Source organism: Oncorhynchus tshawytscha, linkage group LG04 (genome assembly GCF_018296145.1).
Source record: "Oncorhynchus tshawytscha isolate Ot180627B linkage group LG04, Otsh_v2.0, whole genome shotgun sequence".
Classification (NCBI taxonomy): domain Eukaryota; kingdom Metazoa; phylum Chordata; class Actinopteri; order Salmoniformes; family Salmonidae; genus Oncorhynchus; species Oncorhynchus tshawytscha.
Window position 1 is genome coordinate 55,382,669 of NC_056432.1, and position 144,179 is coordinate 55,526,847.

Consider the following 144,179-nt stretch of genomic DNA (forward strand, 5'->3'; position numbering starts at 1 on the left):
AGGCAGTTAATCCACTGTTCCTTGGCTGCCTTGAAAATAAGAATTTGTTCTTCACTGACTTTGCTTAGTAAAATGTAAATAGAGGACTGCTGGTGATATCATTGGTGCATAAAGGCAATGCAAATACATCACTTTTTATATTCGGGTTCATCTCACCACTTTGTGACAGGTAATATTCCGACTTAATATCCTGTAAACTATATGATACATTTGTTGTACTAAATTTGCACAGAGCACACAGCACACACCACGAACTTGGTGGGCCTATATCGAAACACGCAGAGTAGGCTACATGCTAAATATTTGAAGATGCTTAAAATCTTTACATTTCCGAGAAAGATGTATCAAATATGGTAAAATGCTGCTCTCACTGTGAATGAGTACCCAATTGGAAAGTATGAATAAATGATATGTGCACAGCTCTTGGAGTTTTACGGTAAAAGGGTGGCTGCTGAAACGTGGCTGGCTGAAATTGTGTCTATTTTGTTGGCGGCTCTGATCCGCTCGGTACAGCCCTATACAATCATTGGTACAGCTCTGAGCAGCGCCAGCCGGACTGGACAGAAGAGATCGCCGCCAGTTCTCCGTGCAGAGCGAATCACCTCGGCGCGTTCGTCACAAATAAAAGCACACAGCCAGAAGGCAGCCTATTCTACGTCGATTCATGGAATTATTGTCAGGTGGCGTAGGTTGCATTTATTACCAATTCAGTTCGATAGTTGTGGCTTCTACCCATCCTGCCTGAAGGTCACAAGCGGAGCTGCTCAGCACCGACCGCCGCGCCCCTTCAGGACTTCGTCACCCAGGTAAATGTTTTGGAGCGTTAAATCGATTAACATGGTGTACATTGTGTGTATAACACGGTGTACATTATGTGTATATTGAGCAATTGTTTTGAGGTGCTGCTTTTACTAAGTTGCATTGCTTGCAACATGGATGATATTAGATGATTCTATAACGCTATTTTGTTTTAAAGCCTACTGCAACTAGAAAGTATAGCCTATATCAGCTTGTTTTAATTATGCATATGGAGGGATTTATTTGGGAAAAGTATGCTTGTTTTTGTAAATGTATTTGTATTTTTTTATATATATATTTTTTTTTACCATTATCCATCTCCAATCGCCAATTGTAGACTGCATAAACCCCACATCCTTTTGCCTAGGCTACATGTAATAAGACTAACTGAATTTTCCTCTTAGCATAATCAAGATTATATGGCTATTTTTTAAACTATTGGCTATATACATTTATAAATAGTTATAAATAGTTGACGGGTATGGCTTTGGGCTGATAGTTTATATTCTCTACATCGGATAAGACCTATTGATTGAGAGTGGGCGATTGGCAGTAAAGCAATGTAAAAAGAAAACGTGTGCGGAGAGAGAGAGAGAAAGAGATATGTCACATGAATATTTTACACACATTATAGGTGTATATTTATATGAAATAATGAGGGGTATTGCATAAATGCAATTAATTTATAACAGATCTAAATAATTCAGATTGAATTACTGTAGCCTGCATGTGAAATTAACAAAATCTTGGGGCCTGTTATAATATTTGGGGGGAAAAAGACAAAGTAGGCCTATCTAGATTGGTGACATTTAGTAAATTCCACTAAAGGTGTAATAACAACTCAATGTGGAATTGCCTGGCACCTTGTAAATCCCAAGACAATTAGCCTAATTAAATTGAAATAGTACCTTTAGTTGTATTTTTTTCTTGCAGATCAACGAGCATGTTTCACCCAGCTAATGAAACCGTGTCTGCTCTTATCTCGCTGATCATAAACAAGTCATCCAGAGCGCATAATAAATTAGCTTGATAAATCTGTTCAACAGAAGGCTAAATCTCTAGCACGAGTGAGGTCCACAGTGGATGTTTCCTGCAGTAGTAATCTTTGGTAAACCGCTTTGAGATATAGATGACAGTATGAAAACTCATTAACCTGTGGCCGGAAAATCAAACGATTCTCTTTCGATTGTTCTATAGGCTTAGTGGGTGTAAACATTGTATTGCGACTGCGTGTGGCGCTAATGAACAATGACCATGTATGTTATAGGAAAATAGAAATCATGCAGTATAGTTCTATGAGAAGCTGTGGAGATGAGAGGCAACATGTCAGACATGGCCTTGTCAAATTGCCTTGCAGAGTTGACTTGCGTCCTATGCGAGGTTCCAGGGACCGTGCCTTGTCTCTGTGCGCACACAGCTGTTTGTTGTAACACACACAGCGGGTCGCTGTCGGGGTTTGTTTGCATCATAGCTGAACTCCCGCAGGGAGAGTGATTATTGATGTGTTATGAATGATGCGGAGACATGATTATATTACCATTTTTGTATATCCTACTGTACTGCTTATGATTTGTTTGTGTGTGCATGTGTGCGTGGCTCAGCTGTCAGGTATAGAGACAGACTGTTTTTTCCATCGCTAACCCGGTGTGACCCCAGCTCTATTGGAACCACACTAAATAATAGTTCGATTTAGAGAAGATCGACAATGAGGAGAGAATTCAAAACAATTCACCGTTAGCAGCGCTGCCGCAGAGACAAAGAGCACTTTCTCTCCCGGCTGCCTTACACTGAATGATTCTAGCCAATTCTAGGCCTTGGCTGCCTGGCACAAATTGCATGCCAACCGGCGATGTCTTCAAGTAGGCGTCAATACTTTGTCCCGCTCTAAAAAAAAACGAGGAGGGATGATAGGCAGGCCAGTGGATATAACACTACGTTAGCCTATAGCCTCACCCACACCCCCACCAATATCTCCTCCCTGTCATACTGAACAGTGTGAGGACAGTACGAGTAAGGCAGTCACGAATCTTCTTTGGATACATCTATGACTGTGGACCTGCCTACATTCACTCTTTCACTCAGGGTTCTCAACGACTGTGGAATGGACAGGTCCGTGTTCATTGATTCATGTAACCACAACCCTTCACATGATATGGTCTCTCTGACTCACCTCCCTCTCTCTTTCTGTCTCTCTCTGCCGGCGCTACCATCATGGGCCGCTCATTGGTGTTTAACAGAGCTGGGTGTGTGTATATTAGAGTATGGCAGGTCAGTGGTTCAGGGGGTTATTTTACATTGACGTCTGCGGTACTTTACGGTGAAATGTCATCACTTTGTTTCCTACTGTCTGCTGTTATTACAGACAGTCAAACATGCAAATAAACTCAGACAGTGTGGGCTCTGGGTATAGCCAGTTAGCTCCCTCTGAACACACGCACGCACGCACACACACACACACCAATACATACATACACACACACACACACACACACACACACACACACACACACACACACACACACACACACACACACACACACACACACACACACACACACACACACACACACACAGACTGGACTGGGTTCTGGGAGATTGCAGGAATAAAAGGAGGCACATCTGTGCTGTCCTCCCACTCCAACGGTCCATGTTTGCCCCCCACCCTGGTCTTTTGGCAGAGGTGGTCATGTTGTGTGTCTGTGTTGGTGTGTATGCTGGCAGAGATGGCTTAGTAGGGTTTAGTAGCGTTCGGTATGATCAATATGCTCCTGTCTTACTGTGAAATGAGTCAGAAAGGGCAATGTGGAGCCGGACTGCTGCTGTTGCTATGGGGGAAGAAGGGTACTCAGTTTCCATCAAGGGAAACAATGACTTGTGTGTCAATGTCACCACGGCCTGTGCTGTTTTCTGGGCGCTTTGGGCTGCTTTTTCTCCACATACATTATCTGTGTAATATGTTTGTGTGGACATGCGTGTGGGTAGGAAAGAAAAAGGTATTGTCTTTTTCTGTTTCTCTTTGTGTTGTTTTGGAAATATCTATGTGGGTGTGAGAGAGAGAGAGAGAATTTACTGTAAAGGACCACATAAATCATTCAGAGCGATGTGCTGTGCAATGAGGGCGGTGCAAGAGCTAAGATATGTGTTTTACATGTAGGTTAGAGTGCATGGCATACTATTTTTTTAAAACAACAACATTATTTCACCTTTTATTTAACCAGGTAGGCCAGTTGAGAACAAGTTCTCATTTACAACTGCGACCTGGCCAAGATAAAGCAAAGCAGTGTGACACAAACAACAACACAGAGTTACACATGGAATAAACAAACATACAGTCAATAACACAATAGAAAAGTATATATACAGTGAGTGCAAATGAGGTAAGATAAGGGAGATAAGGCAATAAATAGCCCATAGTGGCGAAATAATTACAATTTAGCAATTAAACACTGGAGTGATAGATGTGCAGAAGATGAATGTGCAAGTAGAGATACTGGGGTGCAAAGGACCCAAACAATAAATAACAGTATGGGGATGAGATAGTTGGATGGGCTGTTTACAGTGGGGCTATGTACAGGTGCAGTGATCTGTGAGCTGCTCTGACAGCTGTGCTTAAAGTTAGAGAGGGAGATATGAGTCACCAGCTTCAGTGATTTTTGCAATTTGTTCCAGTCATTGGCAGCAGAGAACTGGAAGGAAAGGCGGCCAAAGGAGGAATTGGCTTTGGGGGTGACCAGTGAAATACACCTGCTGGAGCGCGTGCTACGGGTGGGTGTTGCTATGGTGACCAGTGACCTGAGATAAGGGGGGGCTTTATCTAGCAAAGGCTTATAGATGACCTGGAGCCAGTGGGTTTGGCGAATAATATGAATTGAGGGCCAGCCAACGAGAGCGTACAGGTCGCAGTGGTGGGTACTATATGGGGCTTTGGTGACAAAATGGATGGTACTGTGATAGACTGCATCCAATTTGCTGAGTAGAGTGTTGGAGGCTATTTTGTAAATTATATCTCCGAAGTCAAGGATAGGTAGGATAGTCAGATTTACGAGGGTATGTTTGGCAGCATGAGTGAAGGAGGTTTTGTTGCGAAATAGGAAGCCGATTTCTAGATTTAATTTTGGATTGGAGATGCTTAATGTGAGTCTGGAAGGAGAGTTTACAATCTAACCAGACACCTAGGTATCTGTAGTTGTCCACATATTCTAAGTCAGAACCGTCCAGAGTAGTGATGCTGGACGGGCGGGCAGGTCCTGGCAGCGATTGGTTGAAGAGCATGCATTTAGTTATACTTGCATTTAAGAGCAGTTGGAGGCCACGGAAGGAGTGTTGTATGGCATTGAAGCTCGTCTGGAGGTTAGTTAACACAGTGTCCAAAGAAGGGCCATAAGTATACAGAATGGTATCGTCTGCATAGAGGTGGATCAGAGAATCACCAGCAGCAAGAGCGACATCATTGATGTATACAGAGAAAAGAGTTGGCCCGAGAATTTAACCCTGTGGCACCCCCATAGAGACTCCCAGAGGTCCGGACAACAGGCCCTCCAATTTGACACACTGAACTCTATCTGAGAAGTAGTTAGTGAACCAGGCGAGGCAGTAATTTGAGAAACCAAGGCTGTTGAGTCTGCCTATAAGAATGTGGTGATTGACAGAGTCGAAAGCCTTGGCCAGGTCGATGAATACAGCTGCAACGTAGTCTCTTATCGATGGCGGTTATGATATCTGGAACAGTTTGGGTCTAGAGTGTCTCCCCCTTTGAAGAGGTGGATGACCGTGGCAGCTTTCCAATCTTTGGGGATCTCAGACGTTACGAAAGAGATATGGGGGGGGGGGGTGTATGTGTGGCAGTAACCAGCACCTGGAGACAAACAGAGGGAGATGGATGGAGGTTGAGAACGATGGGGATGCATGGAGTAGGATGATAGATCGGTGGAGGTTGAGAACGATGGTGATGCATAGAGTAGGATGATAGATGGGTGGAGGTTGAGAATGATGGGGATGCATAGAGTGGGATGATAGATGGGTGGAGGTTGAGAACGATGGGGATGCATAGAGTCGGATGATAGATGGATGCGGATAATTGTTTTGCCATAAAGTGCCCCCTTCCCCTTCCTGATATGAAAGTCATCTGTTTGAATACAACACCCCTTCACCCCCAATATGAGCTACCATACCAACCCTTTCACATGCATGCACAGATATGATCAACATTCAAATAGACTGCCAGCCACTTGAGGACGGACATACAGAGATATACAGTAGACTGACCGACAGTGTTTGTGCAGTATGTTTTCAGTGGAGACTAGCTGACTTGCTGTTCACTGTTGCTGCTGCTGCTGCTGCATCTGGGGACTGGGGCTGGGAGAGAGCAGGGCATTGTGGGAGTAGTCTGGTTCTGGTTGGTTGGCTCTGGCTCAGTCTCCAGCAGGCAGCCAGGGCCCAGCCCCACTCTGACAGCAGAAAGAGAGAGAGAGTGAGGGAAGGAGAAAGAGAGGGCCTGTAATTAGCACCAGGGGCTGGCTGCCACATTCCACGTCTGTAAATGACAGAGTGTAGTGGCCTGCCTACCTGCCTGCCTGTCTGTCTGCTGAGCCGATAGAGCGTCCAGCTCTCTGCCATACGACCCTGTCTTTCCCTTCTCTGCCCTCGACTAGCTGAGCCTATCCAGACCCCCCCATCTCTCTCTCTCTCTCTCTCTCTCTGTCTTTCATTTCAATTCAATTTTAGGGGCTTTATTGGCATGGGAAACATCTCTCTCAATTCAATTCAATTCAAGGGGCTTTATTGGCATGAGAAAGGTGTTAACATTGCCAAAGCAAGTGAGGTAGATAATATACAAAAGTGAAATAAACAATAAAAATGAACAGTAAACATTTAACATACAGATGTTTCAAAATAATAAAGACATTACAAATGCCATTTTATCTATTTATACAGTGTTGTAAGAATGTACAAATGGTTAAAGTACACAAGGGAAAATAAATAAACATAAATATGGGTTGTATTTACAATGGTGTTTGTTCTTCACTGGTTGCCCTTTTCTTGTGGCAACAGGTCACAAATCTTGCTGCTGTGATGGCACACTGTGGTATTTCACCCAGTAGATATGGGAGTTTTTCAAAATAGGGTTTGTTTTCGAATTCTTTGTGGATCTGTGTAGTCTGAGGGAAATATGTGTCTCTAATATGCTCATACATTGGGCAGGAGGTTAGGAAGTGCAGCTCAGTTTCCACCTCATTTTGTGGGCAGTGTGCACATAGCCTGTCTTCTCTTGAGAGCCATGTCTGCCTACGGCGGCCTTTCTCAATAGCAAGGCTATGTTCACTGAGTCTGTACATAGTCAAAGCTTTCCTTAAGTTTAGGTCAGTCACAGTGGTCAGGTAGTCTGCTACTGTGTACTCTCTGTTTAGGGCCAAATAGCATTCTAGTTTGCTCTGTTTTTTTGTTAATTCTTTCCAATGTGTCAAGTAATTATCTTTTTGTTTTCTCATGATTTGCTTGGGTCTAATTGTGCTGCTGTCCTGGGGCTCTGTAGGGTGTGTTTGTGTTTGTGAACAGAGCCCCAGGACCAGCTTGCTTAGGGACTCTTCTCCAGGTTCATCTCTCTGTAGGTGATGGCTTTGTTATGGAAGGTTTGGGAATCGCTTCCTTTTAGGTGGTTGTAGAATTGAACGTCTCTTCTCTGGATGTTGATAATTAGCGGGTATCGGCCTAATTCTGCTCTGCATGCATTATTTGGTGTTCTACGTTGAACACGGTGGATATTTTTGCAGAATTCTGCATGCAGAGTCTCAATTTGGTGTTTGTCCCATTTTGTGAAATCTTGGTTGGTGAGCGGACCTCAGACCTCACAACCATAAAGGGCAATGGGCTCTATGACCGATTCAAGTAATTTTAGCCAGATCCTAATTGGTATGTTGAATTTTATGTTCCTTTTGATGGCATAGAATGCCCTTCTTGCCTTGTATCTCAGATCGTTCACAGCTTTGTGGAAGTTACCTGTGGCGCTGATGTTTAGGCCAAGGTATGTATAGTTTCTTGTGTGCTCTAGGGCAATGGTGTCTAGATGTAATTTGGATTTGTGGTCCTGGTGACTGGACCTTTTTTGGATCACCATTATTTTGGTCTTACTGAGATTTACTGTCAGGGCCCAGGTCTGGCAGAATCTGTGCAGAATATCTAGGTGCTGCTGTAGGCCCTCCTTGGTTGGTGACAGAAGCACCAGATCATCAGCAAACAGTAGACATTTGACTTCAGATTCTAGTAGGGTGAGGCCGGGTGCTGCAGACTTTTCTAGTGCCCACGCCAATTCGTTGATATATATGTTGAAGAGGGTGGGGCTTAAGCTGCATCCCTGTCTCACCCCACGGCCCTGTGGGAAGAAATGTGTGTGTTTTTGCCTATTTTAACCGCACACTTGTTGTTTGTGTACATGGATTTTATAATGTTGTGTGTTTTACCCCCAACACCACTTTCCATCAATTTGTATAGCAGACCCTCATGCCAAATTGAGTCAAAGACTTTTTTGAAATCAACAAAACATGAGAAGACTTTGCCTTTGTTTTGGTTTGTTTGGTTGTCAATTAGGGTGTGCAGGGTGAATACATGGTCTGTTGTACGGTAATTTGGTAAAAAGCCAATTTGACATTTGCTCAGTACATTGTTTTCATTGAGGAAATGTACGAGTCTGCTGTTAATGATAATGCCGAGGATTTTCCCAAGGTTGCTGTTGACGCATATCCCACGGTAGTTATTGGGGTCAAATCTGTCTCCACTTTTGTGGATTGGGGTGATCAGTCCTTGGTTCCAAATATTGGGGAAGATGCCAGAGCTAAGGATGATGTTAAAGAGTTTTAGTATAGCTAATTGGAATTTGTTGTCTGTATATTTTATAATTTCATTAAGGATACCGTCAACACCACATGCCTTTTTGGGTTGGAGGGTTTTTATTTTGTCCTGCCCTGTCCTGTCCTGTCTTGTCTCTCTCTCTCTCTCTCTCTCTCTCTCTCTCTCTCTGCACGTGTGTGTGTCCCTCTTGCTACAGTGCCTTGCGAAAGTATTCGGCCCCCTTGAACTTTGCGACCTTTTACCACATTTCAGGCTTCAAACATAAAGATATAAAACTGTATTTTTTTGTGAAGAATCAACAACAAGTGGGACACAATCATGAAGTGGAACGACATTTATTGGATATTTCAAACTTTTTAACAAATCAAAAACTGAAAAATTGGGCGTGCAAAATTATTCAGCCCCCTTAAGTTAATACTTTGTAGTGCCACCTTTTGCTGCGATTACAGCTGTAAGTCGCTTGGGGTATGTCTCTATCAGTTTTGCACATCGAGAGACTGAAATTTTTCCCATTCCTCCTTGCAAAACAGCTCGAGCTCAGTGAGGAGTTGAGCAGTTTTCAGTTCTTTCCACAGATTCTCGATTGGATTCAGGTCTGGACTTTGACTTGGCCATTCTAACACCTGGATATGTTTATTTTTGAACCATTCCATTGTAGATTTTGCTTTATGTTTTGGATCATTGTCTTGTTGGAAGACAAATCTCCGTCCCAGTCTCAGGTCTTTTGCAGACTCCATCAGGTTTTCTTCCAGAATGGTCCTGTATTTGGCTCCATCCATCTTCCTATCAATTTTAACCATCTTCCCTGTCCCTGCTGAAGAAAAGCAGGCCCAAACCATGATGCTGCCACCACCATGTTTGACAGTGGTGATGGTGTGTTCAGGGTGATGAGCTGTGTTGCTTTTACGCCAAACATAACATTTTGCATTGTTGCCAAAAAGTTCAATTTTGGTTTCATCTGACCAGAGCACCTTCTTCCACATGTTTGGTGTGTCTCCCAGGTGGCTTGTGGCAAACTTTAAACAACACTTTTTATGGATATCTTTAAGAAATGGCTTTCTTCTTGCCACTCTTCCATAAAGGCCAGATTCGTGCAATATACAACTGATTGTTGTCCTATGGACAGAGTCTCCCACCTCAGCTGTAGATCTCTGCAGTTCATCCAGAGTGATCATGGGCCTCTTGGCTGCATCTCTGATCAGTCTTCTCCTTGTATGAGCTGAAAGTTTAGAGGGACGGCCAGGTCTTGGTAGATTTGCAGTGGTCTGATACTCCTTCCATTTCAATATTATCGCTTGCACAGTGCTCCTTGGGATGTTTAAAGCTTGGGAAATCTTTTTGTATCCAAATCCGGCTTTAAACTTCTTCACAACAGTATCTCGGACCTGCCTGGTGTGTTCCTTGTTCTTCATGATGCTCTCTGCGCTTTTAACGGACCTCTGAGACTATCACAGTGCAGGTGCATTTATACAGAGACTTGATTACACACAGGTGGATTGTATTTATCATCATTAGTCATTTAGGTCAACATTGGATCATTCAGAGATCCTCACTGAACTTCTGGAGAGAGTTTGCTGCACTGAAAGTAAAGGGGCTGAATAATTTTGCACGCCCAATTTTTCAGTTTTTGATTTGTTAAAAAGTTTGAAATATCCAATAAATGTCGTTCCACTTCATGATTGTGTCCCACTTGTTGTTGATTCTTCACAAAAAAATACAGTTTTATATCTTTATGTTTGAAGCCTGAAATGTGGCAAAAGGTCGCAAAGTTCAAGGGGGCCGAATACTTTCGCAAGGCACTGTATATCCACTTGTCGCTCCCTCTCTGTGAGGGTACAATTTTTCTCAATGCTTCCAGCATTTCACTCCTTGCACTCACTCTTTCTCTACCCTCTCTTTCTCTCTCTCCATCTCTGTCCCTCATCCCCTCCTCACTAGCTCTCTCTCGTGTCTGCTACTGTGTGGTCAGGCCTACTGGCAGGCAGAGCTGTGTTGCCTCTTGTTTTATTCCACATCACATCCACAGCGTTTTCTTTTTTTCATGCTGTAATTTGGAGCAAAAGGCTCCCCTCCTCCACTCGCCTCCCCTGGGTCTGGGCTTCAATTGATTTGTTTTGATTTCAGTAACTTCAGTCCTCCATGGAGCGACCATGCTGCAGCGTGTCTGTTTCCCTATGTGTAGTATGACTAGCTTTTCCCATGTCAGCTGAGGAATGTACAGTGCATCTGCGGGGTGCAGACTAACTCAGAAGTATTTTTAAGGGAAAAGGGGATTGTGCTACTGTAAAATGGAAAACATTTTTTACATACGAACGGATAACGTCATCACGGCTCAATTAAGTGTGAATGCGCATCATTTCTCTTCAGAGAGGCAAGCAGAAGAAGTTTGCGTAGTTTAAATGGGTGTGGGTTTTTTTCGGGTGGGGAAAGGAACATTTAGTGTTTGTGAGTGTGTGGATTAGTGAGTCTGTGAGTAAGAGTGAGAGCCCCCCCCCCGGTGTCTGTGTGCATGTCCTGTGTGCTCCCCCGGAGTGCCGCGTCGCCATGTGTCCTCTGTGCGTCTCTGTGTCTGAGGCTGAGGCGGTGCTAATGGGACAGCTGTCTGGGCTGATGGATGAGGCCTGGCCAGGCTGAGATGGTGACCCTGTTGGGGGGGGGGTTGTCTGGGGAACCTGCCCGCCTGATGGAGCACTTGCTCTGTCTGCTTGCCACCCGAAAGTGAGCTGACAGGGACCCGCTCCACGCTCTCACCTCTCTCTCTCTCTCTCTCTCTCTTCCTGGCACTCTCTCTTCCTGACACTCTCTCCATTTGACCCCGGCCTGTACCACTAGTATGCCTTTGTTGATGGATGGCAGAACAGTACCCAGTTCCCAGCGACTGTCACTGTCCCACAGTTCCACAGACTCCCTGTCCAGTCTCTCTGACAGTGGATGTCCGGAAAAGTGTTTCCAGTGGAACGTTGCTGGAGATGCAGTAATGTTATGTGATTTTCCTCCAGTTCCTCCATAAATATATATAACGTTGCTGGAGATGCAGTAATGTTATGTGATTTTCCTCCAGTTCCTCCATAAATATGTATAACGTTGTATTGTCACATACACCGGAGAGGTGCAGTGAAATGTGTTGTTTTACATGGTAAGCCAGTAGTAGTACCGCGCCCCTGGAGCAAATGAGGGTTAAGTGCCTTGCTCAAGGGCACATCGACAGATTTGTCACTTTGTCGGCTCAGGTATTTGAACCAGCGACCTTTCGGGTTACTGGCTCAACGCTCTCACCGCCAGGCCACCTGCACTGTGTGATGGTCACAGGAGTTACTCCTGCTCCAGAAGGACGTCATCACCAGGAGTAATGAGAACTATGTGGACATATCGGCTCCTTTTTATTTTTTTTTACAGGCACCGAAGGGGGAGGTTTACTATGATACCGGTATGATCTGCTCCAAACTGCTGATCCAGGATCTGTGTCCTAGCTCAACCCCCACGGGAAAACTAGAGGAAAAATACTGTTCCTGAATCAGGGCTTAGGTACTCTCAGCACATATATCAGCCCAGAGGGACAGCAGTTGTACTCTGAGCCTGGTTCATTCTTACATCCTGTGTTCTCTCACTCAACGGACATGAAGAGTGGATCTCCTGAGAGCTCCGAAGCATTTATAGAGGATCAGGCTAAACTTGAATCATTTATCCTGTTGACACAGAGATGTGTGTGTGTGTGTCTTTGTGCTGTGAATTTACTCCACGCCCTTTAACTCCACAAGCTGGTAGCTTTTCTTTCTTACAACCTTCGTCTCTCATCTTTTCACCTCGGCCGTGTATTCCCAGATTCCTTTCTGCATTGTTGACGGCCCCCTGCCTGTCTGTCTGAATGTCTGTCTGTCTGCCTGTCTATCTGCCTGTCTGTCTGAATGTCATTTTTTTTGCATGCACCTCCCTGAATGTCTTTTAACTGTAGCCTTTTATGCAGAGGAGAGGCGAGTTCAGCCCATCGTTTCAGGTAATTGCGTGTACAAGGTTTTTGTTTTCAGTATCATTTTTGGCTCTTCAAAATACATTGTTTCTTTCCCCCGATCTCTGTTTCCTTCTGTCTCTAGTGTGTGTGTGTGTGTGTGTGTGTTTAACCTTTATTTTAACAGGGAGCTATGCTGCGTGTGTGTGTGTGTCTGCCTCAAATTGTACCTTCTAATCACAACCACAAGGGCGGCGCCATACTCATAGTGCCCCTACCACCTTGTCATCTGTTAGAAAATGTGACAGCAGATCTACAGTCTGGTGTGTTATCTGCAGTTCACATGAAGTTCACACTGAAATCACAATGTGTTCGCATTAAACTTACATGTCAGCAGAATGGGGAGGCTATGTGTTGGCTGGTGGTGTGTAGAGGGTAGAGGTTTTGATATGCCATTCTGTGCATTGAAGTATTTAGATGCGCTTACAACAGATATTTCCTTCCAAGAGGACAAGTGCTTAACCTGTTGCGTCGAGCCATCCCGGATCCGGGATCGTGAATACAGCCTCAAGCTCATTACCATAACGCAACGTTAACTATTCATGAAAATCGCAAATTAAATGAAATTAATATGCTAGCTCTCAAGCTTAGCCTTTTGTTAACAACACTGTCATCTCAGATTTTCAAAATATGCTTCTCAACCATTGCAAAATAAGCATTTGTGTAACAGCTAGCGCAGCTAGCGTAGCATTTAGCGTTAGCATTAGCAGCATTTTTACAAAAACCAGAAAATCATTCAAATAAAATCATTACCTTTGAAGAACTTCAGATGTTTTCAATGAGGAGACTCTCAGTTAGATAGCAAATGCTCCGTTTTTCCTGAAAGATGATTTGTTTAGGAGAAATTGCTCCGTTTGGTGCGTCACGTTTGGCTACCAAAAAAACCCGAAAATTCAGTCTTCAAAATGTCGAACTTTTTTCCAAATTAACTCCATAATATCGACTGAAACATGGCAAACGTTGTTTAGGACCAATCCTCAAGGTGTTTTTAACATATCTCTTCGATGATACATCGTTTGTGGAAATGTGCTTTCCCCTCTGAATCCCAGGAGAAAATGCCTGCGGCTGAAGATTACGCGCCGATTTACACAAAGGACACCGGGCGGACCAGTGGTAAATGTAGTCTCTTATGGCCAATCTTCCAATGATATGCCTACAAATACGTCACAATGCTGCAGACACCTTGGAGAAACGATAGGAAGGGCAGGCTCATTCCCGGCGCATTCACAGCCATATAAGGAGACAATAGAAAACAGAGCTTCGAAAATTCTGCCCATTTCCTGGTTAAAGTATCATCTTGGTTTCGCCTGTTGCATGAGTTCTGTGGCACTCACAGATAATATCTTTGCAGTTTTGGAAACCTTAGAGTGTTTTCTCTCCAAAGCTGCCAATTATATGCATAGTCGAGCATCTTTCCATGACAAAATACTGCGCTTAAAACGGGCACGTTTTTTTATCCATAAATTAAAAGAGCGCCCCCTATATCCAAGAAGTTAAATTCTCCATTGGACGTAGTATTTATGAGGGCCAAGTGGAGTCTGTAGAGGTCAAGGGAGGTGATGTAGACTCATTTACACCATATGTGAGTTAGTTTCCTCATCATCTGTTATGTTGTGGAGCTCAAACCTGCTTTTCCTGACCTGCCACTCCTCTCTGCACTGCTGCTCTGCTGAGAGAAACACAACCTGTGGAAAATATGTACTGAGCCTCTCTCTCTCTCTCTCTGCACTGCTGCTCTGCTGAGAGAAACACAACCTGTGGAAAATATGTACTGAGCCTCTCTCTCTCTCTCTCTGCACTGCTGCTCTGCTGAGAGAAACACAACCTGTGGAAAATATGTACTGAGCCTCTCTCTCTCTCTCTCTGCACTGCTGCTCTGCTGAGAGAAACACAACCTGTGGAAAATATGTACTCAGCCTCTCTCTCTCTCTCTCTCTCTCTCTGCACTTAGAAGCAGTCAGTGACATCACACCTCTCCTGACATTTCTTAAGGTCTCCATTTTTAGACACATCCACCCTGTGTTGTCACACGTCGGCCTGCCAGCAAGATCGGAGAGTGTGTATGTCTATGAGAGGGTAGATTTCTGGTGATTTGAGTGTATGTGTCTCATCAGCAGAGATACTTTGAATATTGATTTTCAGTCAGTAAAGTTGAGCGGTTTGTAAAACACATTGTGTTGTAACAAGGGCGTGCTGTGCGAGTATCCATTTAGAGACAATGGATAACATGCCTCCCATTGACCATCTAGAGAGCCCTCCCACTGGGATCCCCCTATAGAGCAACACAGATTAGCCTCTGTAGGTGTGTCATCACTCTGTAAATTCTGTCCTGTGATCTCTCACACACTGACCTTCTCCGGCTCCCTGCCTCTAAACAACTCTTTAAAAGAGTGTGGAGAAAAAAAGAGAGAAAGAAGTCAGGTCTGGTTCTGTGGCTCCAGATTGACTTCCTGGTCTCCACATGAGCCAGACAGATCTGACGGCCCACAACGCCCGTACAGCGGTCACCTCCCTCCTTCATCCGTACGCTTAACACGGTCTTTGTCTGCCAACAATGCTGGGATTTGGGGCTGGTCCACCCGCTGGTGAGATATGATTACCTTTCTTCTCTGTCTCTGCCTCTGTCTCTTTCACCCTGCTAATGCCAATGTTTCATTCGCTGTTTGACTGGAAACTAGTCAGTGGAACTTTAGCCGTTGGCTACACTCAGAGGTCCGAACGTCCAAGGATCACCCATGAGGCACATGCAACGTTCCACTCAGCTCTATTCTTTGACAGCTTCCAATATTTTCCAAAATGCGAGTCGTTTTTTGTAATAATGTATTTTTAGCTCTTGCGTCAGAGATGTTCAAAGCTCATTAGCAGTCACTGAAGAGTCTTGCACCATGCGGTCAGCAGCACACCTCAGGGAATAGAGATGGACTGACAGGTCATGTTTTTTTTGTTGATTACTAGAACTTTGACTTCTACCCTCCTGCTGTTTGTGTGTGTGATGTGCCGTGGGAATGTGTCGAGGCGCGTTTCCTCTGATTAGCATCAACTGTTCTGATGCTAATCTGGCCTCATTACATTTCCTCTGCTGCTCTTTGGCTCACGGGCTCTCAATTTGTCTCCAAGGAAGTGTGTGTGTGTGCATGTCTATCGGTACGCGGATGTGTGTGTGGCTGACTGCGTGTGTGTGGCTGAGTGTTTTCCCGTCGTGGTACTACTGGTTGTGTGATTGTCCTTGTCCTTGTGATGGTTAGATATTCGTGTCATACCGGCCCATGGAGATTGAGATGTTGGGAAAACACTAACTATACTGTATCTCTAAAGTCTAGACATTTATATCTGAAGGTATGCCCTCAGTACCCTGCCCTTTACCATTACTCACCAGTCTGGCTGGCCTTGTCTAGCTGAGGGATGTTGCCCCAGACAGCCCCAAACCCCCAGGCATGACCAGACCTGCTCTCTATTTCTCTCTCTATATATACAGTATATATATATATATATATATATTTCTTTCTCTCTCTATATTTCTCTCTATATTTCTCTCTCTCTATTTCTCTCTATGTATTTCTCTCTTGCTCTATCTCTCTCTTTCTCTCTTTTTCTCTATATTTCTCTCTCTGTATTTCTCTCTCTCTCTGAGAGACACAATTTGTTGACATTCTACAACACATAAACTGGGGAACGTAACAGTCAGTATAGCTATGTACTTATAACATAGAATGTGTGGAACATAAAAAGTATGTATGTGGATGATGTCAGGGACAGGCTATTGTCTTCCTCCCATGAGCTCTCTGTGGCTCCGCTCGTCCTCTGTGTTTATATTTAGTCCAGTAAAAGATGATACAGTTAAGAGGCATTCAACACGCACGCACGCACACACACACACACACACACACACACACACACACACACACACACACACACACACACACACAGACAGATAGTGTAAACCCTTCCTCCCTCTTTCTCTCTCTCCCACAGTCTCTTGCTGGCAGCTGTTTGTCTTTGATGTTTATTCACAGGAGTGTTGTTAAGGAGATCCTGGGAGTTGGGGCCTGCCTACCACTTTGTTAGAATTCCTCACTTCACCGAGGCAATTACACAAAAACTCAACCTAATGATTTAAAGTCCCCAGAAAGCATTGCAGGCAGACTGCAAGGTTATGGCGCATTAAGTTAAAATCGAATAACTGTCTGTTAGATGACAGCAACTGCTCATTTTCCTCTCAATTTGACTGAAGGGCTTCGGTGAATAAAATGTGTACTTTGTTTTTCTTCAGTGGTACCACAACCTGTAGATGATCATTTCTGTTTGTTAGAGATAAGGAGAACTAATAGATTATTTTTGTGGAGACGGTCATGCCGACAGCCTTGTGATGGGCTGTGTGGGGGGTATGTGGAGGGTGTGGGTGAAGAGGAAGGAGGGAGCAGGGTCCTGTACTCCCCCAGACATTGACCTGGCCTGGCTCCAATTTGGACTAGGGCTTGACCAAAAGGCTCTGGGTTGTGTTAGAAATTAGACACTGCGTCAGAGATTAAGCCCTGTGTGCAAACGTCCGAATTCAGACACACAGACACACACACACACACACACACACATAAACCCACACCCTCAAGGCGCCAGTCTCTCTGTAAGGTCTGTGGGCTGTTCTGTTTTCTGTCCCTGGCTTGGCAGATGGTATTCATTGAGTTGAATGGGGAGAGAAAAGGGCTGATAGTTTGACAGTGACTGTGGCACAGATTCTGAGGTGCAGTGTTCCCTAGACATCTGCGTAGTTACCCCACGACTGTATGTGAATGGGGTGGTGCACGTGTGTACGCATGTGTGTATATGTTGCAGGCGGTGTGTGTGTGTCACATGCAGTGTGTGTCTGTTGAGGGGGACAGGAGGTCGCTGGCACCATAATAGGTTGAACAGGCTGGTGGTATTGATCGTTGCGGAATTAGTGGAGTGATATCAAATACATCAAACTCACAGTTTCCAGGTGTTTTGATGCCGTTCCATTTGCTCCGTTCCGGCCATTACTATGAGCCTCTTGTGTTGAGGGGAGAGCACAACCTGGGGCAGCAAGGGTGAAAAGATAATGTAGCATCAAAGCTCTTTCCAGCGCTACCTCCCTCTGTGACCTCCCTCTCTTTTTCTCTCTTTTCTTCATCCCTTTCTGTTCCAGTTATTGCTATCCTATTTCTAACTGCATTGCCCCCCCCACCACCACCACCACCACCACCACCACCGCCTTCTCTCGGCTTGGTCAGGCCAAACTGTTCATTTTGCAGTAGCAGCAGAATCCACATCTCAAGGGGTCAGCAGTAGATTTGAGCAGCTTTAATAGACACCACCTCTGTATTTATTAAGGCTGGCTTATTGTCTCAATGGATGCTTTGTGTGCTCTAAGATCTGTTACCTTGCTTAAGTAGAAATGCAAATCAGACAGTCAAGTGAAAAGGCAAGCCAGATCCCAGGATTAAACTGCTCACCAGATTAGTATTTGCTCAGATTATGTGAGCTACTGTATAACTCTTCAGAACAGGAACTCTTTAGACAGAATGGGTGTATTCAAACAGACCGTGTGTGTGTGTGTGTGTGTGTGTGTGTGTGTGCGTGCGTTTAGGCCTCTGACTGCTAAGTGACTTGTGTTTTCTTCTAGAAAGTAGTACAGCTTGCTGAGGGCAACAAAAAAAATGTCAGAAGGACTCAATTGACTTTAAAATCCTCTCTTAGACAATTCAAAAGTCTGGTGGTTGCGAGATAAACGGATACCGTCTTGATGGAGAGAGAGAGATGGAAAAAACCACCCGCAGCACTGGAAAGCAAATATCACTGGTTCCAAATGAAGAACACGGCTACATTTCACTGACTGTACTTTTGTTCTAGGGAGCGTTTTATTGGGTTGAAGTTCAACCTCCCTTCTCTCGTACACCAATAGAAAGAAAAAGGTGCTATCTAGAACCTACAAGGGTCATTCGGCTGTCCCCCATAGGAGAACCCTTTTTGGTTCCAGGTAGAACCCTTTTTTGGTTCCAGGTAGATCCCTTCTGAGTTCCATGTAGAACCCTTTACACAGACAGTTCTACATGGAACCCAAAGAGTTCTACCTGGAAGCAGAAGGGGTTCTACCTGGAACTAAACAAGGTTCTCCTATGGGGACAGCCGAGGAATCGTTTTGGAACCGTTTTCTTTCTAAGAGTGTATCACCTGTGGGTTTCTTCTGACAGATAAACATCTCTAGATTGTAAAAACAAAAACACTAAGAAGTACAAAACTGTGATGATACCTTGGCATACAAGCAAATGCCTTGGTCAAAAGTAGTGCACTACACAGGAAATATCGTGCCGTTTAGAACACAGGGTTAGTGTATGTCACCTGGCCCCTACCTGTGTCTCTTTCCCACACCCCTCTGCTGGTAATGACCCGAGGGTGTGGGTTCAGATGGCGATCTGTGTGTGTGTGTGCTTTCACTGCAAGGGTTAACGATGGTTATCAGCTCCCAATGCAGCCCAGACTCCATGTCCAAAAACACCCTGAAGTATTAGGATGGGAAGAGGATACTCTTTTATCGGTCATAAATGGGTTTGCATGGGATTATGAAGTTGTTGTGTGTCTTATTTTTTATTGTGTGCGTTTGTTGGTTTAGGATATGTGGGCTTTTATACACGATGTCCAGTGTCCAGTGATAGGCTGGAGTGTGCATGCCTGCCAGCCTCTAGCAATCTCCCAAGTCAATAGTCCTCTTATCCTCCATTTTCTCCCTGTTAGTATGTGTATGTAATGTGTGTGTGTGTGTAATGTGTGTATATATATATATACTGTGTGTGTGAGTGTGTGTGTGTGTGTGTGTATGAGCTCGCTGGCTATGGGGCATTGTCTGATAGGACGCGCTTGCAGACAGAGTGTCTGGTCTGTCTATGAGGATGGTGTGTGTGTGTGTGTGCGTGTGTGCATGTGTGTGCATGTGTGTGCGTGCGTGCGCGTTATCTGTGACAGATAGTAGACGTGAGCAGACAGGGCGTCGCGTCTGTCGTCGTTCCCTAGTGCTGGCTTCAGGCGAAATATTTATCTCTCTCTCTCCTCTCTCTCTGTGTGTGTGTGTGAGAAAGAGAGAGGAGAGGTCTCTGTGAGCTCACTTTCGGTGGCACCCAATCAGAGCAAGACTATGTGTCTGTGTGCATTCATGCATCTGTGCCAGCATCCATCCTTGCACATATGCCTGTCCATGTATGTCTGCTGTCAGGACTCTTCCTCAGTAGGGCCATGGAGAGGTTGAAGCCAAGGTTGGTTTAGGTTGGGTGTGTGTGTCTGTCTAGTTGGGGTCACAGACAGGTGAGGGGGGACCTGGGGGACAACTCCTGCTGCCTGGGCTCCACTCCCTCCTGTCCCAGCCCTGCCAGTGACACGATCCCTCCCTCCTGCCTGCCAGAATGAGTGGAATCGTGTCAAATACATCAAACGTGGTTCTCGTGTGTTTGATGCCATTCCATTTGCTCCGTTCCAGCCATTATTAGGAGCCGTCCTCCCCTCCGCAGCCTCCACTGTTGTCCACATAGTGCTGTGTTATGGTTGTAGTGATGTACTGTGTGTGTTGTCCTCTGATAGATGGTGTAAATACGGTGCTAGCCAGCGTCTTAACTCTGGAGCCTCTTCTCTGGCGGCAAGATGAATGGCCTCTCTCTGCTGTCAACTTTATTGCTCGTTTAGCACTTTGTGCGTGCTCTCCCCTTGTCCCTCTCTCTCTCTCTCTCTCACTTTCTCTCTCTCGCCCTCATCCTCATTCTCCGAGTGGTTTTTGATGATGACAGAGCAGTGCGTTATGGGTTGTGCCGGAGGTGGGAAGAGGAAGGTATTGGATGTGCCAGAGTGCCGGACTGGAGGAGCTCACGGTGCAGAGGGGGAGAGATGGTGTGTTCCTACACTGTGTCCGTGTTTACTGTGGGTGTGGATGCTACTGTTTGTCATAGCTGCTCGTACCTCACCTCTCCAGAGAACCGCACATGCACTGGCTTAGTTTCGGGTCCTTATTCCATCCTTTTCAAGAATGATCCGGCCTTCCGCCCACTCACTACTCCCAGCCCCGGGGGACGGAAACGTTGAGATGTTCTAAGAACATCTCTCTCGGTGGACTGTGTGGTCAGAACATATTAGAATATCTTTTTTTTCCCGGCCTGCTCATAGTGTAGAATCTCCCTCTCCCCTCTCTCTCTCCCTGTGTTTCTCCCAGTGAGCCAGGCATGGTGGGTTAAACCCCGCCAGCAGTAGCCAAGCTGTATTAATTAAGAGCGACCTCTCACTTGTTTCTGAAGTCAGCTGGGTTCCTTTAGCCCTGGGCATTGATTCCTCCAGCCTCCTACTGGGGATAAAGACTGGGGATAAAGACTTAGGGCAGAGAATCAGAGAATATAGTGAGAATGAATCCCCTCTTCCTTCTTATTCTCTTTGTGGAGGATAAGCAGGTGTGTGTGTGTGTGTGTGTGTGTGTGTGTATATATGTGTGTGTGTGTGTGTGTGTGTGTGTGTGTGTGTAGTGTGTGAGATTATATGGGAGCTTTAGCAGATATTTTTTTGGGAGGGGTTAATGGGATATGATACAAGGATTATGAGCCGGGGGGTTATGCACGATGTGATAGGAGGTTTAGGAGGATGAGGAGGATGAGATAGAATTGGGAGGGAGGGCCGGCGAAAGGAGTGTTACTGGGGCAGGGGGAACTCTGAAGGGGCATGTGAGGTGACCCGCGCACACACACAAAACTCCTCCGTAATGGTACTGCGACAAAACACAAAGTATTTGATTTCTGGCGTGAAGTTGGGTTTTGAGGAGCTGTGTAAGTGTAAGCTACAGGGTAAACTCTGCGGTGTCCTACATCCTGAATCCGTAAGATACACTGTGAGACAACACACTCACACACATCCACACGATATCAGTTGACTCAGCAGTAAGGGTGGCAGGAGCCATTATTGACACACTGCAGCCTGCCAGAGAAATGGGGGAAATTCAATCAACCAATCACGCGGCCAGCTGAGTCTTCTTTCTTCACGTTATGCCTGATTTTGTCCTTTTTGTCTAGTTTATTTGGATAGGGACAAGTACAAACACATAGACACATTGAACAAACAATCGTCAGACGCATTGCACTAGTGTTTCTAGCTCACGCTAATTTCCCACACCCATTTCTTATTTTTTATTTGACCTTTATTTAACTAGGCAAGTCAGTTAAGAACAAATTCTTACTTTCAATGACGGCCTAGGAACAGTGGGTTAACTGCCTGTTCAGGGGCAGAACGACACATTTCATCTCTAGATGAAAACCAAAAGAAAGAAAGAAATAACACGATCAAAAACAAATCACACCAAATAACATGTCGGGACATTACCATAATTACATCCGCGAAGATGTCATTCTCTTTTCTTTCCATGTTCCCCCTTTCTCTCTGTCCTCATCGTGTTTTATCGGTGTCCAGGTCAGCGCTGCGACTGCAGGTAATTCTCTCTGTGCTGACAGTGGAGACAGAAAGCTCCAGGCCGACAGAAAGCCCCCTGTCTAGAAAGCGCCATGAAACGCCCTTCACCACAACATGGCCGAGCGGACGACATGCCGGAAGAACAGAGTGGAATGCACCTTGCCCTCTCGCTTTTTCTCTTTCTCTCATCCTTCCCCACTGTCGTTCCAAATGTAGTCCTAGGCTGCTTTCATTCTCTTCAACCTTGTCCTTGCCCCTGAACCCTTTGGCCAGCAGCCAGCAGTCTTTTATTTGACGTTCTGTTGTTTGTCTTCGCTTGGTTTGTCTCCTTGGACTCCATTTCCGAGTTATTGTTCAGTCAAACCAATAGTTGATACCATAAAATGGAGTCTCTATTTTTTTTAACAGTTCTCTGTGGGAAGTGCTTTGCATTGCCAATTCCTGGGCTCCTGTCGAATGAGCAGCCAGCCTAACTTAATACCGCGCTCCCGTTTGTCCGTCGATATCATACCAGAGCGTACAATGCTAGTTTAATAAACTGGTGTGCATTCATTGATTCTCACTTCTACATCCACCTTTCATTGGCTCTCTGGATCCCAGGGGGGCAGGCTGGCTTTGTGATTGAATTGGACACTGTATCCTACAATGACCTCAAGACTCACAGCCACTGGCAGAAATAGAGTGGAAGAAATAGAAATAGTAATAGAAATAGAGTCCAAATAGAGTGGGGCAATTGATTCTTGATCGATGATAAATGATTCTAATCTTGCATAGGCGGGGGATCAATTGTGTTAATGTGCCGTGATTGGCTAAAGTTGATAAGCGCAGGTCCCGGTCCACAGTTGATCTGGTGGTCTGTTTTTGGCCGGGGTCGTTGTGTGACCCTGTGCTGATTCAGATCGACCATAGTTTCTCTTAGAATAACGGTCCCAGGACAATGTCCAAAACAGCCATTCGATGTCAAGTCTCTGTCATGTCCTCTGTCAATCGTTTTAGCCAGCCTTGTATCGACACACTGATCCATTCCCCAGACGGTCACATGGTATGAATGTCCTTTTCCGCTACCCATTTTTAAAGACAGTTTAAGGTGTATCTGTCAGACTCAACGAAGGAAAAGAAGAATGAAACGAGCTCTGAAACTTGGTGTGGCATTTCATTAGCCATTACTGTGACAGAGCTGCCTATTATCACCCCAAGGAGCACCTCTCTTCCTTTTTATCCTCCTTCTCTCCATCTTTGTTCTCTCTGTCCTTTTCCTGCCCACATCCTCCCCTGACCTCATCCCTTCTTCACAGGAGTCTGTCTGTCCTCATTAAGCGAGGGGATAGATGGAGGGAGTAGACGGAGGGAGGGGGCGTTCCCTGGGCCTTTTCCCAGCTCTCTTCCCAGGGGGTCTGTTTGTGGAGTCAAATAATAATTGGTGTGTGTTTATTTGTGTGTGTGTGCGTGCGTGGTGTGTGTTTATGTGTGTGTGTGCGTGCGTGGTGTGTGTTTATTTGTGTGTGAGTGCGTGGTGTGTGTTTATGTGTGTGTGTTCGTGCGTGGTGTGTGTTTATGTGTGTGTGTGAGTGCGTGGTGTGCGTGCGTATGTGGACTAGGAGTAATACCGGTAGTCTGAAGAAACTGCACAGTCTGACGAAAGCTCATGAGATACAGAGATTTTGGCAGGTTGAAAGAGTTTCTCTTGTGAGACTTTAGTGGCGTACCTGTCTGGGGTGTTCTTTTGACTCCATTAATGATATCAAGATGGCGGAGTAAGCTTGATGAGCCCTAAAACACGGGCTCTTACTGGAGCAATAACTCACTAACCTTCACAAGTGGAAGTTACCATTTGCCCTCTTCCTGAGCCTGCCTGCCTGCCTGCCTGCCTGCCTGCCTGCCTGCCTGCCTGCCTGCCTGCCTGCCTGCCTGCCTGCCTGTCTGCCTGTCTGTCTGTCTGTCTGTCTGTCTGTCTGTCTGTCTGTCTGTCTGTCTGTCTGTCTGTCTGCCTGTCTGTCTGTCTGTCTGTCTGTCTGTCTGTCTGTCTGTCTGTCTGTCTGTGTTTTCCTCCATCTTTTCTCCTTCATGTAAATGGAACAGTCATTGGTATTTTTACTGGTTGATCCTCCCTCTTGGCTGGTACCCCCTCTACCATCTTGTGTACCAGCTGGTTGTTGCCCCCTGTGTGTTAGACAGCCGTCTGCTCCGTGGGGAGGATGCCACCCCAGCACGCAAAGCCTCTCTCCTGGTGAATGGCTGTCACATGATGCCCTCAGATTGTGGAGGGTGAGGATGACTCATTATTATAAAGGTCCCATTTATAGAATAGGCTGAGTGACATGGGGGTAAAAACAGAGATAGACATACTGTATAATCAATGGTGAAAGGAGAGCGATGGGTGACATTGACGTGTGGGTGGAAGAGGAAGTCAGAACGAGAGAGAACATGAAGCTCTGGGGTCGTTTTCATCACCCCCTAAATGGATGCCGTCTTCTCCAAGTTGAAGCTGTTGAACATCACAGAGCAAATCTGAGAAAATCTGTCAAACTCACAGAGCTGAAGTTATTAACCCTATGTACGTACACACACACACACACACACACACACACACACACACTCATAGCATTACACTGCAGTCGATCTGCTCTCTCCCTCCCCTCCCCACCTGATCGATGGCTGGAATGCTCCATTCTTTTCACCTCACTAACCTCTCCAAGGGAATGGAAGTGAAGTGGCTCATGAAATTGACCTGACACTGACAATCAACCCCTTTTTTCTGTCGCACTCACTTTTTTTGCCCTCCCTCCCTCCCTCGCCCAGTGTCGCTCCCAGAGAGAAGATGACATATCTGGATCTGTCTTGCGCCTAATGTAGCATGATCTAATTCAGCTGAGATGGGCACACCTGGCATTAGATTAACCTGCCCTGGGTACACCTGGTGCTCTGGGGATTTGATTAGGCTGAGATAGGCACAGCTGAAAGAGAGGATACGGGGGATCGGATTCACCAGACAGCAGTTCCAACTGGTACACATTGCAGGGAGAGCTGCTGTGCTGTTCTACAGCTCACACACACACACACACACACACACAGACACAGAAGGTCTGTCTGTTGGAGTACAGATGCTGAGGCGTCTGTCTGTAACTACAACCAACGTCATGATGCTAGTGGAGTCACTCCCCTTTCCACATTAGGTTACATTCTGTATCCTGCTACTAACTCCCCGTATTCCTCTCGACTCCAGTTAGCCAAGGCTCTCTAACACAATCTGCCTCTTAGCCTCAAGCTATCTCAGGCAGTATCACAATAAGCATGCCCTCGCTCATAAGAACTCAAACTGACACAGGCCTCTTTGCCTAGACACATTTAGCCTCCAGCAAACACAAACTTCCTGCATTCTCTCCTCCTCCTGTCAGCTAAGCAGCTCTCCTGCATTCTCTGCCCTGCCTAAGACTCCTGTTGCCTGAATACAGATCTCAGATATGTGCAGTGTCTATTACTTTACAGTTGCTTTACTGTTGCTTGTATAATATTCTACCAGTGTGTGACCTTTATTCATGCCAGCCCCGGCAAACGATCGGCTGCGAGTGATTCAGTGCTGATAGGCTCGTGGTATGGTGATAGGGAGCACCGATATGTGTTTCACCAGAGAGGATTGCGGCAAAGCGAGAGGAATAACTGGGCCCAAAATCTGTCTTCTCCTGCAGGTGGCGTTTTTTTTTTGGTTCTTCGTTTTTTTTCCTCCGCTCACCAAACGAGGTGTTTTTGTAAGGAGGTCAATGAGAGTGTAGTATTTGGTTAGCAAAAAAAAAATGACTAGCTTATTTGCTACCTGTGGCTTATTTGATCGAACGGAAGTTGTGTAATGCTTATGTTTTTACGGGTGTATTGATAGAAGTAGGACAACTTTGAAAAAAAACCCCACTTTCTATTGAAGTTGTGCCTGTTGTTCACACGGGTATCTGCCGTCTCATTGGCTAGAATGGTCCCACCTGCCTCCTCCCGACTGCCTTCCATTTTTGATGACATTTTATTTTCATTGTTAGAGCAGCCTCTTGAGTAGCTGGTCAATATATGCATAATGGGTAATCTGTGGTTTAACACACTTCCCTGCCTTTAGCTACCACACCTCCCTCACATCTCAACAGTTCAGGAGGTCCATGTAGCTGCTGGCTCTGTGTGTGTGGTTCAATCCATCTTCCAGCAACAGGGCAGAGTGGGATCCATATCGAACTCTGACATCAACAATACAACGCAGAGAGGAGAGAGGGAGCAGGAAGGGTCAGTGATCAGGCGAGAAGAGAGGAAAGTTCATTTCAAGACAGCCATACGGTAGATTTGGCCTCGTTGTTCCCTCAAAGCTGCAATCGGGCGGCGCAGCTCCCCCAGGACTGCCTCGCAGAAGACATTTCAGCTCGCGCGAAGAAGCATCAGATTGAACTTCACAAAAATTTCTCGTTTTCCCCTTTAGTTAACACTACTGTGCGAATTCTGCTCGAACCAACGGCACTTTCAATGCAACATCCTGAAACAAAACGAACTATGCAAGATATTTTCTTGTAGGCAGAGCACACTGGAGTAGGATTCTATTGCATTTAAAGGCATGACTCAGGCCCATACTGAGCTGGACTGTGTTTACAGCGTGAGTAGATGCCCTTGTTTTGAGATCAAAGCGAGGGCTGCATCTTGCCACCTGTGCACATTTGTTCATATTCTTTGCTAGTTAGTGAGTTATTATCCCAGTTATAGCGACTTTCTAGTCAGCAATGGGGGAGTGGTTGCATCCCACAAGAGCACAAAACATGTGTATTTCTAGACATCTTTGAAAGCAAGTAAGGTAAAGAGCTTTTTAAAGGGGCAGTGTTGTATTTTGAGACAGTCTTGAATAAGCTAAGTAGCCAATAGGCAGAGGGCAGCATAATTTGTCTGATTCTCTGTTGTAATGGTATGGGAATAATAATGAGTTGTATTTTGTAAAGTGGTTTCTTGCATCAAACAACACAACATTTTCAGTCAAGTCCTTGTCTGAAAGACAAGTGGATCAGCCGGTTAATGTCAATCCCTACATGTTTTTTTAAAAGTCTCAAGGAATGTAGGCCTACATTGAACACCACACGATAGCGTACTTGGCCACTGTTCTAACTGTAACTTAAAGCAGGTACAAACACGGCGTTCACAGTAAACGTGCCAGAAGTTGCACAGAATTTTCACAATGTTCACGTTTGCTTGTTTAGCAGACGTGAAATTTCAGTGACGGAATTTTTTTGGGGAGTGAACATTGGCTAGCCTCACCTTGCCACGTTCGTTGGAATAACTGGACCAAGGTGCAGCGTGCGTAGAGTTCCACATGTTTATTTAAATGAAACTCACAGAAAACAATAAAGGGCAAAACGAAATGTGAAGCTATGCAGTGCTCACAAGCAACAATACATAAACAAGATCCCACACACAACAGGTGGAAAAAGACCTGCCTAAATATGATCCCCAATCAGAGACAACGATAGACAGCTGCCTCTGATTGGGAACCATACCAGGCCAACATAGAAATACACAAACTAGAGTACCCACCCTAGTCACACCCTGACCTAACCAAAATAAAGAATAAAAAGGCTCTCTAATTCAGGGCGTGACAGTACACCCCCCAAAGGTGCGGACTCCGGCCGCAAAACCTGACTCTATGGGGGAGGGTCCGGGTGGGAATCTAGCCTCGGTGGCGGCTCGGTTCGGGACGTAGACCACCGTAGACCACGCTCCGCTCGCGGATCCCTCCGCTTCCGTGGAACCGGACAGTGGATTGTTGCTGGAGGAACCGGACCGTGGATCGTCGCCGGGGACTCCGGACCGTGGATCGTCGCTGGAGGCACCGGACCATGGATCGTCGCCGGGGACCCCGGACCGTGGATTGTCGACGGAGGAACCGGACCGTGGATTGTCGCCGGAGGAACCGGACCGTGGATCGTCGCCGGAGGCACCGGACCATAGATTGTCGCCGGAGGCACTGGCGGAGGCTACGGACTGGGAACCCTTGCAGGAGGCTCCGGACTGGGAACCCTTGCAGGAGGCTCCAGGCCATGGATCATCGCTGGAGGTTCCGGGCCATGGATCATCGCTGGAGGCTCTGGGTCATGGATCATCGCTGGAGGCTCCTGACCATGAGCACCGTGGCTGGAGGCTGCGGACCATGGGAACCGTGGCTGGAGGCTGCGGACTGGGGACCGTCGCTGGAGGCTCCGGACTGGGGACCGTCGCTGGAGGCTCCGGACTGGGGATTGTCGCTGGAGGCTCCGGACTGGGAACCATCGCTGGAGGATCCGGACTGCAGACCGTCGCTGGAGGCTCTGGATTGCAGACCGTCACTGGAGGCCTGGTACGTGTAGCTGGCACAAGACGTACCGGGCTGGGGAGACGTGCAGGAGGCCTGGTGCGTGGAGCCGGCACAGGACGTACCGGGCTGGGGAGACGCGCAGGAGGCCTGGTGCGTGGAGCCGGCACAGTACGTACCGGGCTGGGGAGACGCGCAGGAGGCCTGGTGCGTGGAGCCGGCACAGGACGTACCGGGCTGGGGAGACGCACAGGAGGCCTGGAGCGTGGAGCCGGCACAGGACGTACCGGGCTGGGGAGACGCACAGGAGGTCTGGAGCGTAGAGCCGGCACAGGATGTACCGGGCTGGGGAGAAGCACATGAGGTCTGGAGCGTAGAGCTGGCACAACGTGTCCTGGACAGATGTCAACCTTCGCACGGCAAGTGCGGGGAGCTGGCACAGGACGTGCAGGGCTGGGGAGGTGTACTGGAGACCTGTTGCATTTGGTCCGACACAGTCTTCACCAGACAGCTAGCACGCTCCTCAGGATGAGTACGGAGAGCTGACTCAGGTTGCATTAAACTGTAGGTGGAAAAAGGCTGCCTAAATATGATCCCCAATCAGAGACAACGATAGACTGCTGCCTCTGATTGGGAACCATACCAGGCCAACATAGAAATACACAAACTAGGGTACCCAACCTCGCAAAAATAGAGAATAAAAAGGCTCTCTAAGGTCAGGCTGTGACACACCTTGGTTTTTCAAAGATGACAATATTGGGAAAAAACAATTGAGTAAAACAACATTCACAGTACAGTCACGGTAGATTTTGCGTGACTGACGTGTGCAAGTATTCCGTTGACAACTGACTTCTGATATGATATGCCCCTTTAAATGACTCGGTGATAGTGAATGAGATATGAGATCAAGCTCACAGCCACGGTTCCCTATTGTTATTCCGAGCATGGCATATATCTGTTCTCTCTGTCAGGGAGCTGTACATTGTCTCCTCTCTTCTCCCATAGCGCAGACAGGCCTTTTGGGGAGACACGTTTAGGTTCCCATGCTTACAGTGGATGTACCATCATCACCATTTTTTAACCATCTGAAATGTGCTTATTTTCCACAGTAGCATTCTCCTTCTTAATTTGTCCTTTATAGTCATGTGTATACTCTGGAACCATCAGGTTCCTCCCTAAATGTGTGGCTGAGAGGAGCTGATGGGCTTTCAGAAGAGGTTTAGCAGCCAGCTGTGTGATCTAACGTGTCCTCTAAAGAAAGTAGAGAACAGACGACACCCGAAAGGCCCTCCTCAAAGCCGCTTGTTATCAAGTCGCTCTGTTCCCAGAGACAGGCATGTCTGCAGCCTCTTGTCTCAACCTACACTTCCAGCCGGAACAGGTGTTCCTGCCTCGCCTTCGTTAAAGCACTGTTACCTCCGCCGTCTCACCTCACGTCCTTCTTTAACAAGCTGTTTGTTCCTCGTTCGCTGGGAGAGGAGCGAAGTGGGATTCACTAATCTCTGAATTCATTATCTGCCTATTACCATCCCCGGCACCTGGGTCCCGACAGACACTCCTGTGTTCCCCTCTATCATAAACACACATTATGAAGTAGTGACTGACGATACTGTCTGTCTGTCTGTCTGTTCCTAGAATCCCACTCCCGGCTCTGTGCCGGCCTAGTGGCGATGCGCCGTCGTGTAAAACAAGCAGAGTACAATGGAGTGGTTTCCTGTGCTGACACAAGGCGTGATAAGGCTTTGTTCCTGTCGGGACAATGTGTTCTCCACACACTGAACGTATATTAATACTAATGTGTTGCTCAGTGATACATCACCCGCGGGCCGTTTTACTGTCCGTTTCAGGGGGGGAAAAGCTGCCGATGTGTATCGATCGTGGGAAAAAAAGGTAAATCAGCACATCTCAATGATTATGGGGTGGAGAGGGGGTAGAGGGGGGACGGGGCCCTGGTGTTTCACTGTAGAGGCTAGCACAGGAGTAGTCAGTGCAGGATCAGAATCAATGGCATGTCCTTTTTTTGACGTTGGGTTTTGACAAGCTGATCCTCCATTGTGTGCACTCTTTATTGATCTTCCTCACACACCAGCCCACCTCTGGCTGCAGACAACAATCCCTGTTCTCCTGGTGATTCACTGCTGACCATGGATGTTGAATAGATCTGTAATACAGCATGTGTAATGTGTAGAGTTGTACAAATCCTCCTGATTCCTCAATCACCTCCATTGAAGCTCTGTTTAACTAAGCATCACCCTGGGAGTTATTTTATCTCACCGGGGTGCACATTTGTCTCATTTGAATAGCTTTCATGGGATTTAATCGCTTTCCAATTGTGCTCCAAGTTATAATGGCACATCAAGTGTGTCTCAAGCACTCCCACTATGCTAACATTGAGCCAATCCCATCCACATAAGGATCCTCTGCTCAGCCGACATGTATTCTTGTTCCCAGCCGTGTGTCTTTGCCAGGTACTACTTTCTTAGAATGCTGTTAGGAGCTTGGCAAGCTAGGATACCCACCATGGTGACACCAGCAGTCCCAGAGGGCAAAAGTAGAGCCAGTCTGCAGCTTTTTAGCTCTATATGTTGTGTGTGTCTGTCTGTCTGTCTGTCTGTCTGTCTGTCTGTCTGTCTGTCTGTCTGTCTGTCTGTCTGTCTGTCTGTCTGTCTGTCTGTCTGTCTGTCTGTCTGTCTGTCTGTCTGTCTGTCTGTCTGTCTGTCTGTCTGTCTGTCTGTCTGTCTGTCTGTCTGTCTGTCTGTCTGTCTGTCTGTCTGTCTGTCTGTCTGTCTGTCTGTCTGTCTGTCTGTCTGTCTGTCTGTCTGTCTGTCTGTCTGTCTGTAAGGTGTGTGTGTTTGTGTGTATATGTGTTAGCCCCCTCCCCAGTGTGTGTGAGCCACTTCTCTAAAACAACAGTGCTGTGAGCGATTAGCCTGGCTCTGTCCTGGTTAATGAGGTCCTTGTTAAAGTTTAATGTCTCTGTTCCACCATTGTCAGGGAGATTTAGCGCCAGTTCCTCAGGGAGAAGATGCACCACACTGATTTCTGCCCCCCAGCGAGCAGAATAGTGATGCATGGGTTGACTTATAACCCGCAGTCCCCGCGGTTATATCCGCTGGGCGGGTGTGTTTAGGATCATTAAATATTGTGTGGATGAAGGGAGGGTGGGTGGCGGGCCGGCCGGTTGAATCAAGACAAAACAATACTTTAAAATCCATATATAATTATTGTATGATTTATATCTATAGACTACATTGATTTATATCTATAGGCTACATTGATTTATATCTATAGACTACATTGATTTATATCTATAGGCTACATTGATTTATATCTAAAGGCTACATTGATTTATATCTATAGGCTACATTGATTTATATCTAAAGGCTACATTGATTTATATCTATAGGCTACATTGATTTATATCTATAAGCTACATTGATTTATATCTATAGGCTACATTGATTTATATCTATAGGCTACATTGATTTATATCTATAGGCTACATTGATTTATATCTATAGGCTACATTGATTTATATCTATAGCTACATTGATTTATATCTATAGGCTACATTGATTTATATCTATAGGCTACATTGATTTATATCTATAGGCTACATTGATTTATATCTATAGGCTACATTGATTTATATCTATAGGCTACATTGATTTATATCTATAGGCTACATTGATTTATATCTATAGGCTACATTGATTTATATCTATAGGCTACATTGATTTATATCTATAGGCTACATTGATTTATATCTATAGGCTACATTGATTTATATCTATAGACTACATTGATTTATATCTATAGGCTATATTGATTTATATCTATAGGCTACATTGATTTATATCTATAGACTACATTGATTTATATCTATAGACTACATTGATTTATATCTATAGGCTACATTGATTTATATCTATAGGCTACATTGATTTATATCTATAAGCTACATTGATTTATATCTATAGGCTACATTGATTTATATCTATAGGCTACATTGATTTATATCTATAAGCTACATTGATTTATATCTATAAGCTACATTGATTTATATCTATAGGCTACATTGATTTATATCTATAGGCTACATTGATTTATATCTATAGGCTACATTGATTTATATCTATAGGCTACATTGAGGTTTTCCTTTCATTATTTTAGGCGATCTGGAGTTAGTGCATAACACGGAACCCAAACCGGCTGCGCACGTGCGCCATCGTGCGCTATCGTGCATAAATTTATGTTGTCCCCCTACACCAAACGTGATCACGACACGCAGGTCAAAATATCAAAACAAACTCTGAACCCGATGACATTAATTTGGGGACAGGTCGAAAAGCATTAAACATGTATGGAAATTTAGCTAGTTAGCCTGCACTTGCTAGCTAATTTGTCCTATTTAGCTAGCTTGCTGTTGCTAGCTAATTTGCCCTGGTATATAAACATTGAGTTGTTATTTTACCTGAAATGCACAAGGTCCTCTACTCTGCCAATTAATTCACACATAAAACGGCCAACCGAATCGTTTCTAGTCATTTCTCCTCCTTCCAGGCTTTTCATCTTTGAACTTATATGGTGATCGGCATCTAAACTTTCATAGTATTACCACGACTTCCGTCAAAAACAGTTCGTCTTTCAATTACCCACGTGGGTATAACCAATGAGGAGATGGCACGTGGGTACCTGCTTCTATAAACCAATGAGGAGATGGGAGAGGCAGGACTTTCAGCGCGATCTGCGTCAGAAATAGAAAGGACTTCTATTTTAGCCCTTGGCAACGCAGATGCTCGTTGGCACGCGCAAGCAGTGTGGGTGCAATAATTGAATAACATGGATTTCTACATTTATTTTGCGATGCTCGCGCACGCGACGTGTCCCGGTCTGGTCAGCATGTAAGCCTAAGCTTCAAGATCTAACTGTACGCGCCAAGCAGCCGACACGGCAATCGCCAAACGCTTTTGGGTACGGGCAGAAAAAGTTAAAAGTCGATCCACAGAGGCAAAAAAGGACAATGTCTGAGTTTTAATTCAATAGTTGAAAATGAAGAGAAGGGAGGGCCAGAAAAGTAAATGTTTGGGAAAGATTTGTTGAAGTGGTAAAAGAGGATGATAGCTGTGTTATGTGTGGTGATTGTTGGGTGTTACACAAATTGGACAGTCACAAGATGGGGACGTCAAGGGAACTGTAGCCTGCTGTTCTGATGGGTTAAATGAAAACTGTCTGGACACTGACTGTAGGTCTAGAACCTTTCACAGCCTTAATATTAAGAATTTTTTGTAGGAAAATGATACACCAAATGTAGGCTAAATTACTATTTGGGAACATGAGTGGAGAAATATGATTTCTTTCTTTCAGCATCTCTTTCCGGCGCCGACAGAGATGGCCGCCTCGCTTCGCGTTCCTAGGAAACTATGCAGTTTTTTGTTTTTTTACGTGTTATTTCTTACACTAGTACCCCAGGTCATCTTAGGTTTCATTACATACAGCCGAGAAGAACTACTGAATATAAGATCAGCGTCAACTCACCGTCAGTACGACCAAGAATATGTTTTTCGCGATGCGGATCCTGTGTTCTGCCTTACAACCAGTGTAACCGAGTGGATCACATGCAGCAACCAAAAAAAAAAACGACTCAGAAAAAGAGGGAAACGAAGCGGTCTTCTGGTCAGACTCCGGAGACGGGCACATCGTGCACCACTCCCTAGCATTCTTCTTGCCAATGTCCAGTCTCTTGACAACAAGGTTGATGAAATCCGAGCAAGGGTAGCATTCCAGAGGGACATCAGAGACTGTAACGTTCTCTGCTTCACGGAAACATGGCTAACTGGAGAGACGCAATCCGAAGCGGTGCAGCCAGCGGGTTTCTCCACGCATCGCGCCGACAGAAACAAACATCTTTCTGGTAAGAAGACGGGCGGGGGCGTATGCCTTATGGCCAACGTGACATGGTGTGATGAAAGAAACATACAGGAACTCAAATCCTTCTGTTCACCTGATTTAGAATTCCTCACAATCAAATGTAGACCGCATTATCTACCAAGAGAATTCTCTTCGATTATAATCACAGCCGTATATATCCCCCCCAAGCAGACACATCGATGGCTCTGAACGAACTTTATTTAACTCTCTGCAAACTGGAAACGATTTATCCGGAGGCTGCATTCATTGTAGCTGGGGATTTTAACAAGGCTAATCTGAAAACAAGACTCCCTAAATTTTATCAGCATATCGATTGCGCAACCAGGGGTGGAAAGACCCTGGATCATTGTTACTCTAACTTCCGCGACGCATATAAGGCCCTGCCCCCGCCCCCTTTCGGAAAAGCTGACCACGACTCCATTTTGTTGATCCCTACCTACAGACAGAAACTAAAACAAGAAGCTCCCACGCTGAGGTCTGTCCAACGCTGGTCCGACCAAGCTGACTCCACACTCCAAGACTGCTTCCATCACGTGGACTGGGAGATGTTTCGTATTGCGTCAGACAACAACATTGACGAATACGCTGATACGGTGTGCGAGTTCATTAGAACGTGCGTTGAAGATGTCGTTCCCATAGCAACGATTAAAACATTCCCTAACCAGAAACCGTGGATTGATGGCAGCATTCGTGTGAAACTGAAGGCACGAACCACTGCTTTTAATCAGGGCAAGGTGTCTGGTAACATGACTGAATACAAACAGTGCAGCTATTCCCTCCGCAAGGCTATCAAACAAGCTAAGCGCCAGTACAGAGACAAAGTAGAATCTCAATTCAACGGCTCGGACACAAGAGGCATGTGGCAGGGTCTACAGTCAATCACGGACTACAGGAAGAAACCCAGCCCAGTCACGGACCAGGATGTCTTGCTCCCAGGCAGACTAAATAACTTTTTTGCCCGCTTTGAGGACAATACAGTGCCACTGACAAGGCCTGCAACGGAAACATGCGGTCTCTCCTTCACTGCAGCCGAAGTGAGTAAGACATTTAAACGTGTTAACCCTCGCAAGGCTGCAGGCCCAGACGGCATCCCCAGCCGCGCCCTCAGAGCATGCGCAGACCAGCTGGCCGGTGTGTTTACGGACATATTCAATCAATCCCTATACCAGTCTGCTGTTCCCACATGCTTCAAGAGGGCCACCATTGTTCCTGTTCCCAAGAAAGCTAAGGTAACTGAGCTAAACGACTACCGCCCGTAGCACTCACATCCGTCATCATGAAGTGCTTTGAGAGACTAGTCAAGGACCATATCACCTCCACCCTACCTGACACCCTTGACCCACTCCAATTTGCTTACCGCCCAAATAGGTCCACAGACGATGCAATCTCAACCACACTGCACACTGCCCTAACCCATCTGGACAAGAGGAATACCTATGTGAGAATGCTGTTCATCGACTACAGCTCGGCATTCAACACCATAGTACCCTCCAAGCTCGTCATCAAGCTCGAGACCCTGGGTCTCGACCCCGCCCTGTGCAACTGGGTACTGGACTTCCTGACAGGCAGCCCCCAGGTGGTGAGGGTAGGCAACAACATCTCCTCCCCGCTGATCCTCAACACTGGGGCCCCACAAGGGTGCGTTCTGAGCCCTCTCCTGTACTCCCTGTTCACCCACGACTGCGTGGCCATGCACGCCTCCAACTCAATCATCAAGTTTGCGGACGACACAACAGTGGTAGGCTTGATTACCAACAACGACGAGACGGCCTACAGGGAGGAGGTGAGGGCCCTCGGAGTGTGGTGTCAGGAAAATAACCTCACACTCAACGTCAACAAAACTAAGGAGATGATTGTGGACTTCAGGAAACAGCAGAGGGAACACCCCCATCCACATCGATGGAACAGTAGTGGAGAGGGTAGCAAGTTTTAAGTTCCTCGGCATACACATCACAGACAAACTGAATTGGTCCACTCACACAGACAGCATCGTGAGGAAGGCGCAGCAGCGCCTCTTCAACCTCAGGAGGCTGAAGAAATTCGGCTTGTCACCAAAAGCACTCACAAACTTCTACAGATGCACAATCGAGAGCATCCTGGCGGGCTGTATCACCGCCTGGTATGGCAACAGCACCGCCCTCAACCGTAAGGCTCTCCAGAGGGTAGTGAGGTCTGCACAACGCATCACCGGGGCAAACTACCTGCCCTCCAGGACACCTACACCACCCGATGCTACAGGAAGGCCATAAAGATCATCAAGGACATCAACCACCCGAGCCACTGCCTGTTCACCCCGCTGTCATCCAGAAGGCGAGGTCAGTACAGTTGCATCAAAGCTGGGACCGAGAGACTGAAAAACAGCTTCTATCTCAAGGCCATCAGACTGTTAAACAGCCACCACTAACATTGAGTGGCTACTGCCAACACACTGTCAATGACACTGACTCTACTCCAGCCACTTTAATCATGGGAATTGATGGGAAATGATGTAAATATATCACTAGCCACTTTAAACAATGCTACCTTATATAATGTTACTTACCCTACATTGTTCATCTCATATGCATACGTTGATACTGTACTCTATATCATCGACTGCATCCTTATGTAATACATGTATCACTAGCCACTTTAACTATGCCACTTGGTTTACATACTTATCTCATATGTATATACTGTACTCGATATCATCTACTGTATCTTGCCTATGCTGCTCTGTACCATCACTCATTCATATATCCTTATGTACATATTCTTTATCCCCTTACACTGTGTATAAGACAGTAGTTTTTTTGGAATTGTTAGTTAGATTACTTGCTCGTTATTACTGCATTGTCGGAACTAGAAGCACAAGCATTTCGCTACACTCGCATTAACATCTGCTAACCATGTGTATGTGACAAATAAAATTTGATTTGATTTGATTTGAGAGAATGTACAATTAGATGCCATCTGTAGAGGTACTGTCTTTATCAGCATCATAAAAGCTGATAGTATTTCAACCACATAAAATATGCATCCAAGCCGAACTGAAATCCTATCAGAAACATGTTGGGTCATTTTCACAGCTTCTATATCCTTACAACCGGTCAAACTGATGTCATTTGGACATTTTTGCACAGAAAATCGTTCCTTTTTTAAAAAAAAAAATTGAGATGACAGAGAAATTTACCGACTCAACTAGATAGATCGGATTCATTCTATTGATTTATGACATTATGCTATAATTACAGAAGAGAAGCTGCATGTATTTAATTATAGACAGTTTGACTAAATAGCCTACCAAAATGTCGGAAATTATAAGCAGAAACATAATCTAAATCAGGCAAATAAAATCCCATGCCCCCTCTCAAATTTTATTTTCACCCAATCTGATTAGCCTATAGCGCATATTCGATATTATCGAGTTAGGGTGGGGTACTGTATCACATATAGTCGGGTGGTTGCAGATGGGTTACTAGCAATTGCGGGTGGGTGCGGGTGAACAAACCGCTTACCCGCGCACCACTAGAGCAGAACCCTGAGAATGGCATCATATGGTCTCAGGAGATACTCTCCCTGCCTGTCTGTCTCATTCTGCAATGCCTCCAATGGTGTTTGTGATGTGTCTGTGTGTGTACTTGTGTGCATGCTTAAATTGCATCTCTACGAGTGAGTGTACAAGTGTGTGTTTGAATGTCCGAATAGGGGCATTGATGCCATTGGAACTACAGTCCCCCTCACCCCATCTCCCTCACTGTGGAGCTCTGCATATCACATGGCTGCTCTCAATACTGTGTCAAACAGTCTCCATGACGGATCATTTAACCAACCAACATTCTTTTGATTTGAGTTGTTATTGAAGTAGCTTTTGGGATTTGTCAGAAGAGCATTAGAAACAATGACGAAGTCATAAAGTCTGCTTTGGTTTACAGCTGTCCGGCTGAACTTAAAATGAGTTTCTCCTCGTTACTCTGTTTCCTTCCTGCTTGACTGGGAAGGATGGTCTCCGGAAGAGCCTCTGTTTCCAAGCCCGATCTAATGGTAGTTCCAGTAGCTCCGAGACAGAGGCTGTGCTGTACACTATACATAATGATGTGTCACAGAAGCCATACTACCTACTTGCCCTCAATAATGGTGTCTGCCAAAGCAATGAATAATGGAGGATAATGTTCCGTGTGTCTGCAAGCCACTACCATTCTCTCCTGCCACTTTAATGAATAATAGATCCCCTGTTTCTTCTCCTCTCTCTCTCCTTCTCTCCTTCTTTAGGGACTGCAACGAAAGGACGATGGGGGACAACGAGCTGCAATAGAGGAGTGAGCGCAGTCTGAGGGCAACAGGATCTGAAAAGGGAGATTTGGCTGATTTAGAGGAGGGACAAGGTAACCCCAGGACTTAAGAGGGAAAGAGGAGGGGAGGGAGGGGGATTAGGTGCAGGGCTGGACTGGAGGACAGAAGGACTGGATGCTATTCTCAATAGGCCCCATCAGGTCCCAGCTCCCACAGAGATGGCCTCCAACTTCAACGACATCGTCAAGCAGGGATACGTCCGCATGCGTAGCAGGAAACTGGGGGTGAGTGGAGCCCCAAACTGGACTGGGGGTATTCTGGGAGTCTCTGGTCTTTGTGAGGGGGGTGTGTGTGTGTGTGTGTGTGTGTGTGTGTGTGTGTGTGTGTGTGTGTGTGTGTGTGCTCGTGTGATTGTCTACTTGTGTATGCTTTTTCCATGTCTGCCCAAGGGAAAGATAAAGATCATTTTTGAAACAAAACAAAAGATGATACAGAACAACTCTTTGTATCTCACGAAAGAGAAATGGAAAAAGTTTTTGGGTTGATGTATTCATACATTTTCTCTTCACCTCTGCTTCAAGCCATGAATATGAACATGCAGTATGGTAATGAAGTATGGTAATGCTTATGAGTCAGAACGGAATGACGTACATCTGGTTGTTGGAATTAGCCTTTTGGGGATGAGTCAGATGAATTATATGTCAATGAACACAAATGAACTGTTTTAATTATACACTTATGAATATTAGTCAGTATGGCACAGACTGCCTGATTTACATTTGACATTTTAGCCTCCAGTATTTCTACAGTCATCATAACGACTGCCAAGCACAATTTATCTGCTTTAGTTGTATTGATTCTCCTTGAAACTGTAGAGGATGTTCAGTGGTTTCAATAATGACATTTGTTTTATTTATTCAGGTAAAATTCTCCTTAAATGGCTCGTTTTGGTTTCCCTCATTTCGCGGTATTGTTTTGCCTGTATTGGCGTGAGGCCAGACTGAGGCGTGTCCTCACGCTGATGTCAAGTCCAGGCGTTATCAGAAGAAGACTGACACGTTGTGTGTCTGTGAAATAATGAACTGGCTTCAACCTGTTCTGTGAGAAAATGCCTGGTAAAAGAAGGGTTAGATTTGTATGGCAGGGCTGTTCTCTGTGTGGTCCTCTCATGGTCTTCTTCGTTTTCCCCATAGAACCATTTTTAGTTCCAGGTAGACCCCAGACAAGGTTCTACTTAGAACCTTTTAGTTGTGAAAGGGTTCACTTGGAACCAAAAAGAGTATTAGGCTAGTAGTTTGTGCAGTAGTAGTTTAATCCTGTGGTTGTGTTGCTGTGCTCAGGGGTAAAGACACAGGCTTAGTGTCAGTGTGATGTGGCAGTCCTCTGTGATGCACAGACTCAGTTACAGACACGGGAGCTCTAAGGAGAGATTAACCATGTCTGTATCTCTCTACCTACCCAGAGGAGACAGTGGATTTACAGCTGTGCACTCCCTCTAGGCTGGATTTGATATGCTACACACACACACACACACACACAACACAACACAACACAACACAGACACACTGGTTTCTCTCTCAGCTGGTATTTGGCCCAGTATCTCTTATTGTGGTGTGCATACGTGTTGATAATGGGACTATCCTTCCCCCTAACCATATATCCTGTCCTACCACCTCTTCCACCCACATAATCCCTTCTTCAGCATACCCCAGCCCTGCTAACCCTGTACAATGAACCTCATACGTCCCTCCAGCGCTTTCTATCTCTGTCTCATGGCATGAAGTCTCATCTCTTCTGTGGCTGTAATTATTACAGGAGGCAGGGTCTTGGGTTTCTGACCTGAGGAGAACACCCCCACAGTAGTTAGGCTTCTCACTCTTTATGTCCTCCCCGCCTCGTTTTCTCTCTCCTCCATGCCTGTCCACTCTCTCTGTCTTTCTGTCTTTCTCGGTCTGTCTCTCTGTCCACTCTCTCTCTGTCTCCCTGTCTTTCTGTCTCTGTCTTTCTCGGTCTGTCTCTCGCTGTGTCTCTCTCTGTCTCTGTCTTTCTGTCTCTGTCTTTCTGTTCTCTCTCTCTCTCTGTCTTTCTGTTCACTCTCTCTCTCTGTCTCTCTGTCTTTCGGTCTCTGTCTCTCTGTCCACTCTCTCTCTGTCTGTCTGTCTTTCTCGGTCTGTCTCTCTGTCTCTCTGTCTCTCTGTCCACTCTCTCTCTGTCTCTCTGTCTTTCTGTCTCTGTCTTTCTCTGTCTGTCTCTCGCTGTGTCTCTCTCTCTCTCTGGAATCTTGTCACTGCATGTTCTTTCATGCCTTATTTTCTCCTTCATTTCTGCCTTTATCTCTTATTTTCTTTCTTTTTTACCATTCATCATCTCCCCCTGTTTTCTTCTCCATCTTGCTGCATCTCCTTGCAGTGAGCACACAAAGTGAAATCAGAGGCCGTCACTCTGTCATTGTTTTAAGTAGATCCCCCCCCCCAGCTGCTCTGTATTATGACTGCGCGGAATAACAACACAATGTCATAAACTCCCGCTTATGTGGCGCTAATGCTATTTACAGCCGTATTCCCGCTTCTCTTCCAGTTCTGCTATGTAACGTGTGAGTCCGCATTAGCAGTCGAAACAAAGCCTGTGTTCGTTAGCTGTTTTAACGCCAGCTTCAGTGGACAGCCGCCCAACAACTCCGACTCCTGATTTCTGAAGACTATGGTCCAGTTGGTGCTCTGGCTTTCATCTCTGAAACAATTCCCTGATATTGTAGTTGTAGTTTATATTTTATTAAGCCCTTGTCATAGTTTGGTCAGGGCGTGAGTTGGGGTTGGCATTCTATGTTGTGTATTCTAGGTTTTGTATTTCTGTGTTTGGCTTGGTATGGTTCCCAATCAGAGGCAGCTGTCGTTCGTTGTCTCTGATTGAGAACCATATTTAGGCAGCCTGTTTTCCCACTATGGGTTGTTGGTAGTTGTTTTCTGTGTTTTACCATGCAGAACTATTTCGGTTTTCATTTATTTCTCTTGTTCTTTTTGTATTCAGTGTTCGAAGTGTAGAAACTTTCAAAGTTCTTGACATTTTCCACATTGACTGACCTTCAGGTCTTAAAATAATGATGGACTGTTGTTTCTCTTTGGTTATTTGAGCTGTTCTTGCCATAATATGGACATGGTCTTTTACCAAATAGGGCTATATTCTGTATATCCCCTACCTTGTCACAACACAAGGAAATAAATTCCACAAATTAACTTTTAAGAAGGCACACCTGTTAATTGAAATGCATTCCAGGTGACTACCTCATGAAGCTGGTTGAGAGAATGCCAAGAGTGTGCAAAGCTGTCATCAGGGCAAAGGGTGGCTACTTTGAAGAATCTCAAATATAAAATATATTTTGATTTGATTAACACGTTTTTGGTTACTACACACTACATGTGTTATTTCATAGTTTTGATGTCTTCACTATTATTCTACAATGTAGAAAATAGTAAAAAATAAGAAAACCTTTGAAAGAGTAGGTATGTCCAAACTTTTGACTGGTACTGTTTACACACACACACACACACACACACACACACACACACCCTAAAAAAGCAAACGTGCACGAATTCACACATACTCCAGTCGAAACACTATGTATAAACACAAAATGCTGTCCACTTCTCTTATCACATACGAGCACACTCTGTCTGCACAGGCCAGAACAAGCACTCAAACACACTATCTTTTTTTCCCCCTGTCAAATGTGTACCCAGACAGTCACCTTCCTCTCCTGCCAAAACCCTGCCAGTCTACTGCCACTCTGGCCTTGTAAGGCTGGACAGCTGGCCTCGCCATCTCTATCTCTCCTCTATAGCCTATCTGAGCTGTTCCGGACTGCTGCTCTCCTTTGCTCTGTCCTCCCCCTCCTCTCTCCTTCCCCCTTATCCCCTCTTCCTCCTACCCTCCAGCTCTCACTTTCCCTCTCTCCCCAGAAGAGCCTTGACTCCTCCAGTCCTCTGGTTAGGCTAATTAACTCTCTCTCTTTTTCCCTCATCTCCTCACTCACCCTTTCTGCCTCTCCCTCCTGCTGCTTTTCAGTTATATCACAGCAGTCCAATCAGACTAATAAGAGGCTGCTTAGCATTCCGCTTCTGTTAGCTCTCGTTCTCTATCGGTAGCGCTGTACTAGCTGGCTTCTCCTCGCCTCCTCTAGCCTCGGTGGAGGAACAGCCCTAATTGCTTCGCAGCCATCCCATTTGACTGTGCCCTGTTTTTTTGATGAGCAGGAACATCAGGGAGGACGGTTGATCAGGGAGGATGGAAAAGGTCTGAGGAGATGTGGTTTAGATAAACACAATGTCAGCCAGGACGAGTTAAATGTTTAATCCCACCTGAAAGAGATAGGGCTGATTTGAACTGACTGACTCTGACTCACTCAGACTGGACAGAACCTTCTGGAATAACAGCTCGGTATCTTTGTCCTGATCTCTCCTTGTTTTTTGACCTACCCCCGTGTCTCTAGTCTAGGAATGTTAGTATGATCATGTGACTTTCCATTGTATAACCGACGGTATGATGCGCAGATTGCCTCTAGCTAGATGTTACACTGACACACAACGGATTTGTGGTTTTGTTTCCTCACCACGTGTAACTGTCAGCGGTTGTGGAAAATTGCTAGCGAAAAACCTCAGAGCGTTGTTTTCTCAAGTTCAGACAATTCTAACGGAGTTAGGTCAAACTACGGTCAAACTACTGTTTCTATGGGAGGGAGAATGGAGCTGAAAATAATAACAAGAGTCAGAAATCAAATGGTTCAACTTTGAGAATCAAGCAGACTCCCTTCACCTCACAATCCCCTTGCCTCTCTGAGCCCGTTCCCACAGCTACAGTGACAGATCTCTCTCTTCTGTCTCTCTCCTCTATTCCTGTCTCTCTCCTTTTTCATCCCCCGTTTTTATTTCTCTACCTGAGTCAGCCCCCCTGAGGAGCCAGTCATTGTGAGCTTCCAATGGGATCAGCTTAGAAAGATTGGATGCTGACTCATGTTTCCCCTTCAGATTTCTAGGTGAATTTAAGTGAATTGGTTTTGAATAAGATGGTGCCAATCATTCCCATTCATTTTCTTTTCAGACCTGCACATTTCTCATATTCTGAACCACACAGCCTGTGTTTGTGTTTGTGTGTGTTTTGATGCCTGTGTGTGTTGTCCTGATTTTGTGCGTTGTCCTGTTTGTGTTGTCCTGTGTGTGTTTGTGTTGTCTGTGTTTGTGTTGTCCTGTGTGTGTGTTTGTGTTGTCTAGTGTGTGTTTGTGTTGTCCTGTTTGTGTTGTCCTGTGTGTGCGTTTGTGTTGTCCTGTGTGTTGTATAATAAGCTGGATATAAGCGTGGTGTCAACCTGTTAGCGTTATTGGGCTCCCGAGTGGCGCAGCGGTCTAAGGCACTGCATCTCAGTGCAAGAGGTGTCACTACAGTCCTTGGTTTGAATCCAGGCTGTATCACATCCAGACGTGATTGGGAGTCCCATAGGGCAGCGCACAATTGGCCCAGCGTCGTCTGGATTTGACCGGGGTAGGCAGTCATTGTAAATACGAATTTGTTCTTAAATGACTTGCCTAGTTGAATAAAGGTTACATTTATTTTTTATTTCAAATTAGCCGGTTAATCCTGGGACCAGGCTGGGGTGGGGCTCGTCCCAACTGGACTGCTGGGACAGGCAGGATCTCCTGGGAGCTAGGGGGATTAATGTAGGCTAACTGCCTCTGGCCCCTTCTGGGGCAGTCGGGAGCCAGGGATGGGGAGGAAAACCAGGGCGGAGACAATTAGACTGAGGAAGGCAATCTGAGTGCAGTAGCAGAAGGAATGTAGAGGGAAGATACATTAGTGGGTCTGTGTGTAATGTATTTGCACATTTCACTGTATGTGGATCTTTGTGTTCCCGTCAGTGTGTCCAAAGAAGAGCTCCGATATCAATCTCTGAAAGGGTTCTTAAAGGGTGTAATGGTTACGATATTGATCATTGATAACCCTCATGAATGCCGAGCCCACTCTGGGTAAGTGTGTGACTGGACTTTTCACATTCTCTTATCGGCACACTGGGGAGATCAATAGTTCCTTACTCATGCAAGGTTCTCTCTCTCTCTCTCTCTCTCTCTCTCTCTCTCTCTCACTCACACTCACTCACTCACTCACTCACTCACTCACTCACTCACTCACTCACTCACTCACGCCTCCCAGCCTGTTTACAGGGGATTAGCTCCACCTCAGGGGAGAGAGCCATGCAAACAAGGAATCCATGTCTACCTGTCTGGAATATCAATGGCAACCTACAAAATACTGCCCTTTCGCTGTTCAGAAATGGCATGGGAGAAGGGACATTTGGAATAGAATGGGAGACCATCTCCACAAATCTCAATGTTACAGGCACCTTTGCTTTCAACAGATAAAGGCTGGGACAAAAGGTCTCTCTCTCTCTCTTTCTTTGTCTGTCTTTCTGTCCGTGGTGGCCAGAGTAATTCTCCCTGTAGGGGTGCTGTCAGGATCTGTGCTTTTTGACTTGGCTGGGTCAGTCTGTTTTGTAAAATGCATTAGGCCTGGGTCGACAGGGCAGGGAGCATCGCTCCTCTCGTCTGGGGGACAAAGACCCTTGAAATTGTTGACAGCAGAGGTGGATCATGTGGCAGGCCTGTGATCTTGGGTTTGCTGTGTTCAGGTGGTGGTGGTGGTGTTGGTTGTGTGTCTAGATGGGCTTTTCCTGCCTCTGAACACATAGTATGATCAGACAGACATTGATTTTTGATTGCTTCAATGTATATTTTTTTGAAGAAAGGTAGACTAATACATGAGTATTCAGTTCAGTTCTGAACGATGTGACGTCCATCACTTCCTCATATTTAATGAACCAATGAACCTCATACCAAGGTATCGGAGCAGAATTCACAGCTCCCACTCCTCTCTCTCTCTCTCTCTCCCCCTCTTTCCATGTCTACCATATCCTCTGTTTCTCTCTCCCTTTCTTTTTTCATCTCTATGTTGCTGCTCCTCCACCCACTAGCTTAATTACCAGGTTTCACAGTCAGTTTGCCTGGCAAGGCCTGATTGCTCTGAGCACTGGAGCTGAGGGCGGAGAAGAAGGGGGCGAGGGGGAGAACGGAGGGGGACATGATAGTAGACTGCAAGCTTGCCAACACGCACGCGCACACAGCTCCAATGAAGAACGGAGCCCATTGGTTTGGAAAAGCATTGTGGAGAATCAGGAGCTAGGTGGCAGATACACAGAGGTAAATCTCCATTGAACAGCTTGATATCGCTGAGACACAATGGACTGGTGAGCACCTGCTCTCACCTCGCCGTCAGCTGTCCCACTGAAGGTAGCGCTTTCATCCCGCTGACGCCAGGATCAGACAGGCAAGCAGCGATAGAGCTTCCGCTCTCCTCAAGGTGTAAACTCTTTGCACCAATTAAAAGAAGAAAACGACACATCAGAGCAACGTTTTTTCCTTTCACCATGTCTCCATTTGAGCACGCTCACATTACGGTGTGCCTTTGTTGATGGCGCTCTTGTTTAATGTCTCGAAAAATACAATTGCATATTTAATTGGTCTTGTCATCTCTGTCACGGTGACATCAGTGTTTTGTCGGTGAACAGCAGTGAGACATTGTCACTCAGTTTGGGGTCTTTGTATTCATTACAACTGAGTCAGTGCACTAAGGGATTTCACTGGCTCTGTGGCCCCTAGCTAATAAACAGGGGTGTGATAATGGGTTAGGGAAAGAGGAATGTGGGGATTGGTTTAGGGATGGCTGGCCCTGTACTGTACAGGTCCTGGGGTTGCCCTGGCAACAGGAGGACAGTGGAACATCAATAAAATAAAGGCCCTGCCTTTTATAACAGAGATAAGGGGGATAAATGTCGCTAAAGCAATAGCGCTCATATTGGTGTGTGTGTGTGTGTGTGTGTGTGTGTGTGTGTCTGCGCGTGCGGTGTGCAATGGATTTCTCATTATTCCGCCAGGAGAGTTTGTGTCTTTGTCTGGCTCTTAACTCAATATCATATGCATAATAGAATTGTCTTGTATGAACAATGTTAGACTCCATGACACGGACCCGGTGCGCTCCTTCTCATGTTCTACCTGTCTCTCTTGTGTCTCTCTTTCACATTGCTAATCACTAAATGCTATTTGATTTTTCTTAGAACGCTTCCTGGTTCATTGATCAGGTAAAGCAGAGGCAACCATTGTGTGCCTGCTCTTGATAGCAAAAGATTGTAAATCGTTAGGCTTGAATGGGGTGGATATGTTAACATTGGCTTTGCTGTTGGGTGGCTGGTTGCAGTATGTTAACTGACTGTTTTTTGTGTGTTGAGATTTACCGTCGCTGCTGGCTGGTGTTTAAGAAGTCATCCAGTAAAGGACCACGCAGACTGGAGAAGTACACTGATGAGAAGTCCGCTTACATCAGAGTCTGTCCTAAGGTACCCCCCCACAACCCCAGAGAGAGTGCTGCATGATAAGTCACGTTTCAATTGGCAAATGTCAGTTTGGAGTATGATGTCTGTGTGTGGCGCGTATGGTATTACTGTGAGTGGGTGATATATCAGTGTGTGTGTGTGTGTGTGTGTGTGTGTGTGTGTGTGTGTGTGGTGTGGGGGGCATTTGAAAGTCAGTCATTCAGTCAGTCTGTTCTCTGAGCCCCCCATTCAGCTGCGGGGAGCAAACGTGCATGTCTGGAGGGATCCACACACACACACACACACACAAAAGGCTGAAGGAAATGAGAGTGACACAGACGTTGCTCACATCAAAGCCAGCCTCCCAATCCCAGACAGATTCCAGGCCTCCCTGAAGTGTCTGAGCATGGGGTGCCCTCCTCCAAAACACCCCGGCCCCCACTACACCTGGCTACAACACTCCCTCTTTCTCTCCTCTCTTTCTGAAAACTGAATCTGACCAACCGGTGGCAGTACAGTATTTTGACAGCTTTTTAAAAATCATTTCAACCTCTCTGTGTTTGTCTGAACTCTTGACCTCTCCTGTTGCCTAGGTGACAGAGATCAGCAATGTGAAGAATGTCACAAGGCTCCCAAGGGACACCAAGCGCCAGGCGGTAGCCATCGTCTTTACCGATGACACCTCACGCACGTTCACCTGTGAATCAGGTACTCCACACCACACCTACTGTATTGTAATGTATGTTTTCTCACAGTGTACAATTCTCTCTAAAGTTTCCTGTTTTATGATGTCTCTCTTTACATCCCATTGGTCTAAACTCAGAGCTAGAAGCAGAGGAGTGGTTCAAAACTCTGTCAATCGAATGCCTGGGGACCCGCCTCAATGACATCAGTCTAGGAGAGCCGGACTTGCTGGCAGCAGGTGTTCAGTGTGAACATACAGGTGAGTGTCTTGACTCACTAGCACCATGACACAGTCCTGCTTGACTTTGCTTTATGGCTATGTTTGCATGCATTATTACTTATTACTCATCCTCAAAACAACAGTTAGCTATGCGAATATAAAAAAAATATGAATAAAAACAACACGGCCATTTTCCCACCAGAGATGTTTACATCAAATGGACTTGTTGCGGATAAAAAGCAGTGTGTGGTGACGTACTGCAGATTAAAATGACTGTTGAGGTTCATTTCCCATGTATCCCCCCCAAAAAAAGTTCAACGTGTTTTCAACACATTTTCAACTCCGCTAATAGTTTTGCCACAAAACAAATGAGCGTTATATAGGCTATAGCAAATGTGCCCACTCTGGTCTTGGCACTTGCTCTCTCGTTGCTCATAAAGGTGTTTCCACTGCCATCTCTCGCATAATTCATTTTACAGACACAAGAAGATTCCACCTTGTCTAGCGTATTTTGGTTTGTCGACATTTGGAAAGTTGACAGACAAATTTTCCATCAGGCCTGTTGTGCCATTTTAAAAAATCGGACATGTACTTTACTCACGTTAAAAGATTGGATAGAAATGTGGTTATTGAAAAAAGTCAAATTAAATGTATTTTCCATGTACTGTAGATTCCACATCACAATGCATTGAGAAATGACATTGAAACGACATTGATTCAAACAGTTTGTGCCCAGTGGAATGGTTTACGGACACTCGACTCTGCTATTCAACCAAATGGCTTTTCCATTCTCCGTATGGATCGAACGGCAGCATCAGGTAAGACTAGGGGGAGGTGTATGCTTCCTCATCAACAACTCCTGGTGTACCGAAGTTGAAAACATGTAGAGCTTCTGTTCACCTGACCTGGAGTTTCTGATGCTAAAATGCCAACCCCACTAAATGCCAAGGGAATTCACGCATGTTATTATCACAGCTGTGTGCATACCGCCACAAGCAAACACCAAGGTGGCACTCAGCAAACTGTACATGAACATTAGCCAGCAAGAATCCTCACACCCGGAAGCAGTCTTTATTGTCATGGGTAATTTTATTCTTCCAAAATAAAGTATTACCAACATGTTTCCTGTCCCACGAGAGGAAACAACGTGCTGAACCATGCACTGTATATACAAACATCCGTGATGCCATCCCCCACCCCCACTTTGGCCAATCCAAAAGTATGTGGACACCTGCTCGTCAAACATCTCATTCCAAAATCATGGGCATTAATAAGTTGGTCCCACCTTTGGTGCTACAACAGCCTCCACTCTTCTGGGAAGGCTTTGCACTAGATGTTGCAACATTGCTGCGAGGATTTGCTTCCATTCAGCCAAAAGGGCATTAGTGAGGTCGGGCCCTGATGTTGGGCGATTAGGACTGGCTCGCAGTCTGCGTTCCGATGCATCCCAAAGGTGTTCGATGGGGTTGAGGGCAGGGCTCTGTGCAGGCCAGTCAAGTTCTTCCGTACCGATCTCGACAAACCATTTCTGTATGGACCTCACTTTGTGCACGTGGACATTGCCATGCTGAATCAGGAAAGGGCCTTCCCCAAACGGTTGCCACAAAGTTGGAAGCTCAAAAATCGTCTAGAATGTCATTGTATGCTGTAGCGTTAGGATTTCCTGCCATTGGATCTAAGGGATCTAACCTGAACCATGAAAAACAGCCCCAGTCAGTTATTCCTCCTCCAACAAAGTTTACAGTTGGCACTATGCATTGGGGCATCCAGTGTTCTTCTGGCATCTGCCAAACCCAGATTTGTCAGTCACAATAAAAATCCAGAAATACCCCAACCAAAAACTCTGAATGAACAGAAATCTCCATACCATGCTGAGAACCCATACTGCAACATTCAATGTCAGAAGAACAAAACCCAGATGACTTGGTGGTGTGAGACATGTACAAGACAATACAGACACAAACTTGAATTGATGTTCGACAAATCCAGATGTGTGGTTCCCACCGAAGCCTCCCTCTCGACAAGCTTTACACATTCTATGCTCGCTTTGAGGCAGACAAAACCGAGCCGTCCAGGAAGACTCTCGCAGCTCCAGACGACAAGGGGATTTTGCTCTCCAAGGCTGACGTGAGGAAAACTCTCAAAAGAGTGAATACTCACAAAATGGGGTCTTTAGAGTGTGTGCTGACCAGCTGGTGGGCGTCTTCTCTGACATCTTCAACCTGTATTCTTGTAAACCACTGGCTGTAACACATCCTCCACACAGACTCTTAAAACAGGGGTCCCCCAGGGGTGTGTCCTCAGCCCTCTGCTGTGCTCCCTGTTCATCCACGACTTGACATGGCACCAACTCCATCATCAAGTTTTCTGACGACACCATGGCTGTAGGCCTGATAACCAACAAAGATGAGTCAGCCTATAGGTAGGAGGTAAATGAATTGTCATTGTGGTCCCAGGAAAACAACCTCTCCCAAAAAGTCAGCAAAACAAAAGAGTTGATTGTTGACTTCAGAAAGCAGAAGATGGAACATGCCATGATCCACATCAACAGAACTGCAGTAGAGAGTCAGCAGTTTTATGTTCCTCTGCATCTACATCACCGAGAACTTGACATGTAGCAACAACCCCACCACTCTTGTCAAGAGGCTGCAACAGCATCTCTACTTCCTAAGGTGGCTGAAGAAAATCATCAAGAGCGTCCTGACCAGTTGCATCACAGCCTGGTACATGAATTACTCTGTTCATGACAGCTAGGCCCTCCAGCAGGTGGTGAAGACGGCCTGGTACATCCCTGGGACCGTGCTCCCACCAATCCAGGACAATTACTCAAAACGGTGCCTGAGGAAGGCCCGCATCATCATCAGGGGAAAAAAATCGGTCGATGTGCTCTTGAGAAAGGGCCACTGTTCAACTATGGCTGACCCTGTAAAACAACACATTTTACTGCACCTATCCGGTGGACGTGACAATAAAAAAATTATATTTATATACAGTGTCTTCGGAAAGTATTCAGACCCTTGACTTTTTCCACATTTTGTTACGTTAGTCTTATTCTAAAATGTATTAAATTGTTTTTTCCCCTCATCAATCTACACACAATAACCCATAATGACAAAGAAAAAACGGGTTTGTAGAAATGTTTGCTAATTATTATACATTTTTTAAACAGAATACATCATTTACATAAGTATTCAGACCCTTTACTCAGTACTTTGTTGAAGCACCTTTGGCAGCAATTACAGCCTCGAGTGTTCTTGGATATGACGCTACAAGCTTGGCACACCTGTATTTGGGGAGTTTCTCCCATTCTTCTCTGCAGATCCTCTCAAGCTCTGTCAGGTTGGATGGGGATTGTCGCTGCACAGATATTTTCATGTCTCTCCAGAGATGTTTGATCGGGTTCAAGTCCGGGCTCTGGCTGGGCTACTCAAGGACATTCAGAGACTTGTCCCGAAGCCACTCCTGCAATGCCTTGGCTGTGTGCTTAGGGTCATTGTCCTGTTGGAAGCACCTCTGGAGCAGGTTTTCATCAAGGATCTCTCTGTACTTTGCTCCATTCATCTTTGCCTTGATCCTGACTAGTCTCCCAGTCCCTGCCGCTGAAAAACACCCCCACAACATGATGCTGCCACCACAATGCTTCACCGTAGGGATGGTGCCAGGTTTCCTCCAGACATGACACTTGGCATTCAAGCCAAAGAGTTTAATCTTGGTTTCATAAGACCAGAGAATCTTGTTTCTTGTAGTCTGAGAGTCTTTGGGTGCCTTTTAGCAAACTCCAAGCGGGCTGTCATGTGCGTTTTACTGAGGAGTGGCTTCTGTCTGGCCCTCTTCCATAAAGTCCTGATTGGTGGAGTGCTGCAGAGATGGTTGGTCTTCCTGAATGTTATCTCATCTCCACGGAGGAACTCTAGAGCTCCCTGACCAAGGCCCTTCTTGCCTTAGGTATTTCTGTGTATAATTTTAAATACATTTGCAAGCATTTCTATAAAACTGTAGATTGCTGATTATAATCTTTTTACAAATTCATTTAAGAATAAGACTATAAAGTTAACAAAATGTGGAAAAAGTCAAGGGATCTTAATGAAGGCACTACTTATCGAAGGCACTGTATACTGTGTATATATCCACGAGCTGTTCACTCCTTTACCGTTGGAGTGTGGGGTCTGATACCAACAGGCTCAGAGACAGTTTTAACTACAAGCCACCAGACTGCTGAACACTTAAACTAGACTGACCACCTGCGCTGACTTTCCGCACCTTAACACACACACACGCACGCACGCACGCACGCACTCACTCACTCACTCACTCACTCACTCACTCACTCACTCACTCACTCACTCACTCACTCACTCACTCACTCACTCACTCACTCACATTCTTGCTACACAGACAATACAGCTGCTGCTACCAGTCTCTTATTATTATTGCTAAATGGATCATCACTTCAACTCTCTGTGATGCTTTGTGGATACGGGTCCCGGCTTTCTACAAGTCACTTTATAATGTGTGGTATGTCATGCTGAACTAACACTAGTAATATCCCTTCCTGTCTCCCTGACAGAGCGTTTCAATGTGTTCCTACTGCCCTGTCCTAACCTGGACATCTATGGGGAGTGTATGATGCAGATCACCCATGAGAATATCTACCTGTGGGACATCCACAACCCTCGCACCAAACTGGTCACCTGGCCTCTCTGCTCCCTGCGCCGCTACGGACGAGATGCCACGCGCTTCACCTTCGAGGCTGGACGGTGAGGGAGACACTCACTGAGGGAGGGAGGGAGGGGTATGGAGAGTGAGGGATGGGGAGAAGAATGCAAAAGCTGCAGGAAAGCAGGACTGTGTAACCAGTTGTCTGTGCCTAGCCCATAGATCGCTTGATGAAAAACACATACAGACCACACACACTCATGCTCGCACGTACGTGCACAACACACACACACACACACACACACACACACACACACACACACACACACACACACACACACACACACACACACACACACACACACACACACACACACACACACAGAGAGAGAGAGACAGACAGGAGCCCTGTCCGGCAGAGCCTCATAAAGAGATTGATTGAATAGATTAGAGGAAAATCAATGGTGAGCGAGGCGTTCTTATCTCCTCCTGCGCTTTGATAAACTTGAAAAGAAAGGATTCGGTCCACTTGCAGGGTGCCCCCTAAAGGACAAAGATAAGAGTGATGCACTGTCAGTAGGCAGAACGTAGTCCCACACTGCCACCTAGTGGTGTTTAGGATGCAGTATTATTGGCTGCTATTTGCTTGAGAACAATTTGTGGTGAATAAAGTGTGCCTGAAAAAGGACTGTTTGCAAAAACACAGCTATATAAGATGATTTGTTGATATGACCTATTATGGCCTGTATACACATGCATGTTGTACTGAGCAGTGTGTGTTGGTGTGTTCCAGGATGTGTGACAGTGGAGAAGGCCTGTACACATTCCAGACGCGGGAGGGAGAACAGATCTACCAGAGAGTCCACTCCTCCACCCTGGCCATCGCTGAGCAGCACAAGAGAGTTCTGATGGAGATGGAGAAGAACAGCAGAGTAGGGCACAGTTACTTACACACACACACACACACACACAGTATTCTCCCTGGTGGTTATATAATGGTTATATAATACTGTGTAATACAATATGTGATACTATATAATACTGTGTAATACAATATGTGATACTATATCATACTGTGTTTTTAATACATTTTTTTTCTCTCTGTCAGTTGTCTAAAGGTTCTGAGGCGGGCTCCTACCCCTGTACCCCCACAGCCATCCTGCCCCGCAGTGCCTTCTGGCACCATATCACTGGCACCCAGGGGGGCATGGACCAAGCCCATGGTAAACCACAGCCTAGACTACAATCTCAACCACACAGCACTGGGGCTAGAGTGGGAACATTGGTCTGAATATGGAAAGTGTAAACGTTTTTGTTTGAACATGGGGTCTGGAGTTTAACGAATCATACAGAAGCTTATAGAGTAGGCTGCACCTGTAGACATGACTTTTTCTCGTCTGTCTCTTGTGTCCTGTCCTGTCCTGTCCTGTAGGTGACATGTTTGGTGGTTCTCAGACTGGCGCTGATGCAGACCTGCTCTCCACCCGGCTGCCCTCAGAGCCACGCCACGCTACCATGCCCCTGGCACACAGCCGACACTCCCCCGCCCGCTACCCCACCTACCCCAGCCAGTGATCCCAGGGGTGCATTGCAGACCCCTAACCTCCTCCACTCTATACACCGCACTCCTCCTATTCTCCTTTCTCTGCAGTGCTTACCTCAACGCCACACCCCCTCATCTACCCTCCAGCCAATCAGGTTGGGTTGTGGGGAGTGGGCTCTAAGATGGGGTCATAGGACCTCCCCTAAGGCTGGGAGCTCTGTGAAGCAGGACGTGACAGCGCCTCTGGTCTTCTCTTCTTCATCCAAAGGCTGGTTACCTGAAGGAACTTCAACTCCCAAAATCCCTCACGGTAGGGGCAAAGTGCATTGTGCGAGCCAGCAGTGGCTTGTTGCCTCTTAGTGAGCTGACATTGTGGCATGGTGCATCTCTCTTTGCTCTGCTGTGGGTGTGGAGGAGGAACAGGAGGAGGATGGGCGTGAGCTGTAAGGATGTGATTTAGTCTCCTCTCTAACCCCTGTGAAATCTTATTTTCTGATGGGATTCAGTCAGCTCTCCATCACCTCAACCCCCTTCGCGACAGACCTCTTCATGTACCTCATGCCAGCTCTTAGCAAAGTTCAATGTTTGGGGCTCAGGACGTCCCCATACAGCTCTTATTGGGGGCAGAACAGTAGGACCCCTTCCTACCATCCCTGCTCTCCAGCATGATAAGGATTGTGGCACTCGCTCCAACCCATAACTTCAATCTGACAGACACATATGTAAGACAACAGTTTCTTCCCAAGTACTGGCCTTGGCTTCCTTCTTCAACTGTGTGTGGGTGGAAGAGGGACTGTCCCTGGACTACCATCCAAACAAACTCCTGGTCTAATTCCACAGAGAAACAAAGGACCACTTGTCTTTCATCTTTCTTTCTTTAAAAAAAAAACTTGTAGCAGACTTAACAACCTGACTTTACCTTGTATACTGTTCTGTCTGATAAAGAAAATAGACAGATTTTTCTGGGAGGAGAGGGAGGCAGTGATGAGAGGGAGGGAGAGCCATATGCCTCTGAAGTCATGACTTCGTTTGTTGTTTTCTCCTGGTTTCCTGCCATTGGGTTGTGAAGACATCCAAGGCTGTTCATAATATGGTAATGGAACCCTGTCCTCTGTGTGTGTGTGTGTGTGTGTGTGTGTGTGTGTGTACTGCATGAATGGGATACACAGTTACTGTCATTTGGCCACTTTAAAACCTATGTTAAGAGAGAATTTAGACATGGTAAATAATAAGCTAGATTTAAAAAAAATATATATAGACGTCACAAAGATGTAGCCACTCCCTCAAACCTCATCATTATTGTGGAGGTCCTTGGTCTGAGGGAGACACCACGGACTGTGTCATAGTGTGGCTCCTCATTGAGTTTCCTGTCAGGCACAAGAGTATAATGAACTAGTGAAGTTGTGATAACCATTGTTAATGTCCCGTGTTTGTAGCTTCACAGACTTTCTGGTGTGTGGGGGTGGGTTATCGCCTGACCAAAATGGTTCTTGACATGTTTGCACTTGTTTTTTTCCCTTCTTTTTTTAAATGTGTTTTTGATAAATCAGGAGCCATTGCTCTTAATTTGGGTCATGTGAGGGATAAGCACAGATCTAGGGCGGGTCCATAAGTTACCTGCCTCAGAGGACCCTCACATGGAGTCCTTTCATTTTAGGGGTGTAGCCTAGATACTGCTAGTGGGTTAGTTAGTAGATGACTGTTGCACAAAGAGAGAAACACATGTTTTTATAGCTGGAAGTATAAAACCTGCCCTCTACACAGTTCTTACATAAGATTGGGTTTATAACTAATAAGGCTAATTATTTCAACCCCGTCTCAACATTATAGCAGATTTGATTGACTATGAACTAAGACTTTCCAACTGTGTATTCATTTGTGACACTTGGATATGACCCAACTAATACCACCATGTAGTTAGAGATTGGACTAATATGAAATATATATATATATATACTTGCATACATACAATATTTCACCACTGTTAAAGTTATTATATGTGAAGCTTATAAAATGAGGTAATTTTCTAATCTCCTTGACTAGGTGTAATGTTATTTATTTGAGTTGGCCAGAGTGGGACAGTCTGATGTCTAAGGCTACTTGTTAAATGCTGGAATCCAATAAAACACACATTTACAGATTATTTATCTCATGTTAACATAAAGGGCTAAGCTTTTTGTTGAACATAGGGTTTAAAACATAAAGACTATGTATTTGTGTTTGTGTACATACATGAGTTGTTGCTGCCCCCTTGGGTTCTTGAAAATACAGCTATTTATTTCACATCGTGTGGTCTCTAGATGTGTGTGTTTGTGAGAGAGAGTGTGCGGTGTACGGCTGAATGTTCTGTGACAGGGATTGTCTGGGGGACGTTTCTTTGAAATGCATGCACTCTGCACATTTTTATACTGCGTAACGATGGTAAGATTGAAATGTTGTGGACTTGTTCGTCCAGATATGTGGGTGAAGATTTTTTTTACAGACGTTTACTTGGCACAAGGGAATAAAGAACAACGATTCACCTGATCATGGGGTCATCGAAGTGATTTACTTCATTGGATGAAATAGAGATGTTACCATGGGGATGATGTATGGAGGGGAAGGATTGATACAAGTCTTCTGGAATGGGAGGAGTCTACATACTCCCTCCATGGGTCCGAAACTACCACGTTTCATTCCATTTCGTCCGCTTTACCTCCTCTCCTTGAAACTATTTTGCCTTAGACTTCACGTTTCCGTCGCTGCTCTTTCTCTTGGTTCTCTTTTATATCGTCGCTGTCTGGTGAAAACCGGATCTCCAAAACACAACCGTTTTCAGGACATTGAAAAGATTAGAACATTTTCCCACGAACAAACATACAATTATGAAACTCCCAAAGCTATTTCGAATAGGATTTATTGGTCCCAGAGTCATGAAAGGTTCAGAGGGGAGTTAGTGCTTTAAATAAATGTAAAAAAAATAAAACATTTGGCAAAATGTTTTGTTTGGTTTTCATCAGACAAGCGAGCGACATTACGGAAACTGCTTGTATATTTTTCATAACAATTCTATCGGCCAAATCCCTCCTGGATAAGAATTGCAATAGGACTGGATATCTCATGATGGATTGAACATCTGTTTATTGTGGTGGTGAAAATGTTGTTTTATTACAATGTTTGTAATAATTTCACAGGCATTTTGGATCACTCCTTAGTTTTGTGGTTGATACTGGGTTGTTTCCGCAGAACAGACATGTTACTCAACATCAACACCAGTACTTACAGTGGGGCAAAAAAGTACTTAGTCAGCCACCAATTGTGCAAGTTCCTCTCCCACTTAAAAAGATGAGAGAGGCCTGTAATATTCATCATAGGTACACTTCAACTATGACAGACAACATGAGAAGAAAAAAAATCCAGAAATTCACATTGTAGGACTTTTAATTATTTTTTTTTGCAAATTATGGTGGAAAATAAGTATTTGGTCACCTACAAACAAGCAAGATTTCTGGCTCTCACAGACCTGTAACTTCTTCTTTAAGAGGCTCCTCTGTCCTCCACTCGTTACCTGTATTAATGGCACCTGTTTGAACTTGTTATCAGTATAAAAGACACCTGTACACAACATCAAACAGTCACACTCCAAACTCCACTATGGCCAAGACCAAAGAGCTGTCAAAGGACACCAGAAACAAAATTGTAGACCTGCACCAGGCTGGGAAGACTGAATCTGCAGTAGGTAAGCAGCTTGGTTTGAAGAAATCAACTGTGGGAGCAATTATTAGGAAATGGAAGACATACAAGACCACTGATAATCTCCCTCGATCTGGGGCTCCACGCAAGATCTCACCCCGTGGGGTCAAAATGATCACAAGAACAGTGAGCAAAAATCCCAGAACCACATGGGGGGACCTAGTGAATGACCTGCAGAGAGCTGGGACCAAAGTAACAAAGCCTACCATCAGTAACACACTACGCCGCCAGGGACTCAAATCCTGCAGTGCCAGACGTGTCCAGGCGCGTCTGAAGTTTGCTAGAGAGCATTTGGGTGATCCAGAAGAAGATTGGGAGAATGTCATATGGTCAGATGAAACCAAAATATAACTTTTTGGTAAAAACTCAACTCGTCATGTTTGGAGGACAAAGAATGCTGAGTTGCATCCAAAGAACACCATACCTACTGTGAAGCATGGGGGTGGAAACATCATGCTTTGGGGCTGTATTTCTGCAAAGGGACCAGGACGACTTATCTGTGTAAAGGAAAGAATGAATGGGGCCATGTATCGTGAGATTTTGAGTGAAAACCTCCTTCCATCAGCAAGGGTATTGAAGATGAAACGTGGCTGGGTCTTTCAGCATGACAATGATCCCAAACACACCGCCCGGGCAACGACGGAGTTGCTTCATAAGAAGCATTTCAAGGTCCTGGAGTGGCCTAGCCAGTCGCCAGATCTCAACCCCATAGAAAATCTTTGGAGGGAGGAGGGAGTTGAAAGTAAAGTCCGTGTTGCCCAGCAACATCCCCAAAACATCACTGCTCTAGAGGAGATCTGCCTGGAGGAATGGGCCAAAATACCAGCAACAGTGTGTGAAAACCTTGAAGACTTACAGAAAACGTTTGACCTCTGTCATTGCCAACAAAGGGTATATAACAAAGTATTGAGATAAACTTTTGTTATTGACCAAATACTTATTTTCCACCATAATTTGCAAATAAATTCATTAAAAATCCTACAATGTGATTTTCTCTTTTTTTTCTCATTTTGTCTGTCATAGTTGAAGTGTACCTATGATGAAAATTACAGGCTTCTCATCTTTTTAAGTTGGAGAACTTGCAGAATTGGTGGCTGACTAAATACTTTTTTTGCCCCACTGTATTTGCATAGCAGGCACACAAATGCAAACTTTACCTCACATGTCACATACAATTCACTTGCACGTTTGTATATTTAACAATACTTTAACTACATTTTATAACTGCTAATGGACTAGAATGTGGGCCAAGCCACCTGTCGACAAATATTCAATTTCACCAGGATGTTTGAAAAATAGAAAACATATTTTGCTATCTTTGTTTGCCAGTTGTCCAGCATAGTCTTGTTAGGTTCAGGAACCTATTTCTGCTGGTGAGGAATGGCTTGGACAAGCTGAGGTACCCAAATTTCAACCTCCAAAACATGTTCCTCCATGTTAATCATACATCTGCTAAATGTGCGTTCAGAAAGTTTGATAAGAGTTTAATTCGTCAAAAGCATTTTTACAGAGGCAAAGATGTTTGTGTTCTGTAGGAAAATGGTTTATTTCAGACATTCGCCACAAATGATTGGTTTATGTTCATTGTACTATTCCTGGTATCTGTTTAGGTTAGTTGGCACGTAATGGAGGACTTCTCAAACCAACCTCCTCTCCTCTCCAAAAAGAAAGGAGGACCAAGTCACTCTTCATAATTAATTAAATTGCCTTCATTTGGTATGGCACATTCAATTAAACAAAGTTGAAATACTCCTCTCTGCCAGGGTTTCTCCCAGCTAGAGCTGTGTTACTTTTCTCTGAGAGCACAGAGAAAACAACACTTTAACCTTCTCATCAATCTGGAAGTTACAGCCCCACACAGTCATTGGAACATTGGGAATAGTGCTTAAATTGATCTTGAAATTAAAAACATGAATACGATACATTGTTATCTGCCTCGTAACATACTTTGCTCTGTCTCTGTGCTCGGTGCATTTCCTTTGGGTGAGGCACGTGGTGTGATTTGGGGAGACCACACTAAACAGGACATATTAGGACTATAGTTTTGTGTGGACTCAGTGCCTGGGACCCTGATGTAGGTATGCTATGAGCATGTTGCCATTGAAACCCCTGTTGCATGAATTCCTTTAACAAAATGCCATGTGTGTCCTGTAATGTTTGTGGTATTAACATTTTGCAGTTTTTACTATAAAAAAATACACTGTAAAGACTGGTTGTGGCTTGTTTTTGTCCTGCCTCATCACATTATCGGTGTATTTTTTTTCCATTTAACTAGACAAGTCAGTTAAGAACAAATTCTTAAATTCTTGATTTTTTTTATTTTTACAAAAGCTATATGGGCATTTCAATAATGAAACAAAAATAATTAGAGGAAAAAAGCAAGACAGAAAGTTTAAATAATAAATAGCAAATCTTACAAAAACATATCTATATATATTATGAGTACACTTAGGCTTAGATTCAATCAGATGATTATTTATTTTTTTCATCTTTATTTAACCAGGTAGGCCAGTTGAGAGCAAGTTGTCCTTTACAACTGCGACCTGGCCAAGATAAAGCAAAGCAGTGCGACAAAAACAACAGTTACACATGGGATAAACAAACGTACAGTCAATAATACAATAGAAAAATCTGTATACAGTGTGTGCAAATGAAGGAGGTAAGGCAATAAATAGGCCAATAGTGGCAAAGTAATTACAATTTAGAAATTTACACGGGAGTGATATATGTACAGATGATGATGTGCAAGTAGAAATACTGGAGTGCAAAAGAGCATAAAAACAAATATGGGGATGAGGTAGGCAGTTGATTGGATGGGCTATTTACAGATGGGCTGTGTACAGCTGCAGCGATTGGTAAGCTGCACTGACAGCTGACGCTTAAAGTTAGTGAGGGCGATATTTTTGCAATTCGTTCCAGTCATTGGCAGCAGAGAACTGGAAGGAAAGGCGGCCAAAGGAGGTGTTGGCTTTGGGGATGACCAGTGAAATATACTTGCTGGAGCACGTGCTACGGGTGGGTGTTGCTATGGTGACCAGTGAGCTGAGATAAGGCGGTGCTTTACCTAGCAAAGACTTATAGATGACCTGGAGCCAGTGGTTTGGCGACGAATATGTAGCGAGGACCAACCAACGAGAGCATACAGGTCGCAGTGGTGGGTAGTATATGGGGGTTTGGTGACAAAACGGATGGCACTGTGATAGACTGCATCCAATTTGCTGAGTAGAGTGTTGGAGGCTATTTTGTAAATTACATCGCCGAAGTCAAGGATCGGTAGGATAGTCAGTTTTACGAGGGTATGTTTGGCAGCATGAGTGAAGGAGGCTTTGTGGCGAAATAGGAAGCTGACTCTAGATTTAACTTTGGATTGGAGATGCTTAATGTGAGTCTGGAAGGAAAGTTTACAGTCTAGACAGACACCTAGGTATTTATAGTTGTCCACATATTCTAAGTTAGAACCGACCAGAGTAGTGATACTAGTCAGGCGGGTGAGGTGGGTGCGTGCAGCGATCAGTTGAAGAGCATGCATTTCGTTTTACTAGCAGTTAAGAGCAGTTGGAGGCCACAGAAGGAGTGTTGTATGGCATTGAAGCTCGTTTGGAGGTTTGTTAACACAGTGTCCAAAGGGCCAGATGTGTACAGAATGGTGTCGTCTGCGTAGAGATTAATTAAATAATCACCAGCAGAAAGAGCGACATCATTGATATATAATACAGAGAAAATAGTCGGCCTGAGAATTGAACCCTGTGGCATCCCCATAGAGACTCCCAGAGTTCCGGACAACAGGTCCTCCAATTTGACACACTGAACTCTATCTGAGAAGTAGTTAGTGAACCAGGCGAGGCAGTCATTTGAGAAACCAAGGCTGTTGAGTCTGCCGATAAGAATGTGGTGATTGACAGAGTCGAAAGCCTTGGCCAGGTCAATGAAGACGGCTGCACAGTACTTTCTTTTATTGATGGCGGTTATGATATCGTTTAGGACCTTGAGCGTGGCTGAAGTGTACTCGTGACCAGCTCGGAAACCAGATTGCATAGCGGAGAAGGTACAGTGGGATTCAAAATGGTCGGTGATCTGTTTGTTAACTTGGCTTTTGAAGACATTAGAAAGGCAGGGCAGGATGGATATAGGTCTGAAACAGTTTGGGTCTAAAGTGCCTGCCCCTTTGAAGAGGGGGATGACCGCAGCCACTTTCCACTTTCCACTTTCCAACAGCAGAGCTGTTGGCCGGGGTTGGGGTAGCCAGGTGGAATGCATGGCCAGCCGTAGAGAAATGCTTATTGAAATTCGATTATCGTGGATTTATCAGTGGTGACAGTGTTTCCTAGTCTCAGTGCAGTGGGCAGCTGTAAAGTCTCCATGGACTTTACAGTGTCCCAAAACTTTTGGAATTAGTGCTGCGGGATGCACATTTCTGTTTGAAAAAGCTAGCCTTTGCTTTCCTAACTGACTGTGTGTATTGTTCCCTGACTTCCCTGAAAGGTTGCATATTGCGGGGACTTTTTGAAGCTAGTGCAGTACGCCACAGGGTGTTTTTGTGCTGGTCAAGGGCAGTTAAGTCTGGAGTGAACCAAGAGCTATATCTGTTCTTTGTTATACATTTTTTGAAAGGGGCATGCTTATTTAAGATGGTGAGGAAAGCACTTTTAAAGAACAACCAGGCATCCTCTACTGATGGGATGAGGTCAATATCCTTCCAGGATACCCGTGCCAGGTCAATTAGTAAGGCCTGCTCGCAGAAGTGTTTTAGGGACGTTTGACAGTGATGAGTGGCGGTCGTTTGACCGTGGACCCATAATGGATGCAGGCAATGAGTCAGTGATCGCTGAGATCCTTGTTGAAAACAGCAGAGGTGTATTTAGAGGGCAAGTTGGTCAGGATGATATCTATGAGGGTGCCCATGTTTACGTATTCGGTGTACTAGGTAGGTTCCTTGAAAATTTGTGTGAGATTGAGGGCATCTAGCTTAGATTGTAGGACGGGGTGTTAAGCATATCCCAATTTAGGTCAGCTAACAGTACAAACTCTGACGATAGATGGGGGGCAATCAATTCACATATGGTGTCCAGGGCACAGCTGGGAGCTGGGGGTGGGGTCTATAACAAGCAGCAACAGCGAGGGGCTTATTTCTGGAGAGATGGAGCTTTAAAAGTAGAAGCTCGAACTGTTTGGGCATAGACCTCTACAGTAGATTGCAATTCCACCCATTTAGGAATAACTGGCAGCTTGTGCTCCTAAGAAAGTCCAACCGTAGGATACAAGGGTCCTGCACAACCGCTACCCACACAGGATAATGCACTGTCCTGCCCCCTACTGTCAGTCATTATTCCCTTCCGTTTCATGGGTGCCAGCTCACCTGTGTCTGTGCTGAGCTGAACAGTCGTGGGCTCAAACTGAGTCCAACCTGGCACAATATCTGACCTCACCAGGGTTACTGTGGACCCCGTGTCCATCAGGGCAGAGCAGGGCACCCCCTCCACAGTGACAGGGACATGACAAAAGTCCCCAACACAGCCTTGCTCCCCCGTCCGTGCCAGTGCTGACATAGAGCCATTTCCCTGAGCTCTGGGGGACATGGGGCAATTCCGGTGCAGATGGCCTGGCTGGCCAAACACCCAGCAGACCATGGGACCAGGGCGTGTGTTTTGTACCACCTCTAGCTACACGGCACAAATGAGTTCAGTAATTTCAGCCACCCATGCAGGCTTTTCCGGCCTTGGGCTGCTCTGCACCACAGACCGCACAGTGGGTGTCTCCATGCACCCCCACCTAAGTCCCAGCCCACACGAGCTCCCTCTCCAAAGCTATCTGAAATGACTCAGGATGAGCCAGCTGGGTCTGTATGCGCAGCTCCATAGGAGAGAGCACTTGTATGAACTGGTCCCGTGCTAGCTCGCTCTGCACAGAGGGGGGCATGTGAGCATATGCCCGCTGAGAGAGGCTCTCAATGTCATTAACTAGCACCCGTAGCAGCTCTCCAGGCTGCCTGCGTCTATTACTCAGTTCGGAGCGCAGAAGCGCGGGCTGTACACACTGTTCAAAGCGCCTCCTCAGTGCTCCAACTAAATCCACATAATCACGTCTGCAGGGCTAATCAATATCAAACAGGACAGAGCATCATCCCTGAGGCCAGCATGAGCTAACAGTTCAAACTGAACATGACAAGCTTCCCAATCCCCCTTACCGGATTACTTCGGGGTCTTAACAGATACAGATGCAGTCGGGGACAGGGCGCCGCCATGTTTGTTTACATCCTGAGCTCCATCCTCTCGTCACGCAGCATCGACGTCACACCTTCGGTCCGCCCCCCAGAATCTGCGCGAAGCACAGTTGACAAAGCACTTATGCCCGCTTCAGCCGCCATCCTTCTAGCACTCTCCCTCAAACGGCCTCTGCCCTCTGATGCCATGGCGATCTCCTCTGCAAGATCCTCCGACATCCATGCACATGCACCTCCTTGGCCATAATCGTCCCCTGCCTCCTCCTTCACTATCGGATTCCCTCAAAGCATTTTCAACCTCCGTTCTCCACTCAACGTTTGCTAGCCATGGTAGTCAGCTAGCTAGCTGGCTAGTATTTATCAACGTTTTTACTTCTGACACCAATGTAATGCCCTGGCTAGATCATAAATGAACAAATGTCCAGACAAACACAACAAACAAACAGCATAACTCATAACACACAGCTGTCTGTGCGGGTCGCTATAGTATTATTATTAATGCGACTCAGGACATCCAATGGCAATGTCCACAAGTGGTATAAAGCCGGGAGCTGTTTGCTGATTTGACATCTCCAATGCAGTTACACCTCCGACATCTCCCAAATAAAAATAAAACTGCTCTGCAGTTGTCAGAACTCATTGAAACTGGCCCTAATGTTACAAGCAAACCTGGAAACACGTTTTTTTTTAGTTTTGTGCTTCAGCTGGATGCATCTCGGGGTTGAACACACTTCAGTGGTTACCATGGAGATTGATGCCTATTCTGGCCAAGTTAACGTAGAAACAGGAAGAGGCCTGTAAGGTTGTAATAAGCGGTTTTGACTAGATATAGATATAAGTGACTTTTCTTAGCAGGTTAGGAGAGCATTTTAGCTAGCGCTAAACCTTTTTCTAAGCATGATGACTGAATTACAAGAGCTGCTCTTGAAATATGATAAGTCTGTCTTTGTATACAATAGTGACACCCAGTGGTGTAATATACCCAAGCTCCTGACCATAGACCACAGTATCAGACTGGGTTGTTAATCCTGTATCAATGCCACAACAGGACATTGTGTTTTATAACACACAGTGTTTTATAATGGCATGCCTTTACTTACTAGATCTACGTACAATTACATTAAGAGCAAAACACTAATAAAATAGAAACGTTCAATTATCATGATGAGCTTTTATCCTTGAATTTACATGGGATTGTGCTCCTGTACACAGGACTACTGTGTATGTATGTGTGCATGTGTGTACCTGATGTGAATGAGAATAAGGGCTGTATCTTATTTCACCATGGAGAGAGTTGATGGTGCAGAAGATGTAGAAGGCTGTCTCCCTCAGGGGGCCAAACTGGAAGAGCAGGACCCCCCAGGAGACCCCCAGGAGCCAGGCCAGACCCAGCAGACTGAGTACTGTCCACCTGTTCATACCCAGTCAGTTTTTTTTACAGAGAGAAAGGAAGTCATTGGTAATATGAAAACACATAGAATTATCATTATCATGATATTACTTTCATTTTAACAGCACCACCGTCTTGCTGGTATATTCTGTATTCTCCATATTTGCCACAAGCAACAATTATGGTAACTACTATGCCAGGTATTCCTGAAAGAGATTAGGAATATTTTCATTTAATTGCCCCAGAGTTAAACACCCCATCCCACCAGGCCCAGTTTGAGGAGGTATCTGTTGATGTGGATGTTGAAGACCCGGATGATGAGCAGATAGAGGTGGAAGCCTTCCAGGGAGAACCAGGTGAGGGTGCACAGTAGGGAGTAGTGGGTGGCTGCTGCTGTAGCAACACACAGGCCATGGACACCAAGAGAGGCTAGGCTGTCGTTGATGAGGAAGGTTAGGTTGAGGCACAGCAGCGCCACACACAGGTGGATGTGGATGCACAGGGCATCATCAGATTTTCCCCTTCTGGGGGAAGAAGTTATGATTAAATCTAATGTTAAATCTAACAATATAGTACATATAATTTTTATGGCAGTTCCTATCTAGGTTTCTTTTGCTTCCTCATTGGGGTCAGGTTTCTGCAAAAGCACTATGTGACAACTGCTGATATAAAAAGGGTACTTTGAATCCCAAAACTTGTTTTTCCAACAAGGATGTTCTTTTTGAATTGCATTGTGTGTGGTGGCTAGTTATTTGCATGTAGTGAACATAAGTATTAGCTGTGTCAGCTAAGTGTCAGTATAGAGACAAGTAGAGTCGCAATTCAACGGCTCAGACACAAGAGGTATGTGGCAGGGTCTACAGTCAATCAAGGATTACAAAAAGGAAACCAGCCCCGTCGCGGACCAGGATGTCTTGCTCCCAGACAGACTAAATAACTTTTTTTGCTCGCTTTGAGGACAATACAGTGCCACTGACATGGCCCGCCACCAAAACCTGAGGGCTCTCCTTCACTGCAGCCGACGTGAGTAAAACATTTAAACATGTTAACCCGCGCAAGGCTGCAGGCCCAGACGGCATCCCCAGCCGCGTCCTCAGAGCATGCGCAGACCAGCTTGCTGATATGTTTAGGTCCACAGACGACGCAATCGCAACCACACTGCACACGGCCCTAACCCATCTGGACAAGAGGAATACCTATGTGAGAATGCTGTTCATCGACTACAGCTCAGCATTTAACACCATAGTACCCTTCAAACTCTTCATCAAGCTCGAGACCCTGGGTTTAGACCCCGCCCTGTGCAACTGGGTACTGGACTTCCTGACGGGCCACCTCCAGGTGGTGAGGGTAGGTAACAACATCTCCACCCCACTGATCCTCAACACTGGGGCTCCACAAGGGTGCGTTCTGAGCCCTCTCCTGTACTCCCTGTTCACCCATGACTGCGTGACCATGCACGCCTCCAACTCAATCATCAAGTTTGCGGACGACACTACAGTGGTAGGCTTGATTACCAACAACGACGGGACGGCCTACAATGAGGAGGTGAGGGCCCTCGGAGTGTGGTGTCAGGAAAATAACCTCACACTCAACATCAACAAAACAAAGGAGATGATTGTGGACTTCAGGAAACAGCAGAGGGAGCAACCCCTATCCACATCGATGGTACAGTGGTGGAGAAGGTGGAAAGTTTTAAGTTCCTCGGCGTACACATCACGGACAAACTGAATTGGTCCACCCACACAGACAGCGTTGTGAAGAAGGTGCAGCAGCGCCTCTTCAACCTCAGGAGGCTGAAGAAATTTGGCTTGTCACCAAAAGCACTCACAAACTTTGACAGATGCACAATCGAGAGCATCCTGTCAGGCTGTATCACCGCCTGGTACGGCAACTGCTCCGCCCACAACCGTAAGGCTCTCCAGAGGGTAGTGAGGTCTGCACAACGCATCACCGGGGGCAAACTACCTGCCCTCCAGGACACCTACACCACCCAATGTCACAGGAAGGCCATAAAGATCATCAAGGACAACAACCACCCGAGCCACTGCCTGTTCACCCCGCTATCATCCAGAAGGCGAGGTCAGTACAGGTGCATCAAAGCAGGGACAGAGAGACTGAAAAACAGCTTCTATCTCAAGGCCATCAGACTGTTAAACAGCCACCACTAACATTGAGTGGCTGCTGCCAACATACTGACTCAACTCCAACCATTTTATTAAGGGAATTGATGGAAATTGATGTAAAAATGTATTACTAGCCACTTTAAACAATGTCACTTAATATAATGTTTACATACCCTACATTACTCATCTCATATGTATACGCATATACTGTACTCATTTAAACTGCTGCATCTTGCTGCATCTAGCCATCTTTATGTAATACATGTATCACTAGCCACTTTAAACTATGCCACTTTATGTTTATATACCCTACATTACTCATCTCATATGTATATACTGTACCCGATACCATCTACTGCATCTTGCCTATACCGTTCTGTACCATCACTCATTCATATATCTTTATGTACATATTCTTTATCCCTTTACACTTGTCTGTATAAGGTAGTAGTTGTGGAATTGTTAGGTTAGATTACTCGTTGGTTATTACTGCATTGTCGGAACTAGAAGCACAAGCATTTCGCTACACTCGCATTAACATCTGCTAACCATGTGTATGTGACAAATATAATTTGATTTGATTTGATTTAGTAGAATCTGATCTGAGGTGGATGAGGAGAGCCAGACATAGGAAACAGAGGGATATTCCACAGCCCACCCTGGACAACAACGTCAGCAACCACACAGAGGAGGAGCTCAGACTGGCACTGGAGCCACTGACCGGAGACTGCCGTCAACAAAACACACAGTGGCTAGATCACACGTTGGTTGAGAGTTTAATTTAAAGGATCAAAAGAATGTTAAAGTGAGGTCACAACATATTTTAAGAGTTAGGTTAAGAAGTTATTTCTCACCATAAGTACAGCGAAGAATGAAAGGTGGGTACAAGAGCACACTGTTTCATTTTCCTTTATCTCAGTGACACATCCAGAGGAATTCCAATGTGCAACAGTATCTGTGTAACAAAGAGATACAGTAAAACATTTTCAACATTTCATTTAGTTGTATGTAGTGCATAATAAAACTCTTGTTTCGTGAATAAATACTACAATTTTCAACATCCCAGAACACTCACGTAAGTGATTTGTTTTCCTATCAGAGAATATATTAGTCACTAATGTCACGAACCGGCTCAAAGCCCGTAACAAAGGGAGACAACGTGGAGATAAGGAGTAACAAAAATATATCTTTATTAACTAAAGCAACTAAGGAAAATATACAATGGTGTGTGTAATCAGTAATCAGTAGTGTAAGTGAGTGTTTTGCATGCATGAATGTGATAATGCAAGGTGTTGAACGGTGCCAATGCAAACAAACGGCCACCAACAACCACCACAACACAATCTACAAAGGTGTCTGCATGGAGAGAGTCTCCTCCATGAATGTGGAAGAGGTCTATTTATCCTGGGAGACACCTGGCCCAGGTGTTTCCCATGAAGCTGACGACCCTCTCAACTCCGCCCACCGGCATCCTAATAAGGAAACAAGAACAAAGACATAATACGGCAGACAGAGTGGGAGGGTCGTCACATTCCCCCCCATAAAACCGGGGACCAACAAGGACCCCGGAACATACCAGCCTCTGCGTCCCAAATCGACACAGCCTCTGCGTCCCAAATTGACACAGCCTCTGCGTCCCAAATTGACACAGCCTCTGCGTCCCAAATTGACACAGCCTCTGCGTCCCAAATTGACACAGCCTCTGCGTCCCAAATTGACACAGCCTCTGCGTCCCAAATTGACACAGCCTCTGCGTCCCAAATTGACGAGGGGTTATGTGTTCACACCTCCACCTGCACCAACCAACCTCCTCCTCCCCAGACCTCAGCAACCTTTGCGCATAGGAAGCAATATTTAAGAGGAAAGAAGAACACAAGACCAGGAGGGAACAGACAGGAAAGATAGAACATGACAACCCGAAACAATGGTCAGTCACGTAAACATTCAGGAACATGGCACAAAAGACCAACAGCTACAAACTCCAACGAAAAGAACATCAGGGTCCTTCTTAATTTTTACAACTCCCAACGATTCATAGTCACTTCCAACGATTCATAGTCACTTCCAACGAAACAGAATTTCACTCATTTAACCTTGTAGTGTTCAGCGATCTTCAACAGCTGTTCTTTAGTACATAATTCTAACAGGTCCTCTGATGGAAAGCAAATGAACTTGTGTACATGAGACACCATAGTCATAAGTAAATAATCTTGCTCAACCCCTCTGCTGAGCACATCAGACCACAACCAGAGAAATGACAATACCCTGAGCACCACAGAAGAGAGATGAGATACGGAGCTTCCCCAAAACCTACAATAACTCAAACCTAGTCTTCGTGCAGATTTGCGGTGGGTATTTATGCACTGTAGCCCGCTGGCAAGGAAATAGAACTCCCCATCATGCTGGCAAATTCCACCAAGCCACGGATGTGCCCCCGAGACAACTGCTCAGTCCACAGACACCACACAAAAATAACAAACATTTAACCATGCCCAACATGCCCAAAATTGAAACACGTCGCTAAGCCTATGAGGGGGAAAAGGCTATAGCTCTGGGTAGCAAGTTCCACTACCCTACACAATCTCCTTCACCGAGGTACACAGCCGATTTACTCACCTCCTCAGACTGACTTCCCAACAGAAAGTAGAACAAGAGTTTCCAGGCTAGTTAGGGCCTGGAAACTAACCATTATCTCTCTCCAACGTAGCACACAAACCAAACAAAGGCAACCAATACTGGGCCTATCAAACTCAATATGCAAACCAAACACGTACCTCCACTGTCTCCCAAACCAATAGTTCAAAGATCCTGGATGAGCCCCCACTTGTCACGAAAACGTGGAGATAAGGAGTAACAAAAATATATCTTTATTAACTAAAGCAACTAAGGAAAATATACAATGGTGTGTGTAATCAGTAATCTGTAGTGTAAGTGAGTGTTTTGCATGCATGAATGTGATAATGCAAGGTGTTGAACGGTGCCAAAGCAAACAAACAAAAGGCCAACAACAACAACAACAACAACAACAACAACAACAACAACAACAACAACAACAACAACAACAACAACAACAACATCTACAAAGCTGTCTGCATGGAGAGAGTCTCCTCCATGAATGTGGAAGAGGTCTATTTATCCTGGGAGACACCGGGCCCAGGTGTTTCCCATGAAGCTGACGACCCTCTCAACTCCGCCCACCGGCATCCTAATAAGGAAACAAGAACAAAGACATAATACGGCAGACAGAGTGGGAGGGTCGTCACACTAACCTATTCCAATCCACACCACAAAATGTACATGTGAACATAAATGATTGAGGCTGTAAAGACATTTTTGGATTACAGACAGGAAAATAATCCTAATAATAATAATACAAAAATAAATTAAAACGAGACTGTGACGGTTGATTGTGGTGTGAATATGCACTGCTCACTAACCAGTGATGCATTCCGGGAAGAGGAACTTGACCTTTATATGGTTAGTGAGGCCTGAGATGTCCTCTCCGTCATCGATGGCCACCACTCGGCTGTTTAGGAGCTCATTGTCGTTCTCCTCCACCTAGTCAAGGATACGAAGAGAGAACAGAACTTTACATTGTAACTTTACATAGATGACAGAGATACAAAGGGTTGTTGGTTCTTTCCATGAAACTCTCAATGTGCCCAAATCCCATTCATGCAAATAGAGCTACTTTGCATAGCAGCCTGTCACATTGCAGTTTAGGCTTCATTCAAATGTGCACTGATAACATCAGTGTATGTTAATACCAATGTGTTGTCACTACATGATACACATACTGGAGTTAAAATAAGGATGTACCACAGATGTTCTTCTGTGCTTTGCGTGAAATGAGGATGTCCTGAAATATGTAAATGTATGTTATGAGTGCAGGACTGTTTCATTAGTAATCTCTGAGATGTTGTAGTTGTTACTGTTGTTTTACCGGGAACAGGCAGTCATTCTCAAACCAAAATACTCCCAGGTTAACTTCCTCTGCCGTGTCTCCCAGGAAAACACGTAAGGCCTCAGTAGGAATCTCCAACCAAATATCATCCATCTCCTCCAACGTTGCCTGGTGGAGATGAAGAAAGAGTTAGTCAGTAATCACATGTACAGTATATCTCCCCATTTTGCAATTGAACCCACTCTCTCTGCATCCCTCTCGTTCGTTGCTTACATTATTGGTGGAGGGTAGAGCCATTCTAAACTTTAGCAAATTGTTCTTCTGATGTGATGTCACTGAGACTTTGATGCTGTCTAGGATCACTTTCTGAGATCCCTGCTTGGTAATGTTGTGAAATGTGCTGTTGTAATGAAATAAAGAATCCCAACTCAGAAAAATCATGCCAAAAAAAGATGCCATGAAAATATGTTAAGTTGTCAGGTAAATATTGCCATCGCTCAAACGACAGTAAAATACATGTCAGTCCTAGTAAGTGCACAACTATTTAATGGAATGCAATTTCTGGCAACGTTATACTGTTTCTTCCTTTCCTTTTCATTTTCTGTTCAAGCTATCGGAGGTTAGGTCATTATCTTTATATTTCCATTCAACAATCACAATCACATGCTGTCAAACCATATAAAAACATTTCATTGGGGATGGTTATGATTTTATTCTTTAGCCATATCAGTGCTGTTCTGACTTAGATCTGTTATAGTGATAAAGGTCCATTGATCCACACAATTCTTTAGAGGCATTTCCTTGCAGTTTTCATAATTTGGCTGCATGATGTTGATGAGTCTGTAAGCAGAGAACAGAGTTCTGGGTGTTGGTCAAATCAACTTACACTGAATGGAAACGCATGCTTCATTATGGTTCATTCATGACAGTATGAGACTAGATAATCTAAACATTAATGTATGAAGAGTTTTATTCCAAAATGCATTATATCCCTTTTCAGAAATGTCGGTAAAAAATCCTCTTGTGAAAGATATAGAGCTGTTCTTTTTCATTTTACCATGACATGGGCTAGTGAAAAGACAGCCATGAGGTTGGTTGAAATACAGTATATTGGAAGGTTATTTTATTTTAGGGAGACAAATGTTTTGTGGCAAAACGCTATATTACCTTTTCAAATAACAGAACATAAAAAGTATCCCAATTGGGTTTCAACAGTTACAAATAAATGATCAATACATAGCCTAAATAAATATACAAATAATACATTTAATAATACAATAATACATTGTTTTTATCTAACATCACCTAGCCAATGTATTGTATGCAGAGAGAGCAGCTGTTGATGGAATTTATAGCTTTAAAGGAATGATTAGAATACTCCACTCAGAAACCATATCATTGTAGAAATTGACTAGAATCATAAAGTTATAATTAATGATGTGTGTAGTTTTAGTCAGTCAGACAATATGTCTATTATAGTGTCTTGAGCACAGACTGTCTGAACAAGATTCGGGGCCGACCTTGGCTAGGGGCCACTGAGAGATTGGGGAGAGGACAGGGAGTGATTATCACTGTGTTTTCATGGTCCCTAATCTTTGTCGGCTGGGTAGCAGGACATTGTGTGAATGTGTGTGCATATGTTTGTGTGAATGTGTGCGTGAGAAGCCAGTATAAAATAGATTGATTTGTACAACAGGCTAGCGCGCTCTCGTAAATACATTTTCTGACTATTGAAGCTGGGCCTCCGTCTGATTCATTTCAACCAGTTTCTTACAAATTCTGGGTTTCAGGCTGAGTAATTCATTAAATTGGGTTTATGAACATTGAGAACCTAATTCTCGTGACAGCAGGGTGTAAAGTGTGTTCTCTTTTTTGTTCAAGTAACTTTTGGAACAATTTAATGGGGGGAGGGGGGTTTTACCGTTTTTTTTGTTAGGATAAATCAAGGGAAGCTTTTTCAGTTTGATTATATAAACTTTAGGCAATGATATAAGGACATTGAAAGTCTGTCGGAATTAATTTGACGGTCAAGGATGGATTACTTCTTATTGTTGGAGTGACACAGCCTGCTGTTCCCCTTCACGATAAACACTACAAATGTCGGCTCAATCGGATATTACCCTAAAATGGATGGAATTGAATCCAGCTGTAAAACCTAGATTCAGGGGTGGATTCAGTTGGTATCACCCAAGATTATCTGTCATAGCCTAGTTTGGTGATACAGATTGAATCCAGCCCTGAATCTAGCCCTAAACCAGGGGTTAAATTAAAATAAACATCTGATGTTTTATGTTCCTAAGTGTGGAAAAAGTATTTAGAGAAACCTAATTTACAATTAAACAGCCATAGAATGTTGCAGTGTCATGTAAATGTATCATTATACAGAAACCTCAATCCCAACTTTCTAAATACATGGTTCTAGATATAGCAGTTTTGGATATGACACTAAAGAACATTGGGTTGTTTGTTCAACCCATTCACTGGGTTACAGGCATTGGGTCACTTAGATGGGCTGTTTTCGTTACAAAGAGCAAGGTTGGGTTGTTAATGCTGGGTTACTGATGTTGGGTGATTGAGATTTGCCCAGTGGGTGGGTTAATTCTCCCACCAAATCCAGAAGATCAAAGTGATCCGGTAAGCTCATCAATGAGGATTGTTGCAGCTGTGTAGCAAGTCTACCAGACAGTGCAGCCTGCGCTGAGTGGAATTGCAATGTGCAAGGTGTTGTAGCTGACCAAAAACTGTGAGTAAAAAGCTAGAAAGGCTAAGATAGCTAACATTACTAATTATCCATTCAGGTTAAATAGACCGATCTATAATAATGACATACTGTATCTGTCGTTGACAATTTTAGACAATTTTAGCAAACAACCCCATGCCTGCTAGCTTGAGCTTGAGCCAACAAGCTATTTTCCTGTGCTGCGTGGTAACAAAAATGTTAGATTTTTGTTGAAGTTTGGCTAGCTGGCTATATCAGTAGCTGTAGCAAGCTTGTCTTCTGAAAGCCTAACATTACTGTGTGGTACATTCTTTCACACCAGGTAGGTAGCTAAATAATTTAGCCTAACATTAGACCAGTTAGTTATGTCTAGATTTTACTAAACTAGCTTGGCCTATTCCCTGTCTGAGTTAATTTAACATGGTTGTAGCTGGTTGGCAAGCTTATTATTACTCAGGCTATTATAGTGGTTCAGTTACTATATATTTTACTTGTTGCCTAAATGTTTCTGAGTTAGCTAGCTAGCTGGCTAGCTAATCAGTCTGGATGCAGACAATTACTTTTGGGCAGCTAACGTTACAGTGCATTGAAAATATTTAGACCCCTTGAATGGGGAGCGTTGCTGAACAGCTATTTTCATGTCTCTCCAGATATGTTCATTTGGGTTCAAGTGCAGGCTCTGGCTGGGCCACTCAAGGACATTCAGAGACTTGTCCCGAAGCCACTCCTGCAATGTCTTGGCTGTGTGCTTAGGGTCATTGTCCTGTTGGAAGGTGAACCTTCACCCCAGTCTGAGATCCTGAGTGCTCTGGAGCAGGTTTTCATCAAGATCTCTCTGTACTTTGCTCCATTCATCTGTTCCTCTCCTGACTAGTCTCCCAGTCCCTACAACTGAAAAACATCCCCACAGCATGATGCTGCCACCACCATGCTTCACCGTAGGGTGGCCAGCTCTGGGAAGAGTCTTTGTGGTTCCAATCTTCTTCCATTTAAGAATGATGGAGGCTACTGTGTTCTTGGGGACCTTCATGCTGCAGAAATGTTTTGGTACCCTTCCTCAGATCTGTGGCTTGACACAATCCTGTCTTGGAGGTCTACTGACAATTTCTTCGACTTCATGGCTTGCTTTTTGCTCTGACATATACGGTCAACTTTGGGACCTTAAAAAGACAGCTGTGTGCCTTTCCAAATCATGTCCAATCAATTGAATTTACCACAGGTGGACTCCAATCAAGTTGTAGAAACATATCGATGATGAGCAATGGAAACAGGATGCACTTGAGCTCAATTTTGAGTGTCATAGCAAAGGGACTAAATCCTTAATATTTCAGTTTGACATTTTTTATATATTTGCAAAAATGTCTCTAAACCTGTTTTCACTTTGTCATTATGGGGTAGTGTGTGTAGATTTGAGGAATATTTGTTATTTAATCTATTTGAGAATAAGGCTGTAACGTTACAAAATGTGGAAAAGGGGAAGGGGTTTGAATCCTTCCCGAATGTAATGTATAGCTAGATACATGTTTTAAAATGAATGGAGTGTCTCAATTGTTCATCCAAGCTTAGGCTATCCATTTTGACTCTCCACCAAAACTGGGTTAACATTGTCTTTGTCCCCCACCGCCCAGATACAAAAAAAAACACATTGTCCTGAAAGTGTTTCTCCCACCACCAGTGTACTGCGTGCAGGAAGCTACATATTGAAATGAAAGTAGTCTCTCCAACATTTATCCATTTTGGCTGTCTCCTAAAAGCTTGTTATGTCTTTGTCCCCGAGGTACTAATTTTCCTTTTCTGCTAAACATTCAAAGTGTAATGAGTACTTTGGGTTATCAGGGAAAATGTATGGAGTAAAAGGTACAATATTGTCTTTAGTAATGGAGAAGTAAAAGTAAAAGTTGTGAAAAATATAAATTGTAAAGATACCCAGAAAAACTACTTAAGTAGTACTTTCAAGTATTTTTACACCACTGCTCAAATGTTTAAATATATATATTTCTAACTAGGCTGAGAAGAACAACAATGCATTGGCAGGGCAATTCAAGAAAAGCCAATCTGCGTTGATAATGTTTTGGGCCTATAGCCTACTGCACAAACCTCATTACTACAGTAGTGTTTTTAATAGGTTAATGTTGCATAGGTGTACATTTTTTAAGTCAAGCATAAAACATTTACGGTAGATCTCGGCTTGCATTTTGACTCAGTGGTCTCAACTCAAAAAAGGTTGGTGACCACTGACATAGCCCAACAGTGCTTGGTTAAAAATATTGGCATATCACGTTTTCAACCCAATCTCCAAATAAATCTGCAACCTGTGGTGTGACTGCGGTAACATAATTACGCCATGGCTGGATGTTTTAATTATGCCATATGTTGCCATATTTTAGCTGTCAAAATTACGCCATTGCTTGACATTTTAATTAAAACAAAAAAACGAGTGGTTAGCCAGAGTCTGCGGCTTAAAATGAGTTCAATGTAATCTACGTAATCCCCATGAGGGCCATAAACAATAACAAATAATGTTGCATACTTCAAGAAAGGTTAAAATATCAAATTTCTGGTAAAAATAGTTATACATTTCTGAGGTGTAGTAACTTTTGAGGACACATCCTCAACTACACAGTACAAATAGGCAAAAAATATGACATATTTTATGATGTATTTCCTATTCAACAAAAATATGAACAAGGCTTGAAATTACTTGTATGTTTTTTAAATTTAGTATAATCAAATGATAAAATGACTAACTATAAGATTTCACCTTCCTTATAAATGTAAAATACATATTTGTATGTTTAGTGGTAGAGAAAATGTGCATAAGGTGGGGCAAAAAAGTATTTAGTCAGCCACCAATTGTGCAAGTTCTCCCACTTAAAAAGATGAGAGAGGCCTGTAATTTTCATCATAGGTACACTTCAACTATGACAGACAAAATGAGATTTTTTTTCTCCAGAAAATCATTCACTAGGTCCCCCCGTGTGGTTCTGGGATTTTTGCTCACCGTTCTTGTGATCATTTTGACCCCACGGGGTGAGATCTTGCGTGGAGCCCCAGATCGAGGGATATTATCAGTGGTCTTGTATGTCTTCCATTTCCTAATAATTGCTCCCACAGTTGATTTCTTCAAACCAAGCTGCTTACCTATTGCAGATTCAGTCTTCTCAGCCTGGTGCAGGTCGACAATTTTGTTTCTGGTGTCCTTTGACAGCTCTTTGGTCTTGGCCATAGTGGAGTTTGGAGTATGACTGTTTGAGGTTGTGGACAGGTGTCTTTTATACTGATAACAAGTTCAAATAGGTGCCATTAATACAGGTAACGAGTGGAGGACAGAGGAGCCTCTTAAAGAAGAAGTTACAGGTTTGTGAGAGCCAGAAATCTTGCTTGTTTGTAGGTGACCAAATACTTATTTTCCACCATAAATTGCAAATAAATTCTTTAAAAATCCTACAATGTGATTTTCTGGATTTCTTTTCTCATTTTGTCTGTCATAGTTGAAGTGTACCTATGATGAAAATTACAGGCCTCTCTCATCTTTTTAAGTGGGAGAACTTGCACAATTGGTGGCTGACTAAATACTTTTTTGCCCCACTGTATTTTCTAAATGACTCTCTTGATGAAAACATCTGCCCCCATCGCTGTGAATGTCTCACAGAGCTCTAGCTTGGCTTCAAGAACTCGATAGGAACCCGCCTTTCATCTCATATGAATATTGTCCATCTTTAACAACAAATTGTTTTTTGGTTTAAAATAAATGAATTATTTTATACTAATGGATATAAATCAAACTCTGAATGTGCTAGTGATGAAACTACACTCTCCAGCTGCTCTACGGTGTAAGGATTGCAGGCATGTGCTTCGTAAGTAGTTGTGATGTAGGGTTCAGCCAGAAGTTGATTGGCAGTTGGAAGAGTGAATGAAATGGTACTGTAACTCACCTCTGCTATGTTTTTTTTCCTTCACATGAAATATTGACTTCTTCCTAAATATTTGGTCACATGATACATTTTATGTATGGTTTCCTAGAAACATGGCTGGCTCAACTGACCTACCCCACTCCCCCCTAAGCAAGTTGTCCAAAAAAACAGATTTTCACAAAGTCAAATTCATTTATTGTGTTATGGGTTTCATATTGCTTGTATCTAAACCAAAGAAGATAATTTTAAGATTGTTCGATACATCTGTTTTGGTCTATGTAAAGTACAGCTTATGCCTGCCAGGATCCAGTTCCAGAGGGAGTCCCAGGGTCCTTAGCTTAGTGATGAGCTTTGAGGGCACTATGGTGTTGAACGCTGAGCTGTGGTCAATGAATAGCATTCTCACATACAGTTGAAGTCGGAAGTTTACAAACACCTTAGCCAAATACATTTAAACTCAGTTTTCCCAATTCCTGACATTTAATTCTAGAAACAATCACCACTTTATTTTAAGAATGTGAAATGTCAGAATAATAGTAGAGTGAATGATTTATTTCAGCTTTTATTTCTTTCATCACATTCCCAGTGGGTCAGAAGTTTACATACACTCAATTGGTATTTGGAGGCATTGCCTTTAAATTATTTAACTTGGGTTAAACGTTTCGGGTAGCCTTCTACAAGCTTCCCACAATAATTTTGGCCCATTCCTCCTGACAGAGCTGGTGTAACTGAATCAGGTTTGTAGGCCTCCTTGCTCGTACGCGCTTTTTCAGTTCTGCCCACAAATGTTCTGTAGGATTGAGGTCAGGGCTTTGTGATGGCCACTCTAATACCTTGACTTTGTTGTCCTTAAGCCATTTGGTCACAACTTTGGAGGTATGCTTGGGGTCCTTGTACATTTGGAAGACTCATTTGCGACCAAGCTTTAACTTCCTGACTGATGTCTTGAGAAGTTGCTTCAATATATCCACATAATTGTCTTTCCTCATGATGCCATCTATTTTGTGAAGTGCATCATTCCCTCCTGCAGCAAAGCACCCCCACAACATGATGCTGCCACCCCCATGCTTCAAGGTTGGGATAGTGTTCTTTTTTCCTCCAAACATAACAATGGTCATTATGGACAAACAGTTCTTTTTTTGTTTCATCAGACCAGAGGACAAAAACTACTCTTTGTCCCCATGTGCAGTTGCAAACCATAGTCTGGCTTTTTTATGGCGGTTTTGGAGCTGTGGCTTCTTCCTTGTTGAGCGGCCTTTCAGGTTATGCTGATATAGGACTCATTTTGCTGTGGATATAGATACTTTTGTACCTGTTTCCTCCAGCATCTTCACAAGGTCCTTTGCTGTTGTTTTGGGATTGTGTCACGACTTCCGCCGAAGTTGGTCCCTCTCCTTGTTCAGGCAGCGTTCAGTGGTTGACGTCACCGGCCTTCTAGCCATCGCCGATTCACTTTTCATTTTCCATTTGTTTTGTCTTTGTTTTACACACCTGGTTTCAATTCCCCAATTACATGTTCATTATTTAACCCTCTGTTTTCCCCATGGTTTTTGTGCGTGATTGTTTTATGTATGTTCGGTCCATTATTGTGGGCTCAGTATTACGACATGTTATTGGAATATTTGAGTAAAGTTACTTGTGTTACTCATCTCTGCTGTCCTGCGCCTGACTCCTTTGCACCAGCTACACCCAGACCACAACAGATTGATTTGCACTTTTCACCTCAAAGTACGTTCATCTCTAGGAGACAGACTGCATCTCCTTCCTGAGCGGTATTATGGCTGCGTTGTCCCATGGTGTTTATACTTGCATACTATTGGTTGTACAGATTAACGTGGTACCTTCAGGCATTTGGAAATTGCTCCCAAGGATGAACCAGACTTGTGGAGGTCTACAGTCTTGGCTGATTCTTTTGATTTTCCCATGATGTCAAGCAAAGAGGCACTGAGTTTTAAGGCAGGCCTTGAAATACATCCACAGGTACACCTCCAATTGACTCAAATAATGTCAATTAGCCTATCAGAAGCTTATAAAGCCATGATTTCATTTTCTGTAATTTTCCAAGCTGTATAAAGGCACGGTCAACTTAATGTATGTAAACTTCTGACCCACTGGAATTGTGATACAGTGAATTATAAGTGAAATTATCTGTCTGTAAACAATTGTTGGAAAAATTATGTTCTAACTGACTTGCAAAAATTATAGTTCGTTAACAAGAAATTTGTGGAGTGGTTGAAAAACGAGTTTAATGACTCCAACCTAAGTGTATTTCCGACTTCAACTGTAGGTGTTCCTTTTGTCCAGGTGGAAAAGAGCAGTGTGGAGTGCAATAGAGATTGCATCATCTGTGGATCTGTTGGGGCGATATGCAAATTGGAGTGGGTCTAGTTTTTCTTGGATAATGGTGTTGTCAGCCATAACCAGCCTTTCAAAGAACTTCATGGCTACAGACGTGAGTGCTATGGGTCGGTAGTCATTTAGGTATGTTACCTTAGTGTTCTTGGGCACAGGGACTATGGTGGTCTGCTTGAAACATGTTGGTATTACAGCCTCTGTCAGGGAGAGGTTGAAAATGTCAATGAAGACACTTGCCAGGTGGTCCACGCATGCTCGGGGTACACATCCTGGTAATCCAGCTGGCCCTGTGAATAATGACCTGTTTAAAGGTCTTAATCACATTGGCTACGGAGAGCGTGATCACACAGTCGTCCGGAACAGCTGATGCTCTCATTCATGCTTCAGTGTTGCAGTCTTTAATGGCCATTGGTACCCGTTACATTTTGGATGCTTCGCAGGACAGGAAAATTCTCTAATTCACACAATTATCAAGAGAACATCCCTGGTCATTCCGTCTGCCTCTGATCTGGCGGACTCACTAAGCACACATGCTTTGTTTGTAAATGATGTCTGAGTGATGGAGTGAGCCCTTGGCTGTTCGTAAATAAAAAGAAAAAAGAAAACGGTGTCGTCTGCTTTGCTTAATATAAGGAATTTGAAATGATTTCTACTTTTACTTTTGATAGTTATGTATATTTAGAACCAAATACATTTTTGACTTAAACTCAATTGGTATTTTCCTGGCTGATTTGTACTTTTACTTGAGTCATTAAGGTATCTTTACTTTCACTCAAGTATGACAATTGGGTACTTTCACATCACTGGCCTTTAGACAAACTGCACTGTGACAGCCTGCCATGGAAAGTGGCTCGATTTGTTTGAAGGGCATTTTCTCCATGTTGACAGTTCCCTGGAAAGACCCAACAATCACTTGTATCTCTGTCATCTATGTTAAGTTATAATGCAAACTTTGGCCTGCCCTCCCACGTCTTTATTCATTCATTGTCAGACTGTTTGCCATGACAACAAACACAACAGAGAAGAATGCCTAAGGGCAGATCTGATAATAGGCTAGCTACCAGTCACACTATGATCAAAAGACAGTACAACACAACATGTGGACACAACTTCAGATAAAAGAGAATACGTTTACTGAGAAATGTAATTGTTTGTTGTTTGCGACTCAAACATCATGAGCAGTGCTTATACAAAAATGTACTGCGTTACAGTTCATATAAGGAAATCAGTCAATTGAAATAAGTAAATTAGGCTAATCTATGGATTTCACATGACTGGGCAGGGGCCAATCAGAAAGAGTTTTTCCCTGCAAAAGGGCTTTATTACAGATGGAATGTAACACCTGTCGTCGGAAGGAGTGGACCAAAGCGCAGCATGGAAAGTGTTCATGATTATTTATTTACAAAAAAACACGAACAAGATAAGATAACGAAAGCACACAGTTCTGTCAGGTAATGACACGAAACAGAAAACTACCCACAAAACACAGGTGGGAAAAAGGCTGCCTAAGTATGATTTCCAATCAGAGACAACGATAGACAACTGCCTCTGATTGGGAGCCACACACGGCCAAAAACAAAGTAATAGAAAACATAGAAGGCCCACCCTAATCACACCCTGGCCTAACCAAAATAGAGAATAAAAACCTCTCTATGGCCAGAGCGTGACATAGAAGTACTCCTCAGTTTTATCAGCTGTCCGGGTGGATGGTCTCAGATGATCCTGCAGGTGAAGAAGCCAGATGTGGAGTTCCTAGGCTGGCGTGGTTACACGTGGTCTGCAGTTGTGAGGCCGGTTGGGACGTAATGCCAAATTCTCCAACACAACATTGGAGGCGTCTTATGGTAGAGAAATGAACACACTGCACGTTTTAAAGTGGCCTTTTATTGTCCCCAGCACAAGGTGCACCTGTGTAATGATCATGCTGTTTAATCAGCTTGTTGATATGGACAGGTATCAGGTGGATGGATTATTTTAGCAAAAGAGAAATGCTCACTAACAGAAATAAAATATTTTCTGCCAATGTAAAATGTCTGAGTTTTATTTCAGCTGATAAAACATGGGAGCAACAATTTAGAAGTTACGTTTATGGGTTTTTTGGCCCTGAGCTGGAAGGGTCTCTGGATCTCTTCAGCTTTCATCGGTTTAAGGTACACTATATATGTAAAAGTATGTGGATAACCCTTCAAATGATTCGGCTATTTCAGCCACACCTGTTGCTGACAGGTGTATAAAATCGAGCACACAGCCATGTAATCTCCATAGACAAACATTGGCATAGAATGGCCATACTGAAAAGCTCAGTTCCTTTCAAAGTGGCACCGTCATAGGACGCCACCTTTCCAACAAGTCAGTTCGTCAAATTTCTACCCTGCTAGAGCTGTTATTGTGAAGTGGAAACGTCTAGGAGCAACAACGGCTCAGCTGCGAAGTGGTAGGCCACGGAAGCTCAGAGAACAGGACAGTCGAGTGCAGTGCTCGGTTGCAACACTCACTCCTGTGTTCCAAACTGCCTCTGGAAGCACCATCAGCTCAATAACTGTTTGTCAGGAGCTTCATGAAATGGGTTTCCATGGCCAAGCAGCCACACACAAGCCTAAGACAATCATGAGCAATGCCAAGCGTCGCCAGGAGTGGTGTAAAGTTTGCCACCATTGGACTCTGGAGCAATTGAAACGTGTTCACTGGAGTGATGAATCACGCTTCACCATCTGGCAGTCCGACGGACGAATCAGGGTTTGGCGGATGCCTGGAGAACGCTACCTGCCCGAATGCATAGTGCCAACTGTAAAGTTTGGTGGAGGAGGAATAATTGTCTGGGGCTGTTATTCATGGTTTGGGCCAGGCCACTTAATTCCAGTGAAGGGAAAGCTTAACACTACAGAATACAATGACATTCTTGATAAATCTGTGCTTCCGACTTTGTGGCAAACGTTTGGGGAAGGCCCTTTCCTGTTTCAGCATGACAATGCCCCTCTGCACAAAGTGAGGTCCATATAGAAATTGTTTGTTGAGATTGGTGTGGAAGAACTTGACTGGCCTGTACAGAGCCCTGATCTCAACATCATCGAACACTTTTGGGATGATTTGCGAACCAGGCCTATTCACCCAACATCAGTGCTCAACCTCACTAATGTTCTTGTGGCTGAATGGAAACAAGTCCTGCAGCAATGTTCCGATATCTAGTGGAAATCCTTCTCAGAAGAGTGGAGGCTGTTATAGCAGCAAAGGGGCAACCAACTCCATATTAATACCCATGATTTTGAAATGAGATATTCGATGAGCAGGTGTCCACATACTTTTGGTCATGTAGTGAAATTTCCCAATATTATTTGGTCATATAAGTGCATTCCCCAATATTGTTGGTCCCCTGAAATAAGGGGACTATGTACAAAAGTGCTGTAATTTCTAAACCCGAAACGGATGAAAATAGCCTCAAATTAAAGCTGACAGTCTGCACTTTAACCTCATGCTGATTGTATAATTTCAAAAGTGCTGGAGTAGAGCCAAAACAACAAAAATGGTCTCTGTCCCAATACTTTTTGAGCTCCCTCTATTTGTATATGTTATGGTCTTGTGAAGGTTGGCTGAAGGCTGGCTGAATTCTGGCAAGGAGGATGTTCTTTTATCTCAGCATGTCTACAGATTCTCCCTTCTCCCTGTTTTCATTTGTGCTGAAATGTTGATATTGGAGACTGTTATCAGAAGAAACTGTGTAAACTAGCATTTACAGCTGCCTAGAAATGCATTGCCAATAATTGGAAGGTTGCTTATCCTCCCACAATGTCACAATGGATGGCAGGAATGTCAAGTTACGTATCACTGGATTTGTTTTATTCCATAATTAAGGTATACTGGGAAACTTTCATAAGGTCTGAATGCCTTATGTGGAATACAGTATGACAAAAATAGTTTATTTAATTTATTTTTTACTTTTGTTTCCAAAACTTTCCCTGGGGAAAAAAGAGGTGGGAAGGAAATTGTGTTGGGGCAAGAGTTTAGTTATTGACTAGAGTGGTGTGGGTCGGGTGTGCAGGCGGCTCGGGCTGGCTGGGTGGTCTGACTGAAATTTGAAATAGAGGATGTCTTAACCCTCCTGTTGTGTTCGTTTCATGTTCATTAATTGTGTGTTCCTGGTTCAAACTGACTGCTATATTATAGCTGATTATAAAATTATTAATAATACATATATTAATCACCCAATGTTGTGTTAGATCTTTTATTAACTTCAGTTCTTGTCAACTTCTATTTGCTATTTATGGCCTGTTGGCCTCATTGACCTGAGCTCATACAACTCGTTTTTAGTTTAAATAAAAGCATAATTTATGAATTATTTTGACTATAACAAATACTCAGATGAAACATATTGTGCTATTTATCACAGACTGCTTGTGTCAAAGTTTAACAAGGACTCTCTCCTCCTCACCAGTGTCATGATCAAAGATATGATCAAGAGCCTCACATATAGTATATCATTTGGTCATTGTGATGCCACAGAATGAATTGTGAGCAAGGCCTCAAAAAGGCTTTATTATATACCAGAGCTGCGAGAAAAGATCTATATATTATTGAAACAATGTTGCGATTGTTTGTGAGAATGCCAACAGGTGTTGTTCCCAGTGGCAGAAAGATTCTACTGGGGAAAGGTTCCAGTGGGGGTTGCCATGGAAGCCAAGAAGGGGAGTGAGGTGTATGTGTGTGTGTGCTCAAACACAATTGCATGTGGGGGTCTGGGAGAGGAAGTGTGTCCATCTGATGAATGGGCATGTGCCTGAACTCAATTTTATACGCTAATTGTAGTCTCACCCATTCATTTCTAATAACTGGTCATTTTTGACCAGGAACACCACAGGTGTACAAAATATAAAACACTCAAAATGTTATGAAAATCATCAAAATGTATTTTGTGTGTTCAGATGCCTGCGTGGACAAAGTCCTGGAAACTTGTGACAATCAGATTAAATTAACTACATTTTTCAGAGAGAAAACTTGCAAATGAATCCAATTCGACCGGAACACAGCAGGAGGGTTGAGAGTTCATTTGTAAGGCTTTTGGTTAAAAGGTACAACACAATCTTGATTATTGAATTACCTTTGATCTAGTTCAGTCTTATCAATCAAACAAACATATTAATCTCTTACCTACTGTAGCTAGATGACTGTGGCCATTTGTTCCTTAGAGACTGCTAGAATTAGATTGTGTAGCAATGTTGCACACCTGTGTAAATGAGATATTTCTGTATTTAATTTAAAACATTTGCAAAATGTTCTAAAAACATTTTTTACTCTGTCATTATTTGGTATTGTGTGTAGATGGGTGAATTTTTTTCATATTTAATACATAATACATTTTGAATTCAGGATGTAAAAATACACACTGGCCTGCTACAGTGCCTTTCTATAATGTCCAGAGTAGACCCACAACTTATCCAAATGTAATGTTTTAGGATATTTGTATTATCCCTAAACAAGGGGAGCCTTTTGAGCTGCGTGTCTTTACTGTTCTTACGTAATGACGCACATGGCCTCTCCGCTGCCTATCTTCAGGATTTATATTGAAAATTCGGCAGATTTTAATGATTTAATGTGTGGTATGATTGCTAGTTAGCCTATTGCATATCTGTCCCTACGTTTCTCAAAAACAAGTGAAATCTCAAAAAACATTGTCTGGACCCTTTCCTTCTATAACACTCCATTTACATTATAAACTTTGGTTGAAAGAAAAATAACTTCACCTTTAATTTGGCCTTTTTTACAGTGTTGCCTTTCAAAGCCTAACATGAATTTGTAATTTTACTCAGCAAGAGTTTTAAAAAGTTGAGTTAAAACTAACACATTAGCTCAAATTCTGTTCCTAGTTAACCATGAATGACTGTATACAAAGATTGAATGTCAAAAAAGACTAAGAAAACCTATTCTGTTATCAATGTCAGTCAAGAGTTTTACAGTCACCCGTCTATGAGTTAAGAAAAAAACATGTTTCAGGTGATGGTTGACAAAGTGAGATGTTCTCAGTTCTGCTCCAAATCCCTGACACAATGTGTCTTCCCGGAGGGTCGTCCAGATTCTAATGACGCTTAGGCACCATGTAGTATAGGGGGGGGGGGAATGTAGGTGTGTGGGACATACAAAAATGCTTTTCATCTACGATGTTCATTGTAGGTGGAAATGGGGTCAGAGGGCAGTGGCATGTAGAAGTGTTGGTCTGACAATTGCCTTTTGAATTCAGAAACAATCAATTGTGTACGAAATTCGCCTGTCGAATTGCAATGGTTGGTTCTATCTGTAGCTTTTTCAGAGATTGTAGCTCCTCTTTGCTCAGGTTGGGTTTCTTCATTATTTTATTCTGTTCACACTGAACCTTTACCTCGTCTTCCAAAAGGCAGCAGTATATTTCCACATGATTTCGATGTTTGGGAGGAGAGAAAGTAGTCATAGGTTTTAATTGAACCCCCTCAATATCAATGACACAGTAGGCCTCTAGGATATCTATTTCCTTTTTTTTAAATGGCACACAAGAAAATCCAAAACAAAATGATCACAAAGTAAAAGGAAAACAAAAAGAGCATGTGCAGAAGAGGTAGAAAACCCCAGAGGCTTGTGAGGCATATCCCCCTTTCAAATTTTTATGGAATTATTTACACAAAGAAAAGGTTTACACAATCTAAAAGTGTTCATTTCTAAACATTGATTTCCTATCCCTGCAAATATGGTGTTATGCTAAGGTACAATCTACTTGTAGGTCTAATGTTCTCTCAGGTAGCTCATAGGCTAGGAGGTTATATACTGTACGCCTATTCTGCAAAAACCAAAAGGGAATTAAAATTCTCCAAAATGTTAGATGGACTAAAAAAGAGCATATCTTTCAGAGGGTTTTTGATAACAGTCAAAGACACAGAAAGGCACCAATTCACAGTTGACCACGTCATCTTACCCTCGTGTACAACGGTGAGTGATCAATTGTGTATCCAAACGTATTTGATTATTTTCAGAGATGAAAATCACTTGAACCTAATAGATGTTTGCCTAGGACTATACACATCAAAACTGAATATGCATGGAAGGTGGGTCACAAAATACAACAAAATGCACACAAAGTGCAATAAACAGCACAACTTTGAAAAGTTAAAAAAAGTATTATGAGCACAATAAGCTTACGAGCAACCCTGGAAAGTAGTCATTTTGTAATTACGATTTATAATGTATGTTTAGGTTTGCCTATCCTGAAAGTTATAAACCAACATACTAAATATTGTACTTATGTAATAAAATGGAAGCAGTGGTATTAGTAGTAGAAGGTTTAACTGTGTTAGTCAGGGACTGGCCTCTCAGCTGGATGCATCGCAGTTCAAGAAGATGCAGTGGTTGCCATGGAGATAGATGCCTTCTCTGGCCGAGTTAAAGCCCAATAGCGTAGAAAGAGGAAGAGGCCTGTAGGGTGCAATAAACATTTTTACTGAATTACAAGAGCTGCTCTTGGAAGATGATGGAAAATGATGCCAAGAGTGTGCAAAGCTGTCATCAAGGCAAAGGGTGGCTTTTTGAAGAATCTCAAATATAAAATATATTTAGATTTGTTTAACACTTTCTTGGTTACTACATGATTCCATGTGTTAATTCATAGTTTTGATGTCTTTACTATTATCTTCACTATTATTCTACAATGTAGAAAATAGTAAAAATTAAAGAAAAACCCTTGAGTAGGTGTTCTAAAACTTTTGAACTGTAGTGTATGTACTATTGCATTATCAGCAGTAAAATTACCATGAGATTTTTATCATTGACTTTTCATGAGATTGTGCTCCTGTACACAGAACTACTGTGTATGTATGTGTGCACCTGATGTGAATGAGAATAAGGGCTGTATCTTATCTCACCATGGAGAGAGTTGATGGTGCAGAAGATGTAGAAGGCTGTCTCCCTCAGGGGGCCAAACTGGAAGAGCAGGACCCCCCAGGAGACCCCCAGGAGCCAGGCCAGACCCAGCAGACTGAGTACTGTCCCCCTGTTCATACCCCTCTCCCTCAGGACAGGACTCTGACGGTGGGCCCTCACCACCTTCACTGTCACAGACCCAAAGCACAGCATGTTCACCGCGAATGTCAGCACGAAGTACGAGAAGGACACCATGGTCAGAGCAGAGTCAGTCAGCCAGCACCTACGGAGGGACGGACGGACGGAGAGAGTCACAGACACAATCACATACATACACAGACAGGGACACATTCAGTAAATGTTTTACAGGGAGTAAGGGAGTCTTTGGTGATTTGAAAACACATCATTAGCAATATCATGATATAACTTACATTTGAATAGCACCACCGTCTTGCTGGTATATTCTGTATTCTCCATATTTGCCACAAGCAACAATTATGGTAACTACTATGCCAGGTATTCCTGAAAGAGATGTGGTTCCCCGTTGAGTCAAACACCAAGAGACAGCATTGATTCCTTAAAGCGATGAAAGCTGGAAGTATCCAGAGATAGGAGCTGATCAAGCTGGACAATACCATGTGCAGCTTGGTGAAACAGTTTCACTTCTCATTGATCAGGTAAAGTCCAGTCATACTTGTCCTCACCATTGACTTATTGCACTCACCCCATCCTACCAGGCCCAGTTTGAGGAGGTATCTGTTGACGTGGATGTTGAAGACCCGGATGATGAGCAGATAGAGGTGGAAGCCTTCAAGGGAGAACCAGGTGAGGGTGCACAGCAGAGAGTAGTGGGTGGCTGCTGCCGTAGCAACACACAGGCCATGGACACCAAGAGAGGCTAGGCTGTCGTTGATGAGGAAGGTTAGGTTGAGGCACAGCAGCGCCACACACAGGTGGATGTGGATGCACAGGGAATCATCAGATTTTCCCCTTCTGGGGGAAGAAGAGATTGAAATCTAATGTCAAAATCAACAACATAGCAAAGCTCATTGTTAAGGCAGTTCCTCTCTAGGTTCATTCTGCTTCCTCTTTGGGGTCAAGTTTCTGTAAAAGCACTGCGTGACAACTGCTGATGTAAAAAGAGTACTTAGAATAGAAAAACTAGTTTTTCCAATGAGGATGTTCTGTTTGAGTGGCATTGTGTGTGGTGGCTCGTTGTTTGCATGTTGTGGACATACTGTAAGTATTAGTTTTCAGTATAATCTGACCTGAGGTGGATGAGGAGAGCCAGACACAGGAAACAGAGGGATATTCCACAGCCCACCCTGGACAACAACGTCAGCAACCACACAGAGGAGGAGCTCAGACTGGCACTGGAGCCACTGACCGGAGACTGCCGTCAACAAAACACACAGTGGCTAGATCACACGTTGGTTGAGTGTTTCATTTTGGGTTTAAATGAATCCGTATCGTGGTACAGCACGATTTAAAATGAAAGGTAATTTCCGATTGAGTGGACAAACAAGTCATTTAGCGTGAATGCAGTCTCCGCGAACGTGGGAACATTGCACTGAACTCTCAGTGGTGCTATACGCCAGATCTTCCCTAATACAGTTTGAATCAAGCCCTTAATCAATTGATCAAAAGAAAGTAAGTGAGGTCACAACATATTTTAAGAGTTAGGTTAAGAAGTTATTTCTCACCATAAGTACAGCGAAGAATGAAAGGTGGGTACAAGAGCACACTGTTTCATTTTCCTTTGTCTCAGTGACACATCCAGAGGAATTCCAATGTGCAACAGTATCTGTGTAACAAAGAGATACAGTAAAACATTTTCAACATTTCATTTAGTTGTATATAGTGCTTCATAAAACTATTTTGTTTAGATAATAAATAATACTACCATTTTCAACATCCCAGAACACACATACTAGTGATTTGTTTTCCTATCAGAGAGAATAGAACCAGATTAGACCCTTCTCCTATTCCAATCCACACCATATCATAAACATTAATTATTGGATAGATTGCCGACAGAACAAAAATATAATATACATTTTTTAAAGAGTGTGATGTAGATATGCACTGCTCACTAACCACTGATGCATTCTGGAAGAGGAACGTGATCTTAAGATAGTTACTGAGGCCTGAGATGTCCTCTCCCACATCGACGGATACCACTCGACTGTTTAGGAGCTCAGTGTTGTTCTCCTCCACCTAGTAGGGATCAGAAGAGAGGATATACATTCTCTCTAAAGATAGAAGTTAATAAAAAATGTCAGTGAGGACTACAATTCTCCATGACGTTTGAGTCCCACCAACAAGCAACAACATATTTCAAAGTTAACTTGTTCTCTTTTATCTGAAGTTGTGTACACAGGGTGTATTGCAATGTTTTTTGAACATAGTGTGACTGGTAGCTCGCCTAGTAGAATGACAATGAATGAAGAAGTGGGAGAGCAGGCAGAAGTTTGCCTTGTACTGTAACTGTACATAGATGACAGAGATACAAGTGGTTGTTGGGTCTTCCAGGAAACTGTCAACATGTTAATAATGCCCTTCAAAAACATTGAGCCACTTTCCATAGCAGGCTGTCACATTGCAGTTTGGGCTTCATTGAAATATGCACAAAAACATCAGTGTTATATTTGTAACAATGTGTTGTCACTACATGATACACATACTGGAGTTAAAATGAGGATGTACCACAGATGTTTTTCTGTGCTTTGCTTGAAATGAGGATGTCCTGAAATATGTAAATGTATGTTATGAGTGCAGGACTGTTTCATTAGTAATCTCTGAGATGTTGTGGTTGTTACTGTTGTTTTACCGGGAACATGCTGTGATGCTCAAACCAAAATACTCCCAGGTTAACTTCCTCTGCCGTGTCTCCCAGGAAAACACGTAAGGCCTCAGTAGGAATCTCCAACCAAATGTCATCCATCTCCTCCAACGTTGCCTGGTGGAGATGAAGAAAGAATTATACATGTGATTACTGACTATCTCCCCATTTTGCTTTGTGCGTCCCTCTCATTCGTTGCTTACATTATTGGTGGAGGGTAGAGCCATTCTAAAGTTTAGCAAATTGTTCTTCTGATGTGATGTCACTGAGCCTTTGATGCTGTCTAGGATCACTTTCTGAGGTCCCTGCTTGGTAATGTTGTGAAATGTGCTGTTGTAATGAAATGAAGATTCACAGCTCAGAAAAAGCATGCCAAAAAAAGATGCCATGAAAATATCTCCTTCATTTTTTTTATTTAATGAGGTAAGTCAGTTAAAGAACAAATTCTTATTTACAATGACGGCCTACACCGGCCAAACCCGGACGACGCTGGGACAATTTTGTGCCTCCCAATCAAGGCCAGTTGGGATACAGCCTGGAATAAAATCATGGTGTCTGTAGTGGCGCCTCAAGCACTGTGATGCAGTGCCTTAGACTGCTGCGCCACTCGGGAGATGTCAGTCGAATAATGACATCGCTCAAACGACAGTAAAATATGTCAATCCTAATAAGTGGACTTACTTTTTCATGGAATGCAACTTCTGGCAATGGTATACTGTTTCTTCCTTTCCTTTACAATTTCTGTTCAAGTCATCGACAGAGGTTAGGTCATTCTTGTTAAATGTCTTTGTAATGCCTTCACAATCACATATTTTCACACTTGGAAAAAACATTTCATTGATGATGGTTGTGATGTTATTTTTAGTTATACAAGCGCTGTTCTGACTTCGATCTTGCATGTCCATAGAGATATAGATCCATTGATCCACACAATTCTTCCAATGCATTTTTTTGCATTTTTCACAATTTGGCATGATGTTGATGGTGCAGTCTGTAAGAGGAGAACAGAGTTCTGGGTGTTGGTCAAATCAAATTACACTGAATAGAAACGCATTCTTAATTATTTTTCATTCATAACAGTAGAAGTCTAGATAATCTACATATTAATGTATGAAGAGTTTAATTCCAAAATGCAATATATTCATTTTCATTAATGTTTGTAAATTGACATTAAACATTTATTTTGTGAATTATATTATTTTAAAATTTTACCATGAGATGGGTTAGTGAAAAGACAGCCATGATTTTGTTTGGACCACAGTATATTTGAAGGTTATTTTATTTCAGGGAGACAAATAATCATGTTTTGTGGCAAAACGCTATATATCCTTTTCAAATAACAGAGCAATAGAAAAAGTATCCCAATTGGGGTTTAAATAGTTTTTGTTAGGATAAATCAAGGGAAGCTTTTTCAGTTAGATTATATAAACTTTATGGAAAGATTTAAGGACTAATTAAGGACATTGAAAGTCTGTCGGAATTCATTTGCCTGTCAAGGATGGATTAATTCCTATTGTTGGAGTGACACAGCCTGCTGTCGTTTGCAGCCGACAGCCAATAGATATCAGTTTATAGGTTGTTTAATTTTACGATAAACGCTACAAATGTCGGCTCAATCGGATATCACCTTAAAATATGAACCCGGATCTACCGCAATACTTCAGCGTTATGGATTGAATCCAGCTGTAAAACCTAGATTCAGGGCTGGATTCAATTGGTATTGTCCAAGATTATCTGTCATAGCCTAGTTCGGCAATACAGATTGATTCCAGCCCTGAATCTAGCCCTAAACCAGGGGTTAAATTATAATACAGATCTGATTATGTTCCAAAGTGTGGAAAAAATATTTAGAGAAACCTAATTTACAATTAAACAGCCATAGACTGTTGCAGTGTCATGTAAATGTATCATTATACAGAAACCTCAATCCCAACTCTCTAAAAACATGGTTCTGGATATTGCAGTTAAAGCAAGTGTGTCAGATATGACAAACATATTGGGTTGTTGGGTCAACCCAGTTGATCGGTTGCAGGCGTTGGGTCACTTAACGTTAATTGGGCTGTTTTCCTTACAAAGAGCAAGGTTGGGTTGTTAATGCTGGGTGAGAGATTTGACCCACTGGGTGGGTTAATTCTCCAACCAAATCCAGAAGATCAAAGTGATCTGGCAAGCTCATCAATGAGGATAGTTGAAGCTGTGTAGGAAGTCTACCAGACAGCGCAGCCTGCGCTGAGTGGAATTGCAATGGGCAAGGCGTTGTGGCTGACCAAAAACGGTGAGTAAAAAGCTAAATAGGCTAAGATAGCTAACATGACTAATTATCCATTCAGGTTAAATATAGCTATCTATCATACAACCCCATGCCTGCTAGCTTGAGCCAACAAGCAAAAATGTTAGGTTTTTGTTGAAGTTTGGCTAGCTGGCTGTCAGTAGCTGTGGCAAGCTTGTCTTCTGAAAGCCTAACATTACTGTGTGGTGCATTCTTTCACACCAGGTAGGTAGCTAAATATTTTAGCCTAACGTTAGACCAGTTAGTTACATATAGATTTTACTAAGCTAGCTTGGCCTATTCCCTGTCTGAGTTAATTTAACATGGTTGTAGCTAGTTGGCAAGCTTATTATTACTCAGGCTTTTATGGTGGTTCAGTTTCTGAATGTTAACTTTTTTCCCTAATTGTTTGAGTTAGCCAGCTAGCTCGCTAGCTAGTCAGTCTGGATGCAGACAATTACTTTTGGGCAGCTAACGTTACAGTGCATTCGGAAATTATTTAGACCCCTTGAATGGGGAGCGTTGCTGAACAGCTATTTTCATGTCTCACCAGATATGTTGATTTGGGTTCAAGTCCGGGCCACCCAAGGACATTCAGAGACTTGTCCCGAAGCCACTCCTGCAATGTCTTGGCTGTGTGCTTAGGGTCATTGTCCTGTTGGAAGGTGAACCTTCGCCCCAGTCTGAGATCCTGAGTGCTCTGGAGCAGGTTTTCATCAAGATCTCTCTGTACTTTGCTCCATTCATCTTTCCTTGTCCTTACTAGTCTCCCAGTCCCTACCAGTGAAAAACATCCCCACAGCATGATGCTGCCACCACCATGCGTCACCGTAGGGATGGAGCCAGTTCCGCCAGAAATGACTCTTGGCATTCAGACCAAAGAAGTCAATCTTGGTTTCATCAGAACAAATAAATCTTTTTTCTATTGGTCAGAGAGTCTTTAGGTGCCTTTTGGCAAATTCCAAGCGCGCTGTCATCTGCCCTTTACTAAGGAGTGGCATCCTTCTGGCCACTCTACCATAATGGCCTGATTGGCAGTGTTGTGGAGTACTTTAAGTAAAAATACTTTAAAGTACTACCAAAGTAGTTTATTGGGGTGATCTGTGCTGTACTTAACTATTTATATTGCTGACAACTTCTACTAAACTACATTCCTTATGAAAATTGTACTGAGTGTGCCCCTGGCTATCCGCACGTTTAAAAAACAGGAACAATTGTGCCATCTCGTTTGCTTAAAAATTGAAATGATTTATACTTTTGATACTTAGGTATATTTAAAACGCAAATACTTTTAGACTTTTACTTGAATCATTTTATTTTTCACCTTTATTTAACCAGGTAGGCTAGTTGAGAACAAGTTCTCATTTTCAACTACGACCTGGCAGCTTTTATTGAAATGAAAGTAGTGTCTCCAACGTTCGTTCACATTTATCCATTTTGGCTGTCTCCTAAAAGCTTGTTGTCTTAGTCCCAGAGATACTACAGACCATTTAATCCTGATAGTGTTTCTCCCACCACCAGTAATGTTGGAAATTAGACTACCCCACCCAAGCATTGATGAGGCCCGAAATACATATTGTAGCTTAAGCATACATGTGGAATATTGAATACTATTTTAAATTGTAAACCAGAGGTGGGAAGTAACAAATTACAATTACTCTTGTTATTGTAATTGAGTAGCTTTTCCAATAACTTTATTTGTAAAATATTTTTTAAAGTCAGTAATTGTACTTCTACTTGAAAAATGTAATTGAAGTAACTGTACTTATACTTGAGGCTAAGTCAGTACTCTTCACCACCCCTGCTGTAAACCACAAAGTGGCTGGATTCAACTCAATGCAGATTTATGTCCCACACACAGCAATAGACTGTGCAGGAATATAGCATGTTCTGAGAAATAGGAAAGGCCACAATGTGTGTGGCTTGTGCAAGAGTGTGAGTGTCTTGATTATTGTTCAACATTTATAATCATATTCTCTAATCCCTAAATTGGAACCCATGTGTCTGAATACCTACGCCAGGCGACCAAACGAACAAGACACTCAAACCCTTTGTACTGACTCTCAGAAACAATGGCCTCTGCAATCATGAATGGGTAGGCTCTGGAGCAGAAGACAGTAGCTGTGTTTGAATACCCATACTAACATACTGTACACTACATACTTAAAACCTGCTGGGGCTAGGGGGCAGCATTTTCACTTTTGGATGAAAGGCGTGCCCAGAGTAAACTGCCTCCAACTCTTTCCCAGATGGGAATATATGCATATTATTATTACTGGTGGATAGATGTCTGTGAGTATAACAGAACTCATATGGCAGACAAAACCCTGGGAAGAAATCCAAACAGGAAGTGAAGTGAAGTGAGAACTCAATTTAGAAAACAGTGCCATTTGAAGTCCAGCTTAGATATGGATGTTTATGCACTTCCTAGGGCTTCCACAAGATGTCACCGTCTTTAGATTCTGGTTGTATGATTCTACTATAAAAGGTGGGGCTCATAATAGCTCTTTGAGTGGGTGGTCTGGCAGAAAGCCTCGATCTCATTGCGCGCGGTCACGAAAGAGTGTTCTTGCGTTCCTATGCGTTTCTTCAGACAATGAAATTCTCTGGTTGGAACCTTAATGTTTTAAGGATTGAATGCCGGGCTGAACAAGCTAACAACAAGTGGCTAAATGGTGGACTTTATGGAACAAATCAGTCATTTATTGTCGAACTGGGATTCCCGGAACTACCTTCTGATGAAGATATTCAAAGGTAAGTGAATATTTTAGTGGTTTTTATAGCTTCTGTTAAAGCCAAAATGGCGGCTATTTCTTTGGGTTCTGAGCGCCGTTCTCAGATTATTCTTTAGTTTAAAAAAAATCTGACACAGCGGTTGCATAGAGGATATGTTTATCTTTAATTCTGTGAAAAACACTTGCATCTTTTATCAATGTTTATTGTGAGTATTTCTGCAAAATCACTGGATGTTTTGTAATCAAAACATTACTGCACGTAACGCGCCAATGTAAACTGAGATTTGTGTATATATATATGCACATTATCGAACAAAAACACACAATACATGTATAACATGATGTCCTATGAGTGTCATCTGATGGAGATAATCAAAGGTTAGTGTTTAATTTTATCTATATTTATGCTTTTGTGACTGAAAAATCACTGTGTGTTTTTGAATTCGGTGGTCATCTAACATAAATGTGTGTTTGCTGTAAAACATTTTAAAAATCGGACACGATGGGTAGATTAATGTAGCTGGGGATATTAACAAGGCTAATCTGAAAACAAGGCTCCCTAAATTTGATCAGCATATTGAATGCGCAACCTGGGCTGGCAAAACCCTGGATAATTGTTATTCCAACTTCCATGATGCAGACAAAGCCTTCCCCCACATTCCTTCCGGAAAATCTGAGTTTGAGCGAGTTTATTAGCAAGTGCATCGGTGAGGTTGTACCCACAGTGTCAATTAAAACCTTTCCCAAGCAGAAACCGTGGATTGATGGCAGCATTTGCGCAAAACTGAAAGTGCGAACCACTGCATTTAATCAGGGAAGGCGACCGGAAACATGACCGAATACAAACAGTGCAGCTATTCTCTCTGCTAGGCAATCAAACAAGCTAAGCGTCAGTATAGAGACAAAGTGGAGTCGCAATTCAATGGCTCAGTCACGAGAGGTATGTGGCAGGGTCTATAGTCAATCACGGACTACAAAAGGAAAACCAGCCCAGTCGCGGACCACGATGTCTTGCTCCCAGACAAACTAAATAACTTCTTTCCTTGCTTTGAGGACAATACAGTGCCACTGACATGGCCCGCTACCAAAACCTGCGGGCTCTCCTTCGCTGCAGGCAACGTGAGTAAAACATTTAAACGTGTCAACCCTCGCAAGGCTGCCGGCCCAGACGGCATCCCTAGCCGCGTCCTTGGAGCATGCACAGACCAGCTGGCTGGTGTGTTTCCGGACATATTCAATCGATCCTTATCCCAGTCTGCTGTTCCCACATGCTTCAAGAGGGCCACCATTGTTCCTGTTCCCAAGAAAGCTAAGGTAACTGAGCTAAATGACAATTGCCCCATAGCACTCACTTCCATCATCATGAAGTGCTTTGAGAGACTAGTCAAAGACCATATCACCTTCACCATACCTGACACCCTAGACCCACTCCAATTTGCTTTCCACCGGAAATAGGTCCACAAACGACACAATCACACTGCCCTAATTCATCTAGACAAGAGGAATACCTATGTAAGAATGCTGTTCATCGACTACAGCTCAGCATTTAACACCATATAGTATCACCGCCTGGTACGGCAACTGCTCCACCCACAACCATAAGGCTCTCCAGAGGGTAGTGAGGTCTGCACAACGCATCACCGGGGGCAAAGTACCTGCCTTCCAGGAGACCTACACCACCCGATGTCACAGGAAGGCCAAAAAGATCAAGGTCAACAACCACCTGAGCCACTGCCTGTTCACCCTGCTATAATCCAGAAGGCGAGGTCAGTACAGCTGCATCAAAGCTGGGACCGAGAGACTGAAAAACAGCTTCTATCTCAAAGCTATCCCACTGTTAAACAGCCATCAATAACATAAAGTGGCTGCTGCCAACATACTGACTCATCTCTAGCCACTTTAATTAAAAATTGGATGTAATAAATGTATCACTAGCCACTTTCAACAATGTCACTTTTTATATAATGTTTACATACTCTACATTACTCATCTCATATGTATATACTGTACTCTATACCATCTACTGCACAGTGCCTATGCTGTTCGGCCATCGCTCATCCATATATTTTTATGTACATATTCTTATTCATTCCTTTACACTTGTGTGTATAAGGTAGTTGTGAAATTGTTAGATTACTTGTTAGATATTACTGCATGGTCGGAACTAGAAGCACAAGCATTTCGCTACACTCGCATTAACATCTGCTAACCTGTGTATGTGACAAATAACATTTGATTTGATTTTTGTGGACAAAATCTTACACCTAGGATCCTAACTTAATGTATTGCCTTTCTCTTGCATTTCAAAGATGTAAAATTGAAAGCAGATTTTTTTGTTTATTATCTTTTCCCAGATCTAACGTGTTATTCTCCTACATAAATTTCACATTTCCACAAACGTCAGTGTTTCCTTTCAAATGGTATCAAGAATATGCATATCCTTGCTTCAGGTCCTGAGCTACAGGCAATTAGATTTTCTTGTCATGTTAGGCGAAAATGGATCCTTACAATGTAATCTACGTATTCCCCAAAAGTAATTATCATGAGAGAACCATAAACAAAAAGTAATGTTGCATACTCCAAGAAAGGTTAAAATCTCACCTTTCTGGTCAAAATAGGATGACACAGGCTCAAGTTCACAGTACAAAAATGATAAAAGTATGAAATATTTGTATGTATTTCCATTTCAACAAAACTATGAATAAGGCTTATGATTTAAATGCTTTCTAAATATAGTATAATCAAGTTAGAAAACGACTAAATAAGATTTCACCTTCCTTATAACTGTAAAATAGATATTTGGAATCAAACTTTGTACAATACTCTAATTCACAATGTTTATAGGTGGTATGAAATGTGTACAGTAACAATTACCTGGAATTCCATGCTGGCTTGAAAGTTTGCAGCCTTTGAACCATGTGAATAAAAATTCACAGCACTTGTCGATACCATGTATGATCATAGTATTTAGTACATTAGTCAGTGGCAGACAGATGAACTGAAGGGATTCAAGGGGCAAGGTCTTGGTCTTCCTGAAAATGATGGCGGCTGATGAGAGAGAGGAGAGAGACTTTTGACTTTCTTTGTCTCATTTCACACTCACCCCCCATTAAAAATAAAACACCAAAATATATCCTGTACTGCATATATGTACCATACTCACCTTTCCATCTACCACAATACAAACCAACATCAAAATACCCAAAGAAAACACACCACTTCTACAACCGTATATCCAAAACATCTTCCCCAGCTATACAGCCCCCCAACACACCATATCTCCTGAACCATCTCCACACTTTTATCATTCTATAGTACTCAAACTCAACCCAAAGGTGCGCAGAAACCATCCCATTAAACAATAGTAAAGGGTCTTTTATCCCACCACCTTTGACCCTGTTCCTCCTTCACCTGAGCAAACAGAAAAATCAATAAAACACATTTGGCCTTCCATTATCAAATACCTGTATCCCATTACAAACATCCCAACAGTAAAAACCACCCCCAACCTCTCACAGACATTCCAACAGAGACATTAATGGCATTAACCTGGTGCACACAGAAAACACACGAATCACAGTTTCTTTCATTACACAGAAAGGACACCCCTGCCCAAGTCCCCGTTCAACCCGTTCCAACCAGCTGTTAGTGGCCAGGGCTCCATGAAGAACCCTCCCCTGGAGTTCCCCTGACCTCTTTGGTACTGGGGGTTAGTAGAGCCCCCTCCATCTAAAACCCACCATACTCTCCACCCCACATACCCTGTGCCACTGATGTGCCCACACTCCTGTTAGGCTCCTAATGTTCCTAACCTTAAAACAGAGGTTGTAGAGGGCTTTGCCTCCCACCCCTTCAAACTCCCCCAGGCTTGGAGTGTTACAATCTAACAAGTCCTCCCGACCCCCTTGCCAGTCTCCAGTCTCTGCCATCACCTGCAGTGGCGGAAACATTGGTGGCCCCTCCTCCTTTGGCCGCTCAAACACCCCAGACAGTTCCTTCTGGACCTCGTACAGTAAACTCCCCAGCAGCCTAAGAGATGTTATTCCTGTTTGTTGTGCCAAGACTTCTGGGGTTTTCCACCCCTCCTCTCCCAGCAGTCTCAGGTCACCCAGCCTTTGTAAACCCGCTGCCATCAGTTGCCTCTGCAGGGTGGCTGACTGAACCGATCTCAAAGGGATGGCTGGGTTGTGGAAGATAGGCTCCTCCCACAGCCCAGACTCCACACCCCCTTCTCATGTGGGCCTTAGCAGCTGCCAGGCCCTCAGAACTGCAGAGTACAAATCTGAGAGACCTGCTCTACTCAGCCTCTCCAGCTTCATGAGGAACAGCTGCCGGTCCAACCCTAATCCACCAGCTCTCCTCAGCAGCGCTCATGCTGGTTCCCTCCAGCCAACATCAGTATGGTACAGCAGTCTCTGCACCGCCTTTAGCCGGAAAGCAGCCATCCTGCTCTCCAGTTCCACCAGGCCCTATCCTCATTTGTGAACGGTCATGTACAACACTACCGCCCTCAGCCAGTGATGGCCCGACCAGAAAAAGTCCACCAGCTTGCGTTGCAGGTCTGCGAGCAGGGGGGTTGAGGACAGCCAGTTTTTGCCACGGGGAAGACGCCACCAGGTTGTTGATTATCAGCACCCTCCCTCTATATGACACTTGGGACAGGAGCCATCTCCACCTGGCCAGTCTTGACACCACTGCCTGTGACATGCCCTCCCAGTTCTTCATGACCCACTTCTCAGAGCCCAGGTACACCCCCGACACTTTAAGCCCTTCATAACCCCACTGTAAACCCCCTGGAAGCAGAGGGCCCTATCCTCCCCACGCCCCACTTAACAGAGCTTTGCTCTTTCCCCAGTTTACCTTTGCTGATGAAGCTTCCTCGTACACCTTCAGACTGGTCTCTAGTGCCTGCATATCCTGACCATCCCTGACCATCACAGAAACATTTTCATATGGTGACACTGCTATGCCTGTCACCACTTCCATGCCTGTCCAGCACACTCCCTGCAGTCTCCTGCGTAGCAGTCCCAAAAAAGGCTAAATGGCTAGTGGGTATAACTGCCCAGATAGAGGGCAGTTATACCTGAGAATTCCCCGTTTCACCCAGACTGGCCTACTGATCCCCCCTCCCACCTTGAACATACATGACGCCCCAGCATACAATAGCTTCACACAGGTAAAAAAAAAAAAAAAAAAAAAAAAAAAACTCTTCCCAAACATCACATTAAACAGATACTCATAGTCCACTCCATCAAAAGCCTTCTCTTGATCTAAAGAGACCAGCCCAAAGTTCACATTAGAACCTCTCAACAAGTCCAACATGTCCCTGATTAAGAACAAATCAAATAAAATTATATTTGTCACATACACATGGTTAGCAGATGTTAATGCGAGTGTAGCGAAATGCTTGTGCTTCTAGTTCCGGCAATGCAGTAATAACGAACAAGTAATCTAACTAACAATTCCAAAAAAAAAAACTACTGTCTTATACACAGTGTAAGGGGATAAAGAATATGTACATAAGGATTTATGAATGAGTGATGGTACAGAGCAGCATAGGCAAGATACAGTAGATGATATCGAGTACAGTATATACATATGAGATGAGTATGTAAACCAAGTGGCATAGTTAAAGTGGCTAGTGATACATGTATTACATAAGGATGCAGTCGATGATAGAGTACAGTATCTACGTATGCATATGAGATGAATAATGTAGGGTAAGTAACATTATATAAGGTAGCATTGTTTAAAGTGGCTAGTGATATATTTACATCATTTCCCATCAATTCCCATTATTAAAGTGGCTGGAGTAGAGTCAGTGTCATTGACAGTGTGTTGGCAGTAGCCACTCAATGTTAGTGGTGGCTGTTTAACAGTCTGATGGCCTTGAGATAGAAGCTGTTTTTCAGTCTCTCGGTCCCAGCTTTGATGCACCTGTACTGACCTCGCCTTCTGGATGATAGCGGGGTGAACAGGCAGTGGCTCGGGTGGTTGATGTCCTTGATGATCTTTATGGCCTTCCTGTAGCATCGGGTGGTGTAGGTGTCCTGGAGGGCAGGTAGTTTGCCCCCGGTGATGCGTTGTGCAGACCTCACTACCCTCTGGAGAGCCTTACGGTTGAGGGCGGTGCAGTTGCCATACCAGGCGGTGATACAGCCCGCCAGGATGTTCTCGATTGTGCATCTGTAGAAGTTTGTGAGTGCTTTTGGTGACAAGCTGAATTTCTTCAGCCTCCTGAGGTTGAAGAGGCGCTGCTGCGCCTTCCTCACGATGCTGTCTGTGTGAGTGGACCAATTCAGTTTGTCTGTGATGTGTATGCCGAGGAACTTAAAACTTGCTACCCTCTCCACTACTGTTCCATCGATGTGGATGGGGGGGGGTGTTCCCTCTGCTGTTCCCTCAAGTTGTCCGTGATTGAGCGTCCCGATACACAATATGTTTGGTCCTTATGTACTATCGAGACCAAATGTGACTTCAGTCTGTTAGAGGACCTTGGCAAATATCTTGTAGTCCACAGAGTAATGCCACAGGCCTACAGTTCTTAAGTTCACACAAGTCCCTCCTTTCGGGCAGGAGAGTCAAAGCTGGGCAGGAGAGTCAGAACTCTCCTACGACGACATATTCACACAACACGCAAAATAAGTCCAATTATTCCCCAGAATTTTCTAGAAAACTCCACAGGCAGTCCATCGACCCCCGGTGCATGACCAGGGGACATCTGGGTTACGGCCTCTGCCAGTTCATGGGACAACAGAGGAATGTCCATTTCATCCCTCTGTGCCAGAGAGAGCTTAGGGAGTCCTGTGAACAAGACCTAAGCACACATAGGATCACACACTTCTGCCCTAAACAGTTCAGTATAAAACTCCACAGTCCACTCCAGCATCTCACCCACCACAGAGGTCACCTGCCCATCAGACAGACGTAGACAATGCATACCCTTGGCTTCACCGCTCTGTCTTTCCAAACCAAAGAAGGAGGAGCTGGGAGCATCCATCTCCTTTGTTACGGCTTTCTTCCGTCGAAGGAGAGTCGGACCAAAATGCAGCGTGGTTAGTTCGATCCATGTTTAATGAATGAATAAACACGACAAAATAAAAAAACAAGAAACGGAACGTGAAAACCTATACAGCCTATCTGGTGAAATACAAACACACAGACAGGAACAATCACCCACAAAACACAGTGAAACCCAGGCTACCTAAATATGGTTCCCAATCAGAGACAACGAGAATCACCTGACTCTGATTGAGAACCGCCTCAGGCAGCCATAGACTATGCTAGACACCCCTACTCAGCCACAATCCCAATGCCTACTAAAACCCCAATACGAAAACACAACACAAAATAAACCCATGTCACACCCTGGCCTGACCAAATAAAAATATAATCACAAAATACTAAGACCAGGGCGTGACATCCTTGAGCATGGAGAACCTAGCTCTTACAAGTGCTCCCTTTGCTTTAACCTGTAAAAAACGGCCCAGGTCCCTACGTAATTCAGCTAAATTAGCCTGGAGGTCTATATTGCCTTGCCCCACCGTCTCACTAATACAACGCTCTAGTTCCCCCAATACTCTTCTAACCTCTTGAGGATGAGAGACCTGTGCACTCTTGACAGAAAAGCTGAATTTGGACTTTCCCCACATCCAACCATTGACTCAGACTCATCCTCCTCTCTTCGCTGCCCCCATCTTTCCCAAAAGGTCTGGAAACCTGAGCAAAAAGTGGCAAAACCCCACCGGGAGAATAGTAGCGCCCAACAGCCTATTGCGCCGATTCCTAGACATGTAAAACTGATCAAGTCGAGCTGCACTCACCCTAGCCCCAAAAACCTTCACCCATGTATACCGTCTTGTGTTGGGATGTTTACTTCTCCAAACATCCACTATGTCAAACTGATTAATGATGTCCCTTAACACTCCCACTGACACTGAATGAGGCTCTTCCCCATTTCTGTCTTTCATAAAATCCATTGTATAGTTCCAGTCCCCTCCGACCACCAGCGTCTCCTCATGCGCTACCTTTGACAGTTCCTGTCTAAGACTCCCAAATAGAACCTCCCTCTCTCTCTCCCTGTGTTAGGCCATACACATGTATAAAGACAAAACCCATGTTGTTAATTTATGCTTTTACAACAAGCACCCTATCCCTACACACCTCCTTTGAGGAGCACATTTTTAGACAGACCCCTGTACTACAATTTGTCCCATGGCTTAACACACTTCCCCCTTTCCACCAGAGCCCCCAATCAACTTCATTCAACACATCACTATGAGACTCCTGCAGAAACAACACCTGTACGTTTTTGTTTTACATATTTACCCAACACACTCCTCTTTCCCGTATCTCTGGCGCCATTTATATGAAGCGAGCCTACCCGAAGAGTCTCGATAAGTGGGAGAAAAGCCAGCAAAGAAAGAGACCAATAGCAAAGCTCAAAAAGCCCCAGTGTCAGAAAGAAACTATACATCTAAACGGTGTCTGAAGGTAGACCCTTTCTCTCTTTTGTGACCCACTTCCTCAACCTAAACCGTTTCCTGGTTGAGAGGACACCATGTCCTTCATTTTTATAGCATGTTGTACTAATCGTACAAACTTTCTCAGATCAGAAAAGAAAGCCCCAAGATGAACTTTTTCCCCCTTGGTCTCATTCAGGAACCTTGTCAGTTCTCTCAACGTGGACTTTGACCCCTCTGCTTGACTGGCTGTCAGCTCCGGACCCATTGAAGAGGAGTCTGAAAAAAATAACTCCTCAGACTCACTTTACTCCTCATCTCTATCTCCCATCCTGACCACTTGCCCTTCCTCTCTGGTCATGGCCTCCCCCACAGCAACAGGCAAAGGTTCCATGGTGCCGTTGACCACACCCCTTTTCCGCTTGACACCCTCCTCCCCTCTAGTCTCTTACACTTCCCCACTATACTCTCCTCATCCACTAGCATAACCTGACTAGACCCAGCCTCATCTACCCCACCATCCATAGCATGACTAGACCCAGTCTCAGCTAGCCCACTATCTCTAGCCTGACTAGACCCAGCCTCCAGTACACCACCATCCATAGCATGACTAGCTCCAGCCTCAGCTACCCCTCTGCATCTCATTACCCCCTACACGTTGACCTCTATTTCCCCCACTGGCACTTGTGTCCTCACCTTGTCTATGGCCTTTATGTGGGCACGCAAAGCTCTTACGCCCCAAATCCCCACACTCAAAACACCGTAGACTATCTGTGCTGGCAAACCCTGCATAGAGCCCCTCCCCATGCCTCACTTTAAAATGCACATTTAGCTGTTGCTCATTGTTTTTCAGAAACAAACACTTGCCTCCGGAACGAAACAACGTGCTTAACGGCATCTGCCTGAAAACCTGCCGACAATACGCAAAACCCGCTAGAAAACTTACCAAAACAACTCAGCTCTTTCCTGATTTGATCATCCGTAATAAACGGAGGCAAATTTTCGACTACCACCCTGGTCGAAGGGGTAGAGAGAGGTGAAATTGGCACCAACACACCCTGTACAAATATTCCACTAGCAATTAGCCTGCCAACCAAATTAGCCATTTTCATGAACACAACCACAGCTTTGTTCATTCTAGAAGCAGAATATAAATTCAACTCCTACCTGTTCACCGACTGCAAGCAAAACCTCCTCCACTTTAACATTCTCAGGAACACACCTGAATCCATGCCGTATCGACAGCGTCTCCTCCGCGCTATGCTGAGAAGCCATCATGCACACCACACCTTCTAAACCCCAGGAAACTTACTCTGTCCTCTTCCACCCTAACTTTGAAAAACAATCTGTGGATACTGCTAAATCAAATAGTGCATTAACCATCCACCATATAAAATAACATTGAAAGAAAAGACCAAGAAAGTGAGTTAGGACAGAACCCTCCACATCACACTCAAACTTCAAAAAACAGACAGACGGACAGAGATGTTTTTCTTCAGAGTTTCTGTGTGCCGTAACTGGTCTTCTGCTTGATATTTTGGGTCTAGGCTTACAGGTTACGCTTCTGCTTGTTCTTCCGGGTCTAGACTTACCGGTAACTGTAAAATAACTTGCTGAGTTAAAAAAAGGTCTTACCACAAACTGTTTGCATTGTTGGATTGTTTTCACAAACATCTATAAAATTTTAAACAAGAAAACAAACAAATCATGACTTAGTGTGTATAATACAAGGATTGTAATTACAATGTGTAAGAGAATACTTAACATAAAACACCTAAATATTCTATTATGGAATTTCATGAATAATTCATATTACTCTACTACACCTTGTTGAGCTGAAACACCTTTCATATGCATTGAGTAGTTTTACAAACTCTATTTTTGCTAAATAAATTCACACACAACCCCGTCCATGTGATGTTTGCAAGAAATGTATCTATCGACAAATGTAACCCTATTACTGAAATAGGCTTGTGAATTGATCAAGGAGTTAATGACCTTACTTGCATGAACAGCCATGTGTAGTCCATCATAAGAGTTTTGATCTCCAAAGACTGGAATACATTTTCAAATTGCATACTGTTTGTTAAAGGGTCATTTTGCAGTTCAGTAACCCATCTTTGGGAGAAAGTAGGTGAATGGATACTTACTAGCATGGACATTTGGGATGATGTCTGATAAATTAACATCTGAGGAATCAAAAAGGAAACACTAACAGTAAGATAAAGTAGGCTAAATAATTGAAGTGGCAAATACTGTAGCTTAGTTGTCTTTTTTTATTTATAGACATTTATGACTTGCTATTAATTAAATAATCATGTGTTTATTTTGTGATGTAATGGTGTATGTCCATCAACTCACCAGGACGAAGTAACTTAGTAGCAGATGTCTTCAAAGAAAGAGAGAAATAAACCATCAAAGCAAAAATATTACAGCCAAACTGTGCCATAGTAGCGCTAGAAGAAGAAACAGAGGAAGAACAGGTTGGCTTTTACACAAAATACCTTGCTGGTAATAGCAGATAAAAACAAATTACAAAATTAATTCATTTTAGGCCTAACCTTGCACAAGGCTACATTTGATAGTCTACTTGCAAATTCCTAGGCTATTAGGCAATGCATTTCTGGTTAACAAAAAGATATTTAAAGCAAAGGCAACATACCGTATGAATTGATTATTCTTTTGTTTCTTCACAAACCTCTCTGTGATAGACTCGGGGAAAGACTCGGGGAAAGACTGGGGCAGACAATTAGGGAGAAAACTCTCTTCAGCTGGTGGTGCCAATGAGAGATGGTGTGGTTGACAATAGAAGTTAATGCTCAGGGTGAGGTACTGCGTAAATGGCTCCACCTAGTGGTACAATACTGAAGAGAAAACAATATTACAATCAAAAGGGCAGGCCAAGCATACTAGAACTGCAGCAGATATAATTGTTGTAAAACCAATGCTAGAATGCGTAGAGTATTGGTTAAATATGTTCAATAATGGAAAGTAAACAACCAAACATTGCAAAACTAGAAATAACAAAATCAAAGGACTAACAAAAACAGTTTAAATAGTTAGAAAGCTGATAACCTTTTAAATGAACAAACAAAAAATACAAATAGCTTCATAGTGTGACTTTGTTAAAGGAAGGGGGTCACTGAGCTGTCAAAGGGAAGAGGCCCTTCACAAACACATTCAATAGTCCTTCTCTAGGTTAAGACCCCTGGGGACTTAAGAATCTAAGGAATGGATCCAGAGCTTCTCTCTGGAACTGAGGTATTTGTCAACATCGCTGCTGCATTTGTTAATGGTAACTTGTTTCATTCCAAAATAAAACAACTCTTTAAAATGGAAGGCCACTGCGCCAGTGGGGTCAGCACAACGAATAGCACTTCGGTGCTCACACATTATAGTGCTTAACTCTTTTGTGGTCTCTCCTACGTGAAATTAACCGCATGGGCAGTGAATCACATTGCTAGAATTGCAATGTGGTGAGGGTGCTTTAAATTTTTATTTAATGATCTGATCTGGGGTGCGAGAAACTATTCATACATTTGGTGTACTGGTATTGGGTACATGCCACACTTGTAGAGGCCAGCCTTTTTTCGACTTGTCCGGATCGGACAACACTGTTTTTCTATATGTTTAGCTCTACGGTAAGCGACCGCCAGAGCCAGCTGAAATGTGTTACCTAGATCTGGATCTGAGCGTATGCCAATGGTCTTTGATGATGCCTAGGAGTTCTGGAGTGTAGGTAATGACCATTTGGATGGAGGGTCTAGCTCTAGGGCTTCCAGACTTGCTCAGTAGTTGTGCTCTAGGAACATCTGTGAGTTTATACTTTCAGCATGGTTTAACCACGTCTGATTGTACTCCTTTTCTCTGAATCTGTCTAGAAGTTTGTCCTTTCTTCTGTAAGATTGGGGATGGAAGAAATTGTTTGTGTTCGTGCTCTTTCTGATTATAAGGGAGGTACCTGTTTTGGTGACGCATACATCCAGGGAGTCCACAACTTCCATGCCATGTTCCATACTGAAACGCAGGTGTTCGTTCATGGAATTTAGAAATTGGTGCAAGGACATCAGGGAGGTAAGGTCAACCTTGTAAACCACAAAAATGTCATAAATATAGTGTTTCCAAACAAGCAGGTTCTCAAGAAAATGGTTGGACTTCTTGTTTAGAATATTGGCTTTTTCAACATGTCTGAGGTGCAGGTTATCAATGCTCGGTGCCTTCCTTGTACCCATCAAACTTTAAGTCATTTTTGGTGACCACCAACCTCATTAATTCAGCTAGGAAAGAAGAGGGATGGGTCTCAAGTCAATGGTCTTTTATCAATTAGTTTGCTCACTCCTGCTTCCTCCTCTATCCAATCTTGTCTCCTGGAAAGGTCAATTGAGGAGTTAATTGAGGAGAGTCGGCAAGGAGAGTGAACGTGGATGTCCCTTAAGATCCTTGTGTAATGTGATATGTACTCCCTAGCTCAAATGTCACACAACACTATGTGTGGAGAAAAAAAGGCACAGCACACCAACATCAACCTCATCACAACTGTAAAGTATGGAGAAGGGAGCATCATGGTTTTGGGCTGCTTTGATGCCTCAGGGCCTGGACAGTCGATGGAAAAATGAATTCCCAAGTTTATCAAGACATTTTGCGAGAGAATGTAAGGCTATCTGTCCACCAATTGAAGCCCAACAGAAGTTGGGGGATGCAACAGGACAACAACCCAAAACACAGAAGTAAATCAACAACAGAAGAAAATATGCCTTCTGGAGTGGCCCAGCACAATTAGTCCTGATTAGTCCTGACCTCAACACAATTAAGACGCATGAACTTGAGAGCAGTTTACACCAGACATCCCAAGAATATTGCTGAACTGAAACAGTTTTGTAAAGGGGAATGGTCCAAAGTTCCTCCTGACCGTTGTGCAGGTCTGATCCGCAAATACAGAAAACGTTTGGTTGAGGTTATTGCTGCCAAAGGAGGGTCAACCAGTTATTAAATCCAAGGGTTCACATACATTTTCCACCCTGCACTGTGAATGTTTACACGGTGTGTTCAATAAAGACATGAAAACATATAATTGTGTGTATGTTATTAGTTTAAGCAGACAGTGTTTATCTGTTGTTGTGACTTAGATGAAGATCAGATCACATTTTATAACCAATTTATGCAGAAGCCCTGTTAAATCCAAAGGGTTCACATACTTTTTCTTGCCACTGTAAACTTGTGCTGCCCCACTTACTTTTTGTATAGATTTTTTGTTAATAAAAAAAATAAGAAGTAGAAGAATGAAAATGCACTTGTTTCAAATGAGACGGTCCTTCCCGACTTGCAAGTCATTAGGCAACTTACGTTTATGGGGTGGATCCCAAAATAAGTGTAAAGTGATCAAAACAAAGTAAGTTGTGCAATACATTTTAGAGAGAAAACAATAAGTAGCATATTGTTTTAAAACGTGTGCATGTTCTTCTCCTCTGACATAACAAAAGCTGATTCATAGGGTGTGTGGCAGATTTCAAAACTAATTTGCGGTAGGATACTTATGAGTGCCGGCTATCGAGGAGGGGATGACACTTCCTTTTGCCTACAACTTGACACACGTATCGACCACTTGACCCATTATCGGTTTCCAGGTCACAGAGAGGACAAAGGAGAGAGGACGATCTTTTGTCCAAACGAGAATCTCCCAAGGAAATGGACATAGTGATCAATTCCTAGTTCATGAGGAATGACTGTGTGGTGTAAGTTATAGCGGTATTTATTAGAGAGGGGTAAAGAAAGATTTTGTTCAGGCGCCAGGCAGGTATTAACCATGCCAAAAGGAAAAGAGTAGAATAGAGAAGAATAGAGAGAGTACCACTACCAGACCCACACACATCAGCAGAAGAGACTGCCTAGAGGGTAGCCTGTTTACCAGATAGCCAGTGGAGAGAAAAAAAGAATACACACCATATAAAACCCACATCACAGCACAGGGGTAACCCAAACAAGAATACCTCATACAATAATACTAATGGCAGAGCAATTGAACAACAACTTCATACAAGAACGAACCCAGTCATCAACATAGGATTTGCAATAATCTGTATTATTTTCTAGTGGATGAGTGCAGAGGGTATGAATGTCGGGGGTGTTCATCGACACAACAAAAGCCTTAAAAATGTCCACAGTCTTCTCGGCCACATGTCATTAGTACACCCCACCTCAATACAGTTCACATAATATACAACTTGCAAGCAACCTACTAAAATGTCCATCCAAATACTTCTGTCAGGGAAATAATAGTCCAGCTCTAATGAACTTCTATGGGAAGTGCATTTGAAAAATAGAGAGTCTGTTGCAGGGTAAAGCACTGGAATGAGAGGGAAGAGAAAGAGAGAGAAAACGATAACAAGAGAGATCTTAGCTGTGGTCTTCAGGCGTGCAGGTGTACTGTCTGACTGTCCGATGGTTTGTTGGTTTGTATGTTAAAGCTTCGCAACAATGTTGCTACTGATCCATAACAGGCGCGGTCCCAAACGAAAACAACCACGACCTAGAGCGATTACACCGATGATTGAGTTAAATACTCTATAAACTACACACGCTGAAAACAAACAAAACTTCTGCCGCACAGCACACACACACACACACACACACACACACACACACACACACACACACACACACACACACACACACACACACACACACACACACACACACACACACACACACACACACACACACACACACACACACACACACACACACACACACACACACACACACACACTCAAACTGTCAAACTGTCGCGCCACCCAAGAGCCCCTCCCCAAAGAGCTGAATGAGCCCTCTTTATTTTCTCCTTCCTTACTGCTCATGCGCTCTTAAAGTGGCAGTGCACGGTGAAGGCTCCGTGCAGATTTCGCCACAAAGTTAAGCCATATTTAACATTTAGCATCGCTCTGTCAAGGGAAATATAGAAATCTTTCTAACATAGATATATTTCTGTATCCCTGGAAATAATCAGAATTCATGTAAAGATTACAGTTTTGAAAACATAGTTTGTCCCAAAAAAGTTGTCTCTTGGCACAACTTACCTCGGGTATGGGGTAAATTGTGCTGCTTGACAGAGTAAATTAAGCCATAATCATCTATATTGAGCATTTGGCTGACCAGTGTCAATTTCCAATGGCCAAGATGGGCCGGTCCAGTTTTCTGATTGGCTGAAATGAGGTGGCGCAAATTCACATTCAAAGTCAAATGCGCCCTCATCAAAGAGTGAAACCCACGTTGACTGTCAGTCAAGCGAGCTAGCTAACATTAGCAACAGAATTCCTAAAATATACATTTTACAAATTCGTAACATTGTCTGTTTTGAAAATTCATAACATAAAATATGAATTGTAATTTGTAACACATCATACAAAATGGGTGATGGACATCCACAAATTGATACATACCATACAAAACATAATATATCATACTAAATGGAGTGTATTGGACTTGCGTACAGAATAATACGAAATGCTCTGAGACCATATTGGGTGTCGGATTACATTACATAGCCACCGCTACTGAAGGCGGGAAAGTCCCGCCTATATCCTGCCATTTCATTCGCTTAAAGGCCTGTCACTTCTTGGAAGAAAGATATGCATACATGCTGTCAACACTGGAAATCTATCCGAATCCACATAAACTAGTTCCAGCATCGCTCTTTGACAAACACAGAAGGTTGTATATTGAATTCAATAGAAGAAAACAGAGGGAGTGAGAGAGACTGCCAGTTCCTAAATGTATTATACAGCCAAAACATTACAGAACTGGCACTCTCTCTGTGTTTTCTTTTGAATTATATGTAGCCTACAGTGGCTTGCGATAGTATTCACCAACCTTGGCATTTTTCCTATTTTGTTGCCTTACAACCTGGAATTAAAATATATATATTTTTAAATACATTTGATTTACACAACATGCCTACCACTTTGAAGATGCAAAATATTTTTGGTGAAACAAACAAGAAATAAGACAAAAAAATTGAAAACTTGAGCGTGCATAACTATTCACCCCCCAATGTCATTACTTCGTAGAGCCACCTTTTTGAAGCAATTACTGCTGCAAGTCTCTTGGGGTATGTCTCTATAAGCTTGGCACATCTAGCCACTGGGATTTATGACCATTCTTCAAGACAAAACTGCTCCAGCTCCTTCAATTTGGATGGGTTCCGCTGGTGTACAGCAATCTTTAAGTCATACCACTGATTCTCAATTGAATTGAGGTCTGGGCTTTAACTAGGCCACTCCAATACATTGAAATGTTTCCCCTTAATACCACTCAAGTTTTGCATTAGCAGTATGCTTAGGGTCATTGTCCTGCTGGAAGGAGAACCTCCGTCCCTGTCTCAAATCTGTGGAGAACTGTAACAGGTTTCCCTCATGAATTTCCCTGTATTTAGTGCCATCCATTCCTTCAATTCTGACCAGTTTCCCAGTCGATGAAAAACATGGGATGGTATTCTTGGAGTGATGTGAAGTGTTGGGTTTGCGCCAGACATAGCGTTTTCCTTGATGGCCAACTAATTTTGTGACTTCTGAAGGTAATTGGTTGCACCAGATCTTATTCAGGGGCTTCATAGCAAAAGGGGTCAATACATATGTAGCACCACTTTTCTGTTTTTTTTAAAACATTTTTTTTAAACAAGTTATTTTTTTCACTTCACCACAATTTTAACTATTTTGTGTATGTCCATTACATGAAATCCAAATAAAAATCCATTTAAATTACAGGTTGTAATGCAAGAAAATAGGAAAAACACCAAGGGGGGTGAATACTTTTGCAAGGCACTGTAATATTTAAACACTTATAGCTAAGTGGGCAGGGGGGAACACTTGACATGCATTAATTTGAAATATGTAGTTAGGCTGTTACAAGGTAGTAAATAGCCTAACCCAATGGTCTATTGGTCCTACACTAGATGATACCTTAAGTACTATTTTTCTGCCTGACAGGTCCTACACTTGATGATGCCATCATCCGTGAGATGCACTCCATCCCTACATTAATGCCCAAGGACACAGTGCTTTATGGCAGAGTGGCTGATTGTGGCCATGTGCTTGTCACGGAGAAATGCAAGGTGGCCCATGTGGAACTGACAAACGACTTCAAATCAAATGTGAAATGCTTACTTACAAGGCCTTAACCAACGATGCAGTTCAAGAAATAGAGTTAATAAATATTTACTAAATAAACTAAAGTAAAAAAATCTAATCAACTATGTGTGTGTGTGTGTGTGTGTGTATATATATCTATATAAATATTTACATAACAATAACGAGGCTATATACAGGGGGTACCGGTACCGAGTCAATGTGCGGTGGTACAGGTTAGTCAAGGTAATTTGTAAAGCGACTATGCATAGATAATAAATAGCGAGTAGCAGCAGTGTAAATACAAAGGTGGGGGGGTCAATGTGAATTGTCTGGGTGGCCATTTGATTAGTTGTTCAGCAGTCTTATGGCTTGGCGGTTAAGGAGCCTTTTTGTCTAGAATTTGCACTCCGGGTACCGCTTGCCGTGCAGTAGCAGAGAAAACAGTCTGTGACTTGGGTGACTGGAGTCTTTGACAATTCTTTGGGCCTTCCTCTGACATGGCTAGTATATAGGTCCTGGATGTCAGGAAGCTTGGCCCCAGTGATGTACTGGACCATACACACTACCCTCTGTAGCGCCTTACAGTCGGGAGGCTCTCGAAGGTGCAGCTGTAGAACTTTTTGAGGATCTGGGAACCATGCCAAATCTTTTCAGTCTCCTGAAGGGGAAAAGAAAAAGTGTTGTCGTGTCCTCTTTACAACTGCCTTGGTGTGTTTGGACCAAGGCAGTTGTAAGTAAGCAAGTTTGTGATGTGGACACCAAGGAACTCGACCCACTCCACGTCAGTCCCTTCGATGTTAATGGGGGTCTGTTCGGCCCTCCTTTTCCTATAGTCCACGATCAGTTCCTTTGTCTTTATCACATTGAGGGAGAGGTTGTTGTACTGGCACCACATTACCAGGTTCCTGACCTCCCCCCTATAGGCTGTCTCATCATTGTCCGTGATCAGGCCTACCACTGTTGTGTCGTCAGCAAACTTAATGATGGTGTTGGAGTCGTGCTTGTCCATGCAGTCGTGGCTGTTCCAGATCTGTGAGTACCCCCAAATATGCCATTTATAAATGGTGACGTATGCTCTTTTACTGGAGTTGGACAGCAGTGTACAGCATTACCTGGGACATTCGTAGTTTTTTAGTCAAGGATTTAGAGCACCTATCCAATTTCAGACTTGTAAATGTCTCTAATGTTTCTTAAGAGTGTTTTACTTGTCTAATGACTATTTTACGGGTGTTTCTAAGCAATTTGTCATTTGTTGCAGTGTTTGTATCAAAATTGCTGTTGACGATCCACAGCATTACGCAGGCTTTTCTGTTCAAGAACAGCGCTACCACAACGGATTCTACTACTCAGCTGTCTAAACCTAAGCTGTTCATTGAGACCATGAATAGTGGAAACACTAGTAAAAACTTTTAAAGGTACATTTCCCTGTAAATAGTTAATGGGTACATGTTGATGGATTCTGTGTGCTAACTCCTAAACTTGGGATAGGGTTATTTATCAGGTCTCCTATTGAAATAGTGAGTGCTTAGGTTTAGAGGGTCTACACCAGAAGTTAATGGTTCTGTATGAAGAAGGTATATACTGTAGTGTGTGTGTGTATGCAAATAATCTTGAAATGTGCTGAGTGCAGGGAAAGCGATCACATGTGGCAGGCATTGGTAAGGGGAGAGAGCCATGGATTAGTGATGAAGGGGCTCGAGGTCAGGTCACGTCAATGGAGGAAGAAAGTTTTATGGCCGTATTACTTTGTATCTTTACTGCTAGGCCGGAAACTATGTTTGTTCAGATTTGTAAGAGGAGACTCAGCCTAGGAGAAAGGGTTAAATATCAGTACTTGTGTGAACAATGTCTTTGTCTGATGCAGCTGTATTGACCCTCTGGGAAGAATAAACTTGGTTTAAGCTTTCATAGTGTCCGTTGAGTTTTTACTCAACCTAAAGGTTGGAGCTGCGAGCAGGGTTCACCACGATTTGCTGTCGAACTAGAGATTCTGACTCTGTGAAACAGGTGCTGGCACCAGAAATAAGGTAGGCACAGTTCCTACCTGTTATCACTAATTCTGACATCTTGGGTAGATGAGTCGTAGGCTGAACCAATTATAGGATACAGACTTAGAAAGCTTGAGTTTATTCAGTAGGCCCATTGTGTATTGTCCGGTTGTAAATATCTGGTGAAGTGTAGGTTCTATAAGGATAGGTCCCGAGTGGAGGTTTTCCTCTGCGAGATCCAGGTAAAAATAAGGTGTAGGGTGGGTTCTATTAAGGATAGGTCCCGAGTGGAGGTTTTCCTCTGTGGGATCCATGAGTGACAATACAGTATAGGGTAGGTTCCGTATAGGATAGCTCCCTGGTTGGGGTATTCCCCTGCGAGATCTATAAAACGAATGAAAGTCCCAGCTGCAGTGACAGTGTGCAGAGTGTATGTGGATAATGATAAGTTGCCTATACATTCTGAAGGTAAGACACATGCATGGGTAAAAGAAAAGCAATGAGATATTTGAACACTGTTTGTTTGAGTTACGTGTATTAGCAGTAGCAATAAGTAGAGAGGTTAGTTTATGCCCTAAGGGGAGGGGGAACCATGGAAATTATGTGGAAATAGGAAGACATGGGTGAATAATTTTGGCAATGTGTGTTTTCAACAACAGTGATATTTGAGGTGCAATACTGGAATAAGACATTAACTCGTCCGTATTCTCAAGTAGTACATTTTTCAGACACTATAGTATTGGTTTAAATACAAGGAATTAAGTTCCTTGACCAATTAGTAGGCACAAATACCATAACTATTCTCTGGGGAAGTGGGTAGCGCTACCTTGGAAAATAGTTAGTAGAAGGTGTGTATTATAGATGGAGTGAAAAAAATCTAAAATACCCTGGAAACCATCAGGAGAGGTTTGGGAGTAATAATTATTGATATGGCGACAGATGCCCCGATTCTCCAAGCGGAGATAGAAGATTTTAATAAGCCATGGCGGCGCTGAAAGAAGTTCACGAGCATTATACCAATTCCTATACCAAAATAGATGTACTCCGCCACAGAAAGACTGGGTATGGAAGTGTGTTGATAGAATTTGCATTTCAGCTTTGATGGCAGGTTTGAAACCGGTAATCAAAATGGCAATTGTGGGGGGTAGTGGAGGGAAAAAAAGCAAGATGTTTTAAGAATGGAAAATAACTCCGCTCACTTCACAGACGTGCAAGGGGTTAATACGGCCACAGTGAAAGTCACTAACAGTGGTTTCAATGGCCAATGTAAGACAAAGAAACGTAGCGAAAAGACATCAAGGCATAGGGAGATAGCTCCCTCTTTTAGATGTGGGACTATCGGTCATTGGAAGAATGAGTGTAGAGTAGGAATGGAGCCTGCTGACTGAATGGAGCCATGCAAACTTTCACATAGTGGTGTATGGCCTCGGTATGATCGACAGTGGTTCATAGAGATTACAGTTTCTATGTGAAGGAAGATGTACAGTATGTTCTCAACTTTTTAATATATACCAGGAACAAATATCTAGGATTCCTTATGATGAGAAATTGGCAAAATTTTGGATTGAAGTATTTTGGGTTGAAGAATCTTGGCAAAATACCAGGGTGATGGATTCTAAAGAGGTAACAAATTAAAATTATCTGTCCAAACACTCCTCATAAACCTTGGTTATTTTTGGGATCGCATTAAACATCTAATGTGGTTTTATTATGAAATATATTTCTAGAATGAACGAAAGGGTGGAGGGGTAACGAGGAATTAGCAAAGGGGTTACTAAACCTAAAATTAACTTTTCATTTTTTTAGTTTATGAACATTGTGGTGCGGTGGTTATGGAGAATCATGGGGAAAAGAAACCAGGGAATCGTTGGACTCGGTGGCGAGATAAAGTCAGCGTGTCTAAGAGTATTATATGCTAAATAAAGGATCCATAAACGATGGGGTGGATTAAAACAAATGTTTATTGATTGGAGTGAGGACAGGGGATTTACCATTATCATGTTTGGTTTATAATTAATACTTGTGGATTGCCGATTTTAAAATGTAGCAGAGTGAATGCTAACGAAATGTACACTTTTCTTACCAGAAGAGGAGGGGGTTTCATTATCTCTCGTTGGAATGCTTCCGGAGACTGTGGTATTGGGGAGAGCAGTTAGTGATATTCGGCAGTTTTAAGTATAAAAGTAATCTGGATTAGGCCATAAATGGAGTTCCCAGATAAGTAAGGCCTGTTCATGTGTGGTTTTGACCTACGGTTTAACACATTCACGAGCACGCACACACAACTTACCGGTTATGAATATGCGTTAGTGGTGTTGATACCGTGGAATTTATTTAGTGGAGTCTTTCCAATTTGGTGTTAAATTGGGTATGCAGAAGGATGGAAATGTTTGAAATGTTTAAAGCGTTTCTGAAGGACAGGGAAAGAAAAGGGAGAGGAAATATTTAACCCTTGTGTTGTCTGAACGGTCAAAAGTGACCAGCCACTATGTTTAACAGCAGAGAAAACCCCTTAAATTTTATTTTTTCAACTTGAAATGTAATGACTTTTCCTAGAGTGACCCCAACATTAGAAAAACTGAAATATCACCTTTGTTCATATTTTCATGAAAGCTGTACACCACCAGGGCACAAAGATTGTCTTAGGGTAATTTTTTACCTGGGAGTTAGAAAATCGTTTACACACCACAAAACACACACACACACACAATGATACATTGAGATTGTGTGCTACTGATTGAACTCAGCTAGCAGCTCCTGAAGAAGAAGATCACCATGGTTGGCACAGTTAGAAAGAACAAGCCTGAGCTCTCCCTGCACTCCTCGCAACAAGGGGGTGTCATGACGTTGGCCTGTGGGTAGGTTTATGACAGTTATAAATACCTCTTCCCCCCTTTTTCATCTCTCTCTCATTTACAAAGCCCTTAGTTACCATAGAGATTATGGGAACATCAGAAGGTGCGGGGAAATGAACAATATTCTGGTAATCCGACCAATTGAACATATGCGGTGGTACTTAATGAATATGATGTCAGTTCAGTTGTCATCTGAGACATTCTCATCAATGATAAGATGACAAACTCTACAGTGGAAAGTCTACACATCAGAGTTATCGGATTCACATGGAATTGTTGTTCAATTTAAATGTTTGAATATGAAATTATTCGTGATGGGATGAAATGTGATTTTAGCTTCTAAAATGTGAGATTTGGGTTTTCATAAATTAGGACTATGCTCAATCAGTAGCCCGCCCCTGTGAAGGGACATGGGCTATAAAACATTTCAAACACGCCCTCCTCTCCCTTCCTATATAAAGCCTTGACGACAATGTAACCTCCTGTTCCGAGAATGTGAGGACGACGGTCCGATGTCAGAATGGTTCAGATAATAACTACAGAACGAAGCCAACATCAGCGTGAGCTTTGGTTGCGAATGGTATGAACTTTGAACTCTTATTCACTACAGAAGTGATACCTCCTAGCCGTTGAGTTAGCAACAGCAGCTGCAAACGCAGGTTAGGAAGGAACAGACAGCGTATCCCATCTACCACGCAACAACGTTACTACAATGTATCCAATTTACCAGCAGAGACATTCTTCAAAGGACAAAGGACTTGGTTGGGCAACACGGCCTTCCATCTACCACCAACCTACCGAAGCGCAGCTCAGAGTAAATATTTATTGCATTTTCCTTTTCCAACTGGGCGGTAATTTAGAATGCATAAAATACTGTATTTAAGATGCCACAGCTTCACCCTTTGTTCCTGTCTTCCTGCACTTTCACTCAAACCCAGCCCTTTTCTTTTGTGTAACAAGCTGTCATATCTGTTCCGCCCGCTAGGGACGTTTTCCTTTATGACGTAATTTGTAATCAAGTTATGATTTAATTGTGTGTGTGTAATTCTGTGTGATTAGTTAGGTATTTAGTAAATAAATAATTGAACGCAATTTTTTATTGCTGATTCAACTTGTTAGCCAGGGTTCGTGCAGATAACCAAGAATGTACAACTTTCAGATGAGACTGACTTAAGATGATGATTAATATTGACTGCTATTGATGTAAAATATTACTAGGTCTTTAGGAATTTATTCGGAAGATAACAGCTCTATAAATATTATTTTGTGGTGCCCCGACTCTCTAGTTAATTACATTTACATGATTAGCCCAATCAGGTAATATTAATTAAGGAGAAATTATTTTATAGAGTAGCATGTCACTTAATCCGGCATAGCCAAAGACACTACATTATTGGTGCTCCCGTGCGTGGAATCTAAAATAGAATGAGGCTTTCCTTTTGATTCAGCCTGTATAAAATTGAAAAACAGATGACATAATATGCCAAGTTATTGTACACATATTTGGAGTGTTAAAGACAAGCATTATTGGATGTGTGTGTGTGCTGACTTAGTCAGTGGGTAACGTAAGCGAATACATTTCTGTTTGAGGGCCGATAAAGCTAATTATAGAAATCTGAGAAATAGAGTGTTTGGCCAAACGCAGGGCTATTTCTGCCTCCTGCATTTCAGACGCGGGTAGGCTCGGTCATTATTAATTTCTTGTGCGAGGACAAAGAGCCAGCCGATTGAAATTCAGGAGATATAAGCTTGACCAGCGATATATATTTCTGTCTCTCTCATGAGTTGACAGAGGTGCATTTCCTTGTTTTCCGTGTGTTCCAGATAAAACATCATCAAAAAACGCAGAAAAGGGTTTGAACATAATACATTATAAGTAAAACCTTTCCCAAGGGAAAATAGCCATTTTGATTTCTTGTGCTACGTTGAAATTCCTCTGCCTTGCAGAGGTCCCGCCCCGGGTAGTTCCGTTTGATTTCAGCGTGCCTCACCAGAAAGTCAGGATACAGGGCATTCGACACCCTTAACCATTGTGTAGTCGTAACATTCTGTATACTCCCCTTGTCCTAAGGGGGTGGGGGGGGTGGTCTACACACTGCTAACAATTTAGACTAAGAATGCATTGAGATACCAATCTTTCATTACCAGGCCACTCGCGACAGGAAAACAGGGACAAAGGGGTGCTGTAATGAGAACTTATTACAGGCAATAAAAAGTTCCTTTTATAAATGTACATTCTAACTGGGATGATGTGTACTAGGTTGAGAAGCTTGAATTTGAGTCATACTCAAAGTAAAGCACTAAGGGCTGTCATTACGAATTTAGAATTGATTTTTACCATGTCATCAGAATTGTAATGTTAAATCGCATCAATACATAGAGATTGCTGGATGATACGGTACAATTATCTGCATTCAAGGCTCATAATCTGTTTTTTTGTGATAACACCCAAGGATGAAAATGAAGGAGAGGGCATGGAGACCAGCATCACATGGGTATATAATGTAACGGGTGCACGGTTCTTTCCTAAGTTTTAGTCGCAGCAAGGGTGGTGTGAAGTTACTAATCATGTACTTTTTAAATTTTTCCTTTTCATGTCAATATGATTTTACGTTTCAAGGAACATAAGAGAGATCCTTGTTCCAGAGGATGGACTGATGTATATTAACTAATTGATTTGAGAATGTTTTAGTATGTTTACAACTGTAGGAGTGCATTAGTAGTGACTATCGTGTTGTTGGTTAGATTAAATGATATATGTGCGAATGTATCTGTAGTAGGAGGCGAGGTACACATGAGGCCTGTGGTTGAGACAGCATGTTTACATAGGGTTGTTAAGTGGGATGGAATGTGACTGCGGTAAATTAAGGTTGTGGTGGTAGAGTGGTATCATTCCCAGAGACTATGTATATTGTTACAGGAGATAGCTCGTAGGAGATGGAGGACAGCTATCTGTGCACAATATAGGGACTAATATGAAGTTAAATTGAACGTTACACATACCCAGATCGTGGTGAAAGTAGCAGAGATAGTGTTGGCATTTCAGACATTATTGTCAACTTTCAAGAAACCTGTGACTCAGCGTTTTGTTAGGTTGAATATTCTTCCAACTTCATTAATCTCTTTCCCAATTTCTAATAGCCCGTGAACACTTGACAGATTCCATGATGTAGTTACTCATGACAGTCGCTGTAGGGACAGTAATTAAAGGAGGCTATAGTAACAGCATGAAATTGGACTGCGGTGCAAATTAGGGAGTTTGAGGTATGAGTCATGGGCAGTGTCAATAGTAGCAGGGGTTACTTTAGTAGCATTGTTGGGATATCAGTTTATGAGGACTCATACCACACGGCTTGGTAGCTGGTAACTGGGAGACCGATGGGAGTACTGGGGGCTGTTGTTCAAATGTCACAAATCAGGGATTTGGCCATAAAGGGGGAGTCTATGTTGTAAGGAAATGACACATGCGTTGCAGTGTGTATATCCTCAGGTGAAAGCAGCACATGAGGAGCAGGAGATAACCGAGGGTACGGGCTGAATTCTGGAGATTGAGTGTACATCAAGATACACCAGGTGGGGGTGTTGGGACAGCGTTGGTCTGGTCTACACACAGTAGTCCTATCAGCACCTGCAGTGGTAAAGATCTTCATGTCTCTCCTCGGTGGGTTCACAGTTCTCACATGAAGTGAGGTCTAGCTGCATAATGGGTGAGCTTGAAGATGCCATGTCAGAGGAAGCAGAGATAAAGAGAGAAAGAAAGACTAGATTCCACTGTAGACATGCAGATGTGTTGGGTCTAGGAGCCACTTTAAACATAATAGTTGTGTTGTGTTAGTGGCTTCATTGGATCAATGCATCATATGAAAGGATAGATGTTGGGGTAATTGTACTCTAAACAACATTTTGAGGGCATTGATGTGAAAGCATATACAGTGCTGAGGTTGTAGCGAGGAAGTTGCGTTGATTAGGGCTACGCACTTGCCTATCAGGTGACGTGCCTATCAGGTGGCAAAGAAGGAGATGAGGAGCAAAGTGAGAATGACATGGCTTGGGAACACCTCTTGGATCCGCTGGTCTGATGGGGAAGACTGGGTGAAAGCATGAGGAGGCTTTTTAGGGCTTTCATTTTTGCCAAACGCAGCAGAAAAGTATTCTGAAGGTATAGTCCGGCTAAGAGAGAGTGGGAATTGTCATGTTATCAAACTTTGGGTTACCATGCATGTATAATTGTGTGTATCTTAACACGTTATTAATGCTGTTATATTTTGTGTTTCTTTTTGGCTTTTTAAGTCTTGTGCTGTCACTCTCTTAGGAACCAGAAGGAGAATGTTGAACTGGAAGAAGTCAACAGATCACGTGACACGTTATTTTCACGGTTCTATGAGAAATGAAAATAAGATTATGTATGGTGTGATCATAAAACAGATGCCATAAGTCTGAATGTTAATTATGTTTATTTTGTGTTCATGTTTTATTATCATTGTTTGACCATTTATAAGTAATTTCCAAGTCTATTTAATGTTGAACCGTATGGAGTGAAGTGTTCAAATCGGGGGACTGATGGATTCTGGGTACTAACTCCTAAACGTGGGATAGGGTTAATTATCAGGTATTGAAATATTGAATGCTTAGGTTTAGAGGGTCTACATCAGAAGTTAACAGTTATATGTAGGAGGAAGGCATATAGTGTGAGCAATTAAGCTTGGAATGTGCTGAGTGCAGGGAAAGCGCTCACATGTGGCAGGCATTGGTAAGGGGAGAGAGCTATGGATTAGTGATGAAGGGGGTCAGGTCACGTTAAGGGAGGAAGAAAAGTTTACGGCTGTATTACTTAGTTTTCTGTCTAGCAGTGAAGATACAATGTTGGTTCAGATGTGTAGGAGGAGACTCAGCCTGGGAGAAAGGGTTAAATATCAGTAGTTGTGTGAACAACGTCTTTGTCTGATGTAGCTGTATTGACCCTCTGGGAAGAATAAACTTGGTTTAAGCTTTCATAGTGTCCATTGTGTTTTTACTCTGAAAATTAGAACCTAACAATGTTGATTATTTAAGTATTTTCCAGGAGCTTACTTGAATGTCTTAAAAGAGATCAGGGAAACATTTGACTAAAAAAAGTTTACTCATTAATTATAGGCTTAATTGGGATCCTGGTTTTTCGCTTCCCTCTGGAAAATCAGCTGTTAATATTAAATAAATATGAACTACATTATTCCTGTTTCCATTCGTCATTATTGTTTACTTTTATTGCTGTGTTATGCTGTATTATAATGTTGTATAATACTTTTGCATAATCACCTTCCGGTGTAAAAAACAAAGTAAAAACAATTAAAGTTTTAAGTGAGAATAGGCATTAGTCTGAAGCCGAAAAAGAAAGGAAATTCACATAAGCACCACAATGCCTATTCCACCCATGCTCTACCATGTTTTCCAGCAGACGGCGTTTAGCTTCTACAGTAGCTACAGTATGTTGGTACTGTATTCAAACTAAGGCAGGTTGCTTAGGATGCAAACCTCCTCAAACGGTCTAATTCATATTCTTAGAGGAGGTGCTTATGAATACTTTATACATGTTTTGAGTGACCAGTGTAATTTCTCACAAAAAGATGGGCATGCCATTTGTAAACATTCCTGCAGTACCTGCTAAAAGAACAAGCACACATCACAAGATGAAATATAGAGTATACAAAACATTAAGAACACCTGCTCTCTCCCTGATAAAGACTGACTAGGTGAATCCAGGTGAAAGCTAGGATCCCTTATTGATGTCAGTTGTTAAACTTCAGTCAGTGTAGATGAAGGGTAAGAGACAGGTGCAACTCAATATTAGGAAGGTGTTCTTACTGTTTGGTATACTCCGTGTATATACAGTCCCTTCAGAAAGTATTCATACCCCTTGACTTATTCCACATTTTGTGTTGTTACAGCCTGCATTCATAATTGATTAAATTGATTTACACAAAATACCCCAAGATGACAAAGTGAAAACATGTTTTTAGAAAATGTAGCACATTTAAAAAAATTAAAATTAAAATAAATAATAATAATAAATACGCCCCTGACAATGTCTATCTGATCTGTTCATTGGAGGTAGAGGTGGAGTCAGAGAGCAGTGGCATGTAGAAGTATTAGTTTGACAATATTATTTTGCATTCAGAAACATGATCAACTGTGTTAAAAATCACGGTTTCCCCAACTTAATTTGCCTGTCGAACTGCAATGGTAGGGTCTGACTGTCGTTTTTTTCAGAGACTGTAGCTCCTCTTTTCTTCATTATTTTTATCATGCCCTGACCTGTTTCACCTGTCCTTGGGATTGTCTCCACCACCCTCCAGGTATCACCAATCTTCCCCATTATCCACTGTGTATTTATACCTGTGTTTTCTGGCTGTCTGTGCCAGTTTGTCTTGTTTGTTCGAGTCAACCAGCGGTTTGTGTTCTCTGTGCCTGCGGTTCCTCCAGTCTCTCTTTTCTTGTTCTCCTGGTTTTGACCTTTGCCTGACCTGACTCTGAGCACACCTGCCTGACCCCTCTGCCTGTCCCTTACCGGGAGCCTGCCGATCTGTACCTCAGCAACCCTCTAGATTACTGACCTCTGCCTACCCTGAGCCTGCCTGCCGTCCTCTAACTTTGCCCCCATACTCTGGATTATCGACCCCTTGCTTCCTTGACCTGTCTTTCCCTGCCCCTGTTGCTACAATAAATATTGTTACTTCGACAGTCTGCATCTGGGTCTTACCTTGGTTCTGATACTTTTATTCTGTTCACACCAAACCTTTACAGTCTTCACACAAGGCAGCAGTATGTTTCAGCATACTGATTCCAATGTTTGAGAGGGGTAAAAGTACTCAGGTTTAAAATGAGCCCATGTGTGTCAATATAGGCTAGCTCTGGAAAGAATTAAGAGACCACTGCAAAATTATCAGTTTTGCTGATTTTACTATTTATAGGTATGTGTTTGGGTAAAATTACATTTTTTGTTTTATTCTATAAACTACTGACAACATTTCTCCCAAATTCCAAATAAAAATATTGCAATTTAGAGCATTTATTGGCAGAAAATGACAACTGGTCAAAATACAAAAAAAACAGTGTTGTCAGACCTCGAATAATGCAAAGATATTAAGTTCATATTCATTTTTAAACAACACAATACTAATGTTTTAACTTAGGAAGAGTTCAGAAATCAATAGTTGGTGGAATAACCCAGATTTTTCAATCACAGCTTTCATGCGTCTTGGCATGCTCTCCAACAGTCTTTCACATTGACGTTGGGTGAATTTATGCCACTCCTGATGCAAAAATTCAATCTTCCTTCCATCTTCCCCTTGATCACATTCCAGAGGTTTTCAATGGGGTTCAGGTCTGGAGATGACAGGGTCTTGATCTGGTGGACCTCCATCCACACCTTGATTGACCTGGCTGTGTGGCATTGAGCAACCTCAAGCTAATCGCATAACTGTCTGAGTCTTATCCTGAGCCATGATAGAACAAACTGGCCTTGATGGACCCAGCAGACTCGGACCAGCTCCGCAACGACGTCTCCTCCCAAGAGCCACCATTGGAAGGCACGAGGAGTTGATTCGTGGTCTTATGTAATGTTTCCAGACCTTAGCCGAATGCCATGACCATGCATTGGATACGTTGCTTGAGCAATTCCGTGGGTTGTCTGTTAGGCAGCCTACCACAACGATAACCTTCCAGCCCCTCAGTAACCTGGCTGTCAGCAGGCTGCCCGGGAGTTACTCCAGCTTCAGGAGAGACTCCCGTAGCGTGGCAGACTATGCGGTGGATTTCCGCACATTGGCAGCTGAGAGTGCCTGGAACCCGGGAATCACTGTTCGGCATGTTCCTGCAAGGATTATCGGAGGACGTTAAGGATGAGCTAGCAGCCCAGGAATTACCGGCGGATCTCGACTCGCTCATTGCCTTGACCATCCGGATCGATGGACGGCTATGTGAATGTAGGAAGGAGTGGTCTGATCCCGGAAGTCCCCGATATCTCCATTTCCTAGAGAATCCGAGGCTACCCGAGTTCCCCTGAGAGTTTCCGAAGTCTGATGATTCGCCTCTTCTTGAGACAATGCAACTAGGCAGAGCTAGGTTGTCTCTATCCGAATGTTTACGCAGAGGAGCTGCCTGTATTGCGGGATTACTGGTCATTTCGGGTCCTCATGTCCACTAAAATACCAGGCTCACCGATAGGGGTGCGTACTCTGGTGGGCCATACGGAGAACTTTCCCGCTCCCATTTCTCGCACCCCTCTCCATGCCATCCTGCTGTGGGGGAACCAGTCTAAATCTCTCCGGGTACTCATCGACTCTGAGGCCGATGAGAGTTTTATGGTCGCCACCCTGGCGTCCGAGCTGGGCATCCCCACTCCATTCCCATTGATGTTAGAGTGCTGGACGAGCGCTCTATAGGCAGGGTCACCCACAATACCACTCCCATCAACCTACGAGTGTCAGGGAATCAAAGCAAGGCTATTCAATTCATGCTGATTAAGTCTCAGATTCCCGTGGTATTGGGATTCTCTTGCCTCCAGCGACACAATCCCCTCATCGACTGGACTGCTGGTGCCATCACGGGCTGGAGCCCATTCTGCCACACCCATTGCCTGAAGTCTGTGCAGCCTGCCCCAGGATGTCTTCCTGTAGGCTCGGAAGTTGCCCGGACCTCTCCGCCATTCTCGCAGATTACCTCCGGGAGGTTTTCAGTAAATTCCAGGCCACTTCGCTTCCTCCTATGACTGCAGGATTGACCTTCTCCCAGGCACCACACCACCCCGGGGTCGACTGTATTCACTGTCAGGTACGGAGACTAAAGCTATGGAGACCTACATCGAAGACTCCATGGCTGCAGGCCTCAATGACACCATGGTTAAGACCCGCTCTCAGCCTACGAGCCGCTCCAGGGGTCCACCATTTTCTCTAAGTTAGACCTGCGGAGCGCCTACCTCCTGGTGTGGATACGGGAAGGGGACGAGTGGACAACTGCCTTCAACATGGCCAGTGGTCACTAAGAATATTTGGTCATGCCATTTGGTCTTAACAACGCTCCAGCTGAGTTCCAGGCCCTGGTTAATGACGTTCTCCGCGAAATGTTGAACCTGTTCATCTTAGTCTACCTCGACGATATCCTCGTTTTCTCCCGTTCAGCCCAAGAACATGTGCTCCATGTCCGACAGGTTCTCCAGCACCTCCTGGAGAACCAGCTTTTTGTGAAAAAATCATCTCTCCACCATCCCCTTCCTCGGTTACATCATCGATGAGGGGAATGTACAGATGGACCCCGGAAAGGTGAGAGTGGTGGTGGATTGGCACCTAACCTATATCCAGAGTGCAGCTACAACGCTTCCTGGGATTTGCCCATTTTTATCGCCACTTCATCCGGGGTTACAGCACCCTGGCTTCCCCCCTGTCTGCACTCACCTACCCCAAGGTTCGTTTCACATGGTCCCAGCTGCTGACCAGGCGTTCCTGGACCTCAAGCACTGCTTCACCACAGCTCCCATATTAGTTCATCCTGACCCGTCCTGTCAGTTCGTGGTGAAGGCTGACGCCTTGGAAGTCAGAGTGGGGGCTGTCCTGTTCTGTCCAGCGTTCTGCCCTGGATGTCATCTCCATCCCTGTGCCTTTTCTCCCATCACCTTAATGCCACGGAGAGGAATTACGATGTGGGGAATTGTGAGCTTCTCGCGGTGAAAATGAGTGGAGGCACTGGTTGGAGGGGGCGGAACATCCTTTCATTGTGGGGAGGGTTTACAAGAACCTGGAATTTCTCTGCGCCGCCAAGTGTCTTAACCTCTAGCGACGAGCAATCCCGTATCCGGGAGCGTAATCATAGCCTCAAGCACATTACCATAACGCATCGTTTCCTATTCATGAAAATCGCAAATGAAATGAAATAAATATATTCAAACACAAGCTTAGCCTTTTGTTAACAACACTGTCATCTCAGATTGTCAAAATATGCATTACAGCCAACGCTAGACAAGCATTTGTGTAAGTTTAGCATGGCATAATGCTATGCTAGGCAGTGCTGGCAGCAGGCAACATTTTCACAAAAATAAGAAAAGCAACCAAATTAAATAATTTACCTTTGAAGAACTCCAGATGCTTTAACTCAGGAGACTCCCAGTTAGAAAGCAAATGTTCCTTTTTTCCAAAAATAACATTTTTGTAGGCGAAAAACGTCACGTTTGTTCATCCTGCTTGGCTGAGAAATCGACAGAAAAATACTTCAACTATAACGCATTAGCATAACGCAACTTTTTCTATTCATGAAAATCGCAAATGAAATAAATATATTGAAACACAAGCTTAGCCTTTCGTTAACAACACTGTCATCTCAGATTTTCAAAATATGCTTTTCAACAAAAGCTACACAAGCATTTGTGTAAGAGTATTGATAGCCTAGCATAGCATTAAGCCTAGCATTCAGCAGGCAACATTTTCACAAAAACAAGAAAAGCATTCAAATAAAATCATTTACCTTTGAAGAACTTCGGATGTTTTCAATGAGGAGACTCTCAGTTAGATAGCAAATGTAAATTTTTTCCAAAAATATTATTTGTGTAGGAGAAATCGCTTCGTTTTGTTCATCACTTTTGGCTAAGAAAAAAAAAACGAAAATTAATTCAAAATTAACTCCATAATATCGACAGAAACATGGCAAACGTTTAGAATCATCCTCAAGGTGTTTTTCACATATCTATTCGATGATAAATCCTTCGTGGCAGTTGGGTTTCTCCTCAGTAGCAAACGGAAAAGTACTTGCAGCTGGAGATTACGCAATAATTGCAACGGTGGACACCAAGCGACCACCTGGTAACCTGGACCACCTGGTGGTCTCTTAGGGTCAATCTTCCAATGATATGCCTACAAATACGTCACAATGCTGCAGACACATTGGGGAAATCGTGGAAAAGGTAAGCTGACTCCTAGCTCCTCCACAGCCATATAAGGAGTCATTGCCATGAGGCGGTTTCAAAAAATGGCACTTCCTGATTGTATTTTTATCTGGGTTTTTTCTGTAACATCAGTTCTGTGGCACTCACAGACAATATCTTTGCAGTTTTGGAAACGTCAGTGTTTTCTTTCCAAAGCTGTCAATTATATGCATAGTCGAGCATCTTTTCGTGACAAAATATCTTGTTTAAAACGGGAACGTTTTTCATCCAAAAATTAAAAGAGCGCCCCCTATATCGAAGAAGTTAATTCCAGGCAAGCTAGGTGGGCCCTGCTTTTAACCCAGTTTAACTTTGTGCGACAGCACTTTTAGTGGCCTACCATGATCCCTGATGTCTCCGTGGTTGTCGCAGCCTGCACAAACTGTGTGTAGAATAAGACTCCTCGACAAGCTCTGGCTGGTCTCCTTCAACCACTTCCTGTCCCTCATCGTCCCTAGTCACAAATATCCCTGGACCGTCTGATGGCAACACCATAATCTTTCCCAAAATACCAGCAACAGTGTGTGAAAACCTTGTGAAGACTTACAGAAAACGTGTGACCTCTGTCATTGTCAACAAAGGGTATATAACAAAGTATTGAGATAAACTTTTGTTATTGACCAAATACTTATTTTCCACCATAATTTGCAAATAAATTCATTAAAAATCCTACAATGTGATTTTCTGGATTTTTTTCTCATTTTGTCTGTCATAGTTGAAGTGTACCTATGATGAAAATTACAGGCCTCTCTCATCTTTTTAAGTGGGAGAACTTGCACAATTGGTGGCTGACTAAATACTTTTTTGCCCCACTGTACATATGAGATGAGTAAAGCAGTATGTAAACATTATTAAAGTGACTAGTGTTCCATTATTAAAGTGGCCAGTGATTACATGTCTATGTGTATAGGGCAGCAGCCTCTAAGGTGCAGGGTTGATTAACCAGGTGGAAGTTATGGTTATTTAACAGTCTGATGGCCTTGACAGAAGCTTTTATTTTGTCTCTCAGCCCCAGCGTTGATGCACCTGTACTTTTGGATGATAGCAGGGTGAACAGGCAGTTGCTCGGATGGTTGATGTCCTTGATTATCTTTTTGCCTTCCTGTGACATCGGGTGCTGTAGGTGTCCTAGAGGGCAGGTAGTTTCAAATCAAAGTTTATTTGTCACGTGCGCCAAATACAACAGGTGTAGACCTTACAGTGAAATGCTTACTTACAGGCTCTAACCAATAGTGCAAAAAAGGTATTAGGTGAACAATAGGTAAGTAAAGAAATAATACAACAGTAAAAAGACAGGCTATATACACAGTAGCGAGGCTATAAAATTAGCGAGGCTATAAAATTAGCGAGGCTACATACAGACACTGGTTAGTCAGGCTGATTGAGGTAATATGTACATGTAGATATGATGATGTGTTGGGCAAACCGTACCACTCTTTGGAGAGCCCTGCGGTTGTTGGCAGTGCAGTTGCCATACCAGGCGGTGATACAGCCCAACAGGATGCTCTCAATTGTGCATCTGTAAAAGTTTGTGAGGGTTTTAAGGTGCCAAGCCAAATTTCTTCAGCCTCCTGAGGTTGAAGAGGCGCTGTGGCGCCTTCTTCACCACACTGTCTGTGTGGGTGGACCCTTTCAGATCATCAGTGATGTGTTCGCAGAGTAACTTGAAGCTTTCCACCTTCTCCACTGCGATCCCATTGATGTGTATAGGGGCGTGCTCCCTCTGCTGTTTCCTGAAGTCCACAATGAGCTCCTTTGTTTGTTGATGTTGAATGAGAGGTCATTTTCCTGGCACCACACTCCCAGGTTCCTCACCACCTCGCTGTAGGCTGTCTCGTCATTGTTGGTAATCAGGCCTACTACTGTTCTGTCGTCTGCTAACTTTAATGATTAAGTTGGAGGCGTGCGTGGCCACAAAGTCATGGTTGAACAGGGATTACAGGAGGGGGCTGAACATGCACCCTTGTTGGGCCCCTGTGTTGAGGATCAGAGAAGTGGGATGCAGTCTGAATTAGGCTAGGGATGCAGTCTGAATTACAAGAGCTGCTCTCTAAAGATAGTACGTCTGTTTGAATACAGTAGTGACACAGTGGTGTAATGGATGTTTTTCTGTGCTTTGCTTGAAATGAGGATGTCCTGAAATATGTAAATGTATGTTATGAGTGCAGGACTGTTTCATTAGTAATCTCTGAGATGTTGTAGTTGTTGCTTTACCGGGAACATGCTGTGATGCTCAACCCAAAATACTCCCAGGTTAACTTCCTCTGCCGTGTCTCCCAGGAAAACACGTAAGCCCTCAGTAGGAATCTCCAACCAAATGTCATCCATCTTCTCCAACGTTGCCTGGTGGAGATGAAGAAAGAATTATACATGTGATTACTGACTATCTCCCCATTTTGCTTTGTGCGTCCCCCTCGTTCGTTGCTTACATTATTGGTGGAGGGTAGAGCCATTCTAAAGTTTAGCAAATTGTTCTTCTGATGTGGTGTCACTGAGCCTTTGATGCTGTCTAGGATCCTATTTCTGAGGTCCCTGCTTGGTAATTTTGTGAAATGTGCTGTTGTAATGAAATAAAGAATCACAACTCATGCCAAAAAAAGATGCCATGAAATGATGTTAAGTTGTCAGTCAAATATTGATATCGCTCAAACGACAGTAAAATATATGTCAGTCCTAATAAGTGGACTTACATTTCCATGGAATGCAATTTCTGGCAACGTTATACTGTTTCTTCCTTTCCTTTTCATTTTCTGTTCAAGCTATCAGAGGTTAGGTCATTATCTTTATATTTCCATTCAATGCCTTCACAATCACATGCTGTCAAACTGTATAAAAACAATTCATTGGTGATGGTTGTGATTTTATTTTGAGCTATATCAGTGCTCGTCTTTTTGCTTGGTCATTACGGGGTATTGTGTGTAGATTGATGATTAAAATGATTTCATCAATTTTATAATAAGGCTGTAACATAACAAGTTTTGGAAAAAGTCAAGGGTTCTAAATACTTTCAGAATGCACTGTAGCGTTAGTTGCCAAAAGTAATTGTCTGCATCCAGACTGACTAGCTAGCGAGCTAGCTGGCTAACTCAGAAACAATTAGGGAAAAAAGTTAACATTCAGAAACTGAACCACCATAAAAGCCTGAGTAATAATAAGCTTGCCAACTAGCTACAACCATGTTAAATGAACTCAGACAGGGAATAGGCCAAGCTAGCTTAGTAAAATCTATACGTAACTAACTGGTCTAACGTTAGGCTAAAATATTTAGCTACCTACCTGGTGTGAAAGAATGTACCACACAGTAATGTTAGGCTTTCAGAAGACAAGCTTGCTACAGCTACTGATATAGCCAGCTAGCCAAAAGCTCAAGCTAGCAGGCATGGGGTTGTTTGCTAAAATTGTCAACGACAGATATGTCATTATGATAGCTAGGTCTATTTAACCTGAATGGATAATTAGTAATGTTAGCTATCTCAGCCTTTCTATCTTTTTACTCACAGTTTTTGGTCAGCTACAACACCTTGCACATTGCAATTCCACTCAGCGCAGGCTGCACTGTCTGGTAGACTTGCTACACAGCTGCAACAATCCTCATTGAGGAGTTTGCCGGATCACTTTGATTTTCTGTAATTTGTGGGAGAATTAACCCACCACTGGCTCATATCTCAATCACCAAACAGCAGTAACCCAGCATTAACAACTCAACCTTGGGCTGTTTTCCTTACAAAGATCAACTAAGTGACCCAATGCCTGTCACCCAGCCAATGGGTTGAACAAACATCCCAATATTTTTTAGCGTCATATCCAAAACTGCTATATCTAGAGCCATGTATTTAGAAAGTTGGGATTGAAGTTTCTGTATAATGATACATTTACATGACACTGCAATATTCTATGGCTGTTCAGTTGTAAATTAGGTTTCTCTAAATATTTTTTCCACACATAATCAAATATTTATTTTAATTTAACCCCTGGTTTAGGGCTAGATTCAGGGCTGGATTCAATCTGTATCACCGAACTAGGCTATGACAGATAATCTTGGGCGATACCAACTGAATCCAGCCCTGAATCTAGGTTTTACAGCTGGATTCAATCCATAATGTATTGTGGAAGATCTGGGTTCAAATTTCTAAGGTAATAACCGATTGAGCCGACATTTGTAGCGTTTATCTTGAAGGGAAACAACTTATAAAGTAATAGCCTGTCGGCTGCAAATGACCAGCCGGCTGTGTCACTCCAACAATTAGAAGTAATCCGTCCTTGACCGGCAAAATAATTCCAACAGACTTTCAATGTCCTTAAATCCTTGCCTAAAGTTTCTATAATCAAACTGAAAATGCTTTCCCAAGCTTTGGCTTGCTCTCCCACTTCGTCATTCATTCATTGTCACAGTAGTTTTGCCATGACAAAAAAAACACAACAGAGAAGATTGCTAAAGGGAAGAGCTGTTACTGGGCTAGCTACCAGTCACACTATGATCAAAAGACAGTACAACACAACATGTGGACACAACTTCAGATAAAAGAGAATACGTTTACTGAGAAATGTAAATGCTTGTTGTTGCGACTCAAACATCATGCCAAGTACCTATACAAAAATATACTGTGTTACAGTTAATATAAGGAAATCAGTCAATTGAAATAATTAAATTAGGCAAATCTGTGGATTTCACATGACTGGGCAGGGGCCAATCAGAATGAGTATTTCCCAACAAAGGGCTTTATTACAGATAGAAGTACTCCTCAGTTTCATCAGCTGTCCGGGTGGCTGGTCTCAGACGATCCCGCAGGTGAAGAAGCCAGATGTGGAGTTCCTGGGCTGGCGTGGTTACATGTGATTTGCGGTTGTGAGGCCGGTTGGACGTACTGCCAAATTCTCTAACACAACATTGGAGGCAGCTAATGGTAGAGAAATGAACACATGGCACATTTTAAAGTGGCCTCTTATTGTCCCCAGCACAAGGTGCACCTGTGTAATGATTATGCTGTTTAATCAGCTTGTTGATATGCCACACATGTCAGGTGGATGGATTATTTTAGCAAAGGAGAAATACTAACAGAAATAAGCATTTTCTGCCAATGTAAAATGTCTAGGAGTTTTATTTCAGCTCATAAAACATGGGACCAACAATTTACAAGTTGCGTTTATCTTTTTTCAAGCGTAGTTACGGCCCTGAGCTGGAGGGGTCTCTGGATCTCTTCAGCTATCATCGGTTTAAGGTACACTAATTATACAAAAGTATGTGGATACCCCTTCAAATTAGTGGATTCGGATATTTCAGCCACACCTGTTGCTGACAGGTGTATAAAATCGGGGCACACAGCTATGCAATCTCCATAGACAAACATTGGCATAGAATGACCTTACTGAAAAGCTCAGTTCCTTTCAAAGTGGCACCGTCATAGGATGCCACCTTTCCAACAAGTCAGTTCGTCAAATTGCTACCCTGCTAGAGCTGTTATTGTGAAGTGGAAATGTCTAGGAGCAACAACAGCTCAGCCGCGAAGTGGTAGGCCACGGAAGCTCACAGAACAGGACAGCTGAGTGCAGTGCTCGGTTGCAACACTCACTACTGAGTTCCAAACTGCCTCTGGAAGCACCATCAGCTCAATAACTGTTTTTCAGGAGCTTCATGAATTGGGTTTCCATGGCCAAGCAGCCACACACAAGCCTAAGACAACCATGTGCAATGCCAAGTGTTGCCAGTAGTGGGGTAAATTTTGCCTCCATTGGACTCTGGAGCCATTGAAACGTGTTCACTGGAGTGATGAATCAGGCTTTATGATCTGGCAGTCCGATGGACGTATCAGGGTTTGGCGGATGCCTGGAGAACGCTACCTGCCCGAATGCATAGTGACAACTGTAAAGTTTGGTGGAGGAGGAATAATTGTCTAGGGCTGTTATTCGTGGTTTGGGGAAGGCCCTTTCCTGTTTCAGCATGACAATGCCCCTGTGCACAAAGTGAAGTCCATACAGAAATGGTTTGTTGAGATTGGTGTGGAAGAACTTGACTGGCCTGTACAGAGCCCTGATCTCAACATCATCGAACACCTTTGGGATGAATTGGAAAGCCAAATGCGAACCAGGCCTATTCACCCAACATCAGTGCTCAACCTCACTAATGTTTTTGTGGCTGAATGGAAACAAGTCCCTGCAGCAATGTTCCGATATCTAGGGAAAATCCTTCTCAGAAGAGTGGAGGCTGTTATAGCAGCAAAGGGGCAACCAACTTCATATTGATGCTCATGATTTTGAAATGAGATATTCGATGAGCAGGTGTCCACATACTTTTGGTCATGTAGTGTATAAGTGAATTTCCCAATATTGTTGGTCCCCTGAAATAAGGGGACTATGTACAAAAGTACTGTAATTTCTAAAACCTGATACGGATGAAAATAGCCTCAAATTAAAGCTGACAGTCTGCACATTAACCTCATGGTGATTGTATATTTTCAAAAGTGCTGGAGTAGAGCCAAAACAACAAAAATGTTCTCTGTCCCAATACTTTTTGAGCTCCCTCTATTTGTATATGTTATGGTCTTGTGAAGGTTGGCTGAAGGCTGGCTGAAGGCTGGCTGAATTCTGGCAAGGAGGATGTTCTTTTATCTCAGCATGTCTACAGATTCTCCCTTCTCCCTGTTTTCATTTGTGCTGAAATGTTGATACTGGAGACTGTTATCAGAAGAAACTGTGTAAACTAGCATTTATAGCTGCCTAGAAATGCATTGCCAATAATTGGAAGGTTGCTTATCCTCCCACAATGTCACAATGGATGGCAGGAATGTCAAGTTACGTATCACTGGATTTGTTTTATTCCAAAATTAAGGTATACTGGGAAACTTTCATAAGGTCTGAATGCCCTATGTGTGTGTGTGTGTGTGTGTGTGTGTGTGTGTGTGTGTGTGTGTGTGTGTGCGCGCGCTCAAACACAATTGCATGTGGGGGTCTAGGAGAGGAAGTGTGTCCATCTGATGAATGGGCATGTGCCTGAACTCAATTTTATACACTAATTGTAGTCTCACCCATTCATTTCTAATGACTGGTCATTTTTGACCAAGACCACCACAGGTGTACAAAAGATAATAAAACACTCAAAATGTTATGAAAATCATCCAAATGCATTTGGTGTGTTCAGATGCCCTGCGTGGACAAAGTCATGGAACCTTATGACAATCTGTCACGTTTTATCAAGGTGGGTGGAATCAGGTGGGTGGAACCCCCCCAAAGGTGCGGACTCCGGCCACAAAACCTTGACCTATAAGGGAGGGTCTGGGTGGGCGTCTGTCCGCGGTGGCGGCTCTGGCGCGGGACGCGGACCCCACTTCAACATTGTCTTAGTCCGCCTCATTGTCCGCCTCCGTGGCTTTCTAACCATGGCCACCCCTCTCAATGACCCCACTGGACAGAGGGGCAGCTCGGGACAGAGGGGCGGAAGCTCTGGACAGAGGGGCAGCTCGGGACAGAGGGGCAGAAGCTCTGGACAGAGGGGCAGAAGCTCTAGACAGAGGGGCAGAAGCTCTGGACAGAGGGGCAGAAGCTCTGGACAGAGGCGCAGAAGCTCTGGACAGAGGGGCAGCTCGGGACAGAGGGGCAGGGGCTCTGGCGCCTCTGGGCTGAGGGGCTCTGGTGCCTCAGACTCCGGCAGCAGCGCCAGACAGGCGGGACCACCTGCAGGGAGGAGACAGAGAGACAGCCTGGTGCGTGGGGCTGCCACAGGAACCACCAGGCTGGGGAGACCTTCAGGAGGCTTGGTGTTAGGAGGCACCTGAAGGACCGGGCTGTGGGGGAGCACTGGAGCTCTGGTGCGCAACCTTGGCACCACTTCCCCAGGCTGGACAACTACTCTAGCCCGGACCCTCCAGAGTGCAGGCACAGGTTGAACCGGGCTGTGGATAAGCACGGGAGATCTAGTGCTCACTACACGCACCTGTCCCTTAGGCTCCACTCCCACATTTGCCCGGCACGAGCGGAGCGCAGGCAGAGGATGCACTGCACCCTCCCAGCGCCCCGGAGACACAGCACGCAGAGCCGGCGCAGGATACCCTGGACCAAAACTGCGTACCGGCGACCAGACCCGCTGAGCAGGCACCATACGCCCTGGCTCGATGCCCACACTCACATGGCACTTTCGGGGGGCTGCCCTATAGCGCACCGGGCTATGGGCACGCACTGGCGACACCGTGCGCTTAACCGCATAACACGGTGTCTGACCAGTAATGCGCTGCTTATAATAAGCACGAGGAGTGAGCTCAGGTCTGCTACCTGGCTTAGTACCACACCTCGTCTGCCCCCCCCAAAAAACATTTTTGGGGCTGCCTCTCGTACCTGTCGCACTGCCGTGCTGCCTCCTCATATCGCCGCCGCTCAGCTTTCGCTGCCTCCAGCTCTGCTTTGGGGCGGCGATGTTCCCCAGCCTGTGCCCAGGGTCCCTCTCCGTTCAGTATCTCCTCCCATGTCCAGGAGTCCTGTGATGCTGGCCGCTGTTGTTGCTGCTGCTGCTGCTGTCGTCGCTGCTGTTTACCACGCCGCTTGGTCCGAGTTGGGTGGGTGATTCTGTCACGTTTTATCAAGGTGGGTGGAATCAGGCGCAGAGAGTAGGTTTCAGATATTTGACAGTTTATTCTCCGGCGCACAAAAAACACGGTCAACCCAACACACAGGGTGAATAATCCAAACCAGGAAAAAATAGACCGGAGAATAAAACACAAGCACTACACCAAATGACATGAATACAAAAACAAAGGAAATAAAGGTCAGAACGTGACACAATCAGATTAAATTAACTATATTTTTCAGAGAGAAAACTTGTAAATTGGTCCAATTCGACCGGAACACAGCAGGAGGGTTGAGAGTTGTTCATTTGTTAGGCTTTTGGTTAAAGGTACAACGCAGTCTTGATTATTGAATTACCTTTGATCTAGTTCAGTCTTATCAATCAAACAAACATACTAATCTCTTACCTACTGTAGCTAGATGACTGTGGGCATTTTGTCCTTCGAGACTGCTAGAAGGACCACGGGTCATATTAGAGTGTGTAGCAATGTTGCACACCTGTGTAAATGAGATATTTAATTTTCGAAACATTTGCAAAATGTTCTAAAGAATTGTTTTTTTACTCTGTCATTATTTGGTAGATGGGTGAATTTTTCCCCCACATTTAATACATTTTGAATTCAGGATGTAACACAACAAAATGTAAAATAAGTCAAAAGGTATAAATACTTTCTGAATGTCGACGGGAGAATGATGACCAGCAAAAGACAGTTCATCACAATCAATTGTGTATGAGATTCGCCTGTCGAATTGCAATGGTTGGTTCTGTCTGTAGCTTTTTCAGAGATTGTAGCTCCTCTTTGCTCAGGTTGGGTTTCTTCATTATTTTATAATGTTCACACTGAACCTTTACCTCGTCTTCCAAAAGGCAGCAGTATATTTCCACATAATGATTTCGATGTTTGGGAGGGGAGAAAGTAGGTTTCAATTGAACCCCCTCAATATCAATGACACAGTAGGCCTCTAGGATATCTATTTCTTTTTTAAATGGCACACAAGAAAATCCAAAACAAAATGATCACAAAGTAAAAGGAAAACAAAAAGAGCATGTGCAGAAGAGGTAGAAAACCCCAGAGGCTTGTGAGGCATATCCCCCTTTCAAATTCTTATGGAATTATTTACACAAATTATTTACACAAAGAATAAAGTTTACACAATCTAAAAGTGTTCATTTCTAAACAATGTTTTCCCATCCCTGAAAATATGGTGTTATGCTAAGGTACAATCTACTTGTAGGTCTAATGTTCTCTCAGGTAGCTCATAGGCTAGGAGGTTATATACTGTACGCCTTTTCTGCAAAAACCAAAAGGGAATTAAAATTCTCCAAAATGTTAGATGGACTAAAAAAGGGCATATCTTTCAGAGGGTTTTTGATAACAGTCAAAGACACAGAAAGGCACCAATTTACAGTCGACCACATCATCTTACCCTCGTGTACAACGGTGAGTGATTGGGTATCCAAACGTATTTGATTATTTTCAGAGATTGAAATCATTTGAACCTAATAGATGTGTTCCCTGTTTGCCTAGGACTATACACATCAAAACTGAATATGCATGGAAGATATGTCACAAAATACAACAATATGCACACAAAGTGCAATAAACAGGACAACTTTGAAAAAAAGTATTATGAGCACAGTAAGCTTACGAGCAACCCTGGAAACCTAGGTTTGCCTATAGTGAAAGTTATAAACCAACATACTAAATATTGTGCTTCTGTGGTAATACAATGGAAGCAGTGGTATTAGTAGTAAAAGGTTTAACCGTGTTAGTCAGGGACTGGCCTATAAGGCTGGTTGCATCTCAGTTCAAGAAGATACAGTGGTTGCCTTGGAGATAGATGCCTTCTCTGGCCGAGTTAAAGCCCAATAGCGTAGAAAGAGGAAGAGGCCTGTAGGGTGCAATAAACATTTTTACTGAATTACAAGATGTGCTCTTGGAAGATGATAAGTCTGTGTTTGTATACAATAGTGAGACACATTGGTGTAGCTGTAGGTCCCTGACCATTGACAACGTTATTTGACTGGTTTGGTCATCTGGTGTCAATGCCACAACCAGGACATTACCTACAGTGTTTTATAAAGGCATGCTTTTACTTACACCAATGTAAATATGTTTTGCATCCATCATACTCCTAGATCGACATTATCGGTCAAAAGTTTTGGAACACCTTCTCATTCAAGGGTGTTTCTTTATTTGTACTATTTTCTACATTGTAGAATAATAGTGAAGACATCAAAACTATGAAATAACACATATGGAATCATGTAGTAACTAAAAAAGTGTTAAACAAATCAAAATATATTTTATGTTTGAGATTCTTCAAATAGCCACCCCTTGCCTTGATGACAGCTTTGCACACTCTTGGCATTCTCTCAACCAGCTTCACCTGGAATGCTTTTCCAACAGTCTTGAAGGAGTTAATGAGCACATGTTGGCTGCTTTTCCTTCATTCTGTGGTCTGACTCATCCCAAACCATCTCAATTTGGTTGAGGTCTGGAGATTGTGGATGCCAGGTCATCTGATGCAGCACTCCATCACTTTCCTTCTTGGTCAAATTGCCCTTACACAGCCTGAAGGGAGTTGAGTCATTGTCCTGTTGAAAAACAAATGATAGTCCCACTAAGCCCAAACCAGATTGGATGGCGCATTGCAGCAGAAATCTGTGGTAGCCATGCTAGTTAAGTGTGCCTTAAATTCTAAATAAATCACAGACAGTGTCACCATAACACCTCCTCCTTCATGCTTCACGTTGGGAAATACACATGCGGAGATCATCCGTTCACCCACACTGCATCTCACAAAGACATGGCGGTTGGAACCAAAAATCTCCACTTTGGACTCCAGACCAAAGGACAAATTTCCACTGATCTAATGTCCATTACTCATGTTTCTTGGCCCAAGCAAGTCTCTTCTTCTTATTGGTGTCCTTTAGTAGTGGTTTCTTTGCAGCAATTCAACCATGAAGGCCTGATTCACACAGTCTCCTCTGAACGGTTGATGTTGAAATGGGTCTGTTACTTGAACTCCGTGAAGCATTTATTTGGGCTGCAATTTCTAAGGCTGGCAACTCTAATGAACTTAACGTCTGCAGCAGAGGTAACTCTGGGTCTTCCATTCATGTGGCGGTCCTTATAAGAGCCAGTTCATCATAGTGCTTGATGGTTTTTGCGACTGCATTTGAAGAAACTTTCAAAGTTCTTGTAAATATCTGTATTTGACTGACCTTCATGTCTTAAAGTAATGATGGATTGTCATTTCTATTTTCTTATCTGAGCTGTTCTTGCCATAATACGGACATAGTATTTTACCAAATAGGGCTATCTTCTGTATACCCCCCTTCCTTCTCACAACACAACTGATTGGCTCAAAAACATTAAGAAAGAAAGAAATTCCACAAATGTACCATTTAAGAAGGCACACCTTTTAATTAAAATGCATTCCAGGTGAGTACCTCATGAAGCTGGTTGAGAGAATGCCAAGAGTGTGCAAAGCTGTCATCAAGGCAAAGGGTGGCTTTTTGAAGAATCTCAAATATAAAATATATTTAGATTTGTTTAACACTTTCTTGGTTACTACATGATTCCATGTGTTAATTCATAGTTTTGATGTCTTTACTATTATCTTCACTATTATTCTACAATGTAGAAAATAGTACAAATTAAAGAAAAACCCTTGAATGAGTAGGTGTTCTAAAACTTTTGAACTGTAGTGTATGTACTATTGCATTATCAGCAGTAAAATTACCATGATGAGATTTTTATCATTGACTTCATGAGATTGTGCTCCTGTACACAGAACTACTGTGTATGTATGTGTGCACCTGATGTGAATGAGAATAAGGGCTGTATCTTATCTCACCATGGAGAGAGTTGATGGTGCAGAAGATGTAGAAGGCTGTCTCCCTCAGGGGGCCAAACTGGAAGAGCAGGACCCCCCAGGAGACCCCCAGGAGCCAGGCCAGACCCAGCAGACTGAGTACTGTCCCCCTGTTCATACCCCTCTCCCTCAGGACAGGACTCTGACGGTGGGCCCTCACCACCTTCACTGTCACAGACCCAAAGCACAGCATGTTCACCGCGAATGTCAGCACGAAGTACGAGAAGGACACCGTGGTCAGAGCAGAGTCAGTCAGCCAGCACCTACGGAGGGACGGACGGACGGAGAGAGTCACAGACACAATCACATACATACAACACAGACAGGGACACATTCAGTAAATGTTTTACAGGGAGTAAGGGAGTCTTTGGTGATTTGAAAACACATCATTATGAATATCATGATATAACTTACATTTGAATAGCACCACCGTCTTGCTGGTATATTCTGTATTCTCCATATTTGCCACAAGCAACAATTATGGTAACTACTATGCCAGGTATTCCTGAAAGAGATGTGGTTCCCCGTTGAGTCAAACACCAAGAGACATCGTTGATTCCTTAAAGCGATGAAAGCTGGAAGGATACAAAGATCCCATGGACAATACCACATGGACAATACCATGTGCAGCTTGGTGAAACAGTTTCACTTCTCATTGATCAGGTAAAGTCCAGTCATACTTGTCCTCACCATTGACTTACTGCACTCACCCCATCCTACCAGGCCCAGTTTGAGGAGGTATCTGTTGACGTGGATGTTGAAGACCCGGATGATGAGCAGATAGAGGTGGAAGCCTTCCAGGGAGAACCAGGTGAGGGTGCACAGCAGAGAGTAGTGGGTGGCTGCTGCCGTAGCAACACACAGGCCATGGACACCAAGAGAGGCTAGGCTGTCGTTGATGAGGAAGGTTAGGTTGAGGCACAGCAGCGCCACACACAGGTGGATGTGGATGCACAGGGAATCATCAGATTTTCCCCTTCTGGGGGAAGAAGAGATTGAAATCTAATGTCAAAATCAACAACATAGCAAAGCTCATTGTTAAGGCAGTTCCTCTCTAGGTTCATTCTGCTTCCTCTTTGGGGTCAAGTTTCTGTAAAAGCACTGCGTGACAACTGCTGATGTAAAAAGAGTACATAGAATAGAAAAACTAGTTTTTCCAATGAGGATGTTCTGTTTGAGTGGCATTGTGTGTGGTGGCTCGTTGTTTGCATGTTGTGGACATAAGTATTCGTTTTCAGTATAATCTGACCTGAGGTGGATGAGGAGAGCCAGACACAGGAAACAGAGGGATATTCCACAGCCCACCCTGGACAACAACGTCAGCAACCACACAGAGGAGGAGCTCAGACTGGCACTGGAGCCACTGACCGGAGACTGCCGTCAACAAAACACACAGTGGCTAGATCACACGTTGGTTGAGTGTTTCATTTTGGGTTGAAATGAATCCATATCGTGGTACAGCACGATTTAAAATGAAAGGTAATTTCCGATTGAGCGGACAAACAAGTCACTTAGCGTGAATGCAGTCTCCGCGAACGTGGGAACATTGCACTGAACTCTCAGTGGTGCTATACGCCAGATCTTCCCTAATACAGTTTAATCAATTGATCAAACTAATGTTAAAGTGAGGTCACAACATATTTTAAGAGTTAGGTTAAGAAGTTATTTCTCACCATAAGTACAGCGAAGAATGAAAGGTGGGTACAAGAGCACACTGTTTCATTTTCCTTTGTCTCAGTGACACATCCAGAGGAATTCCAATGTGCAACAGTATCTGTGAAACAAAGAGATACAGTAAAACATTTTCAACATTTCATTTAGTTGTATATAGTGCATCACAAAACTATTTTGTTTAGTTAATAAATAATACTACCATTTTCAAGATCCCAGAACACACATACTTGTGATTTGTTCTCCTATCAGAGAGAATAGAACCTGATTAGACCCTTCTTCTATTCCAATCCACACCATATCATAAACATGAATTATTGGAGAAGTAAAAGCGATCGATTGATAGATTTTTGACAGGTGACAGAACAAAAACATAACAAATATTTAAAAACAGAGCGTGACGGTTGATTGTGATGTAGATATGTACTGCTCACTAACCACTGATGCATTCTGGAAGTGGAACGTGATCTTAAAATAGTTACTGAGACCTGAGATGTCCTCTCCCACATC

At 43.5% G+C, this 144,179-nt stretch overlaps 3 protein-coding genes across 6 annotated transcripts in view; 1 reads left to right on the top strand and 2 right to left on the bottom strand.

Moving 5' to 3' along the window:
• The first annotated feature begins 472 nt into the window (after positions 1 to 472).
• LOC112249056 (docking protein 4) lies at positions 473 to 56,636 on the top strand. Of its 2 annotated transcripts, none has more exons than XM_024418671.2 (9): positions 473 to 806; positions 38,577 to 38,881; positions 46,924 to 47,031; positions 47,601 to 47,715; positions 47,831 to 47,950; positions 52,479 to 52,668; positions 53,361 to 53,499; positions 53,676 to 53,790; positions 54,000 to 56,636. In XM_024418671.2, exons 2-9 carry the CDS (start codon positions 38,816 to 38,818, stop codon positions 54,140 to 54,142), a joined length of 996 nt encoding a protein of 331 aa, XP_024274439.1. In that variant the 5' UTR covers positions 473 to 806; positions 38,577 to 38,815; the 3' UTR covers positions 54,143 to 56,636. The 2 variants fall into 2 exon arrangements, with proteins under 2 accessions (XP_024274439.1, XP_024274440.1); XM_024418672.2 differs by lacking the exon at positions 473 to 806 and adding an exon at positions 15,115 to 15,234.
• Positions 56,637 to 85,345: 28,709 nt separating this feature from the next.
• Positions 85,346 to 107,488, bottom strand: LOC112249057 (adhesion G protein-coupled receptor G3). The gene is made up of 17 exons (XM_024418676.2): positions 107,313 to 107,488; positions 107,012 to 107,106; positions 106,801 to 106,839; positions 106,654 to 106,704; positions 106,286 to 106,324; positions 99,063 to 99,236; positions 91,866 to 92,175; positions 91,388 to 91,514; positions 91,173 to 91,301; positions 90,440 to 90,559; positions 90,246 to 90,288; positions 90,046 to 90,146; positions 89,611 to 89,735; positions 89,067 to 89,335; positions 88,774 to 88,864; positions 88,345 to 88,625; positions 85,346 to 87,898 (listed from the first exon to the last, which is right to left on the bottom strand). The coding sequence occupies exons 2-17, from the start codon at positions 107,097 to 107,099 to the stop codon at positions 87,816 to 87,818; spliced, it is 2,070 nt and encodes a 689-aa protein (XP_024274444.2). The 5' UTR covers positions 107,100 to 107,106; positions 107,313 to 107,488; the 3' UTR covers positions 85,346 to 87,815.
• A 31,198-nt stretch (positions 107,489 to 138,686) lies between these two features.
• Positions 138,687 to 144,179, bottom strand: part of LOC112244910 (adhesion G protein-coupled receptor G3-like) — an 8,700-nt gene continuing 3,207 nt past the window's right edge. For 2 of the 3 annotated variants that reach the window (XM_042320916.1, XM_042320915.1), the window contains 8 exons: positions 144,158 to 144,179; positions 143,872 to 143,914; positions 143,672 to 143,772; positions 143,248 to 143,372; positions 142,709 to 142,977; positions 142,413 to 142,503; positions 141,981 to 142,261; positions 138,687 to 140,009 (listed from right to left, as the gene is read on the bottom strand). The exon at positions 144,158 to 144,179 is cut by the window's right edge. In XM_042320916.1, the coding sequence (XP_042176850.1) occupies positions 139,927 to 140,009; positions 141,981 to 142,261; positions 142,413 to 142,503; positions 142,709 to 142,977; positions 143,248 to 143,372; positions 143,672 to 143,772; positions 143,872 to 143,914; positions 144,158 to 144,178 (1,014 nt within the window). In that variant the 5' untranslated portion in view covers position 144,179 and the 3' untranslated portion in view covers positions 138,687 to 139,926. Of the gene's footprint in view, positions 140,010 to 141,980; positions 142,262 to 142,412; positions 142,504 to 142,708; positions 142,978 to 143,247; positions 143,373 to 143,671; positions 143,773 to 143,871; positions 143,915 to 144,107 lie in introns of all 3 variants that reach the window. The other variant, XM_042320914.1, reaches the window with a different exon arrangement.

Excerpts from the sequence above, each read along its gene's own strand:
- LOC112249056 (XM_024418671.2), top strand. The coding sequence starts at position 38,816 with ATGGCCTCCAACTTCAACGACATCGTCAAGCAGGGATACGTCCGCATG. Across the intron at positions 38,882-46,923 it reads TGCGTAGCAGGAAACTGGGG|ATTTACCGTCGCTGCTGGCT; the intron begins GTGAGTGGAGCC and ends TTGTGTGTTGAG. Across the intron at positions 53,791-53,999 it reads GGGCATGGACCAAGCCCATG|GTGACATGTTTGGTGGTTCT; the intron begins GTAAACCACAGC and ends CCTGTCCTGTAG.
- LOC112249057 (XM_024418676.2), bottom strand. The coding sequence starts at position 107,099 with ATGGCACAGTTTGGCTGTAATATTTTTGCTTTGATGGTTTATTTCTCT. Across the intron at positions 106,705-106,800 it reads CATCCCAAATGTCCATGCTA|TCTTTGGAGATCAAAACTCT; the intron begins GTAAGTATCCAT and ends AATGTATTCCAG. Across the intron at positions 91,515-91,865 it reads AAGTTGCATTCCATGAAAAA|CACATTTCACAACATTACCA; the intron begins GTAAGTCCACTT and ends TCATTACAACAG.